This window comes from Rana temporaria, chromosome 3 (assembly GCF_905171775.1).
Source record: "Rana temporaria chromosome 3, aRanTem1.1, whole genome shotgun sequence".
Lineage (NCBI taxonomy): Eukaryota > Metazoa > Chordata > Amphibia > Anura > Ranidae > Rana > Rana temporaria.
The window spans coordinates 464,342,750-464,452,255 of record NC_053491.1 but is presented as its reverse complement, the minus strand read 5'-3'; the positions used below and the strand labels follow the sequence as shown (position 1 = coordinate 464,452,255).

The following is a 109,506-nucleotide window of genomic DNA, read 5'->3' as shown; positions in this document are numbered from 1 at the left end:
TCAGTAGCTTGGTGGGAATGATGTCATTGGGTGCTGTGCTGTTGCGCAGCGCACCAATGAATTTTTTGGTGGTATCGATGGAGATGGGTTCCAGAGTGAACTTAGTTGATTGTAGAGGCTTTCTGTCAGTGTTTTGTAGTTGATTGAAGAGGGGGCTGAGTGGAGTATTGTTTTGCCGAATACTTACCCGAATTTTTTCAATTTTGTTGATGAAGAAATCCGATAGTTCATTGCAGAACTCTTGGGTGTCTGAAGTGGGGACTTCAAGATCTCCCGGATTCATGGTCTGGGTGACCATCCTGAAGAGTTCGCGTGGGCGATTCATTGCGCTGTTAATCACCATGGAAAAGTGAAGTTTTTTGGCTTTGAATATTTCCTTGTGATATCGTGTTGTTACTGCTTTGTAGGAGTTGAGGCGGTCTTCTAAAGGACTTCTTTTCCAGGCGGCTTCCGCCCTTCTGCGCTCTTGCTTCAATAGCGACAGCTGGTTATTGAACCAGCTGGACTTTTTTGCCCGGCTGCGGACTTTGCGCTTTGGTGCTGCTAAGTCGGCTGACTGTAGCAGAGCTGCATTTATGGCATCCAATGTATCTGAGGCTGCTAGCTGAGGAGGAATAGCCCCAATTCGGTTTCCCAGGGTAGATCTGAAGAGTTCCGAGTGGAGCTTCTTCTGAGATCTAGCCCAGTGTATTGTCACCGGCTTGGGTACTTTCATAACTAGTGGAATTCTGGGAATTATGAAGCTAATTGCATGGTGGTCTGTCCATGGCAAAGGTTCATTACCCAAAATGTTTATTTTCAGATTTTGTCTGAAAATTAGGTCGAGTGTGTGACCTGAAGCATGCGTGGGTCCGCATATAAGTTGCTGAAGTCCTAACCCTTCCAGGTGGTCGATGCAGGCCTCCGCGATGGGATCCTGTGAGGAGTTGGCCCACAGATTGAAATCCCCGAGTAGCAAAAGATGATTGCTGTTAAGGGAGTAAGTGGATATGAACTCCGTTAATGCTGAAAGCAACTGCGATTTGGGCCCAGGGGGCCTGTAGCAGAGGAGAATGTGAACGGTCTCCTGGGAGTGAGCTTGAAGTTGAAGCGTAAGGGTTTCCATAAAAGGTAGAGGATTTTGAAGGACCGGTTTAGTGATTGCAATATGAGACTTATGAATCACCGCCAGGCCTCCTCCTCTTTGCCCTATTCTATTTTCCGTTAGGATGCGATAATTTGCTGGTACCAGTTCTCCGAGAATGGTGTTGCAGTCGTCTGACAGCCAACTTTCTGTAATAAAGAGGCAGTCTAGATCGTTTTGTAGTAAGAAATCATGGATTTCTGAACGGTGTTTAACTGCCGATCTAGTGTTAAGCAACGCACATGATATGTGCTTGAGCTGTGTTGAATGGTTGAAATTTTTGATGATCGATCGTCGATCGACTCTCAAAAGTTGATCTGATTTTAAGGCTTTTGTGGTGACGGCAGGTAATATTGTTGCGAATTGTCTCAGACCCCAAATGGTTTCTGCAGAGTATCGCAATTTAACCATTGTTGCCAGTCACCGTGGGCGGGGGGTGCGGGTGTTCGGTGAGAGAGGATTCGCAGAATCCTCGCTCTCAGCAATTTTTGGTCCAGAGGAAGGCAAAAAAAGCCCTGGGCAAGCTTGCCAATGTGCTGCGGCAGGGAAAAAAAATTCCTTCCTGATCCCTAAAGGCGATCGGCTCAAGCCCTGGATCAAAGACTGTTGACTTAATGAGGGGAAAAAAAGGGGGGGGGATGCTGGGTGTCACTGTTGCTGGGGTGCACCAAGATGGCCGCCAGGCAAAGACACAGGACCCAGGCTGGGGGGGCAATCAGGTTGGTAAAAAAATGATTCCACCGATCTGGTTGCTAAACAGGGGGGTGGAGGGGACCTCTAGGGGTGCAGGGGCGATAATCAGAGAGAACTGCACTATTGGTGGCAGGTGCAGGGAGAAACGGTCGGAGCGCCGGTAGGCCGCGGCTGAAGCCGCGGACTTTCCTGAGGCGCGGCGGCCGCGAAAAGTAGCAGGCTGGCGCGGGCGTGTAAAAACACCGAAAAGCGCCGAAAATACACCCAGGGGGGGTGTCTGGGGGCCACCACAATCGTGGGTGGCCGTGCGAGTGGGGATGCCGAGCAAAAGACGGAATAGAGAGCCGCAGTGTGGGATCTGTGTGACGGCTGCCCTGAGAAGGACGGCCGTCAGTGGTTCCCCAGGATGGTAGGCCCTGAGAGACAGGGTCTTACCTGCGGAGAAAGAAGGAGTCCACGATGAGAGAAAAGAGCTGGATTCCTGGTTCCTAGGAGCTGTTCCTTGTGCAGCACAGGTAATGGAAGTCTGCCTAGTTTCTGGGTGGGAGCAGGCTCGTAAGCGGAAGGTCCGAAGCACCCTACTCCACCTCTGACACTGACTGACTGACTGACTGACTGACTGGTTGGTCACTTTCCTCACCTTCCCATCTTCCTTTTCCCCACTTTCTTTTATTATTTTTCCCCGTGTGTTGTTTTGTTTGTCATTTTTTTTGTGGTGCTTGCACTTTATGTGTGGCGAGTAGGGTGCTGGTCCTCGGGCCGGTCTCTGAAAGTCTTGGGAGTTGGTGGACTCGGCCTTCTGGTTAGGTTCACCGGCTCTCATGGGGTCTCCCTTCGGGGGAGCCTCACCGAGGAGGGTTCTGTTTCGGCAGTCCCTCTGAGGATGTTGGGTCCTTGTGGCTTCGGCTGCTTGGGCCAAGATGGGTACATATGGCTTCGGCTGTATGGACCACAGTTACTCTAGTCCCTGCCAGGAGCCTAACGCCCCGGGGGATCAGAGACGGGTCCTCTTTGGAGGACCACTGACGTTTGCACCCGTCGCAGTTTTTTGTGATGTCACTCTTTATGTGTGTGCACATTTTTCCCTGCACCGGGTGGAGTTTTTGGGTTGTGTTTTGCACGCCACAGGCTTTTCAACAGAAAAAAAAGTGTAAATCCCCATTACATTGTTGGCCAGAGTAAAAACTCCTCTTTATATTGGTAATCAGTCAAAAAAAAAAACTTGCATTTTTGGTCAGTTTCAAACCCTTCCTTACATTGGTGGCCCATGTAGAAACCCCCTTTAAATGGGTGGTGACTGTAAATCCCCCCTTACATTGGTGGCCAGTGTAAAAATCCCCCTTTATTGGTTGTTGATGTAAAAAAAAACATTACATTGGTTGTCAGTGCAAATTCTTCATAACATGATGAATCGGTGTACATTTTCCATTACATTCTTAGTAAGTGCAGAATTGCCCTTACACTGGTGGTCAGCGTAAATCCCCCTTTACATTGGTGGTTGGTGTAGACGTGTCACCTTACATTGGTGGTAAGTACATATCTTCTCGACAGTGGTTGTCAGTGTAAATTCCCCCTTACATGGAGGCCATTGTATATTTCCCCTTACACTGGTGGTTGGTGTAAATGCTCCTATTACATTTGTGTCAGTGCAGAAATCCCTTGTTATATTGGTGGGTGGCATAAAATCCCCCATTACATGGTGGTCAGTGCAAATTCCCCCTCACATTGGTGGACAGTGTAAATCCCCCCTGGTGGTCATTGTAAATTTCCTGTTACACTGGTGGTCAGTGAAGACTCCCCTACTATAAACTTGCCAAAGATTTTTCCAGCTTTGCTCTACTTGATTCAGAATTTTCCACAGTGTACTGCCTCCTAACGAATCCCATCCCCCCACCAATGCCACTGATCCCATTAACCCCCCAGCATTGCCACTGATCACACCCTGCCCCCTCCCTCAGCATTGTCACTGATCCCTGGGAGTTTCCTGTCTATTGATGGGTCCCCTCATCTCCCCAGTCCATGGTGTTCAGGCAGTGGGGATATAATGTGCTGTAACCTTTAGCAACCAATCAGTGAGCAGTAATGATGTGCACTAACCTCTTGCAACCAATTATTGAGTGGTAAGGATATGTAGTAGCCTCTAGCAACCAACCAGTGTGCAGTAATAATGTGCAGTAACCTTGTAGCAACCAATTAGTGAGTGGTAAGGATGTCCAGTAACCTATAGCAACCAATCAGTGAGCAGTATTTATGTACAGCAATCTCTAGCAACCAATCAACAAGCAGAAGTCATGTGCTGTAACCTCTAGCAAATAATCAGTGAGCCATAATGTGTGCTGTAACCTCTAGCAGCCATTCAGTGAGTGGTAATGATACATTGTAACCTCTGGCAACCAATCACAATTGTTACCTGATCTGATTCAGTTTTTTTTATGTTTCAGAGCAGATGGAGAACAAAATTACATGGAGGGGGGGGCCCAAGACAATGTTTGCCCAGGGTCCAATCAATATTAAAGACGGCCCTGGCTTTAAATTTGATCCAGAATGCATATTAACTGTTAATTAGTTTATTCCATTTTAGTCTACAAATGTTTTCATTTTCTAAAATATGCAAAAAAAAAAAATATTTTCAGGCATCCCCTGCAATAAGATTTTTATTTGGTGAGCCACTCTACAAAACTCTTCCACTTCTAGAGGGATGCAGACACTGCAGGTTTTTCCATTACAACACAGATATTGCTCAGGTTGTTGTAATGAAGGAAGACCTTCCCATTCAGAAAGCTGAGAGAGAATATGATGAAACAAACAGCAATTCCTTCAGAACAGAGAAAGTTATGAATCTACAAAATACTTTCCTAAAACTCTTACAACATACACAATTCTATGATTACATAAGTGTAGTCCTGCACAAGATACATGTCTACATTTGGTTTTCAGACTCAGTTTTTCCTCATCAATAGTCCTTTAGAGTTCATATCTGGTCGAAACAATATGATGAAACATTTTGGCAGGAAAATACAAACCACAAGAGCCCAGGTAGAAGATAAGATGGCAAAGATCTCTGTGGCCACAGTATACTTCCCTTTCGAGCTGAGAGAGGCTGGGATGTAGGAAATCCAAACACTGAGGAAAGCCAACATGCTAAATGTAATATACTTTGCCTCATTGAAGCTGTCGGGTAATCTTCTAGCCAAGAATGCAACAATAAAACTGATGGTGGCTAGGAGACCAAGGTATCCCAACATGGACCAGAATGCTGTAGGAGAACCTTCATTGCAGCTCAAAATAATCACCCCTGACTGAGTGTTAGAGTCAAACTCTGGAAAAGGAGGTGAAGAAGAAAGCCAAGTCACACAGATGAATACTTGGATTAGAAGACAAAAGACAATGAGTGAGTAGGATACTGGTACACCAGTAAACTTTCTTAACTGACTTCCTGTCTTGGTGGCTTTGAAGGCAATGACGACTGTAATAGTTTTGGCAAGAACACAAGAGATACACAATGAAAAGGCCAAACCAAATGTAACCTGGCGGAGAAGGCACTTATCTAGTTGCGGGTATCCAAGAAACGCCAATGAGCAAAGGAAGCAGAGACACAAAGATATGAGTAGAAGACAGCTTAAAGACCAGTTGTTGGCTCGCACTATTGGTGTGGTCCTATAATAGATGAACAATCCCAAAATTCCAAGTGGGACAACAGAGGAGAATATGGCAATGGTAACCAAGATAATGCCAAGCGCTTCACTGTAGGAGAGGAACTCAATGGGCCTTGGCAAACATGCGACTTGTTGGAGATTGGGCCACATATTCCAGGGGCAAGCGAGGCAATTGACAGCATCTAGAGAGAAAAGCTAGTTTCAGTATTGTATAAAGCATAGTTTGTGTGCAGAAACCTAAAATAATCAAACATACTCTTATAAAGCACCTGTTTCATTGGAAATTTGTCCCTGAGGGCATGGTACACACTGGAAACAGCAGAGGGGCTTTCCAGGAATAGTCGCCATCATAAATCCTGGAGAACAGCTAGAACTGCACTTTGATGGTGGAACCTTATTAAAAATAAAAAGGAAATGCATAAAGGAATCAGAAAACAGATCCTAAAAAATGCAGCAGAGTCTGACTGCTAACATGTGGGTACACCCTGCCATGCAACATAATTAAAGTGGTTCTAAACTCAGATTAGGTGGTCATTTTAGTAAGAAAGGATGAGCAATGAACAATGTTGAGTTGAAAGGGGGTAGACCCGCGCTTAGGCTAAGTTGGAGAAGGAAGGAATAAATGTGATAACGGACTGCAGCCCCCCCCTAATTAATATTCTCAGAAGAAAATATAATGTAGAAATAAAGTAAATGGTGGGGGGTAGTGGCGCTGTCTCTACACTCCCTGTTAGTAGACCAGGGGGTAAATAGGAAGCTAACTAAGGAAATAGCAGCTGGGTGCAAAAAAAATATTTTTTGCTGAGTAAGGGGTACTCAGATCCCTCAGGTTGCATACGTGATGTATAGGCAGTAAACAAAATAAGTGTCACCCAAAAATAAAATAAAATACACCATAAATAATCAAAATAAAGTAATATAAATGAGTCCACTAGGCGCGTGTGCCTCTCCCAGCCTGACCAACTGGGTCGTGGGAGTGATATTAGGTGCAAAAAGATGCCTGTGCTAAAAGTGTACACAAATATATGGACACAAGTTTATCCACAATAATAATCACAATATTGATATAAGTAAGGCTAAGTCCTCAACCTAAATGAGGTAGCTAAGTGCATACAATTATAATAATGGTAATCTAAAGGTGTAGCAATCTTCTCATAAGCAAGGAAGTCCATGTGCATTCAATTGGTATGTATCATCAAAATGAAATAAACATATCAATGAAAAGTCCATTCAATAGGCTGTGATTAGTGTGAAATTGGTCAGTTCATTCAGTAGTGTGCCTTGACTGGTGAACAATCACACTATGCCAGGTGAAATCGCTGTGGTTCCGGTGCTCCCCCTCCTGTGTCCCCACTCACCAGAGACACTCACCCCTGCAGGGGTAAAGTGCATGTAATTTGTTAAACTCCAGGCACTCCGCAGCACGGCTCTCCCGTCCTTAGGCTTTCCGAGCTGTCTCTCTCATGCAGGTGGTAGAGGTACTGAGGTACCTCAGCCTGAGGAGAAGTCAGTCAGTGAGGTGAATGGAGGGTGAGCGAAGTCAGAGGACTGTGTGTATATAGAGAGTACAAAGAGGAGAGGACTGTGTGTAGATAGAGAGTACAGGGAGGAGGAGGAGTTCTTCATATATGCCTCACAGGAACAGGAGGAGGAAACTGGACCAGTAAAAAGTACCTCTTCCACCTGCATGAGAGAGACAGCTCGGAAAGCCTAAGGACGGGAGAGCCGTGCTGCGGAGTGCCTGGAGTTTAACAAATTACATGCACTTTACCCCTGCATCCTCTTTACCCCTGCATCCTCTGCATGGACAGCTATAGCTGAGAGTCTCAGCCATATTGTTCCCACTCCTTGCCATAGGCCTTCCCTTGGCATCCCTGCCCATTACCCTATATATTCACAAGAAAGGAATGTCCACGCAAAGTTATAGTTTCCGCTAGACATGTGCATTCATTTTCGTATGAATTTCAGGAATTTTAACAAACGATAATGAACGTGCAGAATCCGAAATCCAAAAGATCCAACATAAAAATGCTTTATTTACATTTTTTGTTGCGACAACATTTCGATATAGATAGAAGATTCAACATAACGGTGACAATAGCGATCTGTGTCTATCTAACCTGCAGTCGACTGTGCCTAACCTAACTCTATTAGTCCAAGATTATTCGACATAGAGAGAAAAGATTCATCATTATAGAGACATGAAGATTCAACGAAGCAGCTAAAAACATACGATCGCAGCGAGCGGACATTTATGGTCAAATGCTCCGCCCATAGGCTATAGAACAATTCTAATGTTGGTTGACTAGTAATAATAATTAATAAATATATGACTAGTCATACAACATTAGAATTCTACTATAGCTTGTGGGCGGAGCATTCGATCGGAAATGTACGTTTGCAGCATCGTACAGTTTAGCTGCTTCGTTGAATCTTCTTAGAACATTCAACGGACACCATAAGCCTTCAATTGGCAGGTTCGACCTTAATTAATTTGGATTTTTTGGACAAATGCATTTTTTAACAAAACAAAATAAATGAAAACAAATTTCGGGAGTAACTAAATAAATGTATTTTTTGAATGAAAACTAAATTCCGAAACAAAATATTTCAGTGTGCACATGCCTAGTTTCTGCACTTTACCGTTGCTCTTCAAAGGTAGAATTGACATCTCACATCACATAGACTTAATATCCAGTGTTGCTTTGCAGACTTTGCTAATTACATATAGTGGACGGTCCATAGCACATTGCACCTCTTCCATTATTTCTTCTCTCTTCTCCTTGGGAGCAACTCAGTGTTGGGACCCAACTCTCTCTGAACTTACTCTCTCACTCCCCAGGGTCATCACACATACAATACTCAGCTCAGTTCACGACTAATAGAATACTCCCCAATAGGTTCCCGAAAAGAAACTAGCAGCATTCATTTATTTTTATTGTTCTACCAGTGCTCAGCCTTTTCATTCAGCAGCAGGCTTGGAGAAATAGAAAGAGAGAAAGAGAGAGAGAGAGAGAGAGAGAGAGAGAGAGAGAGAGAAGGAAAGAAAGAAAGCCATGGGCATCTGCAGCTCTGTAGTCCCAAAATCATACCTGGCCAACCGTAGATCTGTTATTTTTGGAACTTTGTAATATGATTTACTTCATACACATTTTCAGCCCTTCTTACCTGTTTTTCCTTCTTCCCACAGTTACCAAAAGAAAGAAAAATCACATTATGGTATTACACCATGTAATGCCTTGTACACACGATCAGATTTTCCATCGGAATAAACGGACACACCAAATTACAACCATTGAAAATGTGGTGTCATACAACTCTACGACGAGCGTTCAATGCTTCAGAGCATACGTCGAATTGTTTCTGAGCATGCGTGTTTTTTTCTCCGTCGGAATTCCATACAGACTAATGGAATTTCCGATAGAAATGTTTTCCGTCAGAAAAAAAGAGAACATGTTCTCTTTCTAAGTCCGTCGGAATTTCCGATGGAAAAAGTCTGATGGGGCATACAGTACACACGGTCGGTATATCCGATGAAAAAATTCCGTCTGACTTTTTCCATATTCTTAACCGTTACATGCTTTACAACTCCACAAGGTGTTTCCACTGACAGCACTCCAGTAGGGTAGTCTTTCGCATTGCCATGTATACAAAACACTCCCATGTGGTCTGTGCCAAGCTTGGCAAGGCCCACCAGACTGGAATGTAATGAGCTTTCCAGTGTCTAATCACTAAAATAAAACTGACACAGAACCATTTTCCCTCTAGCTGGTATTTGACCAAACTGTCTGTGAGTGTCTGTGTGACTGTGGTGGTATATTACAAGTCCCTCATGGGCAGGGATAGATATACATGATTCTTTATATTTAGTAAACTATATAAACAGAGAAACAATAACTGATAAGTTTCCTAAAGAAGGTGCATCTACATAGCATGAGTATATATATTTTTTTCATCTGGTGCAACCGTACCATTGTTTTGTTATTAACCCATACAATGTCAGCATGGTTTAGACTCATGATGTTCCTATCTGTGGAGCTGGAGTCATATCTTCCTACTATAACTTGCTCCAAGGACCCAGTAGAACTCATCTGCCAGTTCACAATATCATAAAGGGCTGGAGGATCCCCGTTGTCATCAAAAAATATGTTTGTCTTGTCTTTAGTCTGAAACCTTGTTCTTTTAATATAATGGAGAAGCTGGAAAAGAACATTAAGAAGAGTTGCATTTAAAGCAAAACAAACAATACATATAATCAATTGAAAAATACAAGTAACATACTTGCCAAGGGTCAAAGGACAAAATATCTGCGCATTCATTATGAAATGGGCCTTTTCCTGGCTGGCAGTGAAGTAGACTGTCTAAGGCCCATGCAAACGCATAAACTGCAGTGTAGACATTGAAGGTTATTCCAAACTCAACTTTTAGCATTGACTTCCTTAGATTTTCTTCTCCAGTGCAGTCACGTGCTGTTTTGTTACTTATCCCGTCATCCAAAATCAGGTGGTTAGTCCATTTGCAAGAAAAAAATTCCTCCCAAAACTCTATTATAAAATAATTATTTGGAGCTTTTGATGGGTGTAAGCTGTAAATATACTCCATAAATCCTGGAAACTGTCCTCCATGGACAGCAAACCCAAGAGTGCCCATCAAGACATGCTGATACTTTTCTTTAGAAAGAATATTAGAGGTTGACCATGCTTCACTGGCTATCCAGATTATATCAGTCACATTCTGGGCCTGATTTACCAAGCCTTTACTCCATGACTCATGGAGTAAAAGCAGGAGTAGCAGCCGTTTGGCCATTTACTAAAGAAATACGCTGCTAGTGCAGTGTATTTCCCTAGTTACTAATGTGCTCCGTGCGCCCAGGAGAGGGTGCATTGTGCACCAGTACAGACCTGGCGCACGGCACATTAAACTATAAATTGCGGGGGTTTGGGCGGGAGTTTATTAAGGGGGGAGGTGGGGGGATGCAGGGGAAGTGAAGTGACATGTGTTTTGAAGTGTTTGGCGGGCCGAATTGAAAGGGAAAGTGTTTTTTGAAAACAGATCCCCGTACGCTTGCACAGTGCGCCTGAACCTCGGGAGGTTCATTTGCATACTGGGCATGCGCAGAGAGAAAAGTCAGGGATTCCCGTGCGCCCTGTCAGTACGCCGTGAAAATCTTGGTAAATACCAAGCGGCGTACCCGTGAATGCGCTGCGTGACGCGGCGCACGGGAATCTCCGAGCTGTTTTCAGCCCTGAAGGGGAACTCGGCGCCAAATTTCAAACTTGAAATCGGCGCGGGTCCCCCTTCAGGGCTACATTAGGCTCTTAGGCTTGGTCCGGAACGTGAGGGGTTAAACCCGCGCCGATTCGGCGCGGGGGTCCCCCCCAGATCCAAACCAAGCCCTCATCCCAAGCATGCAGTCTGGCCCGGACAGGAATGGGGGAGGGGACGAGCGAGCGGCCCCCCCCCTCCTGAGCCGTACCAGACCGCATGCCCTCAACATGGGGGAGTGTGTGCTGTGGGGGAGGGGGGCACTGCCCCCCCACCCCAAAGCACTCTTGCCCCCATGTCGATAGGGACAAGAGCCTCTTCCCGACAACCCTTGCCGTTGGTTGTCGGGGTATGCGGGCGGGGCTAATCGGAATCTGTGAGCTCCCTTTAATAAAGGGGCCCCCAGATGCCGACCCCCCACCCTATGTGAATGAGTATGGGGTACATCGTACCTCTACCCATTCACATGGGGGAAATGTAAAGTAAAAAAAAAACACCACACAGAATAAAATATTTTATTAATCTGCTCCGGAGCCCCCCCTTTCTTCTTTAGCTCTCTTAGAAGGGGGGGTTTCTTCTCTCCCGATCTTCCGCCGGGACCCTGGGCTTCGGTGATTTCTGCCGGGGGAGGGCGCCATCCCTCGGTCCTCTCCGGAGCCTTCCGCCGGATGCCACCACCCCATTAAAGCTCTTTTTCATTAGGGAGGGGCATCCGGACTTCGGGGTCTTCTGCCGGGGGATGGCGCCTATCCCCCGGTCTTTCCGGTGCCTTCCGCCAGGGTTCCGGTCTTCCTGGTCTTCTGCCGGGGGTGCGCCAACTCCCCGGTCTTTTCTCTTCTGTCTTCTCTGCTCCCTCTTCTGCCTGGCTCCCCCGCGGAGCCAGGGCTTTCTTCCGTCTTCTTTCTTCTCTCTTCCTTCTTCTGCCTGTCTCCTCCGGGAGCACAGGGCTTGTCTCCGCTGTCTTCTTCCTTCTTTCCTTCTCTTCCATTGGATGTTGACACGACGAGGTCCGGCGCTGGAATGCCGTCTGAGCAGTGGGCATGGACTTATATAGGGCAATGCCACCATGTGACCTCAACCCATGTGACATCACATTCCCATCATGCCCAGGGAATGTGATGTCACATGGGTTGAGGTCACATGGTGGCATTACCCTATATAAGTCCATGCCCGCCGCTGACACGGCATGTCAGCGCGGAACCTCGTCGTGTCAACATCGAATGGAAGAGAAGGAAGAAGACAGCGGAGACAAGCCCTGGGCTCCCGGAGGAGACAGGCAGAAGAAGGAAGAGAGAAGAAAGAAGACGGAAGAAAGCCCTGGCTCCGCGGGGGAGCCAGGCAGAAGAGGGAGCAGAGAAGACAGAAGAGAAAAGACCGGGGAGTTGGCGCACCCCCGGCAGAAGACCAGGAAGACCGGAACCCTGGCGGAAGGCACCGGAAAGACCGGGGGATAGGCGCCATCCCCCGGCAGAAGACCCCGAAGTCCGGATGCCCCTCCCTAATGAAAAAGAGCTTAAATGGGGTGGGGGCATCCGGCGGAAGGCTCCGGAGAGGACCGAGGGATGGCGCCCTCCCCCGGCAGAAATCACCGAAGCCCAGGGTCCCGGCGGAAGATCGGGAGAGAAGAAACCCCCCCTTCTAAGAGAGCTAAAGAAGAAAGGGGGGGCTCCGGAGCAGATTAATAAAATATTTTATTCTGTGTGGTGTTTTTTTTTTACTTTACATTTCCCCCATGTGAATGGGTAGAGGTACGATGTACCCCATACTCATTCACATAGGGTGGGGGGCCGGAATCTGGGGACCCCTTTATTAAAGGGGTCTCTCAGATTCTGATAAGCTCTCCGCCCGCATACCCCGACAACCAACGGCCAGGGTTGTCGGGAAGAGGCTCTTGTCCCTATCGACATGGGGGCAAGAGTGCTTTGGGGTGGGGGGGCAGTGCCCCCCTCCCCCACAGCACACACTCCCCCATGTTGAGGGCATGTGGTCTGGTATGGCTCAGGAGGGAGGGGGGCGCTCGCTCGTCCCCACCCCCATTCCTGTCTGACCAGACTGCGTGCCTGGGATAAGGGCTTGGTTTGGATCTTGGGGGGGGGGGGGCACGCTATTTTTTTGGGCCCCGGTTTAACCCCTTATGTTCCAGACCAAGCCTAAGAGCCTGGTATGCACCTGGAGGGAACCCACCTTATTTTTTTTCCGGGGGTCTGGAGTTCCCCTTCATGAACAGCGATCTGTCATTTACACATGTCAGTCCCATCCCCCCCCCTACAGTTAGAACACACCCAGGGAACATATTTAACCCCTCCCTCGCACCTAGTGTTAACCCCTTCCCTGCCAGTGGCATTTTTTGAGTAAGCAATGCATTTTTTACAGCACTGATCGCTGAAAAATGCCAATGGTTCCAAAAAAGTGTTCGATGTGTCCGCCATAATGTCGCAGTACCGATAAAAATCGCTGATCGCCCCAATAACTAGTTAAAACAACAAAAAAAAAAAATTTGTAGACGCTATACCTTTTGCAAAAACCAAACACTAAACGCTATTTGCGATTTTTTGGAACCAAAAAGATGTAGAATACGTATCGGCCTAAACTGAGGGGTTTTTTAGTTTTTTGAATATATATTTTTGGGGATATTTATTATAGCAAAAAGTAAAAAGAATTTTTACATATGTGGGCGGGACTTACGCAAGTCCCGCCCACATATATAAACATCGTTCAAACCACACATGTGAGGTATTGACGCGTGCGTTAGAGCGAGAGCAATACTTTTACCACTAGACTTTCTTTGTAACTATAAACTGGTAACCTGGAAAAAAAAATAAAAGGTCGCCTATGGGGATATTCACGGAATTCATTTTGGCCCCATTGCAGGAGTGTTTCCAATAGTAAAGCGTGACATGTAAGGTATCTATTTACTCAGTGTAACATCATCTTTCACATTATCCCCAAAAATTGGGCTCACTTTTGTGTTTTGTTAATTTTTAACCACTTGAGCCCGGACCATATTTCTGGTCAATGACCGGGCAAGTTTTTGTGATTCGGCGCGGCGTCGCTTTAACTGACAATTGCGCAGTCGTGCGACGTGGCTCCCAAACTAAATTGGCAACCTTTTTTTTCACACAAATAGATTATTAAATGTGCGTGTTTACTTCTGTCTTTAACACCTCCCCTTCAGGCTGGAAAGCATCAGATCAGGGGAAACAAAAAAAAAAAGCTCTCATTCCATTGCAGCTTGGTTCCTACATGTGTGATGAACTGAGCATGCTCAAACACTTAGAAAAAAAATATCCTTTCTTTTTAAAAGGTGAAAAACACTCATTGGATGCTCATAGAGCGTGGTTTGGGTTAATTGCAGGTGTGCCCAATTACAAGCTCACCCAAACTAGAGACTGCAATTTGTTCATGTGATTTCAATTGCTTCATTACTAGCACTGTTATAAAAAGCTTGGATCGATCATTCCTCAGCTGCCCTCAGAAGGGGCAGGCTGGCAGAAATGCTGTTGCTAAACACAAATGTGGTTTGTTGCATGGGTTTTGTTTTATTTTGCCAATGGTTTTGGTTTATTTTTAAATAATGTTTCACTTTGACTATTTGTCTATGTGGCCTTATTTTATGAAAAATGTGTAAAGCTATGGTTAATTAGAATTTTGAAATGTATTTTTGTTTGTTTGTCTTTTTTTGCTTTCCTTGTTTTGTTGACCAATAAAAATTACTTTAAAATTGTTAAGTTTGTCTTTTGTTACTTTTTCATGCTACATATGTTGACAGCTGCAGCTGAACTAGGTTTGGGCCTAACAAATTATGTGTGATTTTTGTCTAAGCTTCTTTCCTGGTGTGTAATCATGAAATGTTTGCCATGTTTATTCTCCCTGACTTTAAAGACAAAAACTGGTAAGTATTTTATTTATTCTGCAGTGGTCCTCAGCCCTCAAGTACCCCCGACAGGACATGTTTTGGGGATTTCTCTTATCAAGAATTGCTGTCCAGACTATTTTAAAGCACATGTGCAAGATGAAGGAAAACCTGCAAACATGGCCTGTGGGGGGGGGGGGGTTTGCTATTGGTGGACAGGCTTGACGTGCTGATTTACAGCACTGTGCTTAAATCTAGCGCAAGGCAATCCTATTCAAATTGTGGGTGTTTGAGGGAAGCCAAGTGAGTGTTAGAACCCCTGCTTTGTGTTTTTTTATTTTTGTGTTGAGCTTTGTGTCCCTTTTCTTAAAATTGGCTTCACTTCCTGTCACACAGCTGAACAGGAAGTGAGGTTAAAACCCTACCAGTGTCATTTCTTGGGGACACCGGTCAATCTAACTAGTGTCCCCATTAAGCAAATTGCACTCCAGCACTGCTGTGTACACCCCAAATCATGGGTCTTCAAACTACGGCCCTCCAGTTGTTCAGGAACTACAATTCCCATCATGCCTAGTCATGTCTGTGAATGTCAGTGCATTACAAGGCCTCATGGGATGTGTAGTTCTACAACAGCTGGAGGGCCGTAGTTTGAGGATCCCTGCCCCAAATGATTATTTAGTTTGGGGTTTAGTAAAGGCAAAGCCACTCTGCAGTACAAGCATAGTTGCTGAAAATCTGAGAGGAAGCACTGATGGTTTTAACATCCAATCCTGTAGAAGCAAAGTTGTTTTGTTTTCTTCCTTGCTTTGCACTTGTAGGAGTGGATTTGCCTTTAGTAAATGGACCCCAAAGTCCAAGATCCCTAATAATTTGGGGTGTACACAGCAAAATGCTAGAGTGCAATTTACATAATGGGAAACTATTTAGATTGATCTGTGTCCACAAGAAAATATATTAGTAAGGTTTTACCCTCACTTCCTGTTTGGCTATGTGACAGGAAGTGAATGAATTAGAAAGGGTGAAGACACCTCACAAATGTTGTCACTATCAGGGGTGCAGACATCCCCAAAAAAATGAGCAGATAATACTTATTTGCAAATTAATAATTTTTTAGTTAACATTGGGTGGGGTGCTCTAACACACATTCCTACATATTAGCAACGCTCTATCCTGGCCTATTGGCATGGTTATATTTTCTTAGGGCTCTCAATAAAACTCTATGAAATTTGTGCTTAAACTAGAACCAGGGGCGGACTGACAACTCATGGGGCCCCCGGGCAATAGAAGATTATGGGGCCCCTCTGGCTTACAGATGACCACCACGCCAGGAGGTAGTGCAGAGGCGGGCAGCTAAAATCTTGGGATATTCACATTAAAAGCATGTCATTTTCGGACATATCAGGGACAGATCTAAAAAAAACACAGATTTTTACATACTGTCCCTGGTTTTACTGAGCCTGGCAACCCGGATAGGGCCCCCTAGTGGCATGGGGCCCTCGGGCAGTGCCCGAGTGACTCAATGGTCAGTCCGCCCCTGACTAGAACTATAATCAACACGTTTTATTTTCTTTAATTTGGGATAGAGTGAGGGAGGGTTATAGGCCCTGTCAGTTTATTTTGGATTATCTGTGTCCAATTGGGGAGATTTGCCTTCACTTCCTGCCCCATAGCCAAACAGGAAGTGAGAGAAAAACTATGCAAATTAACCACTTCCCGCCCAGCCTATGGCCGATTTACGTCCGGGAAGTGGTTACACAATCCTGACAGGACGTCCTGCAGGATTTCATGCCGCACGCGCCTGTGGGGGCACGCAGCGCGGCGATCGGTGATGCGGGGTGTCAGTCTGACACCCTGCATCTCCGATCTCGGTAAAGAGTCTCTCACGGAGACGGAGACTCTTTACCACGTGATCAGCCGTGTCCAATCACGGCTGATCACGATGTAAACAGGAAGAGCCATCGATGGCTCTTCCTCACTCGCGTCTTACAGACGCGAGTATAGGAGAGCCGATCGGCGGCTCTCCTGACAGGGGGCGTTCGCGCTGATTGTTTATCAGCGCAGCCCCCCCTCGGATCACCACACTGGACCACCAGGGATGCCCACCCTGGACCACCAGGGTGTGCAAAAAAAAAAAAATTATAGAACAAAAAAACAAAAAGCATTAAAAAATAAGAAAAAAGATGCCAATCAGTGCCCACAAATGGGCACTGACTGGGAAAATCAGTGCCACCCCACAGTGCCCATCAATGCACAGTGCCCACCTATCAGTGCCCACCTGTGCCACCCATAAGTATCCATCAGTGCCACCCATAAGTGCCGCCCATAAGTATCCATCAGTGCCACCCATAAGTGCCGCCCATCTGTGCCGCCCATCAGTGCCGCCTATGAGTGCCCATCAGTGCCGCATAGCAGCGCCGCCAATCAATGCCACCTCATCTGTGCCGTCAGTACTACCTCATCGATGTCCATCAGTGCCATCTCATCGGGGCCCATCAGTGCCGCCATATCAGTGCCCGTAATTGAAAGAGAAAAACTTATTTACAAAAAAATTAACCTAAAAAAAGAAAAAGGTTTTTTTGTTTCAAAATTTGCAGTCTTTTTTTAGTTGTTGCGCAAAAAAAAAACGCAGAGGTGATCAAATAACAACAAAAGAAAGCTCTATTTGTGGGGAAAAAAGGACGCCAATTTTGTTTGGGTACAGTGTTGTATGACCGCGCAATTGCCATTCAAAGTGCGACAGTGTTGAAAGCTGAAAATTGGCTTGGGCGGGAAGGTGCGTAAGTGCCTGGTATGGAAGTGGTTAAGGGAATCCAGTGCCCCCCCAGAACTAGTGTGTGGGTCCCCTGAAAATTACTGGGCGGGGTTATACAAAAACAGGGTGTGACCTTGACAGGAAGGGGTGGGTCATTTTTCTATTAGGAGGTGCAGATATGTAGTCAGGCCTAGGGCAGAACCAAACCTTAATATACTACTGCATATTAGGGCTTATTTAGACCGGAACCGATTTACAGCGTGTTTTTATATTGTGGGAGGAAACCCACGCAGGCACAGGGAGAACATGCAAACTCCATGCAGATGCTGTCACGGGCGGGATTCGAACCAACGACTCTTTTGCTGCTAGGTCAAAGTGCTATACACTACACCACTGTGGTGAACGAACATGATTGCAGCTGAAAGCATGAGATCTATTTTTTTTTTTTTCAATACCATGCTTTCCAGCCTTATTGACCCCGCCTCTCTCCATAAAGAGGACCTGTCACACACTAGTCCTATTACAAGGGATGTTTACATTCCTTGTAATAGGAAGAAAACTGATCATTTTTTTTTTATTTTTTTATTTCAGTGTAAAACATTATAAAACTAAATAAAAATAAATAAGAAAACCCCAAAAAAAAATTTTAAAGCGCCCCGTCGCGACGAGCTCGCGCACAGAAGCAAACGCATACGCGAGTAGCGCCCGCATATGAAAACAGTATTCAAACCACACAAGTGAGGTATCGCCGCGATCGTTAGAGTGAGAGCAATAATTCTAGCCCTAGACCTACTCTGCAACTCAAAAAATGCAACCTGTAGAATTTTTTAAACGTCGCCTATCGAGTTTTTTAAAGGGTAAAAGTTTGACGCCATGCCACGAGCGGGCGCAATTTTTAAGCGTGACATGTTGGGTATCATTTTACTCGGCGTAACATTATCTTTCACAATATAGAAAAAAATTGGGCAAAATGTATTGTTGTCTTATTTTTTAATTCAAAAAAGTGATTTTTATCCAAAAAAAGTGCGCTTGTAAGACCGCTGCGCAAATACGGTGTGACAAAAAGTATTGCAATGACTGCCATTTTATTCCCTAGGATGTCTGCTAAAAAAAAATATATAATGTTTGGGGGTTCTGATTAATTTTCTAGCCAAAAAATTGTGATTTTCACATGAAGGAGAGAAGTGCCAGAATTAACCCGGTGGGCAAGTGGTTAAAGTACTCATGGCTATAAAGAATAGAGTCATTGCTCATTAAAAAAAAAAAAAAAAAGGGGGTCCCTCCAAATTAAATTACCAGGCCCTTCAGGTCTGGAATGGATATTAAGGGGAACCCCGCCGTAAAAACCCCAAAAAAAAAAGACGTGCGGTTCCCGGCAAATATCCATTCCAGACCCTTCAGGTCTGGTGTGGATTTTAAGGGGAACTCCACCCCAAATTGAAAAAAAAAATGGCGTGGAGTCCCCCTAAAAATCCACACCAGACCCTTATCCGAGCACGTTGACCTGGCCGGCCGCAGAAAAGAGGGGGGGACAGAGTGCGGCCCCCCCCCCTCTCCTGAACCGCACCAGGCCACATGCCCTCAACATGGGGAGGATGTCCCCATGTTGATGGGGACAAGGGTCTCATCCCCACAACCCTTGCCCGGTGGTTGTGGGGGTATGCGGGCGGGAGGTTTATCAGAATCTGGAAGACCCCTTTAACAAAGGGGACCCCCAGATCCTGACCCCCCCCCTGTGTGAAATGGTAATGGGGTACATTGTACCTCTACCATTTCACCACAAAAAAAATGTCAAAGTGATAAAAATGACAGTAGCCGGTTTTTGACAAATCTTTTAATAAAGTCTTCTTTTCTTCTTTCCTTCGGGGTTCTTCCGCTGCTTCTTCTCGTCCACATCTTGCCCGACGTCTTCTTCTATCTTCTCCGTCCGTCCTTCCGCCTTCTGGTCCCGCATCTTGCCCGTTGTCTTGTCCGTCCGCCTCCTCGTCCGCATCTTGGGTCTTCTGCGGTCTTCTTCTCGGTCCGCCGCCTTCTCGTCCCCTGCGTTTGAATTGTAATTGGCCGCCGTTTTCCCGCTCCTGGGACCCGCCCCCCTCTGACGCCACAAGTAAACTCCTTAGAAGGTCATGTGCGTCAGAGGGGGGCGGGGTCGCAGAGCGTCACACAGCGGGGGAATTCAATTTCAATCGCGCCGCCCGGAGAAGAAGTTCCCGCCGTGTCACACTCATGTGACCCCGCCCCCCTCTGACGCACATGACCTTCTAAGGAGTTTACTTGTGGCGTCAGAGGGGGGCGGGTCCCAGGAGCGGGAAAACGGCGGCCAATTACAATTCAAACGCAGGGGACGAGAAGGCGGCGGACCGAGAAGAAGACCGCAGAAGACCCAAGATGCGGACGAGGAGGCGGACGGAGAAGACAACGGGCAAGATGCGGGACCAGAAGGCGGAAGGACGGACTGAGAAGATAGAAGAAGACGTCGGGCAAGATGTGGACGAGAAGAAGCAGCGGAAGAACCCCGAAGGAAAGAAGAAAAGAAGACTTTATTAAAAGATTTGTCAAAAACCGGCTACTGTCATTTTTATCACTTTGACATTTTTTTTGGGGTGAAATGGTAGAGGTACAATGTACCCCATTACCATTTCACATAGGGGGGGGGCCAGGATCTGGGGGTCCCCTTTGTTAAAGGGGTCTTCCAGATTCTGATAAGCCTCCCGCCCGCATACCCCCACAACCACCGGGCAAGGGTTGTGGGGATGAGACCCTTGTCCCCATCAACATGGGGACATCCTCCCCATGTTGAGGGCATGTGGCCTGGTGCGGTTCAGGAGAGGGGGGGGGCCGCACTCTGTCCCCCCCTCTTTTCTGCGGCCGGCCAGGTCAACGTGCTCGGATAAGGGTCTGGTGTGGATTTTTAGGGGGACTCCACGCCATTTTTTTTTTCAATTTGGGGTGGAGTTCCCCTTAAAATCCACACCAGACCTGAAGGGTCTGGAATGGATATTTGCCGGGAACCGCACGTCTTTTTTTTTTTTGGTTTTTACGGCGGGGTTCCCCTTAATATCCATTCCAGACCTGAAGGGCCTGGTAATTTAATTTGGGGGAACCCCTACACATTTTTTTGTTTGTTTTATGAATGAATCCCTTTAGAATTGTCAGAGCCGACAATTCATTATAGCCGCGTGTGAATTTTTAAATGACTTTTTTCCTTCAGAATGTCACTTTGTGCAGGGGGAGTTCTAAGTGCGGGAAAAATGCGCTATTTCACATGCTGACATTACACCCCCCCTAGGTACGAAATTTAAAGGAATATTTCACTTTTATTGTTTCACTTTAAGAATTATTAATTTCACTGCTCCCGAAAAAACGGCCGTTTTAAAAAATAAAAAAAGCATTGATACATGTTCCCTGGGGCAGGACTGAGGTCCCCAAACACTTTTTAGGACAAAACTTGCAGATTAGCCTTTAAAATGAACACTTTTGATTTCTCCCATAGACTTCTATAGGGAGTTCGGCGCGGCTTTACATATTAGTTTCAATGCGCCGGCTGCTACGCTGGTTCATGCGCCTGATTAAGCCTCCACCCGGAGTACTAATTAATGCATGAACCAGCGCAGCGCACATAGCTTAGTAAATCAGGCCCTCTGTCTTGCTAACTCCTCTACAACTGGTAAAAAGTCTGGTTTGGAGGCGAACACTGCCACAACTTTGGCTATTGATCCCTTGATAACTTTGACAATGTGTGGAGCATTCCTGTCAGCCTGGCCGGTCATAATTGTTTCTATGAAAGCTACACATGCACCAGCATTGATTAATTCCTGCTTTACCGCCTGAAGACTTAGTTGACCATAGTCAGTATCGATTGCTAGAAAGCCAACCCACGACCAACCAAAATACAGGATTAAGTTAGCAAGACCTTGGGACTGAAATACATCACTAGGTATGGTACGAAAGAAAGAAGGAAATATTTTTCTGTTGCTGAGAGTTGGGCTGGTTGAGAAGTAGCTTATCTGTGGATTAAAAAAAATGATAGGAACCCTATTAGACATATTGGATAAACAGGGAACTTTCATCTGTGGTAATTTATTTCCACCTACAGTACTGTATATATGTATGTATAGGATGTAATGTATGTTAAAGAGGATCATGTTTCTTTAATGCCCAGTAAAAAGTATTAAACGTCAACACTGTAGGGAAAAAGTTAAAGACACTCATCTTACTCATCTTATATCTGCCCCCCAGTGGACTCGCCTAGGTAAGCCACATATAAGAATGAGATGAACAAGAAAAAGAGAAAGTATACTAGTAAATACTATCTTACTGAAGATATGGGGCCTGATTTACCAAGCCTTTACTCCATGACTCATGGAGTAAAAGCAGGAGTAGCAGCCGTTTGGCCATTTACTAAAGAAATACGCTGCTAGTGCAGTGTATTTCCCTAGTTACTAATGTGCTCCGTGCGCCCAGGAGAGGGTGCATTGTGCACCAGTACAGACCTGGCGCACGGCACATTAAACTATAAATTGCGGGGGTTTGGGCGGGAGTTTATTAAGGGGGGAGGTGGGGGGATGCAGGGGAAGTGAAGTGACATGTGTTTTGAAGTGTTTGGCGGGCCGAATTGAAAGGGAAAGTGTTTTTTGAAAACAGATCCCCGTACGCTTGCACAGTGCGCCTGAACCTCGGGAGGTTCATTTGCATACTGGGCATGCGCAGAGAGAAAAGTCAGGGATTCCCGTGCGCCTTGTCAGTACGCCGTGAAAATCTTGGTAAATACCAAGCGGCGTACCCGTGAATGCGCTGCGTGACGCGGCGCACGGGAATCTCCGAGCTGTTTTCAGCCCTGAAGGGGAACTCGGCGCCAAATTTCAAACTTGAAATCGGCGACTTGAAATCGGCGCGGGTCCCCCTTCAGGGCTACATTAGGCTCTTAGGCTTGGTCCGGAACGTGAGGGGTTAAACCCGCGCCGATTCGGCGCGGGGGTCCCCCCCAGATCCAAACCAAGCCCTCATCCCAAGCATGCAGTCTGGCCCGGACAGGAATGGGGGAGGGGACGAGCGAGCGGCCCCCCCCCCCTCCTGAGCCGTACCAGACCGCATGCCCTCAACATGGGGGAGTGTGTGCTGTGGGGGAGGGGGGCACTGCCCCCCCACCCCACAGCACTCTTGCCCCCATGTCGATAGGGACAAGAGCCTCTTCCCGACAACCCTTGCCATTGGTTGTCGGGGTATGCGGGCGGGGCTAATCGGAATCTGTGAGCTCCCTTTAATAAGGGGGCCCCCAGATGCCGACCCCCCACCCTATGTGAATGAGTATGGGGTACATCGTACCTCTACCCATTCACATGGGGGAAATGTAAAGTAAAAAAAAAACACCACACAGAATAAAATATTTTATTAATCTGCTCCGGAGCCCCCCCTTTCTTCTTTAGCTCTCTTAGAAGGGGGGGTTTCTTCTCTCCCGATCTTCCGCCGGGACCCTGGGCTTCGGTGATTTCTGCCGGGGGAGGGCGCCATCCCTCGGTCCTCTCCGGAGCCTTCCGCCGGATGCCCCCACCCCATTTAAGCTCTTTTTCATTAGGGAGGGGCATCCGGACTTCGGGGTCTTCTGCCGGGGGATCATGCCCAGGGAATGTGATGTCACATGGGTTGAGGTCACATGGTGGCATTACCCTATATAAGTCCATGCCCGCCGCTGACACGGCATGTCAGCGCGGAACCTCGTCGTGTCAACATCGAATGGAAGAGAAGGGAGAAGACAGCGGAGACAAGCCCTGTGCTCCCGGAGGAGACAGGCAGAAGAAGGAAGAGAGAAGAAAGAAGACGGAAGAAAGCCCTGGCTCCGCGGGGGAGCCAGGCAGAAGAGGGAGCAGAGAAGACAGAAGAGAAAAGACCGGGGAGTTGGCGCACCCCCGGCAGAAGACCAGGAAGACCGGAACCCTGGCGGAAGGCACCGGAAAGACCGGGGGATAGGCGCCATCCCCCGGCAGAAGACCCCGAAGTCCGGATGCCCCTCCCTAATGAAAAAGAGCTTAAATGGGGTGGGGGCATCCGGCGGAAGGCTCCGGAGAGGACCGAGGGATGGCGCCCTCCCCCGGCAGAAATCACCGAAGCCCAGGGTCCCGGCGGAAGATCGGGAGAGAAGAAACCCCCCCTTCTAAGAGAGCTAAAGAAGAAAGGGGGGGCTCCGGAGCAGATTAATAAAATATTTTATTCTGTGTGGTGTTTTTTTTTTACTTTACATTTCCCCCATGTGAATGGGTAGAGGTACGATGTACCCCATACTCATTCACATAGGGTGGGGGGCCGGAATCTGGGGACCCCTTTATTAAAGGGGTCTCTCAGATTCTGATAAGCTCTCCGCCCGCATACCCCGACAACCAACGGCCAGGGTTGTCGGGAAGAGGCTCTTGTCCCTATCGACATGGGGGCAAGAGTGCTTTGGGGTGGGGGGGCAGTGCCCCCCTCCCCCACAGCACACACTCCCCCATGTTGAGGGCATGTGGTCTGGTATGGCTCAGGAGGGAGGGGGGCGCTCGCTCGTCCCCACCCCCATTCCTGTCTGACCAGACTGCGTGCCTGGGATAAGGGCTTGGTTTGGATCTTGGGGGGGGGCACGCTATTTTTTTGGGCCCCGGTTTAACCCCTTATGTTCCAGACCAAGCCTAAGAGCCTGGTATGCACCTGGAGGGAACCCACCTTATTTTTTTTCCGGGGGTCTGGAGTTCCCCTTCATGAACAGCGATCTGTCATTTACACATGTCAGTCCCATCCCCCCCCCCTACAGTTAGAACACACCCAGGGAACATATTTAACCCCTCCCTCGCACCTAGTGTTAACCCCTTCCCTGCCAGTGGCATTTTTTGAGTAAGCAATGCATTTTTTACAGCACTGATCGCTAGAAAAATGCCAATGGTTCCAAAAAAGTGTTCGATGTGTCCGCCATAATGTCGCAGTACCGATAAAAATCGCTGATCGCCCCAATAACTAGTTAAAACAAAAAAAAAAAAAATTTGTAGACGCTATACCTTTTGCAAAAACCAAACACTAAACGCTATTTGCGATTTTTTGGAACCAAAAAGATGTAGAATACGTATCGGCCTAAACTGAGGGGTTTTTTAGTTTTTTGAATATATATTTTTGGGGATATTTATTATAGCAAAAAGTAAAAATAATTTTTACATATGTGGGCGGGACTTACGCAAGTCCCGCCCACATATATAAACATCGTTCAAACCACACATGTGAGGTATTGACGCGTGCGTTAGAGCGAGAGCAATACTTTTACCACTAGACTTTCTTTGTAACTATAAACTGGTAACCTGGAAAAAAAAATAAAAGGTCGCCTATGGGGATATTCACGGAATTCATTTTGGCCCCATTGCAGGAGTGTTTCCAATAGTAAAGCGTGACATGTAAGGTATCTATTTACTCAGTGTAACATCATCTTTCACATTATCCCCAAAAATTGGGCTCACTTTTGTGTTTTGTTAATTTTTAACCACTTGAGCCCGGACCATATTTCTGGTCAATGACCGGGCAAGTTTTTGTGATTCGGCGCGGCGTCGCTTTAACTGACAATTGCGCAGTCGTGCGACGTGGCTCCCAAACAAAATTGGCAACCTTTTTTTTCACACAAATAGATTATTAAATGTGCGTGTTTACTTCTGTCTTTAACACCTCCCCTTCAGGCTGGAAAGCATCAGATCAGGGGAAACAAAAAAAAAAAGCTCTCATTCCATTGCAGCTTGGTTCCTACATGTGTGATGAACTGAGCATGCTCAAACACTTAGAAAAAAAATATCCTTTCTTTTTAAAAGGTGAAAAACACTCATTGGATGCTCATAGAGCGTGGTTTGGGTTAATTGCAGGTGTGCCCAATTACAAGCTCACCCAAACTAGAGACTGCAATTTGTTCATGTGATTTCAATTGCTTCATTACTAGCACTGTTATAAAAAGCAGGGATCGATCAGTCCTCAGCTGCCCTCAGAAGGGGCAGGCTGGCAGAAATGCTGTTGCTAAACACAAATGTGGTTTGTTGCATGGGTTTTGTTTTATTTTGCCAATGGTTTTGGTTTATTTTTAAATAATGTTCACTTTGATGTATTTGTCTATGTGGCCTTATTTTATGAAAAATGTGTAAAGCTATGGTTAATTAGTATTTTGAAATGTATTTTTGTTTGTTTGTCTTTTTTTGCTTTCCTTGTTTTGTTGACCAATAAAAATTACTTTAAAATTGTTAAGTTTGTCTTTTGTTACTTTTTCATGCTACATATGTTGACAGCTGCAGCTGAACTAGGTTTGGGCCTAACAAATTATGTGTGATTTTTGTCTAAGCTTCTTTCCTGGTGTGTAATCATGAAATGTTTGCCATGTTTATTCTCCCTGACTTTAAAGACAAAAACTGGTAAGTATTTTATTTATTCTGCAGTGGTCCTCAGCCCTCAAGTACCCCCGACAGGACATGTTTTGGGGATTTCTCTTATCAAGAATTGCTGTCCAGACTATTTTAAAGCACATGTGCAAGATGAAGGAAAACCTGCAAACATGGCCTGTGGGGGGGGGGGTTTGCTATTGGTGGACAGGCTTGACGTGCTGATTTACAGCACTGTGCTTAAATCTAGCGCAAGGCAATCCTATTCAAATTGTGGGTGTTTGAGGGAAGCCAAGTGAGTGTTAGAACCCCTGCTTTGTGTTTTTTTATTTTTGTGTTGAGCTTTGTGTCCCTTTTCTTAAAATTGGCTTCACTTCCTGTCACACAGCTGAACAGGAAGTGAGGTTAAAACCCTACCAGTGTCATTTCTTGGGGACACCGGTCAATCTAACTAGTGTCCCCATTAAGCAAATTGCACTCCAGCACTGCTGTGTACACCCCAAATCATGGGTCTTCAAACTACGGCCCTCCAGTTGTTCAGGAACTACAATTCCCATCATGCCTAGTCATGTCTGTGAATGTCAGTGCATTACAAGGCCTCATGGGATGTGTAGTTCTACAACAGCTGGAGGGCCGTAGTTTGAGGATCCCTGCCCCAAATGATTATTTAGTTTGGGGTTTAGTAAAGGCAAAGCCACTCTGCAGTACAAGCATAGTTGCTGAAAATCTGAGAGGAAGCACTGATGGTTTTAACATCCAATCCTGTAGAAGCAAAGTTGTTTTGTTTTCTTCCTTGCTTTGCACTTGTAGGAGTGGATTTGCCTTTAGTAAATGGACCCCAAAGTCCAAGATCCCTAATAATTTGGGGTGTACACAGCAAAATGCTAGAGTGCAATTTACATAATGGGAAACTATTTAGATTGATCTCTGTGTCCACAAGAAAATATATTAGTAAGGTTTTACCCTCACTTCCTGTTTGGCTATGTGACAGGAAGTGAATGAATTAGAAAGGGTGAAGACACCTCACAAATGTTGTCACTATCAGGGGTGCAGACATCCCCCAAAAAATGAGCAGATAATACTTATTTGCAAATTAATAATTTTTTAGTTAACATTGGGTGGGGTGCTCTAACACACACATTCCTACATATTAGCAACGCTCTATCCTGGCCTATTGGCATGGTTATATTTTCTTAGGGCTCTCAATAAAACTCTATGAAATTTGTGCTTAAACTAGAACCAGGGGCGGACTGACAACTCATGGGGCCCCCGGGCAATAGAAGATTATGGGGCCCCTCTGGCTTACAGATGACCACCACGCCAGGAGGTAGTGCAGAGGCGGGCAGCTAAAATCTTGGGATATTCACATTAAAAGCATGTCATTTTCGGACATATCAGGGACAGATCTAAAAAAAACACAGATTTTTACATACTGTCCCTGGTTTTACTGAGCCTGGCAACCCGGATGGGGCCCCCTAGTGGCATGGGGCCCTCGGGCAGTGCCCAAGTGACTCAATGGTCAGTCCGCCCCTGACAAGAACTATAATCAACAAGTTTTATTTTCTTTCATTTTGGATAGAGTGAGGGAGGGTTATAGGCCCTGTCAGTTTATTTTGTATTATCTGTGTCCAATTGGGGAGATTTGCCTTCACTTCCTGCCCCATAGCCAAACAGGAAGTGAGAGAAAAACTATGCAAATTAACCACTTCCCGCCCAGCCTATGGCCGATTTACGTCCGGGAAGTGGTTACACAATCCTGACAGGACGTCCTGCAGGATTTCATGCCGCACGCGCCTGTGGGGGCACGCAGCGCGGCGATCGGTGATGCGGGGTGTCAGTCTGACACCCTGCATCTCCGATCTCGGTAAAGAGTCTCTCACGGAGACGGAGACTCTTTACCACGTGATCAGCCGTGTCCAATCACGGCTGATCACGATGTAAACAGGAAGAGCCATCGATGGCTCTTCCTCACTCGCGTCTTACAGACGCCAGTATAGGAGAGCCGATCGGCGGCTCTCCTGACAGGGGGCGTTCGCGCTGATTGTTTATCAGCGCAGCCCCCCCTCGGATCACCACACTGGACCACCAGGGATGCCCACCCTGGACCACCAGGGTGTGCAAAAACAAAAAAAATATAGAACAAAAAAACAAAAAGCATTAAAAAATAAGAAAAAAGATGCCAATCAGTGCCCACAAATGGGCACTGACTGGGAAAATCAGTGCCACCCCACAGTGCCCATCCATGCACAGTGCCCACCTATCAGTGCCCACCTGTGCCACCCATAAGTATCCATCAGTGCCACCCATAAGTGCCGCCCATAAGTATCCATCAGTGCCACCCATAAGTGCCGCCCATCTGTGCCGCCCATGAGTGCCCATCAGTGCCGCCTATGAGTGCCCATCAGTGCCGCATAGCAGCGCCGCCAATCAATGCCACCTCATCTGTGCCGTCAGTACTACCTCATCGATGTCCATCAGTGCCATCTCATCGGGGCCCATCAGTGCCGCCATATCAGTGCCCGTAATTGAAAGAGAAAAACTTATTTACAAAAAAATTAACCTAAAAAAAGAAAAAGGTTTTTTTGTTTCAAAATTTGCAGTCTTTTTTTAGTTGTTGCGCAAAAAAAAAACGCAGAGGTGATCAAATAACAACAAAAGAAAGCTCTATTTGTGGGGAAAAAAGGACGCCAATTTTGTTTGGGTACAGTGTTGTATGACCGCGCAATTGCCATTCAAAGTGCGACAGTGTTGAAAGCTGAAAATTGGCTTGGGCGGGAAGGTGCGTAAGTGCCTGGTATGGAAGTGGTTAAGGGAATCCAGTGCCCCCCCAGAACTAGTGTGTGGGTCCCCTGAAAATTACTGGGCGGGGTTATACAAAAACAGGGTGTGACCTTGACAGGAAGGGGTGGGTCATTTTTCTATTAGGAGGTGCAGATATGTAGTCAGGCCTAGGGCAGAACCAAACCTAAATATACTACTGCATATTAGGGCTTATTTAGACCGGAACCGATTTACAGCGTGTTTTTATATTGTGGGAGGAAACCCACGCAGGCACAGGGAGAACATGCAAACTCCATGCAGATGCTGTCACGGGCGGGATTCGAACCAACGACTCTTTTGCTGCTAGGTCAAAGTGCTATACACTACACCACTGTGGTGAACGAACATGATTGCAGCTGAAAGCATGAGATCTTTTTTTTTTTTTTTCAATACCATGCTTTCCAGCCTTATTGACCCCGCCTCTCTCCATAAAGAGGACCTGTCACACACTAGTCCTATTACAAGGGATGTTTACATTCCTTGTAATAGGAAGAAAACTGATCATTTTTTTTTTATTTTTTTATTTCAGTGTAAAACATTATAAAACTAAATAAAAATAAATAAGAAAACCCCAAAAAAAATTTTTAAAGCGCCCCGTCGCGACGAGCTCGCGCACAGAAGCAAACGCATACGCGAGTAGCGCCCGCATATGAAAACAGTATTCAAACCACACAAGTGAGGTATCGCCGCGATCGTTAGAGTGAGAGCAATAATTCTAGCCCTAGACCTACTCTGCAACTCAAAAAATGCAACCTGTAGAATTTTTTAAACGTCGCCTATCGAGTTTTTTAAAGGGTAAAAGTTTGACGCCATGCCACGAGCGGGCGCAATTTTTAAGCGTGACATGTTGGGTATCATTTTACTCGGCGTAACATTATCTTTCACAATATAGAAAAAAATTGGGCAAAATGTATTGTTGTCTTATTTTTTAATTCAAAAAAGTGATTTTTATCCAAAAAAAGTGCGCTTGTAAGACCGCTGCGCAAATACGGTGTGACAAAAAGTATTGCAATGACTGCCATTTTATTCCCTAGGATGTCTGCTAAAAAAAAATATATAATGTTTGGGGGTTCTGATTAATTTTCTAGCCAAAAAATTGTGATTTTCACATGAAGGAGAGAAGTGCCAGAATTAACCCGGTGGGCAAGTGGTTAAAGTACTCATGGCTATAAAGAATAGAGGCATTGCTCATTAAAAAAAAAAAAAAAAAAAGGGGGTCCCTCCAAATTAAATTACCAGGCCCTTCAGGTCTGGAATGGATATTAAGGGGAACCCCGCCGTAAAAACCCCAAAAAAAAAAGACGTGCGGTTCCCGGCAAATATCCATTCCAGACCCTTCAGGTCTGGTGTGGATTTTAAGGGGAACTCCACCCCAAATTGAAAAAAAAAATGGCGTGGAGTCCCCCTAAAAATCCACACCAGACCCTTATCCGAGCACGTTGACCTGGCCGGCCGCAGAAAAGAGGGGGGGACAGAGTGCGGCCCCCCCCCTCTCCTGAACCGCACCAGGCCACATGCCCTCAACATGGGGAGGATGTCCCCATGTTGATGGGGACAAGGGTCTCATCCCCACAACCCTTGCCCGGTGGTTGTGGGGGTATGCGGGCGGGAGGTTTATCAGAATCTGGAAGACCCCTTTAACAAAGGGGACCCCCAGATCCTGACCCCCCCCCTGTGTGAAATGGTAATGGGGTACATTGTACCTCTACCATTTCACCCCAAAAAAAATGTCAAAGTGATAAAAATGACAGTAGCCGGTTTTTGACAAATCTTTTAATAAAGTCTTCTTTTCTTCTTTCCTTCGGGGTTCTTCCGCTGCTTCATTCTTCTCGTCCACATCTTGCCCGACGTCTTCTTCTATCTTCTCCGTCCGTCCTTCCGCCTTCTGGTCCCGCATCTTGCCCGTTGTCTTCTCCGTCCGCCTCCTCGTCCGCATCTTGGGTCTTCTGCGGTCTTCTTCTCGGTCCGCCGCCTTCTCGTCCCCTGCGTTTGAATTGTAATTGGCCGCCGTTTTCCCGCTCCTGGGACCCGCCCCCCTCTGACGCCACAAGTAAACTCCTTAGAAGGTCATGTGCGTCAGAGGGGGGCGGGGTCACATGAGTGTGACACGGCGGGAACTTCTTCTCCGGGCGGCGCGATTGAAATTGAATTCCCCCGCTGTGTGACGCTCTGCGACCCCGCCCCCCTCTGACGCACATGACCTTCTAAGGAGTTTACTTGTGGCGTCAGAGGGGGGCGGGTCCCAGGAGCGGGAAAACGGCGGCCAATTACAATTCAAACGCAGGGGACGAGAAGGCGGCGGACCGAGAAGAAGACCGCAGAAGACCCAAGATGCGGACGAGGAGGAGACAGGACAAGACAACGGGCAAGATGCGGGACCAGAAGGCGGAAGGACGGACGGAGAAGATAGAAGAAGACGTCGGGCAAGATGTGGACGAGAAGAATGAAGCAGCGGAAGAACCCCGAAGGAAAGAAGAAAAGAAGACTTTATTAAAAGATTTGTCAAAAACCGGCTACTGTCATTTTTATCACTTTGACATTTTTTTTGGGGTGAAATGGTAGAGGTACAATGTACCCCATTACCATTTCACACAGGGGGGGGGTCAGGATCTGGGGGTCCCCTTTGTTAAAGGGGTCTTCCAGATTCTGATAAACCTCCCGCCCGCATACCCCCACAACCACCGGGCAAGGGTTGTGGGGATGAGACCCTTGTCCCCATCAACATGGGGACATCCTCCCCATGTTGAGGGCATGTGGCCTGGTGCGGTTCAGGAGAGGGGGGGGGCCGCACTCTGTCCCCCCCTCTTTTCTGCGGCCGGCCAGGTCAACGTGCTCGGATAAGGGTCTGGTGTGGATTTTTAGGGGGACTCCACGCCATTTTTTTTTTTCAATTTGGGGTGGAGTTCCCCTTAAAATCCACACCAGACCTGAAGGGTCTGGAATGGATATTTGCCGGGAACCGCACGTCTTTTTTTTTTTTGGTTTTTACGGCGGGGTTCCCCTTAATATCCATTCCAGACCTGAAGGGCCTGGTAATTTAATTTGGGGGAACCCCTACACATTTTTTTGTTTGTTTTATGAATGAATCCCTTTAGAATTGTCAGAGCCGACAATTCATTATAGCCGCGTGTGAATTTTTAAATGACTTTTTTCCTTCTGAATGTCACTTTGTGCAGGGGGAGTTCTAAGTCCGGGAAAAATGCGCTATTTCACATGCTGACATTACACCCCCCCTAGGTACGAAATTTAAAGGAATATTTCACTTTTATTGTTTCACTTTAAGAATTATTAATTTCACTGCTCCCGAAAAAACGGCCGTTTTAAAAAATAAAAAAAGCATTGATACATGTTCCCTGGGGCAGGACTGAGGTCCCCAAACACTTTTTAGGACAAAACTTGCAGATTAGCCTTTAAAATGAACACTTTTGATTTCTCCCATAGACTTCTATAGGGAGTTCGGCGCGGCTTTACATATTAGTTTCAATGCGCCGGCTGCTACGCTGGTTCATGCGCCTGATTAAGCCTCCACCCGGAGTACTAATTAACGCATGAACCAGCGCAGCGCACATAGCTTAGTAAATCAGGCCCATGGTCTGTTGTCTGCCCTAGGAAAATATCTCTCAGATATGTAGTACACTCATCCATGTGGACACAAAACCACCACTAATGGATGAGCCATACATATCACGCTTCCTGACGACGTGTTTACCACGAAACGTACGTCGAGGCGCCCAGATACGTACGAACAACGCACTTCCGGTCCCGCTGGCTCTCGTGCTTGGAATGCACGCCGTCTACCCAGCGAGGAATCTCCTTCACACACGCCAGTTCATTCATTTTCTTGTCACACCTGTAGGCCATGTGCCCCCTCTCCTAGAAGAATGGCCGAAAAAACTAACAGTTATCACCCCCTATGTCCTGTCTTGTTGTTAAAACATGAAAACAATTGTTTTTTACTCTTGTTATTCTGGAAGTGAGCATCCAATGGATTTTCTATACTAGCAACAAGATGTGGGGGTTGTTTATTGGGCCCGACTTCTGGGGGGTCCAAATGGCCTACAGGTATGACTATAAAAAGAATGAACATCTTTCAAAGCTGCACAGCTTTTTAAAATCTGCCTCTTGACTGCATATGTTATTTTCTGGAAAAGGGGAATTAGTCTTTAAATAAACTGTATTAAAATGTATTTACCGGTAAAACTTTTTTTTTTTAGTCTAAGGCCCCGTACACACGACCAAACATGTATGCTGAAACTGGTCCACGGACCAGTTTCAGCATACATGTTCGGTCGTGAGTAGGCGCGAGCGGGCCGAATTCCAGCAAACATTTGCCCGCCGGGCCTTTTCCCAGCAGACAAATATTCCTGGACGTGTTTTAAAACCGTCCGCTGGAATCCTGCCCGCTCGGACATGTACGGTCGTCAGTACAGACCTACCGTACATGTCCGAGCGCCGCCGTCCCTCGCATGCGTCGAATGACTTTGACGCATGCGTGGAAGCCTTTAAATGGCAGGCCCGCCCACGTCGCCGCGTCATCGCCGCGTCATCGTCGCGGCGACGATGCGGACACGCCCCGCGTATTGTTTACGCGCGGACTTCTGTACGATGGTTAGTACAGCCATCGTACAGAAGCCCTCTGGCAGGCATGTACGGTGAAAACGGTCCGACGTGTGTACCGGGCCTTAGAGCGATTAGGGGTTAGAATTTGTTTTATCTTTTTCTTACTGTCTGTGTTACCGCATGAGAGATTTACTTTTTTCTATGTGTCCTAGCAACCATCGTCACTGGGACTTGAAAGTGAGGGTACTATCCGGTCATATTCAGGTAGTGCACTGCTTGCATTAAGAGAATACATTTAATAATGTATTAATGAATACATAGAAGCATTAAAGGGGTTGTAAAGGTACATGCTTTTTCACCTTAAAGCATTCTATGCATTAAGGTGAAAAAACACCTGATGATTAGCTGCCCCTTAGCCCCCCCATCTACTTACGTGAACGTGCTCGATCGTTGCCCGGGCTTCTTGGCTCTTCTCGGCTCTTCATTGGATAGATTGATAGCAGCGCAGCTATTGGCTCGCGCTGCTGTCAATCAAATCCAATGACGTGGCATGTCGGGGGCTATGGCCGCCGACTGTATAACACAGGAGCGCGCACGCAAGCAAACCCCCTCGGGAAAGAGCTTCCCAGAGGGGGTTTGCTCTTGCAGGTAGGAGCCAAGAGAGATACCGTGGGACCCAGAAGACAACGTTTAAGGCCACTCTGTGCAAAACTAAATGCACAGTGGAGGTAATATGACATGTTTGTTATTTTTATAAAAAAAAACACAAACCTATAGTATCACTTTAATATGTATCTTTTATATCTACCCAGAGTTCAGCTTTAAGAAAAGTATTATTTTGTACCTGTGGATATCTATAAAGACCTAAAATGTGTGCCATTACAATGGAGCGTGTAGATGCAGCATCACCAACAATACCAGCAAAAATGCCTGTTTGTTCACACTGATAATTTGGAATGCTTTCTTTTCCTCCGGATAACATCCACAAAGTTCCTTCTACTGCCCGTCTGAGTACAGTACAAGTGTCGAAGATCTGGTAGCCCAGGGTGATATTGGGAAGAAGGTCTGGATCCTTGTTAATCTCATCTATGGCGTATATCATGGCTGGCATTTTCTGGTAATTGTCAATGTCAAGGCTAGTGAAATGAATACAAATAATTATGCTCTTTATATATTTCATAAAGCATAAGAAAAAGGTTAGTTAGTCAATGTCCAGCTTCTTCCAACCTATGCACATCCATGATTTCAGTGTACCATTTCAGAAAATGCGACTATCATATGGGATAGTGAGAGTTTTTGAAAACCGATTTTTTTATAGGATGCATAGAATTTTATGTGCCTTAGAAAATAAGTCTTTCCAGTCCTTAATGCACTTACGTAATAAATGTTTTACATTGACTAGTTGTTTTCAAAGGGTAGATCACCTTTAAAAATTGTATTAACAACACAGTCAACTGTCCCCAGTAGGTTAGAAATCATGGTGCAGTGCAGTAAAGTTGAACTTTGTTTACATTACATACCTATAGGCCAAGGAGTATCCTCCGCAAATCCTGACCACAAAAGTAGCATTCAGAGCGATTTTAGACGTTCTTCATAAAAGTTAGGATAGATGTTATGTTGAGCACGTCAGGATCACAGGACATTATGTTGAGATCCATCATCAAGGAGGATGAAACTAGCACTTCCCCTCGTCTACAAATCTGCACATGTGCAGTATTGGGAAGAAAGTTTGGATTCGGGATTATATGTAGGAGGGCATGGATCGCTCTGGGTGCTACTTTAAATTTTATTTTAATAGAGAGCTAACCCTTTAATATTAATGGTAGGTAGGATATAATAAAAATGAGGTGCATTATTTTTTTTAGCTTCTAGGAATGAGCTTAGGCATGTTAAGATCATGGTCCCAGCCCACCTGAGCTATCCTGTCAGGATGCTGTAAATTTACTTAGCCAATCATAGCTGGATATATTCAACTATAAGGAGAAACATTTCCCAATAATGGCATCATATTTATTATATTTTTTTATTTTTCACACAGCAATAATTTTCTTAGTTATAAAAGATACATAGACTTACAGTTTGCATTTGAAATCCTCTGGCTTGCTGGTAAATGTGTTTTCAGTGTAGCTTCTGTCCACATGAATAGGGAAAGTTCCTCCAATCACCAGATCTCCTGGCTGCTTTACATGCCCATTGATAGGAGCAACTGGCAAGTGGCAACCACGCATGGGCTCCAGACAGTCCAACACATCCATAAGAACTACATAAAACACCCAAGACTTACTAAACAGCAGGCGCATAGTACTGAACAACCCGGTCATGAGATTGTAGCTGAAAAACATTTCCACTCTGTAAGCCATGTAGGTGGCTTTTCAAAATTAAGTATGCTATACCTTCTGTTACCTGCTAGTAATGTACACAGAAGAAGACCACCATATTTTTTTTCTACGATGAAGCTCCAGATACTATATCCTTCTAGGGACCCATTATTTATAGGTGTAGTCCTTTAGTGCAAATCAAAAACTACGTTTTGGAGAAGACCTTCTTTAGTTAAATTTGCACATGTAAGGAGGCCTTAAAACATCAGTGTTGCACACAACACAAGACCTTCTTCATTCTATTAAGTGTTACACACAATGCAACACCTTCTTTATTTCTGTTTGTGTCTTAAAGGAGTTGATGTATGTATTTCCACTGTAACATGCAAGAGATGACTTCCCAGTTCCACCAATATTCCATGCAAGACAAAACCTTAATCATTTTATTTGCACTTTATACAAGTGACCTTCTTTTATACAAGTGACCTTCTGTATAAAGAATACTAAATTGACTATATAACAAAAGAAGGAATTGAGTGTTGCAATGGTTTGATCTTTGTTGGTCTCAAAGCTGAGGATCATCTTAAGTTATTAATTTTAAGCAAAAAATAAGAAAAAAATAAGAAATCGACAACCAGACTTTTCATGGATAACAGACTTCCATTTATGTGATGTGAGTTGCATGCCCTAGAGAAGTTTTAAAGTTTAAATGGTGGTCTATTGTAGTCGCTTGTGTGAAGACTCTGACAGTAATTTGATTGATGGAGAAATTGGCTTCGGGTGGAGAGCACCTGTGACACCCAAGATGAGGCACTTTTGTCTCTTGCTTTTTCAGATGCCAACAGCTATCAGGCAAGACTTCATTACAAGCAGATATCACGTACGCAATCACTTGCATGCGGGCACCACAGCAAAAGCGTAGCTGACAGGTATTTTATACACTTCAAGTAATTAGCCTGAAGGGAATATAAGATTGAATCTGATCATTTGATGCAAATTGTTTTAAAGAGCATAAATCTCCCAGGATATTATTACTATCAATACTTAATTTTCTTTTTCCCTTGTCATAGCTGCCAGTATCAAAGGACACATTGACATTTGGGTAACTTATGTAAATCTAAATTATTATGTAGTAATAGTAAAAGTTCCTGATGTTGTGTTGATAATTATCTATCTCACTCTTCTGTAATGTACAGTTTGTATGCTAAAATGCTTTAAAGATCAATTTCGGGCAAAAAATAAAGGGCCAGATTCACGTAGAGCGGCGCAAATTAAGTTACTCCAAACGTATGTCATTTAAGTTAAGGAGCCTTAATTTTGTGTCGTAAGTGCCGTATCCACAGCGCATTTGCGCCCAAATTTGCGCCAGCGTAACTTTAATCCCGAGGCGTAAGGCGGGGTTATTGCAAGTGGGAAGGAAGTGGGCGTGCTCCATTGTAATGAGCCGTGACCCCATGCAAATGAAGGGCCGGCCGTACTGCGCATGCGCGCACGAATCTGCACCTCACTGGGCATGCTCAGAACTCGGCTCGGCGCAATCAGTCAGATAGGTAAAAGGCCAAGCGTACTTAGTTTGAGAAACGCCCTGTGTATAAATAGCCCCATCAAACGCACTTCCCTTGCAAAAGTGCATCCCTGTTTTCCCCTTCCTAAAGCAAGTTGCTTTTGCTCTGTCGTCTGTTGGTGTGTGTTGGTGAGTGTAGTGTTAGATAAAAGATTTGGAGGAGTAGTAGATTGTAGTAGCTGTGTTTTTTTTCTGAGTGTTTTTTCTGTTTGTTTTTTCGGTGTTTGTTTTTGAATTTGTATTAGCTGTCTGCTTGTTGTTCTGTGTCTTTTTGTGTGTGTTTGTTCTGTGAGTATTTGTGTTTGTTTGTTGTGTTTGTTTTTTGTGTTTGGGTGTTATGGCACCGAAGCGCAGGAAGTTGAATTTTTCTGTGAGAGAAAAGCAGATACTTGCTAGGGCCATCACCCGTTTCGGGCATTATTTACATGGCCCTGAGAGCCAGGACACCACCCCGGCCAGGAGGAAGGAGATCGTTCAGCGAATTACTGACGAGATCAATGCGGGGGGGGGGAGACGAGGACCCCCAGTGGGATTCAGAAGAAGATCAACGATCTTAGGAGCCTGGTCCGTGACAAGATGGCCAAGATAAGTGCCCATGCCATGGGCACTGGAGGAGGACCACCCTGCTCCGTCAGGCTGACTGAGGAGGAATGGGCAGTGGCCCGGTGCTTCCACAGACAGCAGGTGGTGGGCCTGCCTGGCTTTGAATCTGATGATCCTGTGAGGACAGGTAATTTTGGGGTTTTTCTATTTGGTGAGTAGCATGTGTGGGTGTGCCAAGTGTGTGGATCCTCCAACCTGTGAATGTTTTGTGTCCTCCACAGATGGCCAGGAGATTGCTGGGCCATCAGGCCAGGCTGCACCACCCCCAGGACAACAGGCTGCAGAAGAGCCCCAGGGGAGGGGAGTGGCCACACCTCACATCATGAGGAGGTTGAGGGGGAGGGGGATGAGGGGGGGGAGGATGAGGATGAAGATATGGACATTGCCAGGGAAATCCTTTTGGCTTTGGATGTGGTTCCCCCTGAGGCTACCCCTGAGGCTGGCAGCAGTCAGGCCACCATCAGGGGTAGCCCCTCCCACTCCTCCCCCAACAGGCCTCCCCCACAAGGGTCTCTCTCTCCCCTCCTCCCAGGCCACAAGACTCAGCTGCAGGCAGGAAGGCTACCCATAAGACCAGGGGGGTGGCCGAGTGTCTGCCGGCCAATCTGCGGAGGGACAATGCCCTTCAGACCCGCCATCTGGGTCAGATCAACCGGACTTTGACCCAGATGGAGGACAGCCTGGGCTCAATTAAGGAATCACTCACTGATGTGGCCACAAACTCCTTGGCGGTCATCACATGCATTTGTGACCTGCAGACCGCAACAACAGGCGTGGCCCAGGAGGTGAGTGCCCTGACCCAGGCTGTCCACGACAACACCCGGGCTGTCCAGGCCAATACGGCAGCCCTCACACTGAGTCTGAACAGGATAGAAGTGGCCTTGGAGGGCAGGCCAGCAGGAGGACAGTCACCAGGGGAGGCTCCTCCTTCCCCTGCTCACCCCCCCATGAGTCTCCTCCTTCCCCTGCTTTCCCCCCCCCAGGAGTCTCCCCTGGTTGGCCGTGGCCGTGGCTGGCCCAGGCGTAGCTCACGCCACCGCCGTTAAGTTTGGGGGTACTTTTAATTTTTTATTTTTATTATTTTTTTTTATTATACTGTGCTTATGATTTGTTTTATGTGTGTGAATGATGTATGAATGTGGGGGTGGCATTCCTGATTAAATAAGGGTGTCACCCTCAGTTTTGGTGGAGTAGGGATCCCCAGGACCAGGGAGAAGTGATCCCAGGTCCATGTGAATGGTGTATGAATGCACAGTGACATAATTGGAGCCGTGGCGTAGCGTTACTGCTCCCAAGTACCATTGGGGGTACTTGGATTTAATCCAATTAGATGTGCATGTGATGTGTCTGTGCTAGGGACCACAGTGGTGTGCATACATGCATTCTCATTGTGCCATGATTAATGTGTGTGTTTACTGTGAAAAGATGCATTCTGCGAGGCGTCTCCTGGCTGCTGTTCCCTCAGAAGAGGGGGTACCCTCAGTTACTAAAGTCACTAGTATAGTTATGAGCATGGATGCCCCTGGCATGTTGGCATACAGATTGTTGTCCTGCAAGTGTGTGTGCTCAGCTCTTCCTTAATGGTGTTGCTTTAGCTGACATTTACACGGCTGGTGCAAAGTTAGGGCACCTTTTATAAAGTGTAATTTTACACCATGAAACTAGCAGATGCGCACAGGGCGTAGCCTACGCCGCACACACTTAATTTTGTGGATCGCCTTATCTCCCTCATTTGCATCTTTGCCTATCAAAACAGTGGTGTGTCTAGCGTATTTTATGCTCGAAGAAGCGCCGGTGTAATTCTTTTAGGTAGGATGGAAAAAAATGGATTTCAGGCGTATCTCGTTTTGAGGATACGGCGCAAAGATACGCGCGGCGCATTTTTCAATTACGCCACGCATCTCGAGATAAGTCGGCGTAAGTGCTTTGTGAATCTGACCCAAATTTCCCATGCAAATGGGCAGTGCCCGCTTTGTACGATCAACTGCTCGTTTTGTCTGGGGGTGAGCAGAAAGCTTATACTCACCCAATCCTTCATTCCACCAGAAAACTGGGCTGCCCCATGGTCCAGCGGTGGACTGTTCCTAGCCTATAGAGCCTGCTCTGGGGTAGATGATGTCAACAGTTCACAATTTAAGACCGCTGGAGTTCGGGGGTGATGAAGCAGTCTTGCTCTGTAAGGATCAGAGGATTAGGTTATCTTCTTCTCTTCTCCCCAGACCAAAACGTGTTTGGGCAAAACCCCACTGCATGGGAAAACTTTTTTTGCCCGGAGATGGGCTTTAACTGCTTGCCGACCAGCCCCCACAATTATACTGTGGCAGGTCAACATGTTCCTGTGAGTCGTCGTAGCTGTACGTCTGTAATGGGGGAGGTATTGACACAGTCCCAAATGATCCACAATGGCTCAAAAGTGATATGGTCTAGAAATATTTAGACAGAATAAAGGTGGATAAAGCACCTAGATCAGATGGCATACACCCACGGATCCTAAAAGAATTGAGCTCTGTAATTTCAAAGCCATTGTATCAAATTTTAGGGATTCATTAATGACGGGAATAGTACTACTAGATTGGCGCAGTGCCAATGTGGTGCCTCTATTTAAAAAGGGAACAAAGTCTTTACCATGTAACTATAGACCTGTTAGTTTAACTTCTATAGTTGGGAAGATACTGAAGAGATTAAAAAAAGACCACATAGATGAGTTATTGCTGGAAAAAAATATTTCAAGCAACAGACATCATGAATTCATGATAGACAGAAGTTGTCAGACAAACCTGATTTCTTTTTATGAAGAGGTAATAAAGACCTTGGACAGAGGGGTGGCGGTGGACTTGGTATACTTGGATTTTGCAAAAGCATTCGATACAGTTCCCCACACACGGCTCATGTGTAAGGTAAAGTCTATAGGCTTGGAAATATCAGTTTGTAAATGGATAGACAGCTGGCTAAAAAAAATTATAATTCAGAGAGTAGTGGTTAATGATTCTTACTCTGAATGGTCCAAGGTTATCAGTGGTGTACCCCAAGGTTCAGTGCTGGGACCCTTATTTTTTATTATCTTTATAAATGATATTGGGTCTGGGATCAAAAGTGGCAGATGAGGTTTAATGTTGATAAATGTAAAGTTGTGCACTTGGGGGCTAAGGATTTGCATGCATCATACATACTAGGGGGAGTACAACTGGGGGGATCTGTAGTGGAGAAGGATCTGGGGGTTTTGGTAGATCATAAGCTCAATAATGGCATGCAATGCCAAGCTGCGGTTTCCAAAGCGAGCAAGTCCTTTCTTGTATTAAGAGAAATATGGACTTCAGAGAGAGAGATATAATTTTGCCCCTGTATAAATCATTAGTAAGACCTCATCTGGAATATGCAGTTCTATTTTGGGCACCAGTTCTTAAAAAGCATATCGGGGAACTAGAGAAAGTGCAGAGAAGGGCAACCAAACTGATAAGAGGCATGGGAATGTAGGCCGAACAAACATAACTTATTTAATAAATAATAACACAACACATATTCTTTCTTTTAATAATTTATTTAAATATATAATAAACATATTAAAAATATTTTTTTTTGGCAAGAAATATGGCCGCAGCACCTTTATTGGTATAATAAATAACTTCATTAGTAATTCATAATAAAATAAAGGGAATTTAATACTTGAAATAACTATAACTATCTCGCTCAGTCATAGAACTCAAGCGAGAACCATAAATCAAAATATTCAGTAAAAGTCCCCCCTTGATTCAAGGGTGACAAACCACATATAGGTGCTGCGACAGGGTGGGAGGGAAGGGGAGCTTGCCTAACTGGTGCAGATAAAATGTGACAGGAGCTGTGATGCGGGGGTATTATATAGCCCCCTAAGTCACGTGTATTACACCTGAATACTTGTGTTTTTCGCGCCCAGTTTCATGTTTTTCCCGCCTGGGATACACCTGACTGCTACCTCAACTCTTAAAGTGACAGTAACAAATATATAGAAAACTTGTCATACCACACATTTTTTTTTTTTTTTTGACAGCCACAGTCCCATGCTGTGGGCATTTAATTCATGCCCGCTTTTTCATGGAGGAGCTCAGTTATGTGGAAAGATTAGAGGAACTGAATTTATTCTCTCTTGAGAAGAGGAGAATTAGGGGGGATATGATCAACATGTACAAATATATAAGAGGTCCATACAGTGAACTTGGTGTTGAGTTATTCACTTTACGGTCATCACTGAGGACAAGGGGGCACTCTTTACGTCTAGAGGAAAAGAGATTTCATCTCCCAATACGAAAAGGTTTCTTCATAGTAAGAGCTGTGAAAATGTGGAATAGACTCCCTCCAGAGGTGGTTCTGGCCAGCTCAGTAGATTTAAGAAAGGCCTGAACTCTTTCCTAAATGCACAGAATATAACCGAGTACTAAGATTTGTAGGTAAAGTTGATTCAAGGAAAATCTGAGGCCCCGTACACACGACAGAGGAACTCGACGTGCCAAACACGTCGAGTTCCTCGTCGAGTTCAGCCCTGAAGCCGCCGAGGAGCTCGGCGGGACGAGAGCTCCCATAGAACAACGAGAAAATAGAGAACATGTTCTCTATTTTCTCGACGAGTTCCTCGGCGGCTCCAACGGGCCGAAAGTGTACAGACGACAGAGTTTCTCGGCAGAATCCGGCTCTGACCGAGTTTCTCGCCGAATTCTGCCGAGAAACTCTGTCGTGTGTACGAGGCCTGATTGTCTCTCGGGGGATTTTTTTCCCTGCTGCAGCAAATTGGATGATGCTCTGCTCGGGTTTTTCATCTTCCTCTGGATCAACTGTGGGTATAGAATTGGGTATATAAGATTGTATGATATTTTTTATTTTATTTATTTTTTATGGTTGAACTTGTGTCTTTTTTCAACCTGACTAACTATGTAAATATGTTTGCCCTTTAAGCGGGGATAGCAGGTGTCCGCTGCACTGCGGGGGACCCAATGCGTGGGGCCAGCAGTCGCAATGACCGGCGGCCATGCGCGATCACGTGCACGAGAGCCAGAACCGGGATGTGTGTGTGTAAACACACAAATCCCTGTTCTGTGAGGAGAGGAAAGACACATGGTCAGTTCCTACTAGCTAGGAACAATGATCTGTCATCTCCTCTAGTCACTCCCATTCCCCTACAGTTAGAACTCACACGAGGGAACACAGTTAACCCCTTGATCGCCCCCTAGTGTTAACCCCTTCCCTACCAGTAATATTTACACAGTAATCAGTGCAAGTGCCAATGGTGCCAAAAATGTGTCAAAAGTGTCCAATCTGTCCGCCATAATGTCGCAGTCTGCCATTATTGGTAAAAAAAAAAAATAATAAAAATTCCATAAATCTTTTCCATACTTTGTAGACGCTATAACTTTTTTTGTGCAAACCAATCAATATACGCTTATTGTGATTTTTATTACCAAAAATATGTAGAAGAATACATATCGGCCTAAACTGAGGAAAACAAATTGCTTTTTTTTTTAAAAAATGGGATATTTATTATAGCAAAAAGTACGATATATATATATTTGTTTTCAAAATGGTCTTTTGTTTATAGTGTAAAAACCGCAGAGGTGATCAAATACCACCAAAAGAAAGCTCTATTTGTGGGAAAAAAGGGACGTCAATTTTGTTTGGGTACAGCGTTGCATGACCGCGCAATTGTCAGTTAAAGCGACACAGTGCCGTAACGCAAAAAAATAGCCTGGTCATTAAGCAGCCAAATCTTCCGGGGCATAAAGTGGTTAAAGTGTATCCGTAGGCAACATAAATAAAATAGCATGTATGATGTAGTCTTTCAATAGCTTTAAAGTGGTGGATGTATTCTTCTAAGTTCCTCCTGAAAGAGATTTTTATTACCTTTTGACCCTGCCATAATAACTGTTATTTTCCCACTTCCTGTAACGGGTCAAGCTGTCCAGCAAAAATGTTAGGTGGGGTGTTTTAAAAAAATGTGGTTCCTAAAAATCACTTTAGGCCCGGACTGTTTTACTGCTTTCTAGTCCAGGCCATTTTAAAATTTTCTGCGCTGTTAGGCCCCATACACAGGAGAGGATCGATCCGCTGGAATTGATCCGCGGACCGGCTCCAGCGGATAGATCCCCTGGTGTGTACGATCCAGCGGATCTGTTTCCGCAGATTTTTGTCCCCGGGGATGGATTTCCAGCGGATAAACATTTCTTGACATGCTAAGAAATCTATCCGCTGGAATCCATTCCAACGGATTGATCCGCTGGTCTGTACAGACTCACCGGATCAATCCGTCCGATTCCATCCCCCGCATGCGTCGTAATGATTCGACGCATGCGTGGAATTCCTTATATGACAGCGTCGCGCACGTCGCCGCGTCATCATCGCGGCGACGGCGCGACACGTCACCGCGGACGGAATTCCGCGGGGATTTTGATATCATGGTTAGTACAACCATGAGATCAAAATCCGCCAGAGGATTTATCCGCGGAAACGGTCCCCCAGACCGTTTCCGCGGATAATTCCTCTCGTGTGTACTAGGCCTTACACTTTGAATGACAATTCTTCAGTCATGCAACACTCTACCCAAATTAATTTTATATCTTTTTTTAAAACTGATAGAGCTTTCTTTTGGATGTTCTATGGAGAATGCCAAGATAGACTCTCACTTCATGAAGGTATGCCTGGGCAGCCACACTAGAATAGTTAATTTAGGGCAGTCGTCATCAACCTTGTCCTCAGGGCCCACTAACAGGCCAGGTTTGCAAGATAACTCAAAAGTCATCCCAGGTGATATCACTTGCTGCTCAGTGATTGCAGTATTCTAGTCTGCATCTCCCCAAGGTAATACATAAAACCTGTCCTGTTAGTCTGCCCTGAGGACAGGGTTGATGACCACTGATTTAGGGAGAAGGACATTGTACATATTGAACTCTCATGCTGTGACCTGTTAAGTAAATTTACATTAACCATTTTCAGCCTGGTCTGAATTTACTCAAAGGAGTGCATGTTGGTTTTGGTGTATCAAAACAACCTGGGTCTGTAAAGCACTACAGTGTATGAAGTATCACTGCTACAAATAGTTAACTTGGCAAGTCAAGGAGAAAAGGAGTGAAGCTGGTAAGAGTAAGTACAAGTTCAAGACATCAAACAACCATTCGTTAGGTGTGGTACCTGGTAAGCGAGGGGGGTCAATGTTCTGAAGCCCTGTACACACAGCCCAGAATCTCGCCCAGGAAAAAAACTTTGTTTTTCCTGACGAGATTCTTGGCAAAAATCTCTTGCCGGCTGAGTTTACAGACACTCCATTCAAAAGAACCACTGTTCTTTTGAATGGCACGAAGGCGGTGACAACATAGACTACATCGTCACATTCGATGTAGTCGCCGCCATCTTGCTACACCCTACCTATGCCTAGGAAACTACCCCTCATGCGTCAAAGTCATTTCGAGCATGCGCGAGTTTCCACCGCGACAGGTAAAAATATACACACTCTCGGGTTTCTCGGCAGAAAAACACTGCTGAGAATCACGACGAGAAAATAGAGAGCAGGTTCTCTATTTTTCTCGTCAAGGTTTTGGGCAGTTTTCTTGATGAGAAACCTGAAAGCCTCGTATCCACGCTCGTGTATGAGGCTTGACTCCCTCCCTATTGGTCGGTATCCAATATCAACTGGATTTGAACCCGCATTATGGAGATCTATGGCCTGGTCATGAGGTAGGGAAGTGAAGGAGTTAATAAGTGCACGCATGAGGTCTGCTCTATGTGCACTTTGGGACCCCATTATGTTACTTGGAGTGAGTTACCAGAGGGACGCTGGACTGGAGGAGTGGGCGCAAGGCTTAGCATGTCCCTTCTAATGAGACATATACGTTACAGTGTGTAGTGACATGGGATGTCATTACATGCCTGACAAAGGGGTCCTGCGGGACTCCGAAACGTTGCACTCTCCTTGTGTTGTGATCATGCAATAAACTATCCATTTGGATGCTATTTATGTTGTTCCATGGTGTGCTGGCAAATATCTTCGTTGTGACTTCAACCAGTATCCAGCTGGTTGTTGCTGCAGCGCACAAATTTGAGAGCTCATCCAGGAATTTGTGCGATGGGAATATTAAGTATTACTTGTGCTGGGGCCAAGTCATGGCTTGTGCTTGAGAGAGTCATCATGTGTGTGTTCAGGGGCATCCACTGCTAGCTTGGAGGCTGGTTTCATCACATCCATGACAGATCCAGCTGGGTAGTGGCGTAGCACGGTGCGGCACGAGGTTAAGGGCCATCCCTTATACAAGATTGTGTGGGATTTTGCTGTGCAGCCTTTACACCTTTCTTCAACATTACAAGTCACAGGGATCGGTAAATGGGCACTTGCCCAACCTCTCATGATAAGGGACACTGCATGCAGACAACATTGTCTTTCTCTTTGCCTACAATTGTAGGACTCTGTGTTACACTCACTCCCTGCCAAGCAACAACAGTGTTCATCTTGTTTCAGGATGCCACAGGCACACTTTGCATCACCAACAAGGGATTAATATTCATGGTGCCATAAAGGCCCCACTTTCACACGGGGAAGTGGGACCTTTTAATATATTCTGAAATCAGCTATTGTTTTCCTTTTGACTGTTCTTTACTATCAGTATTACTGGTAATGTTAAAATTTCAGAAAATGACAAACTGATATTGCTGAATTCTATTGCTTTTAAAGCGGTTGTAAATCCCTCTTGTTAATTTTTACCTACAGGTAAGCCTATATTAAGGCTTACCTGAAGGTAAAATGAATACCTCCTAAACATGCACCGTTTACGAGATATTCAACTTGCATGAAGTTAGTGACATCACTGGCAGATGCACTCTGAAGGTCTGGCATACCTCGCTGATACTTCAGAGCCTCGTGCCAAAACAGAGGGCTCACTCGCAGGAGTGACATAATCGCGGCTCTGGCCAATCACAAACCCGTCACGAGTGAACCCGGAAGAGAGACACAGGGACATGTCAGCCCCCTCAGCAGTGACATTACAGTATTGGAGGGCTTCTTTCCAAGGTGAGTATTTCTTGGAATGAAGCCCTCCAGCGCTAGTATGCAATGCATACTAGCACATTATGCCATTGCCTTGCAGGTTTTTTTGTTTTGCAACAACCTCTTTAATTCCTCAGTAAGCAAAGCTCAACGGTTTCACTTGAATTTTGTGTGTGTTTCTAATTGTCTTGGTTACTACCAAAATGTCTGAACCTAGGGTGTCAGAGGTGTCGGAGGACTTGAAAGTTTGGGGCAACCAGTGGGGTACAGATTCATTAAGCAGCCCTCATGCGGGTAGTGATACACACAGATGCGCTTAAAAAAATTACAATTAGGACGGGGTGGCTGGATTACGGAGGAGGTGAGTGTAATGCTTTGCATTTGATCCAGAATGCATATTAACTGTTAATTTGTTTATTCCATTTTAGTCTACAATTTTTTTTAATTTTCCAAAATGTGCAAAAAAATATCAAATATAACTTCCATGCAATGTAAGAACAGTTCTGAAAAAATTGTTAATATGCATATCCCTATCCCATATCCCTGCCAAAATCTCATACTCTGCTTGTGTAATTGGCTCCCTGCTTTTCACAAAACTCCTTAATTTGATACAAACAACATTTCCAGGCATCCCCTGCAATAAGAGCGTTATTTTGTGAGCCACTCTACAAGACTCATCCATTTCTAAAGGGATGCATACACTGCAGGTTTTTCCACCACAACACAGAGATTGCTCAGGTTTTTGTAATGAATTCAGACCTTCCCATTTAGAAATCAGTAAGAGAAAGAACATGGTGAAACAAACAGCAATTCCTTCAAAACAGAGAAAGTTATGAATCTACAAAATATTTTCCTAAAATGCTTACAACATAAACAGTTCTATGATTACATAACTATAGTCCCGCATATGATAGATGTCTACATTTTTGGTTTTCAGACTCAGTTTTTCTTCATCAATAGTCCTTTAGAGTTCATATCTGGTCGAAACAATATGATGAAACATTTTGGCAGGAAAATACAAACCACAAGAGCCCAGGTAGAAGATAAGATGGCAAAGATCTCTGTGGCCACAGTATACTTCCCTCGTGAGCTGAGAGAGGCTGGGATGTAGGAAATCCAAACACTGAGGAAAGCCAACATGCTAAATGTAATATACTTGGCCTCATTGAAGCTGTCAGGTAATCTTCTGGCCAAGAACGCAACAATAAAACTGATGGTGGCTAGGAGACCAAGGTATCCTAACATGAACCAGAATGCAGTAGGAGAACCTTCATTGCAGCTCAAAATAATCACCCCTGACTGAGAGTTAGGGTCAAACTCTGGAAAAGGAGGTGAAGAAGAAAGCCAAGTCACACAGATGGATACTTGGATTAGTAAACAAAGGACAATGAGTGAGTAGGATCCTCGTACACCAGTAAACTTTCTTAACTGACTTCCTGGCTTGGTGGCTTTGAAGGCAATGACGACTGTAATAGTTTTGGCAAGAACACAAGAGATACACAATGCAAAGGCCAAACCAAATGTAACCTGGCGGAGAAGGCACTTATCTAGTTGCGGGTATCCAATAAACGCCAATGAGCAAAGGAAGCAGAGACACAAAGATATGAGTAAAAGACAGCTTAAAGACCAGTTGTTGGCTCGCACTATTGGTGTGGTCCTATAATAGATGAACAATCCCAAAATTCCAAGTGGGACAACAGAGGAGAATATGGCAATGGTAACCAAGATAATGCCAAGTGCTTCACTGTAGGAGAGGAACTCAATGGGCCTTGGCAAACATGCACCTTGCTGGACATTAGGCCACATATCCCAGGGGCAAGGGAGGCAGTTGACAGCATCTAGAGAGAAAAGCTAGTTTCAGTATTGTATAAAGCACAGTTTGTGTGTAGAAACCTAAAATAATCAAACATACTCTTATAAAGCACCTGTTTCATTGGAGATTTGTCCCTGAGGGCATGGTACACACTGGAAACAGCAGATTGGCTTTTCATGAATAGTCGCCTTCATAAATCCTGGAGAACAGCTAGAACTGCACTTTGATGGTGGAACCTTAATGAAAATAAATAGAAAATGCATAAAGGAATCAGAAAACAGATTCTAAAAAATTCAGCAGAATCTGACTGCTAACGTGGGTACACCCTGCCATGCAACATAATTAAGGTGGTTCTAAACTCAGATTAGGTGGTCATTTAAGTAAGAAAGGATGAGCAATGAACAATGTCGAGTTGAGACTGGTGGCTAGTGTTCCAATATTTTATTTATTGTTTAGGTGAACCCTGTAGGAGGGTCTTAAAGGAGCATTAAATACCAGGATTGCATTACATACAGAGTGCAGAGTTCAGATGGGTTACACATAGAGTGCAGAGCTTTCACTTGTAAACACAGAAACTGGACTTCTGTGTTTACAAGTGATTGTGGTGAGCAGCCCCCCCCCAAGGGTCGGAGCCAGAGGTGGTGGCACTTCCACCAAGTTCACCCTGAAAAAAAGCCCTGGGTGAACCTATATTTTGCTGATAGCAACAGGTTCACTTAAAACAGGCCTCCCCAGTAGCACATGTTTAGGCTATTAGTTGAGATGTCTTACACAGACATAGCTGTCACATGGAATGATTCACATGCTCCTCCATATCTGGAGGTATTTTCATCCTTCCAAACAGCTGAACAAAGTGTCAGGTGAGTGAAGAAACCACACGTATATGCACCTGGTGGGGCTGGCATTAGAGCAAACTTGCATCCTCTGCATGGACAAAACACAGACATGTAAGATGGCTTCTGGTTGGTTGACTGCTGGTGCTACATTGCTCAAGCTCCCGCCCCTCTACCTCTTGGATAGGACAACGACCCACTGCTATAGCTAAGAGTCTCAGCCATATTGTTCCCACTCCTTGCCATAGGCCTTCCCTTGGCATCCCTGCCCATTACCCTATATATTCACAAGAAAGGAATGTCCACGCAAAGTTATAGTTTCCGCTAGACATTAGGGGTGTCAAATTAAATCGCTGCATCGGTGCATCGCGATTCGGGTGTCCCCGATGCGGCACCGATGCATGCGACCGTAATAATCAATGTTTAGCCCCGCCCCCTCCCGAGAGCGCTCCGTTCAGATGGTACCATTTTTCACAGCGCTCATTTGACTGCCCGGCCCGCCTCTCTCCTCTTACAACTCACGTCTCTCCTGGCGTCAGCCCCGCCCACTGACTGTAACTATCAGATCAGTAGAAAGGCGGGAGGGGCTGACGCCAGGAGAGGCGTAAGAGCAGAGTGGACAATTCAGCTGCGAAGAGTTTGAAGAAAACAAGCAGTGAGCTCAGAGTCACCTTAGTAGAAGCGTGCTCAGGAAACTCTGCCCCTATGAAACAGAGCTTGGCCAATCACATGGGAGGAAAATTAGCAAGTCACATGTTCCTCCATAGCTAGAAGCTCCAGATTCTTCAGTGCCAGTGGCTGATCTGATTGGCAGGGGTGTGAATCAAAGGTAAGTACAGGTCATTCTCAAAAAAATAGCATATTGTGATAAAGTTCATTATTTTCTGTAATGTACTGATAAACATTAGACTTTCATATATTTTAGATTGATTACACACAACTGAAGTAGTTCAAGCCTTTTTATTGTTTTAATATTAATGATTTTGGCATACAGCTCATGAAAACCCCAAATTCCTATCTCAAAAAATTAGCATATCATGAAAAGGTTCTTAACCTAATCATATGAATCAACTTATTAACTCTAAACACCTGCAAAAGATTCCTGAGGCTTTTAAAAACTCCCAGCCTGGTTCATTACTCCAAACCGCAATCATGGGTAAGACTGCCGACCTGACTGCTGTCCAGAAGGCCATCATTGACACCCTCAAGCAAGAGGGTAAGACACAGAAAGAAATTTCTGAACGAATAGGCTGTTCCCAGAGTGCTGTATCAAGGCACCTCAGTGGGAAGTCTGTGGGAAGGAAAAAGTGTGTCAGAAAACGCTGCACAACGAGAAGAGGTGACCGGACCCTGAGGAAGATTGTGGAGAAGGACCGATTCCAGACATTGGGGGACCTGCAGAAGCAGTGGACTGAGTCTGGAGTAGAAACATCCAGAGCCACCGTGTACAGGCGTGTGCAGGAAATGGGCTACAGGTGCCGCATTCCCCAGGTCAAGCCACTTTTGAACCAGAAACAGCGGCACAAGCGCCTGACCTGGGCTACAGAGAAGCAACACTGGACTGTTGCTCAGTGGTCCAAAGTACTTTTTTTGGATGAAAGCAAATTTTGCATGTCATTCGGTAATCAAGGTGCCAGAGTCTGGAGGAAGACTGGGGAGAGGGAAATGCCAAAATGCCTGAAGTCCAGTGTCAAGTACCCACAGTCAGTGATGGTCTGGGGTGCCATGTCAGCTGCTGGTGTTGGTCCACTGTGTTTTATCAAGGGCAGGGTGAATGCAGCTAGCTATCAGGAGATTTTGGAGCACTTCATGCTTCCATCTGCTGAAAAGCTTTATGGAGATGAAGATTTCATTTTTCAGCACGACCTGGCACCTGCTCACAGTGCCAAAACCACTGGTAAATGGTTTACTGACCATGGTATTACTGTGCTCAATTGGCCTGCCAACTCTCCTGACCTGAACCCCATAGAGAATCTGTGGGATATTGGGAAGAGAAAGTTGAGAGACGCAAGACCCAACACTCTGGATGAGCTTAAGGCCGCTACCGAAGCATCCTGGGCCTCCATAACACCTCAGCAGTGCCACAGGCCGATTGCCTCCATGCCACGCCGCATTGAAGCAGTCATTTCTGCAAAAGGATTCCCGACCAAGTATTGAGTGCATAACTGAACATAATTATTTGAAGGTTGACTTTTTTTTTATTAAAAACACTTTTCTTTTATTGGTCGGATGAAATATGCTATTTTTTTGAGATAGGAATTTTGGGTTTTCATGAGCTGTATGCCAAAATCATCAATATTAAAACAATAAAAAGGCTTGAACTACTTCAGTTGTGTGTAATGAATCTAAAATATATGAAAGTCTAATGTTTATCAGTACATTACAGAAAATAATGAACTTTATCACAATATGCACATTTTTTGAGAATGACCTGTATGTGCTGCTGAAGAGAAGGGCAATAATGACAACCTTTTGAGTCACTCTACATGGGTAAAGCACAGGTAAGCTTAAAGATGCACACACAAAACAGTTGCAAACATTAACATTTGTTTTTTTGTGCTTTTAAAATGCAAGCAGCTGAAGCTTTCTGTACTGTTGCTAGTGGCATTGTTTTAAAGGATTTTGCACAGAAAATAACACTTTGCTGAATGGCATAATTGTTGCCATAGTGGATTTGTAATTTTCCACGATCTGCATGCAAAAGCAAACCTGACCTCTCCCAAAGTGCTTTGTATCTTGTCCTGAAAACAGAATATTTTTGGTGGCATTATAGCTAGCCTGAAACGCCATTGACAGCAGATGCCTTCAGCGCTTAGTGTTTGTCTGTGCACAAACCACTCAGCCTGTTAGTTAAATAAATCATAGCTTCACGCATTGAGTGCTGAAGTTCCCACCAGCCTTGTCTTGTGGCTGACACAGCAAGAGTATGGGAGGACTAAAGTAAGAGGCTAGTCCAAAGGAAGCAAAGAAAGAGAGAACATGAGAATGAGAGACACTCTCCTGGGACATCACATAGGAGAGAGGCGGGCCGGGCAGTCAGTCACATTAGCGTGGCATATACAAACACTACCCTCCCGCCTTTCTACTAATCTGATAGTTAGTCATCTCCTGTAGCATGTCTGCAGTCTCTGACCATCTCCTGTAGCATGTCCACAGTCTCTGACCATCTCCTGTAGCATGTCTGCAGTCTCTGACCATCTCCTGTAGCACGTCTGCAGTCTCTGACCATCTCCTGTAGGATGTCTGCAGTCTCTGACCATCTCCTGTAGCATGTCTGCAGTCTCTGACCATCTCCTGTAGCATGTCTGCAGTCTCTGACCATCTCCTGTAGCATGTCTGCAGTGTCTGACCATCTCCTGTAGCATGTCTGCAGTGTCTGACCATCTCCTGTAGCATGTCTGCAGTCTCTGACCATCTCCTGTAGCATGTCTGCAGTCTCTGACCATCTCCTGTAGCATGTCCGCAGTCTCTGACCATCTCCTGTAGCATGTCTGCAGTCTCTGACCATCTCCTGTAGCATGACCGCAGTCTCTGACCATCTCCTGTAGCATGTCTGCTGTGTTTAGACTTTGCTACATGCAGGAAGTGTTATTGTGTGTGTTTTTTAAGAACAGATAGAAAAAAAAAGTACTTACATTTTTTTGATGAAAGCCATGCGCACTTGCGCTGCAATCGTGATGCATTGTGATGCATCGCGGAATCAAATCGAATTGTGGACTTGATAATCGTAATCGCATCGAATCGTGAGACCGGTGAAGATGGGCAGCCCAACTAGACATGTGCATTCATTTTCGTCTGGATTTTAGGGATTTTAACAAACGATAATGAACATGCAGAATCCGAAATCCGAAAGATCCCACATAAAAATGCATTATTTACGTTTTGTTGCGACAACATTTCGATATTGATAGAAGATTCGACATGACGGTGACAATAGCGATCTGTGTCTATCTAACCTGCAGTCGAATGTGCCTTACCTAATAGTCCAAGATTATTCGACATAGAGAGAAAAGATTTGTCATTATAGAGACATGAGGATTCAACGAAGCAGCTAAAAACATACGATCGCCACGAGCGGACATTTATGGTCAAATGCTACGCCCATAGGCCAGTAGAAGAATTCTAATGTTGGTTGACTAGTAATAATAATTAATAAATATAATTATTACCAGTCATACAACATTAGAATTCTACTATAGCTTGTGGGCGGAGCATTCGATCGGAAATGTACGATTGCGGCGTCGTACAGTTTAGCTGCTTCGTTGAATCTTCTTAGAACATTCAACGGACACCATAAGCCTTTAATTGGCAGATTGGACCTTAATTAATTTGGATTTTTTGGACGAATGCATTTTTTAACGAAACCAAAAAAATAAAAACGAATTTCGGGAGTAACTAAATAAATGTATTTTTCGGATGAAAACTAAATTCCGAAACAAAATATTTCAGTGTGCACATGCCTAGTTTCTGCACTTTACTGTTGCTCTTCAAAGATAGAATTGACATCTCAAATCACATAGACTTAAAGTGGAGGTTCACCCAAAAAAATCAATTTTTAACATTGGATTGAGGCTAATTTTACTAAGCAGAATCGGGTGTTTTTTTAAAAATCAATGCAGTACTTACCGTTTTAGAGATAGATGTTCTCCGCCGCTTCCGGGTATGGGCTGCGGGACTGGGTGTTCCTATTTGATTGACAGCTCTTACGTCCGTCGCATACAGCGTGTCACGAGTTCCCGAAAGTAGCCGAACGTCGGTGCGCAGGCGCCGTATAGAGCTGCACCGACGTTCGGCTTCTTTCGGCAACTCGTGACGCGCTGTATGCGATCGTCGGAAGGCTGTCAATAAAATAGGAACGCCCAGTCCCGAAGATCATATCCGGAAGCCACGGAGAACATCTCTCTCTTAAACGGTAAGTACTGCATTGATTTTTAAAAAAACACCCGATACTGCTTAGTAAAATTAGCCTCAATCTAATGTTAATTTTTTTTTTTCGGGTGAACCCCCGCTTTAATATCCAGTGTTGCTTGGCAGACTTTGCTAATTACATATAGTGGATGGTCCGTAGCACATTGCACCTCATTATTACACCATCTTCCATTAATACTCCTCTCTTCTCCTTGGGAGCACCTCAGTATTGGGACCCAACTCTCTGAACTTACTCTCTCACTCCCCAGGGTCATCAGTACTCACTCAGAGGGCTCTGATATACCCATTAGGATTTGTGCATACAGCTCACGACACCCTTCCTTTTATTACAGAGATAGGACTGCTGCAGCTGAACCTCTTGATTATGTACACTTCATCCAGGTGTCACCAGAAGTCCCAGGGGGCATTAGTACATGCAGCAGAGAAAACAGGTCTGGCCTAAAAGGCCTTTTGTATCCTAGTCCAATTAGGCCACATTTAGTGAGACAGGATGACTACAGCATGTTCTCCCAGTTTTTGGACCATGTCACCCAAGGCCTTATACCCTACATTGGGCCACTGCAGTAGTTGACCAGATCCTCATAAGTGTGAAGTGTCTGATTCCCATGCCCCGAACACTTAGATCTCCTCCTATCATGGCTTTTATATGGGCAATGACTACACCCATGACATCACTACAGGAAGGCCTTTTCCGAAGAGGGGCCTTACACCCACTTACATCATTCCCTAATACACACTATCTTTGGATTCAACCACCTAGTGGCAGACTAGCTAACTGCACCTGCTTACAGGCATGCTATCTTTCTCTTCATTCAGAAAATGTTCTTTCACTACCAGTCCCAAAGACCTCAAAGGAAGGGTCACTTGCTTTTCATAGAAGCTATAAGGCTGAGACTCTAAGAAGTACTGAGTGGTCATTTGATTGCAGTACACGTAGTACTCTGAAGGAATAGTGCTTGAAAGTTGCTTGTGTTATGTGTCTACAGCGACATTTTTCCTATACCAGGACAACATTCAAGACCCCATGCATGTATCCCTATATGAATGTATTGAGCTGTTAAGATCACAGCTAGCGCCTTCACATGCCGCTAATTGTGCCAACAGTGTTCATTGCTGGCAAAACATAGACACACTGATTATTGTGACATTACAATAATTAAAGCAATCATACTATAATATCAATTACACAATGGCAAATTCTCTGCCCCAAACTAACAGGTCCATAAGGACTGTAGACAGGGACATGGAAAGGATGTCTAAAAGCACTTCAGCTTTTGGCACAGAGGTTTCCAGGAGATGTCATTGGTGTGCACTTCTCTATTTCCTGTATGCTGCCTACATGGAATAAGATTGAGCTCCCATGACTGGCCCCAGTGTACCCAAAACAATGGCGTTTGGAGTGGTGGGTGTTTTTTTTAGATCATACTATGGTACTGTATATATATTATAAGGGGGATACGATCAGTGATGCATGCTGCTGAGGTTTGTAAGTAGAGGGAGATGTCCTGCAGACTGACACATACTGGCCTCAGGGAGATATTGTGCAGATTGACCAGGGGGAATTTGGACTGGGAGCTTACTGATCTGGGCATTATTGTACTGGGATCTAACTGATCTGGGGGTATATACTGGGAGTTAACTGATCTTGGGGGGGTGTACTGGTGGTCTGCCAGTGCAATTCACCAACCCCCCAGGTCAGTCTATTTCCAAACTAGTTAGCTCCCAGTACAATATCCCCCCAGATCAATTAGCTCCCAGTCCCATTGCAGTATATTTGCAGATGTCTCTTAGCTGGATTTGACTGTTTATTTGCTATATGGGGATGTCAGTTTGCTGCACTGAGCCATCTCTTTGCTCTATGGGGATGTCTTTTTGCTGGAATGGGATGTTTCTTTGCAATATGGGGATGTATTATTGCTATATGGCGCTGTCTCTTTGCTGGATTGGGATGTCCCTTTGCCCAAGTTTTTCCTGCACTTTTATTCAACATGACGAGCAGGGTCCTCTGATTCCTCCTGTATTGAATTTATTTTAACTGTACTGTCTGCCCTCGTGTTGTAAATCACTGTGCAAACTGTTGGCGCTGTATAAATCCTGTATAATAATAATAACATGGCCGCCAACAAGCACAGTATAAATGCTGCTGTGATTTGTATAGCAAGTCCATAGCATAGAAAATTCTTGTCTGAGCCACTAACAAAACTCAGCTCAGTTCATGACTAATAGGATACTCCCCAATAGGTTCCCGAAAAGAAACTAGCAGCATTCATTTCTTTTTAGTGTTCTACCAGTGCTCAGCCTTTTCACTCAGCAGCAGGCTTGGAGAAATAGAAAGAGAGAAAGAGAGAGAGAGAGAGAGAGAGAGAGAGAGAGAAAGAGAAGGAAAGAAAGAAAGCCATGGGCAGCTGCAGCTCTGTAGTCCCAAAATCATACCTGGCCAACCGTATATCTGTTATTTTTGGAACTTTGTAATATCATTTACTTCATACACATGTTCAGCCCTTCTTACCTGTTTTTCCTTCTTCCCACAGTTACCAAAAGAAAGGAAAATCACATTATGGTATTACACCATGTAATGCCTTGTACACACGATCGGATTTCCCGTCGGAATAAACTCCAATGGGTTTTTCTGACGGAATTCCGCTCAAGCTGTCTTGCATACACACGGACACACCAAATTACGACCGTTGAAAATGTGGTGTCGTACAACACTACAACGAGCCTAGAATAATGAAGTTCAAAGCTTCAGAGCATGCGTCGAATCGTTTCTGAGCATGCATGTTTTTTTCTCCGTCGGAATTCCATACAGACGAACGGAGTTTCCGATAGAAATGTTTTCTGTCAGAAAAAAAGAGAACATGCTCTCTTTCTAAGTCTGTCGGAATTTCTGACGGAAAAAGTCCGATGGGGTATACAGTACACATGGTCGGAATATCCGATGAAAAAATTCCGTCTGACTTTTTCCATGTTCTTAACCGTTACATTCTTTACAACTCCACAAGGTGTTTCCACTGACAGCACTCCAGTAGGGTAGTCTTTCGCATTGCCATGTTTACAAAACACTCCCATGTGGCCTGTGCCAAGCTTGGCAAGGCCCACCAGACTGGAATGTAATGAGCTTTCCAGTGTCTAATCACTAAAATAAAACTGACACAGAACCATTTTCCCTCTAGCTGGTATTTGACCAAACTGTCTGTGAGTGTCTGTGTGACTGTGGTGGTATATTACAAGTCCCTCATGGGCAGAGATAGATATACACAGTTCTTTATATTTAGTAAACTATATAAACAGAGAAACAATAACTGATAAGTTTCCTAAAGAAGATGCATCTACATAGCATGAGTATATATATTTTTTTCATCTGGTGCAACCGTACCATTGTTTTGTTATTAACCCATACAATGCCAGCATGATTTAGACTCATGATGTTCCCATCTGTGGAGCTGGAGTCATATCTTCCTACTATAACTTGCTCCAAGGACCCAGTAGAACTCATCTGCCAGTTCACAATATCATAAAGGGCTGGAGGATCCCCGTTGTCATCAAAAAATATGTTTGTCTTGTCTTTAGTCTGAAACCTTGTTCTTTTAATATAATGGAGAAGCTGGAAAAGTACATTAAGAAGAGTTGCATTTAAAGCAAAACAAACAATACATATACTCAATTGAAAAATACAAGTAACATACTTGCCAAGGGTCAAAGGACAAAATATCTGCGCATTCATTATGAAATGGGCCTTTTCCTGGCTGGCAGTGAAGTAGACTGTCTAAGGCCCATGCAAACGCATAAACTGCAGTGTAGACATTGAAGGTTATTCCAAACTCAACTTTTAGCATTGACTTCCTTAGATTTTCTTCTCCAGTGCAGTCACGTGCTGTTTTGTTACTTATCCCGTCATCCAAAATCAGGTGGTTAGTCCATTTGCAAGAAAAAAATTCCTCCCAAAACTCTATTATAAAATAATTATTTGGAGCTTTTGATGGGTGTAAGCTGTAAATATACTCCATAAATCCTGGAAACTGTCCTCCATGGACAGCAAACCCAAGAGTGCCCATCAAGACATGCTGATACTTTTCTTTAGAAAGAATATTAGAGGTTGACCATGCTTCACTGGCTATCCAGATTCTATCAGTCACATTCTGTCTTGCTAACTCCTCTACAACTGGTAAAAAGTCTGGTTTGGAGGCCAACACTGCCACAACTTTGGCTGTTGATCCCTTGATAACTTTGACAATGTGTGGAGCATTCCTGTCGGCCTGGCCGGTCATAATTGTTTCTATGAAAGCTACACATACACCAGCATTGATTAATTCCTGCTTTACCGCCTGAAGACTTAGTTGACCATAGTCAGTATCGCTTGCTAGAAAGCCAACCCACGACCAACCAAAATACAGGATTAAGTTAGCAAGACCTTGGGACTGAAATACATCACTAGGTATGGTACGAAAGAAAGAAGGAAATATTTTTCTGTTGCTGAGAGTTGGGCTGGTTGAGAGGTAGCTTATCTGTGGATTAAAAAAATGATAGGAACCCTATTAGACATATTGGATAAACAGGGAACTTTCGTCTGTGGTAATTTATTTCCACCTACAGTACTGTATATATGTATGTATAGGATGTAATGTATGTTAAAGAGGATCATGTTTCTTTAATGCCCAGTAAAAAGTATTAAACGTCAACACTGTAGGGAAAAACTTAAAGACACTCATCTTACTCATCTTATATCTGGCCCCCAGTGGACTCGCCTAGGTAAGCCACATATAAGAATGAGATGAACAAGAAAAAGAGAAAGTATACTAGTAAATACTATCTTACTGAAGATATGGTCTGTCGTCTGCCCTATAAAAATATCTCTCGGATATGTAGTACACTCATCCATGTGGACACACAACCACCACTAATGGATGAGCCATACATATCTTCATTAAGACAGTATTTACTAGAAGACTTTCTCTTTTTCTTGTTTATCTCATTTTTATATGTGGCTATTAGATGGCAGGAGAGGCACACATTCCCCCATCTCTTCACACCGGATGGTGTTGGTGAGTAAGCCTTGTGTTTACTTATCTTCTAAATAGCCTGGAGACTTTATATTGAATGTAAGAGGATATAATAACCCTCATATTGTCTATTAGCTAGATTCAGGTAGACTTACGACGGGCGTATCAGTAGATACGCCGTCGTATATCCAAATCTGTGCAGTCGTATCTTTAAGCGTATGCTCAAATTGAGATATGCTTAAATGTTGCTAAGATACGACCGGCGTAAGTCTCCTACGCCGTCGTATCTTAGCTGTCTATTTACGCTGGCCGCTAGGGGCGTGTATGCTGATTTACGCCTAGAATATGTAAATCAGCAAGATACGCCTATTCACGAACGGACGCACGCCCGTTGCAGTAAAGATATGCCGTTTACGTAAGGCGTTTTCAGGTGTAAAGATAAACCACCAAAAAGATGGCACAGCCAATGTTAAGTATGGACGTCGGAACAGCGTAAAATTTTTCACGTTTTACGTCGTTTGCGTAACTCGTCTGTGAATGGGGCTGGGCGTACGTTACGTTCACGTCGAAAGTATTGACTATTTGCAACATGATTTGGAGCATGCGCACTGGGATACGTCCACGGACGGCGCATGCCATCATTTACGTGGGGTCACGATTAATTTACATAAAACACGCCCACCTCTTCCACATTTGAATTAGGCGGACTTACGCCGGCCAATTTACGCTACGCCGCCGCAACTTACGGAGCAAGTGCTTTGTGAATACTGCACTTGCCTCTCTAAATTGCGGCGACGTAACGTAAATAACAATAACAAAGTTAAGCCGCCCTACCTGAATCTAGCTATATATGTGTATATCAAGAGAAGTTTTACCAATTAACTTGGTAGGTGTAAATATTGTCGCATGGAGATAGAACTTTGCTTCACATATAGTGACATTGACCTCACCCTATAGGGATACCTGTTATGGTCATTTACATACATTTTATGACTTTATAATAATGGTTATGTTTTCGATAAATTGCCTTTTGGTATGTAGAGAAGCGCACCCTCGTCTAGTTCTAGTTCATTAATTTTCTTGTCACACCTGTAGGCCATGTGCCCCCTCTCCCAGAAGAATGGCCGAAAAAACTAACAGTTATCACCCCCTATGTCCTGTCTTGTTGTTAAAACATGAAAACAATTGTTTTCCACTCTTGTTATTCTGGAAGTCAGCATCCAATGGATTTTCTATACTAGCAACAAGATGTGGGGGTTGTTTATTGAGATTTTTGTTGGGCCCGACTTCTGGGGGGTCCAAATGGCCTACAGGTATGACTATAAAAAGAATGAACATCTTTTAAAGCTGCACAGCTTTTAATATCTGCCTCTTGACTGCATATGTTATTTTCTGGAAAAGGGGAATTAGTCTTTAAATAAAAACTGTATTAAAATGTATTTACCGGTAAAACTTTTTTTTTTAGTCTTAGAGCGATGAGGGGTTAGAATTTGTTTTATCTTTTTCTTGCTGTCTGTGTTACCGCATGAGAGATTTACTTTTTTCTATGTGTCCTAGCAACCATTGTCACTGGGACTTGAAAGTGAGGGTACTATCCGGTCATATTCAGGTAGTGCACTGCTTGCATTAAGAGAATACATTTAATAATGTATTAATGAATACATAGAAGCATTAAAGGGGTTGTAAAGGTACATGTTTTTTCACCTTAAAGCATTCTATGCATTAAGGTGAAAAAACACTTGATGATTAGCTGCCCCTTAGCCCCCCCGTCTACTTACGTGAACGTGCTCGATCGTTGCCCGGGCTTCTTGGCTCTTCTCGGCTCTTCATTGGATAGATTGATAGCAGCACAGCTATTGGCTCGCGCTGCTGTCAATCAAATCCAATGACGTGGCACGTCGGGGGCTATGGCCGCCAACTGTATCACACGGGAGCGCGCACGCAAGCAAACCCCCTCAGGAAAGAGCTTCCCAGAGGGGTTTTGCTCTTGCAGGTAGGAGCCAAGAGAGATACCGTGGGACCCAGAAGACAACATTTAAGGCCACTCTGTGCAAAACTAAATACACAGTGGGGGTAAGTATGACATGTTTGTTATTTTTATAAAAAAAAAAAACACAATCCTATAGTATCACTTTATTGTGTATCTTTTATATTTGCCCAGAGTTCAGCTTTAAGAAAAGTATTATTTTTTACCTGTGGATATCTATAAAGACCTAAAATGTGTGCCATTAGAATGGAGCGTGTAGATGCAGCATCACCAACAATACCAGCAAAAATGCCTGTTTGTTCACACTGATAATTTGGAATGCTTTCTTTTCCTCCGGATAACATCCACAAAGTTCCTTCTACTGCCCGTCTGAGTACAGTACAAGTGTCGAAGATCTGGTAGCCCAGGGTGATATTGGGAAGAAGGTCTGGATCCTTGTTGATCTCCTCTATGGCATATATCATGGCTGGCATTTTCTGGTAATTGTCAATGTCAAGGCTAGTGAAATGAATACAAATAATTATGCTCTTTATATATTAAAAGCATAAAAAAAAAGGTTAGTTAGTCAATGTCCAGCTTCTTCCAACCTATGCATATCCATGATTTCAGTGTACCATTTGAGAAAATGCGACTATCATATACAACGCATGGGATAGTGAGAGTTTTTGAAAGCCAATTTTTTTTTTTATAGGATGCATAGAATTTTATGTGCCTTGGAAAATAAGTCTTTCCAGTCCTTAATGCACTTACGTAATAGACTAGTTGTTTTCAAAGGGTAGATCACCTTTAAAAAATTTATTTACAACACAGTCAACTGTCCCCAGTAGGTTAGAAATCATGGTGCAGTGCAGTAAAGTTGAACTTTGTTTACATTACATACCTATAGGCCAAGGAGTATCCTCCGCAAATCCTGACCACAAAAGTAGCATTCAGAGCGATTTTAGATATTCTTCATAAAAGTCAGGATAGATGTTATGTTGAGCACGTCAGGATCACAGGACATTATGTTGAGATCCATCATCAAGGAGGATGAAACTAGCACTTCCCCTCGTCTACAAATCTGCACATGTGCAGTATTGGGAAGAAAGTTTGGATTCGGGATTATATGTAGGAGGGCATGGATCGCTCTGGGTGCTACTTTAAATTTTATTTTAATGGTGAGCTAACCCTTTAATATTAATGGTAGGTAGGATATAATAAAAATTAGGTGCATTATTTTTTTTAGCTTCTAGGAATGAGCTCAGGCATGTTAAGATCATGGTCCCAGCCCACCTGAGCTATCCTGTCAGGATGCTGTAAATTTACTTAGCCAATCATAGCTGGATATATTCAACTATAAGGAGAAACATGTCCCAATAATGGCATCATATTTATTATATTTTTTTTATTTTTCACACAGCAATAATTTTCTTAGTTATAAAAGATACATAGACTTACAGTTTGCATTTGAAATCCTCTGGCTTGCTGGTAAATGTGTTTTCAGTGTAGCTTCTGTCCACATGAATAGGGAAAGTTCCTCCAATCACCAGATCTCCTGGCTGCTTTACATGCCCATTGATAGGAGCAACTGGCAAGTGGCAACCACGCATGGGCTCCAGACAGTCCAACACATCCATAAGAACTACATAAAACACCCAAGACTTACTAAACAGCACGCGCATAGTACTGAACAACCCGGTCATGAGATTGTAGCTAAAAAACATTTCCACTCTGTAGGCCATGTAGGTGGTTTTTTAAAATTAAGTATGCTATACCTTCTGTTACCTGCTAGTAATGTACACAGAAGAAGACCACCATATTTTTTTTCTACGATGAAGCTCCAGATACTATATCCTTCTAGGGACCCATTATTTATAGGTGTAGTCCTTTAGTGCAAATCAAAAACTATGTTTTGGAGAAGACCTTCTTTAGTTAAATTTGCACATGTAAGGAGGCCTTAAAACATCAGTGTTGCACACAACACAAGACCTTCTTCATTCTATTAAGTGTTACACACAATGCAACACCTTCTTTATTTCTGTTTGTGTCTTAAAGGAGTTGATTTATGTATTTCCACTGTAACATGCAAGAGATGACTTCCCAGTTCCACCAATATTCCATGCAAGACAAAACCTTAATCATTATATTTGCATTTTATACAAGTGACATTCTGTATAAAGAATCCTAAATTTACTATATAACAAAAGAAGGAATTGAGTGTTGCAATGGTTTGATCTTTGTTGGTCTCAAAGCTGAGGATCATCTTAAGTTATTAATTTTAAGCAAAAAATAAGAAAAAAATAAGAAATCGACAACCAGACTTTTCATGGAAAACAGACTTCCATGTATGTGATGTGAATTGCATGCCCTAGAGAAGTTTTAAAGTTTAAATGGTGGTCTATGGTAGTCGCTTGTGTGAAGACTCTGACAGTTAATTTGATTGATGGAGAAATTGGCTTCGGGTGGAGACCACCTGTGACACCCAAGATGAGGCAATTTTGTCTCTTGCTTTTTCAGATGCCAACAGCTATCAGGCAAGACTTCATTACAAGCAGATATCACGTACACAATCACTTGCATGTAGGCACCACAGCAAAGCGTAGCTGACAGGTATTTTATACACTTCAAGTAATTAGCCTGAAGGGAATATAAGATTGAATCTGATCATTTGATGCAAATTGTTTTAAAGAGTTTAAATCTCCCAGGATATTATTACTATCAATACTTAATTTTATTTTTCCCTTGTCATAGCTGCCAGTATCAAAGGACACATTGACATTTGGGTAACTTATGTAAATCTAAATTATTATGTAGTAATAGTAAAAGTTCCTGATGTTGTGTTGATAATTATCTATCTCACTCTTCTGTAATGTACAGTTTATATGATAAAATGCTTTAAAGATCAATTCTGGGCAAAAAATAAATTTCCCATGCAAATGGGCTGTGCCCGCTTTGTACGATCAACTGCTCGTTTTGTCTGGGGGTGAGCAGAAAGCTTATACTCACCCAATCCTTCATTCCACCAGAAAACTGGGCTGCCCCATGGTCCAGCGGTGGACTGTTCCTAGCCTATAGAGCCTGCTCTGGGGTAGATGATGTCAACAGTTCACAATTCAAGACCGCTGGAGTTCGGGGGTGATGAAGCAGTCTTGCTCTGTGAGGATCAGAGGATTAGGTTATCTTCTTCTCTTCTCCCCTAGACCAAAACGAGTTTGGGAAAAGCCCCACTGCATGGGAAAACTTTTTTTGCCCGGAGATGGGCTTTAACCGCTTGCCGACCAGCCACCGCCATTATACTATGGCAGGTCAGCATGTTCCCACGAGCCGTCGTAGCTGTACGTCTATAATGGGGGAGGTATTGACACAGTCCCAAATAATCCACAATGGCTCAAAAGTGATATGGGCTAGAAATATTTAGACAGAATAAAGGTGGATAAAGTACCTGGATCAGATGGCATACACCCACGGATCCTAAAAGAATTGAGCTCTGTAAGTTCAAAGCCATTGTATCAAATTTTAGGGATTCATTAATGGCAGGAATAGTACAATTAGATTGGCGCAGTGCCAATGTGGTGCCTATATAAAAAAGGGAACAAAGTCTTTACCATGTATCTATAGACCTGTTAGTTTAACTTCTATAGTTGGGAAGATACTGAAGAGATTAATAAAAGACCACATAGATGAGTTATTGCTGTAAAAAAATATTTTAAGCAACAGACATCATGAATTCATGATAGACAGAAGTTGTCAGACAAACCTGATTTCTTTTTATGAAGAGGTAATAAAGACCTTGGACAGAGGAGTGGCTGTGGACATGGTATACTTGGATTTTGCAAAAGCATTCGATACAGTTCCCCCTCCCCACACGGCTCATGTGTAAGGTAAAGTCTACAGGCTTGGAAATATCAGTTTGTAAATGAATAGACAGCTGGCTAAAAAAAAAAAAAATTCAGAGAGTAGTGGTTAATGATTCTTACTCTGAATGGTCTAAGGTTATCAGTAGTGTACCCCAAGGTTCAGTGCTGGGACCCTTACTTTTTAATATCTTTATAAATGATATTGGGTCTGGGATCAAAAGTGGCAGATGAGGTTTAATGTTGATAAATGTAAAGTTGTGCACTTGGGGGCTAAGGATTTGCATGCATCATACATACTAGGGGGAGTACAACTGGGAGGATCTGTAGTGGAGAAGGATCTGGGGGTTTTGGTAGATCATAAGCTCAATAATGGCATGCTAAGCCAAGCTGCGGTTTCCAGAGCGAGCAAAGTCCTTTCTTGTATTAAGACAAATATGGACTTCAGAGAGAGAGATATCATTTTGCCCCTGTATAAATCATTAGTAAGACCTCATCTGGAATATGCAGTTCTGTTTTGGGCACCAGTTCTTAAAAAGCATATCGGGGAACTGGAGAAAGTGCAGAGAAGGGCAACCAAACTGATAAGAGGCATGGGAATGTAGGCCGAACAAACATAACTTATTTAATACATAATAACACAACACATATTCTTTCTTTTAATAATTTATTTAAATATACAATAAACATATTAAAAAAAAAAAATTGGCAAGAAATATGGCCGCGACACCTTTATTGGTATAATAAATAACTTCATTAGTAATTCATAATAAAATAAAGGGAATTTAATACTTGAAATAACTATAACTATCTCGCTCAGTCATAGAACTCAAGGGAGAACCATATATCAAAATATTCAGTAAAAGTCCCCCCTTGATTCAAGGGTGACAAACCACATATAGGTGCTGCGACAGGGTGGGAGGGAAGGGGAGCTCGCCTAACTGGTGCAGATAAAATGTGACAGGAGCTGTGATGCGGGAGTATTATATAGCCCCCTAAGTCACATGGATTACACCTGAATACTTGTGTTTTTTCACGCCCAGTTTCATGTTTTTCCCGCCTGGGATACACCTGACTGCTACCTCAACTCTTAAAGTGACAGTAACAAATATATAGAAAACTTGTCATGCCACACATTTTATTTTTTTTGACAGCCACAGTCCCATGCTGTGGGCATTTAATTCATGCCCACTTTTTCATGGGAATGTAAGCCGTACAAACATAACTTATTTAATAAATAATAACACAACACATATTCTTTCTTTTAATAATGTATTTAAATGTATAATAAATATATTAAAATTATTTTATTTTTTTGGCAATAAATATGGCCGCGGCATCTTCATTGGTATAATAAATAACTTCATTAGTAATTCATAATAAAATAAAGGGAATTTAATACTTGAAATAACTATAACTATCTCGCTCAGTCATAGAACTCAAGGGAGAACCATAAATCAAAATATTCAGTAAAAGTCCCCCACCAGCCGATTTTGTTCCACAAACAAAAACGGCCTACCCCAACACCGCGGCCATTTCTATAATATTTTGAAAACCAGATTAAGAATATCCGCACCAACATCAGACAAGTGCACTCCGTCCTGTCTATATAAGCCAGAAAATCCTGCTTCTAAATCTGTGTGACGGAAAGAAAAACTTTCTAAGCAGGGCATACATTTTTCAATAGAATGGTTCACACGCCTTCTTATCTTCACCAAAGGTTTGTTCTCTGGACAAGACAACCATACAAGGCGCGGAATCATTTCCGAAAAAACTACTCGTTTATTTGGAAAAGAAAGGTGAATGCGATGCAGATCCTGTTTCATCATAAAGATCAAATCCAAGGTGCTATGCTTGCATACATCATTACCTCCAAGATGAATTATTAATAAATCCGGGGGCGGATATAGTTGAACCGAACATGGAGAAGTGAATAAAAAGATTCGTCCATTGAAGCCCCTGAACACCCTTCCAAAGAACTCAGAAAGAATCAGGAGAGAAAGATAAGTTGGAAGAATAACAGCGTTGACATGCCCTTTTGTGAGCCCAATGAACAAACGAGTGTCCAACAATCCAAACGAAATACTTGGGACCTAAAATTTAAAGACATAGATTAGGATGAACGTACAGATTAAATCTCTTGGATTCCCACCTATCTAACTGCATAATGACGGAATCAGTTAAACTCAATCTAGCTGCCTCAGTGGCGGCTCCAATGCGAAAAGAATGAGGAGAAAAATTAAGGTGAGCAAGGCCTAAATGTGCAAAACAGCGCCGTAATAAGGCTGAGAATTGAAATTTTGTAAGAGGAGAACCATTTAAATGGACCAGAAAATTTCCTGCACACTGAGGCCTGGCAGATATGTAAAATGAGAGAATCAAATAAGGGCAGATAATGGAGTCACCACAAGCATGCAAATTGAGCCAATGATCTTTTCCGAAAATATCAGTTTTTGATCTACTGATCAAAACTTTGAGGCCCCGTACACACGTCCGAGAAACTCGACGAGCAAAACACATTGTTTTGCTCGTCGAGTTCCTTGTGAAGCTGCCGAGGATCTCGGCGAGCCAAGTTTCCCCATTGACTAACGAGGAAATAAAGAACATGTTCTCTATTTGGCTCAACGAGTTCCTCGTCGGCTTCCTCAGCCAAAAGTGTACACACGACCGGGTTTCTCGGCAGAATACGGCTCCGATCGAGTTTCTGGCTGAATTCTGACGAGAAACTCGGTCGTGTGTACGGGGCCTTACAACTCTCTGCAAAATTAAAACCTCATGAAATTTTAAGCCTGACAAACCCTTTTTATTATTTGGAAGCATTTCAGATATAAGAAGTACTGCAAAGAAAAAAAAAAAAAAGCTGAATGTAATAACAATGCTTCATAGTCTGAACTGCATATTGTGGGAGTTAGCACACAGATTTGTCTTAACACGTCTAAAGAAATAGGCCTCCGCACATCCGGTGTAAATGTTCTCTTTCTATAACCTTTAAGAGCTTGCCGAACCAAGAAGAAACTATTACAGTACAACCCAGCATTTTATGGAGTTTTAAGAAAAAAGAAACCCCAGCTAAACTTTTATTAATGTGATGAAAGGAAACATTTTTTTGCATAAGAGAACAAATAAACGCTAAAATTGTTTGCTCAGAAGGTGTTGTAGGCTTCTAAAATATGCTCCAGATGTTGAAAAAGACCGCTACATTTTTTCAGGGAATTTTTCACCCATAACGGCCGAAAAAATGCAAAAAGCATGAAGCCAATTATGAAATGATTTTGGAGCAGTACGACGCCTATCCTCCATATCCTCCATTCTTTTGTCATTTTTTTGAGTAAGATCTTTTGGATTTGGAAGCAATGTAAATAAATCAAGAATTTCCCCTTTCCAAATCCTTTCTTTGATAGAAATTGCTAAATGGAAACCTAAAGGGGAAACACTTCTTTATAACAAGTTTCAGGAACGTGTGATAAAACAGGAAGAGATTCATACATGCTGGAAATGTTAGAATTTACAATAGATTATGAAGGAACATGCATAGTATTGCTATCATTGCACTATACATTCGCAGGAGATGCCACAGACAATGATTGCTGGGGATTAGCTAATGAATCAGTAAACTTAGGAAAGGAATTAATCAATTGTGTCAATACAATCTGTTGTGCTGACTCACCAGGCTGAACAGACCTGGGTTCCTGTGGATTGCTGCTTTGTAGAATTGAGCCCGCAGAGACCGGTCCTATAGGCGCTTCCGACTGCCTAGGAGCCATCACAGTGTCCAGCTAAGGTAGCCTGGGCACATATGATGCTGTTGTCACTGGCACAGGTGGCGTTGGAACCTGAAATCATAAAGAAAAATTGCGGCTGGAAGACGAGGACTGACAAGCCTTCTCCGCCCACTCCTGCCTCTGACGGGTGATGGTGAGCAAGCCCTATTCCGCTTCTGGATACGGGTGCTAACATGAAGATTCGGCATGACGTCCTGCTCTTCCGCTTCACGTGACCAAGATTGTTGCTGGGGTCACAGTCTACTCAGGCGGGCGGCTGCTTTTAAGCCTGCGAGATGGAGAGGTCTGAGCAGGTGAGTCCGGAGCCGGAGATGGAATAGCCGGTTGTATGTTCATGATGGGGGGTTCCGCGCGAGTAGGGGGGTCCTCCATCCTCGTTTCAGGCATGGAGTCCTCTTCTATTTCTTCCAGGCATCTCCATAGCCACTCCTCTCCTCCCTCTGCCGCTGCCCTCTCGAGGACCCTCCTCACAAGTGTCTTCAGGACTGAGGCAAGCTTCAGTACACACCTATGGAGCTCGCCTAACTGGTGCCGATAAAATGTGACAGGAGCTGTGATGCGGGGGTCATATATAGCCCCCTAAGTCATGTGTATTACACCTGTATACACGTGTTTTTTGCACCCAGTTTCACGTTTTTCCCACCTGGGATACACCTGACTGCTACCTCAACTCTTAAAGTGACAGTAACAAATATATAGACACATTTTTTTTTTGACAGCCACAGTCCCATGCTGTGGGCATTTAATTCATGCCCACTTTTTCATGGAGGAGCTCAGTTATGAGGAAATATTAGAGGAACTGAATTTATTCTCTCTTGAGAAGAGGAGATTAAGGGGGATATGATCAACATGTACAAATATATAAGGGGTCCATATAGTGAACTTGGTGTTGAGTTTTTCACTTTACGGTCAACACAGAGGACAAGGGGGCACTCTTTACGTCTCGAGGAAAAGAGATTTCATCTCCCAATACGAAAAGGTTTCTTCATAGTAAGAGCTGTGGAAATGTGGAATAGACTCCCTCCAGAGGTGGTTCTGGCCAGCTCAGTAGATTGCTTTAAGAAAGGCCTGGATTATTTTCTAAATGCACATAATATAACTGAGTACTAACATTTATAGGTAAAGTTGATTCAGGGAAAATCTGATTGTCTCTCGGGGGATCAGTAAGGATTTTTTTCCCTGCTGTAGCAAATTGGATGATGCTCTGCTGGGGTTTTTTATCTTCCTCTGGATCAACTGTGGGTATAGAATTGGGTATATGGGATTGTATGATATTTTTTATTTTATTTATTTTTTAGGGTTGAACTTGTGTCTTTTTTCAACCTGACTAACTTTGTAAATATGTTTGCCCTTTAAGCGGGGATAGCAGGTGTCCGCTGCACTGCGGGGGACCCAATGCGTGGGGCCAGCAGTCGCGATGACCGGCGGCCATGCGCGATCACGTGCACAAGAGCCAGAACAGGGATGTAAACACACAAATGCCTGTTCTGTGAGGAGAGGAAAGACACATTGTCAGTTCCTACTAGCTAGTTAGGCCCGGACTGTTTAACTGCCTTCTAGTCCAGGCCATTTTTGAATTTTCTGCGCTGTTACACTTTGAATGACAATTCTTCAGTCATGCAACACTCTACCCAAATTAATTTTATATATATTTTTTAGACTAATAGAGCTTTCTTTTGGATGTTCTATGGAGAATGCCAAGATAGACTCTCACTTCATGAAGGTATGCCTGGGCAGCCACACTAGAATAGTTAATTTAGGGCAGTCGTCCTCAACCCTGTCCTCAGGGCCCACTAACAGGCCAGGTTTGCAAGATAACTCAAAAGTCATCCCAAGTGATATCCTTTGCTGCTCAGTGATTGCAGTATTCTAGTCTGCATCTCCCCAAGGTAATACATAAAACCTGTCCTGTTAGTCTGCCCTGAGGACAGGGTTGATGACCACTGATTTATGGAGAAGGACATTGTACATATTGAACTCTCATGCTGTGACCTGTTAAGTAAATTCACATTAACCATTTTCAGCCTGGTCTGAATTTACTCAAAGGAGTGCATGTTGGTTCTGGTGTATCAAAACAGCCTGGGTCTGTAAAGCACTACAGGGTATGAAGTATCACTGCTACAAATAGTTAACTTGGAAAGTCAAGGAGAAAAGGAGTGAAGCTGGTAAGAGTAAGTACAAGTTCAAGACATCAAACAACCATTCGTTAGGTGTGGTACCTGGTAAGGTAACAGGTCCTCCAGTAGCGAGGGGGTCAATGTTCTGAAGCCCTGTACACACGGCCAAGAATCTCGCCAGGAAAAAAACGTTGTTTTTCCTGACGAGATTCTTGGCAAGAATCTCTTGCCGGCCGAGTTTACAGACACTCCATTCAAAAGAACCGCCGTTCTTTTCAATGGCACGAAGGCGGTGACAACATCGACTACATCGTCACATTCGATGTCGTCGCCGCCATCTTGCTACACCCTACCTATGCCTAGGAAGCTACCCCTCATGCGTCAAAGTCATTTCGAGAATGCGCGGGTTTCCACCGCGACAGGTAAATATACACACTCTCGGGTTTCTCGGCAGAAAAACACTGCCGAGAATCACGACGAGAAAATAGAGAGCAGGTTCTCTATTTTTCTCGTCAAGATTTTGGGCAGTTTTCTTGACAAGAAACCTGAAAGCCTCGTACACACGCTCGATTTACGTGCATGTGTATGAGGCTTGACTCCCTCCTTATTGGTCGGTATACAATAGCAACTGGATTTGAACCCGCATTATGGAGATCTATGGCCTGGTCATGAGGTAGGGAAGTGAAGGAGTTAATAAGTGCACGCATGAGGTCCGCTCTATGTGCACTTTGGGACCCCATTATGTTACTTTGAGTGAGTTAACAGAGGGACGCTGGACTGGAGGAGTGGGCGCAGGCTTAGCATGTCCCTTCTAATGAGACATATACGTTACAGTGTGTAGTGACATGGGATGTCATTACATGCCTGACAAAGGGGTCCTGCGGGACTCTGAAATGTTGCACTCTCCTTGTGTTGTGATCATGCAATAAACTATCCATTTGGATGCTATTTATGTTGTTCCATGGTATGCTGGCAAATATCTTCATTTTGACTTGAACCAGTATCCAGCTGGTTGTTGCTGCAGCGCACAAATTTGAGAGCTCATCCAGGAATGTGTGCGATGGGAATATGAAGTATTACTTGTGCTGGGGCCAAGTCATGGCTTGTGCTAGAGAGAGTCATCATGTGTGTGTTCAGGGGCATCCACTGCTAGCTTGGAGGCTGGTTTCATCACTTCCGTGCCAGATCCAGCTGGGTAGTGGCGCGGCATGGTGCGGCATAAGGTTAAGCGCAATCCCTTAAACAGGATCCTGCGGGAGTTTGCTGTGCAGCGTTTACACCTTTCTTCAACATTACAATTCAAAGGGAGTGGTGAATGGGCACTTGCCCAACCTCTCATGATAAGGGACACTGCATGCAGACAACATTGTCTTTCTCTTTGCCTACAATTGTAGGACTCTGTGTTACACTCACTCCCTGTCAAGCAACAACAGTGTTTATCTTGTTTCAGGATGCCACAGGCACACTTTGCATTACCAACAAGGGATTAATAATCATGGTGCCATAAAGGCCCCACTTTCACACGGGAAAGTGGGACCTTTTAATATATTCTGTAATCAGCTATTGTTTTCCTTTTGACTGTTCTTTACTATCAGTATTACTGGTAATGTTAAAATTTCAGAAAATGACAAACTGATATTGCTGAATTCTAATGCTTTTAAAGCGGTTGTATATCCCTCTTGTTAATTTTTACCTACAGGTAAGCCTATGATAAGGCTTACCTGAAGGTAAAATGAATACCTCCTAAACATGCACCGTTTACAAGATATTCAACTAACTAGTGACATCACTGGCAGATGCACTCTGAAGGTCTGGCATACCTCGACGATACTTCAGAGCCTCGTGCCAAAACAGAGGGCTCACTCGTAGGAGTGACGTAATCGTGGCTCCGGCCAATCACAAAGCCGGCACGAGCGAACCCGGAAGAGAGACACGTGGAACATGTCAGCCTTCTCAGCAGTGACATTATAGTACTGGAGGGCTTCTTTCCAAGGTGAGTATTTCTTGGAATGAAGCCCTCCAGCGCTAGTATGCAATGCATACTAGCACATTATGCCATTGCCTTGCAGGTTTTTTTTTTTTTTGCAACAACCGCTTTAATGCCTCAGTAAGGAAAGCTCAACAGTTTCACTTGAATTTTGTGTGTGTTTCTAATCGTCTTGGTTACTACCAAAATGTCTGAACCCAGTGTGTCAGAGGTGTCGGAGGACTTGAAAGTTTGGGGCAACCAGTGGGGTACAGATTCATTAAGCAGCCCTCATGCGGGTAGCGATACACACAGATGCACTTAAAATGAGGACAGGGTGGCTGGATTAGGGAGGAGGTGAGTGTAATGCTTTGCATTTGATCCAGAATGCATATTAACTGTTAATTTGTTTATTCCATATTAGTCTACAAATGTTTTAATTTTCCAAAATGTGCAAAAAAATATCAAATATAACTTCCATGCAATGTAAGAACAGTTCTGAATTTTTTTTTAATATGCATATCCCTATCCCATATCCCTGCCAAAATCTCATACTCTGCTTGTGTAATTGGATCCCTGCATTTCACAAAACTCTACCTTAATTTGATACAAACAACATTTTTAGGCATCCCCTGCAATAAGAGTGTTATTTGGTGAGCCACTATACAAGACTCATCCATTTCTAAAGGGATGCAGACACTGCAGGTTTTTCCACCACAACACAGAGATTGCTCAGGTTTTTGTAATGAATTCAGACCTTCCCATTTAGAAATCAGTAAGAGAAAGAACATGGTGAAACAAACAGCAATTCCTTCAAAACAGAGAAAGTTACGAAACTATAAAATACTTTCCTAAAATGCTTACAACATAAACAGTTCTATGATTACATAAGTATAGTCCCGCATATTTCTACATTTTTTTCAGCTGTAGTTTTTCTTTATCAATAGTCCTTTAGAGTTCATATCTGGTCGAAACAATATGATGAAACATTTTGGCAGGAAAATACAAACCACAAGAGCCCAGCTAGAAGATAAGATGGCAAAGATCTCTGTGGCCACAGTATACTTTCCTCGTGAGCTGAGAGAGGCTGGGATGTAGGAAATCCAAACACTGAGGAAAGCCAACATGCTAAAGGTAATAAACTTTGCCTCATTGAAGCTGTCAGGTAATCTTCTGGCCAAGAACGCAACAATAAAACTGATGGTGGCTAGGAGACCAAGGTATCCTAACATGAACCAGAATGCTGTAGGAGAACCTTCATTGCAGCTCAAAATAATCACCCCTGACTGAGAGTTAGAGTCAAACTCTGGAAAAGGAGGTGAAGAGGAAAGCCAAGTCACACAGATGGATACTTGGATTAGTAGACAAAAGACAATGAGTGAGTAGGATACTCGTACACCAGTAAACTTTCTTAACTGACTTCCTGGCATGGTGGCTTTGAAGGCAATGACAACTGTAATAGTTTTGGCTAGAACACAAGAGATACACAATGAAAAGGCCAAACCAAATGTAACCTGGCGGAGTAGGCACTTTTCTATTTGTGGGTATCCAATAAACGCCAATGAGCAAAGGAAGCAGAGGCACAAAGATATGAGTAGAAGACAGCTTAAAGACCAGTTGTTGGCTCGCACAATTGGTGTGGTCCTATAATGGATGAACAATCCCAAAATTCCAAGTGGGACAACAGAGGAGAATATGGCAATGGTAGCCAAGTTCATGCCAAGTGCTTCGCTGTAGGATAGAAACTCAATGGGCCTTGGCAAACATGCATCTTGTCGGAGATTGTGCCACATATCCCAAGGGCAAGGGTGACAATTGACAGCATCTAGAAATGAAAACTAGTGTCAGTGTTGCAAAAAGCACAGTTTGTGTGTAAAAACCTAACATAATCAAACATAATATTATAAAGCACCTGTTTCATTGGAGATTTGTCCCTGAGGACATGGTACACACTGGAAACAGCAAATTGGCTTTCCAGAAATGGCCACCTTCATAAATCCTGGAGAACAGCTAGAACTGCACTTTGATGGTGGAACCTTAATGAAAATAAATAGAATATGCATAAGGGAATCGGCAAACATATCCTAAAAATTTGAGCAGAATCTAAATGCTAACATGTGGGTACACCCTGCCATGCAACATAATTAAAGTGGTTCTAAAGGCTGAAGGCTTTTTACTTTAATGCATCTTCTGCGAACACTTGGGTCAGGTGGCCATTTTAGTAAGAAAGGATGACCAATGAACAATGTAGATGGGTGAACTACAGATATTGCTGTATGAGGAGGATTTGGATTTTGTAGAAATTTTCAGAGACCTGGTTCAACAGCTCTTATGATTGTCTGGCAACCATTCCGGGGTATACCATTTATCGCAAGGATAGAGAGGGTAAAAAAGGAGGAGGGGTATACCTATATATCAAGAATAATGTACAAGTGAATGTGAGAGATGACATCACTAAGGGAGCTAGGGAGGAGGTGGAATCCTTATGGGTAGAGCTCCAAAGGGATGAAGCTAAGGGGAAAATAATACTGGGAGTATGCTATAGGCCCCCTAACCTGAGGGAGGAGAACAGTGTTATCATAATGGGGGATTTTAATTATCCAGACATAGACTGGGCGGAGGGAACCACACATTCATCTAAGGCTCGCCAGTTCCTAAATGTCTTGCAGGACAATTTTATGGATCAGATGGTAGAGGTACCAACAAGAAATAAAGCATTACCAGACCTACTGATTACCAACAATACAGACCTGATCACGGATGTGGAAATATGGGGACACTTAGGTAACAGCGATCACAGATCAATTGGCTTCAGTAAAAATCACACAAATAGGAAACATAAGGGGAATACAAAGACACTGAATTTCAAAAGCACCTTCTAGAAAGCATAAATTGTGATAACATATTAGGAACAAAGAACACGGAGGAGAGATGGGTTTTCTTTAAGAGCATATTAAATAAGGGCATTAGCCAGGGGCGTGACCAGATGTTGAGGGTGGGAGTGTGTGAGGAGTGAGGAGAGGATGCTTGTATGATCTCCTATCGCTCCATCCCCCCCAATAAACAATGACACTGAGAGGTCTTTGATGTCAGTCATACTGCTTTAGTGCTGCACCGTCCTCCCCCGCTGTTATCTTCTGCTGTCTCTGTTGTCTCCCCCTCCGTGCATGCCGCGCTGTTTACGGTGAGCCCGGCACCCTGTGACATTCCAGCGTGAACTGGTAGCAGTATTGCCTGCTTGTAATCCTGGGGGTGTGCCGCAAATCTCACGAGATCTGGGGCGGCACAAAATAGTGTGAGATACGAGGAGAGGAGAAGGAGGAAAGAGTGGAGTGAACGGAGAGGAGCTTGGCGTGCTGTAAACTAAATAGAGTGACACCTCGGGAGTGGAGGGGATTCCCATGGACACTGAGATTGCTCCCATCTGGATCACTCAGCTTGTGGAATGTGAGGAGCATACCGGTATGTGCAAAAAAGCCTGCATGAGTTGAAGATATTGGCATGCAGGTGAGCTCGGGATTAGTGAAGAGGGCAGCAGCAGCTGCTACAGCAGCAAGAAATAACACAGAGCAGTGAAGTGTTAAATTAAAGGGGGAGGGAGTGAAGAAACCTAAAGTTTGGCTAACTTGTATACCAGGACTGTTTGTTATCCAGCACCAAGTTTGCCTGTGCACCTATGCGGTTAAGTATCTAAAAAACTGACAGGTGAAAAGTTATCCTAAATTTGAGTTTAGAAACCTACCTTGTCCATCTCACTCCCAGCTATTTTGACCTCTTTTTTTTGGGGGGGGGGGGGGGTGGTTTTGATTTGTGCTCGGTGGTCTAAACCTCAAAAAACACTATCTCAGGGTCACGGTGGAGACTAGCTTACATTTGAACTGCTAAAGTACACCAGTGTTGAACGCCGCGATCTGCTGTGACTTGCTGCGATCTGCGTTTAGTGGAACTGCCCCCGTGCTGTTTTTCTTCTCCTATTTTTTGCTTAGCCTAAAAAAAATCCTTTTTTTTTACCTCTTTAGTTGCCTGTCTTGTTGGATAGGCTGATTTGGGGAGCTATTAAAAGTGACCCAGACTCAAGGTGAAAAATGGCAGCAGCAGCAAAAAAAACAGAAGGGCAGCCTAATTTAGAGACCGGGGGGATTCAAACAACGCGGTCTGCAAAAGAGAAAGCAACGCAGGCCGCAACAGCTGCAGCAGCCAAACTGGAGCAGTTTTCACATACCTCGGCAAACTCGCCAGGCAAGGGGACACCGCAGCAACAAGTGCAAGTAAAAACCCAAGCCGGATTATCAGCGGATAGGAAAAGTCACGGTCTTGGTGCATCAGTCCTAAAAAACAACAAGCAAAAAAAGCCCCACGGTTGAGATCAAGGGGGGCACAACTGTACCGGCAAAAGCTCCCACAGAAAGTCCTGTAGCCGAGATCGCAGATGACTCATTGAGAAAGGGGGAGCCGTCACTGAAAGAAATCCTATGTGCCATAAACGCATGCAGGGAGTCACTGAATAATCGAACCGATCAGATAAAGGGAATAAAGGAAGAACTAGTGATAATGGGCCAGGAATTGCAGAGAACGGTGCAACGGACAACAGCAGTGGAGGAGAGATTGAGCCAAGAAAAAGATGAGGCACACCCATTAAAACAGGAGATGAAAGTAATGAAGGAACAAATGGGGTGGCAGGCATCTAAACTTGACGAAATTGAGAACAGGCTATGTAGAAACAACATATGGGTAGTGGGTCTCCCGGAACAAAGTGAGGGTACCCACCCTATAAGTTTTCTTAAGAACTGGTTCAGAGACATTTTTGGGGAGAATGTTTTTTCACCAGTATTTGTGATAGAAAGGGCCAATTGAGTTCTATTTAGAGCACACATGAAGGATATCCTCGGCCCCTGCTCTTGAAATTTCTTAATTACAATGATAAGGTAACAGCATTGCAAAAAGCGAGAGAGAAGGGGGATATTTTCTACAGTGGGTCAAGAATCTCCTTGTATCCAGACTTCTCTCCAGAATTAGGTAAACGTAGATCTGAGTTTACACCAATCAAACGTGGCCTTTTAAAAAATAAAATTACATATGCATTACTGTACCCAGCATGTCTTCGGATTATGACCACAGTGGGACTCCAGTTTTTTGACTCACCAGGAAAGGCAGCACAATGGCTGGAAGAGAACAAATCGCAACTACAGACTAAAGCCCTGTACACACGATTGGTCCATCCGATGAAAACGGTCTGATGGACCGTTTTCATCGGTTAACCGATGAAGCTGACTGATGGTCAGTCGTGCCTACACACCATCGGTTAAAAAAGCGATCGTGTCAGAACGCGGTGACGTAAAACACGACGACATGCTGAAAAAAACGAAGTTCAATGCTTCCAAGCATGCGTCGACTTGATTCTGAGCATGCGTGGATTTTTAACTGATGGACGTGCCTACAAACGATAGTTTTTTTTCTATCGGTTAGGTATCCATTGGTTAAATTTAAAACAAGATTGCTTTTTTTAACCTATGGATAAATTAAACGATGGGGCCCACACACGATCGGTTTGGTCCGATGAAAACGGTCCATCAGACCGTTCTCATCAGTTTGACCGATCGTGTGTACGCGGCATAAGGATTGACTGTATAGCCATGGAGAGGAATAGATAGGGGTCAAGATTGAAAAAGGACATTTTGGCCTCCTCCTGAATTTTTTCCCTTTTTTTTTCTGCCTCTCTTCTCCAGTTCCTCCCTCCATCGAAGGGAGGGAAGGGGTGGGGGGTGTGATGTTTAAAGGGAAAGGAAGGAAACATTTTATTTTTCCTTCTCTCACCAACATACTTAAATATATAAGGGGTTGGATGGACGAGTCACTTTGAAGCACTAAAATGCATACACTAACAAGAAGTTTTTTCTGATGTACATGGATATGGATGGTGAGGGGTATGTAAGGGAGGGATGGCAGGTAGTGGTCACTATTACAGCTCCCAGGGTTGGCCTAGATAGGCAAGGGAAGAGGGGAGGGAGGGTGGGAGGGGGTTGGTTTAAGGGGGGGGGGTTGGTTTAAGGGGTGGGAGGGAGGCATAAAGTTGCACAAAATCACGAATAGCACACTTCAAGCACAAGAGAGTGGGAAGTTTGGCCCAGATTCACGTAGAGCGGCGCATTTTTAGATCGGTGTAACGCATGTCATTTAAGTTACGGCGGCTGAATTTTGTGGCTTTAGTGCCGTATCCACAGAGTATTAGCGCCCAAATGTGCGCCAGTGTAACGTAAATTCCGAGGCGTAAGGCGGGGTAATTGAAAGTGGGAAGGAAGTGGGCGTGCTCCATTGAAATGAGCCGTGACCCCATGCAAATGAAGGGCCGGCCGTACTGCGCATACGCGCACAAATCTGCACCTCACTGGGCATGCTCAGAACTTGGCCCGGCGCAATCAGTGAGATAGGAAAAAGGCCAAGCAGACTTAGTGAGATACGCCCTGTGTATAAATAGCCCCACACAAACGCCCTTCCATTGCAAAAGTACATCCCTGTGTTCCCCTTCCTAAAGAAAGTTGCTTTTGCTCTGTTGTTTGTTGGTGTATGTTGGTGAGTGTAGTATTGTTAGATTAAAGATTTATTGTAGTAGGAGGTTGTAGTAGCTGTGTGTTTTTTCTGTGAGTGTTTTTTCTGCTTGTTTTTTCTGTGTTTGTTTTTGATTTTGTATTAGCTGTCTGCTTGTGTTGTTTGATTTTACTGTTTGATTTTTGTGTGTGTTTGTTCTGTGTCTTTTTGTGTGTGTTTGTTCTGTGTCTTTTTGTGTGTGTTTGTTCTGTGTGTATTTGTGTTCGTTTGTTGTGTTTGTTTTTTGTGTGTGTTTGGTGCTGAGTGTTGGGTGAGATGGCACCAAAGAGACGAAAGTTGAATTTTTCGGTGAGAGAAAAGCAAATACTTGCCAGGGCCATCACCCGATTTGGGCGATATTTACATGGCCCTGAGAGCCGGGACACCCCCCCGGCCAGGAAGAAGGCGATCCTTCAGCAAATTACTGACGAGATAAATGCGGGGGGGGGGAGACAAGGACCACCAGTGGGATAGCTAAGAAGATCAATGATCTCAGGAGCCTGGTCCGTGACAAGATGGCCAAGATAAATGCCCATGCCACGGGCACTGGCGGAGGACCACTCTACCCCGTCAGGCTGACTGAGGTGGAGTGGGCAGTGGCCCGGTGCTTCCACAGCCAACAAGTGGTGGGCCTGCCTGGCTTTGACTCCGAGGAGGGCGTGAGGACAGGTACGTTTTTTTTTCTATCTGGTGAGTAGCATGTGTGGGTGGGGGAAGGGAATATGTGCCAAGTGTGTGGATCCTCCAACCTGTGTATGTTTTGTGTCATCCATAGATGGTCAGGAGATTGCTGGGCCATCAGGCCAGTCTGCACCAACCCCCGGACAACAGACTGCAGAAGAGCCCCAAGAAGGGCAGGAGTCCTCAGGGGAGGGGAGTGGCCACACCTTACCTCAGGAGGAGGTTGAGGGGGAGGAGGATGAGGGGGGGAGGATGGGGATGATCGGATGGACCTTGCCAGGGAAATCCTTTTGACTTTGGATGTGGTTCCCCCTGAGGCTACCCCTGAGGCTGGCAGCAGTCAGGCCTCCATCAGGGGTAGCCCCTCACACTCCTCCCTCAACAGGGCTCCCCCCACAAGGGTCTCTCTCTCCCCTCCTCCCAGGCCACAAGCCTCAGCTGCAGGCAGGAAGGCTACCCAGAAGACCAGGGGGGCGGCCGAGTTCCTTCTGGCCAATCTGCGGAGGGACCAGGCCCGGCAGACCCAACATCTGGGTCAGGTCACCCGGACTTTGGCCCAGATGGAGGACAGCCTGGGCTCAATTAAGGACTCGGTCAATGATGTGGGCACAAACTCCTTGGCGGTCATAACATGCATTTGTGACCTGCAGACCACCACAGCAGGCGTGGCCCTGGAGGTGAGTGCCCTGACCCAGGCTGTCCACGCAAACACCCAGGCTGTCCAGGCCAATACAGCTGCCCTCACTGTGGGTCTGACCAGGATAGCCGTGGCCTTGGAGGGCAGGCCAGCAGGAGGACAGTCACCAGGGGAGGCTCCTCCTTCCCCTTCTCCCCCCCCAATGAGTCTCCCCTGGTTGGCCGTGGCCGTGCCCGTGGCCGGCCCAGGCGTAGCTCACGCCGCCGCCGTTAATTTTGGTTGTACTTTTGATTTTTTTTTATTATTTTTTTAATTATACTGTGATTATGATTTGGTTTATGTGTGTGAATGATGTATGAATGTGGGGGTGACATTCCTGATGAAAAAATGGTGTCACCCTCAGTTTTGGTGGAGTAGGGATCCCCAGGACCAGGGAGAAGTGATCCCAGGTCCATGTGAATGGTGTATGAATGCACAGTAACATAATTGGAGACGCGGTGTGGCGTTGCTGCTCCCTAGTACCATGGGGGGTACTTGGGTCTAATCCAATTAGATGAGGATGTGATGTGTGTGTGCTAGGGACCACAGTGTGCATGCGTGCATTCTCATTGTGCCATGATTAATGTGTATGTTTACTGTGCAAAGATGCCTTCTGCAAGGCGTCTCCTGGCTGCTGTTCCCTCAGAAGAGGGGGTACCCTCGGTTACTACAGTCACTAGTATAGCTATGAGCATGGATGCCCCTGGCATGTTGGCATACAGATTGTTGTCCTGCAAGTGTGTGTGCTCAGCTCTTCCCTAACGGTGTTGCTTTAGCTGACATTTACACAGCTGGTGTAAAGTTAGGGCAGCTTTTATAAGGTGTAATTTTACACCGTGAAACTAGCAGATGCGCACAGGGCGTAGCGTACTTTTGTGGATCGCCGTATCTCCCTCATTTGCATAGAAAATCAATGGTGTGTCTAGCGTATTTTGCGCTTCAAGATGCGCCGTTGTAATCGTTTTACGTCGGACGGAAAAATCTGGTTTTCAGGCGTATTTCGTTTTGAGGATACGGCGCAAAGATACGAGCGGCGCATTTTTGAATTACGCCGCGCATCTCTAGATACATCGGCGTAAGTGCTTTGTGAATCTGGGCCTTTGAGCTTAAGGAACCTGGGGGTCACTTATGTTTTTTTTTCTGAAATATAGATGTAAAAAAGGTAATTTTTTGATTGATCAAGGGCAAAGACGGAGGAGAATAGTTGGAAGGTGAGGGATTACATTTTCTCCCTTGGCTTCTTCTTTTCTTTCCTTCTCCTCTCCAGGTATTGAGGGATTGTTATTTGTCTATTTACTATTGTTTTTTCTTTGTTATGATGGGATGCAGTATTCTCTCTCACCTGATCTGGTCGTTTTTGAAGGTCAAGTGGGCCTTTTTTTCTATGCGCTTCTTTTTTCCTTTGTTATGAGGGCATTTGTCTGTCTGGTACTGGCTTTTTATTGTTGTGGTCAGATGTTTGTACTTTTTCCTAGCCGATTTTGCAGCCCTTGGAGTTCAAGGGGGTCTTTTTTTGGGCGCTCTTCCTTTTTTTATTATTGCGTATTTTTTTTTATGAACCTTAAAACACTTAACATAGGCTCCTGGAATGTCCGGGGGATGGGAGACCCGGTTAAATAAGCTGCAATTTTTTCAACTCTTGAGTGGTATGGGGTGGAATTAATGTGTCTTCAAAAGACTGACTTAACAAGGAAAACAAAGTTAAAATGATCTAATAGAAAATATCAATGTCAGTACCATTCGGGTTCACTCCTCTTATTCTAGAGGGGTGAGCATAATAATAAAAAAGGGGTGTCTTTTGTATGTAAAGAGCTCAGAATAGATGAATTGAGATGTTATAATTTTTTACATTGTTTAATCGAAAATGAACCATATGTATTGGCCGATATTTATATTCCTCCACCCTTCAAAATGGAGATTCTGTACAAATAAATGGAGTTTGTGGTAAATAAGGAAAATACCCCCGAAATAGTACTAGGGGATTTCAATGCAGTATTGAATAGAACTACTGTAGGTGACCGCGATATTGTGTCAATCTCGCTCCCTTTCTCAGCGAGATTGACCACCTACGAGCCCCGTCGTGGGAGCCAGCACCGAGCCGGCTCACCGCGATAGGGAAAAAGCCATCATAGAAGCGACAGGGATCCGACTTGGATTCCCGCCAATTCTAGCCGCGGCGTTTGGTATGAATCATGAGGGGGAACTCCACGCCAAATTTTTAATAAAAAAACGGCATGGGTTCCCCCCCAGGGGCATACCAGGCCCTTAGGTCTGGTATGGATTGCAAGGAGAACCCCCTACACTGAAAAAACGGCGTGGGGGTCCCCGCACAATCCATACCAGACACGTATTCAAGCACGTCGCCACGCCGCCTGGCCTGGCCCCCCCTCCTGAGCCGTACCAGCCGGCATGCTCTCAACATGGGGGGGTTGAGTGCTCTGGGGAAGGGGGGCCCCCCACCCCAAAGTACACTGTCCCCATGTTGATAAGGACAGGGCCTCTTCCCGACCACCCTGCCCGTTGGTTGTTGGGGTCTGCGGGCGGGGGGCTTATCGGAATCTGGGAGCCCCCTTTAATAAGGGGGCCCCCAGGTACCGCCCCCACCCTAGGTGAATGAATATCTGGTACATCGTACCCCTACCCATTCACCTGGAGGAAAAGTGTAAAAGAAAATAAACACACAACACAGGGTTTTAAAATAATTTATTAGTCAGCTCCGGGGGGTCTTCTCTGCTCTCCGGGGGGGTCTTCTCCGCATTCCGGGGGGGTCTTCTTTCGTCTTCTCCGCTCTCCGCTGTCGTCTCGGTGCTCTGTAGAATCTGTCACCAAGGAAAGGTGCCCAGAGTTGCATACCTTGCAACTCTGGGATTCATCAGGATCTGTGTTGAGGACAATGAGGATGACCCCCAATGGTCACTCGGCCGACAGGAAGCTGGCAAAAGGGGATCTGCTCACACATCCACTAAAGACTCTCCACACTGGTGGTGATGTTCGCAACCCTCCAAAAGTCTGGGGACCTCAAGATGTGTTGTGGAAGTGTGCTGGTAGAGGAAGAAAAAAGTGCTTCATAGTGCAGTAGGTTTAAAAAACTATTGCTCCACCCGATGCTGCGTTTCTCCCTATTGGGCATCGACTGGGAAAGGAGGCAAGGTGCACCTAATAAAGTGGCTGGTGATTGTAAATACAGTGCCTTGCAAAAGTATTCACCCCCCTTGGCATTTTTCGTGTTTTGTTGCCTCACAACCTGGAATTAACATGGATTTTTGAGGATTTGCATCATTTAATTTACAGAACATGCCCACAACTTTAAAGATTTTTTTTATTGTGAAGCAAACAACAAATAGGATGAAATAACAGAAAAAGTTAATGTGCATAACTATTCACCCCCCTAAATTCAATACTTTGTAGAGTATGCGGCTTTTGCAGCTATCAAAGCTCCAAATCGCTTTGGATAAGTCTCCATGAGCTTGCCACATCTTACCACTGGGATTTTTGCACATTCTTCCTTGCAAAACTGCTCCAGCTCCTTCAAGTTGGATGGTTTTCGCTTGTGAACAGCAATCTTTAAGTCTGACCACAGATTTTCTATTGGATTGAGGTCTGGGCGTTGACTAGGCCATTCCAACACATTTACATGTTTCCCCTCAAACCACTCAAGTGTTGCTTTAGCACTGTGTTAGGGGTCATTGTCCTGCTGGAAGGTGAACCTTCGTTCTAGCCTCAATCACACACAGAGTGATACATGTTTTGCTCAAGAATATCCCTGTATTTAGCACCATCCATCTTTCCCTCAGCTCTGACCAGTTTCCCAGTCCTGACTGCTGAAAAACATCCCCACAGCATGATTCTGCCACCACCATATTTCACTGTGGGGATGGTGTTCTCTGGGTGATGTGATGTGTTGGGCCCAGCAACTACTACAGACCAGATATGCCCATATATACACTGTGATTTTAGTAATAAACTGACCTAAAATAGTCTTCCATTCAGGTATCACGGGCTGTTGCTGTCCCAGGCAGGAGTGCATTTGGTATCACTCTGTCTATGACAGAAGCCGGCACTATACAGGCTTATGCGGCTCTGCTCCGCAAACCACTCGCTTCCTCTACCACTTCATTCACAACAGTGATACTTGGGATAGTGGGTCGGCAATCTGCGATATGTGCCTGCCAACCAGCCATCCCAGAGAAGGAGGTCACAGACCACATCAGAGGGCTCTGCAGGCCGCATGTGTGCCCAGGCCACTGGTTGGGCACTCCTGCTCTAGCTGGTATTTGATCAAACTGTGTCATGGATATGCAATAATGTCTGGCAGCTTACCTTCTTCTCATGTCTCCATTAGAGGCCTGACTCTGTTCTGTTGCCTTTTTTATCACTTCTCCTTCCTGTATGGCCCCCACCCAGGCCATCCCAGGAAGTCTATATTTACTGTTGCACTACAGGTCTGCAGTGCTGTTCAACAGTGTTGTTTGCTCAAGTTCCTGTCTGCAGTGTGCTACGATTACCTTCCTGTGTACCGTTTTTGGCTCGTCCCTGACTTCTCCTGTTTGCCTGTGCCCTTGAACTTTTCCCTGTCCCTCGGTTACCCTAGTCTGCCTGTTGCCCTGACCTCGGCTTACCCATCACTACCGTTTGTCCTGCTTGCTGCTTCCACTCTCTCTCTGCGGAGCGTGACCTAGGGGATCCCAGGGGTCGCGACCTGGATCGAGCTGCGGCGAAGGCCATCCTCACCACTAGAGACTCTGGTGAACACAATGCTGGGTCTTAGACACCGCGCCCTGGGCGATCTTGGGTTCGCTTCCTCTCTGATCGCAGCAGTCGGCTATAGGGTTCACTACCCTGTGGTGCATCCCTGACCCCCACGGGGTGCACTTGTCACCTGGCCACAGGTGACCTGACAAACTGTCTGTGAATATTTGTATGACTGTCGTGGTGACAGAAAATTTGAAGTTCCTCAAGGGCATGGACAGATATACTGTATATGGTTCTTTATATTCTGTAAACTATATAGACAGAAAAAGAATAAATGATAAGCTTCCTAAAGAAGATACAGTACATCTACATAGAATGAGAATTTTTTTTTATCTGGTGCAATCATACCATTGTTTTGTTATTAACCCATACAATGCCAGCATGGTTTAGACTCATGATGTTCTCATCTGTGGAGCTGGAGTCATATCTTCCTACTATAACTTGCTCCAAGGACCCAGTAGAACTTATCTGCCAGTTCACAATATCATAAAGGGCTGGAGGATCCCCATTGTCATCAAAAAATATGTTTGTCTTGTCTGTAGTCTGAAACCTTGTTCTTTTAATATAATGGAGAAGCTGGAAAACAACATTAAGAAGAGAGGGATTTAAAGCAAAACAAGCAAAACATATAATCAATCGACTTTGCGAAAAATACAAGTAACGTACTTGCCAAGGGTCAAATGACAAAATGTTTGCACATCCATTATGAAATGGGCCTTGTCCTTTCTGGCAGTGAAGTAGATTTTGTAAGGCCCATGCAAATGCATAAACTGAAGTGTAGACCATAAAGGTTGCTCCAAAATCAACTTTCAGCATTGACTTCCCCAGTTTTTCTTCCCCAGTGCAGTCTTGTGCTGTTTTGTTACTTATCCTGTCATCCAAATTCAGGTGGTTAATCCATCTGCAAGAAAAAAGTTGCTCCCAAAACTCTATTATGAATAAATCATTTGGAGCTTTTGATGGGTGTAAGCTGTTCAGATACTCCATAAATCCTGGCAACTGCCCTGCATGGACAGCAAACCCAAGAGTGCCCATCAAGACGTGCTGATACTTCTCTTTAGAAAGAAGATTAGAGGTTGACCATGCTTCACTGGCTATCCAGATTATATCAGTCACATTCTGTTTTGCTAACTCTTCTACAACTGGTAAAAATTCTGGTTTGGAAGCCAACACTGCCACAACTTTGGCTGTTGACCCCTTGATAACTTTGACAATGTGTGGAGCATTCCTGTTGGCCTGGCCGGTCATAATAGTTTCTATGAAAGCTACACATGCACCAGAATTGATTAATTCCTGCTTTACCGCCTGGAGACTTAGTTGACCATAGTCATTATCGCTTGCTAGAAAGCCAACCCATGACCAACCAAAATACAGGATTAGGTTAGCAAGACCTCGGGACTGAAATACATCACTAGGTATGGTACGAAAGAAAGAAGGAAAGACTTTTCTGTTGCTGAGAGTTGGGCTGGTTGAGGAGTAGCTTATCTGTGGATTAAAAAAAAATGAAATGAGAGGAATCATATTATCATTTGTAAGGTAAAGTCTACAGACTTGGAAAGATCAATTTGTAAATAGATATAAAATTGTCTAAAATACAGAATTCAGAGAGGAGTGATTAATGTATTCTACTCTGAATGGTCTAAGGTTATCAGTGGTGTAACCCCAAGGTTCAGTGCTGGGACCCTTACTTTTTAATATCTTTATAAGTGATATAGGGTCTAGGATTAAAAGTACCATTTCAGTCTTTGCAGATGACACCAAGCTATGCAGTGGAATATAGTCCTTACAGGATGTCCCCAATTTACAAGCCAACCTCAATGCACTGTCTAATTGGGCAACTAAGTGGCAAATGAGGTTTAATGTTACATAGTTAGTCAGGTTGAAAAAAGACACAAGCCCATGTAGTTCAACCATAAAAAAAAAAGTTTATAAATGTAAAGTTATGCACTTGGGGGCTAAGAATATGCATGCATCATACATACTAGTGGGAGTACAACTGGGGAAATCCGTAGTGGAGAAGGATTTGGGGGCTTTGGTAGATAATAAGCTCAATAATAGAATGCAATGCCAAGCTGCGGTTTCCTAAGTCCTTTCTTATATTAACCACTTAACGACCGCCGCATGTACATATACGTCCACAGAATGTCACGTACAGGCAGATGGGCGTCCCTGCCTTTCCGCGGGTCGGAGGTCCAATCGGGACCCCCCCAGTACATGCGGCGGTCGGATATCGCCTGGGAGCGATCCGGGATGAGGGCGCGGCTATTCGTTTCTAGCCGCCCACTCGCGATCGCTCCCCAGAGCTGAAGAACGGGGAGAGCCGTATGTAAACACAGCTTCCCCGTGCTTCACTATGGCAGCTGCATCGATCGTATGATCCCTTTTATAGGGAGACACAATCGATGAGATCAGACCTACAGCCACACCCCCCTACAGTTGTAAACACACACTAGGTGAAACATAACTCCTTCAGCGCCCCCTGTGGTTAACTCCCAAACTGCAACTGTCATTTTCACAATAAACAATGCAATTTAAATGCATTTTTTGCTGTGAAAATGACAATGGTCCCAAAAATGTGTCAAAATTGTACGAAGTGTCCGCCATAATGTCACAGTCACGAAAAAAAATTACTGATCGCCGCCATTAGTAGTAAAAATAAAATAAAAAAAAATGCAATAAAACTATCCCCTATTTTGTAAACGCTATAATTTTTGAGCAAACCAATCGATAAACGCTTATTGCGATTTTTTTGCCAAAAATAGGTAGAAGAATACGTATCGGCCTAAACTGAGGGGAAAAAAATGTTATATATGTTTTTGTGGGATATTTATTATAGCAAAAAGTAAAAAATATTGCATTTTTTTCAAAATTGGCGCTCTATTTTTGTTTATAGCACAAAAAATAAAACCGCAGAGGTGATCAAATACCACCAAAAGAAAGCTCTATTTGTGGGAAAAAAAGGACGTCAATTTTGTTTGGGAGCCACGTTGCACGACCGCGCAATTGTCTGTTAAAGCGAAGCAGTGCCGACTCGCAAAACCTGGCCTGGGCCTTTAGCTGCATTTTGGTCCGGGGCTTAAGTGGTTAAGAGAGATATGGACTCCAGAGAGAGAGATATCATTTTTCCCTGTATAAATCATTAGGAGGACCCCATCTGGAATATGCAGTTTTGGGCACCAGTTCTCAAAAAGGATATCGGGGAACTGGAGAAAGTGCAGAGAAGGGCAACCAAATTGATAAGAAGCATGGAGGAGCTCTGCTATGAGGAAAGATTAGAGGAAATTAATTTATTCCCTCTTGAGAGGAGGAGATTAGGGGGGATATGATAAACATGTACAAATATATAAGTGGTTCATATAGGGAACTTGGTGTTGAGTTATTCACTTTAAGGTCATCACATAGGACAAGGGGGCAATCTTTACGCCTAGAGGAAAAATATTTAATATCCAAATACGAAAAGGTTTCTTCACAGTAAGAACTGTGAAAATGTGGAATAGACTCACTCCAGAGGTGGTTCTGGCCAGCTCAGTAGATTGCTTAAAAAAGGTCTGGATTATTTTCTTAATGTACATAACATAACTGGGTACTAACATTTATAGGTAAAGTTGATTTGGGGAAAATCTGATTGCCTCTCGGGGGATCAGGAAGGAATTTTTTCCCCTGCGATGGCAAATTAAAGCATGCTTTGCTGGGGTTTTCCGTCTTCCTCTGGATCAACTGTGGGAGAAGGATTGTGTATATGGGATTGTATTTTTTTTTCTTCCCAGTCAAGTTAACTTGAATATACATGACATGGAATAATCTAATGTCTAGGCGAGTCTTTTGAGTTCTAAAGCATTAAATAAATACATGTTGCCCATTAAAAAAAGAAGTAAAGCTTAATAGGATTTTTATGTTCATTAAATTTCTTGACATACGTGTAGGCTGTGTTCACACTGGAGAACACAGAGGCTCATAGCAGGAGTCCGTTGTAGACCCACACAAGGCCGGGATGGGCTACAGAAAAATAGGCAAGCAGCTTGGAGAAAAGGCAACAACTTGGCGCAATTATTAGAAAATGGAAGAAGTTCAAGATGACGGTCAATCTCCCTTGGTCTGGGGCTCCATGCAAGATCTCACCTCGTGGGGCATCAATGATCAGGACGAAAGTAAGGGATCAGCCCAGAACTACACGGAAGGACCTGGTCAATGACCTGAAGAGAGCTGGGACCACAGTCTTTAAAGAAAACCATTATTAACACACTATGCCTTCATGGATTAAAATCCTGCAGCACACGCAAGGTCCCCCTGCTCAAGCCAGCGCATGTCCAGGCCCATCTGAAGTTTGCCAATGACCATCTGGATGATCCAGAGGAGGAATGGGAGAAGGTCATGTGGTCTGATGAGACAAAAATAGAGCTTTTTGGTCTAAACTCCACTCGCCGTGTTTTGAGGAAGAAGAAGAATGAGTACAACCCCAAGAACACCATCCCAACCGTTAAGAACGGAGGGGGAAACATCATTCATTGGGGATGCTTTTCTGCAAAGGGGACAGGACGACTGCATCGTATTGAGGAAAGGATGGATGGGGCCATGTATCGTGAGATCTTGGCCATCAACCTTCTTCCCTCAGTAAGAGTATTGAAGATGGGTCATGGCTGGGTCTTCCAGCATGACAATGACCCGAACCACAAAGCCAGGGCAACTAGGGAGTGGCTCCGTAAGAAGCATCTCAAGGCCCTGGAGTGGCCTAGCCAGTCTCCAGACCTGAACCCAATAGAAAATCTTTGGAGGGAGCTGAAAGTCCATATTGCCCAGCGACAGCCCCGAAACCTGAAGGATCTGGAGAAGCTCTGTATGAAGGAGTGGACCAAAATCCCTGCTGCAGTGTGTGCAAACCTGGTCAAGAACTACAGGAAACGTATGATCTCTGTAATTGCAAACAAGGGTTTCTGTACCAAATATTACGTTCTGCTTTTCTGATGTATCAAATACTTATGTCATGCAATAAAATGCAAATTCATTATTTAAAAATCATACAATGTGATTTTCTGGATTCTTGTTTAGATTCCGTCTCTCACAGTTGAAGAGTATCTATGATACAAATTACAGACCTCTACATGCTTTGTAAGTAGGAAAACCTGCAAAATCGTCAGTGTATCAAATACTTGTTTACCCCACTGTATATTTTATATCTGCCCAGAGTTCAGCTTTAAGAAAAGTATTATTTTGTACCTGTGGATATCTATAAAGACCTAAAACGTGTGCCATTAGAATGGAGCGTGTAGACGCAGAGTCACCAACGATACCAGCAAGAGTGCCTGTTTGTTCACACTGATAATTTGGAATGCTTTCTTTTCCTCCAGATAACATCCACAGAGTTCCTTCTATTGCCCGTCTGAGTACAGTACAAGTGTCGAAGATCTGGTAGCCCAGGGTGATATTGGGAAGAAGGCCTGGATTCTTGTTAATCTCTTCTATGGCGTATATCATGGCTTGCATTCTCTGGTAATTGTCAAGTTCAAGGCTAGTGAAACACATAAAAATAATGATGCTCTTTATATATTTCATAAAGCATACAAAAAAAGGGTTAGTCAATGTCCAGCTTCCTCCAACCTATGCACAACCATAAATTCAGTGTACCATTTCTGAACAGGCGACTATCACATATAACATGTGGGGCAATGAGAGTTTGTGCTAATAGATTATTTATTTTATAGGATGCATAGAATTTTATGTGCCTAGGAAAATAAGTCTTTCCAGTCCTTGATGCACTTAACATAATGTTTTACAATGACTAATTATTTTCAAAGTGTCCCCAGTCAAGTGTCCCCAGTAGGTTACAAATCATGGTGCAGAGCAGTAAAGTTGAACTTTGTTTAAATTGCATACCTATATGCCAAGTGTACCCTCTGCAAATTCTGACCCAAAAAAATAGCATTTAGAAGAGTGATTTAAGCTGTTCTTCATATAAGCTATTATAGATGTTATGTTGAGTTTGTCATGATCATGGGACATTATGTTGCGCTCCATCATCAAGCAGGATGAAACACGCGCTTCCCCTTGTCCACAAATCTGCACATGTCTAGTATTAGGAAGAAGGTTTGGATTCTGCCTTATATGTAGGATGGCATGGATCACTGTGGGTGCTACTTTAAATGTTATTTGAATGGAGAACTAACCCTTTACCACTAAAGGTAGGGATGATAGGGTACAAATGAGGTGCATTTTCTTATGTTGCTTCTAGAGATGAGCTCGGGCATGTTTCGGATTATAGAGAGGGAATAGAGAAAACAGGGCACACCAGCCTTGTGCATTATCCTTTGGTAAATTTATTCGTAAAAACAGATTAAAAACTACTCACAAACATGTGAAGATATTTCGTTTTGTAAAAGCCTCCAAATGGTGGCAGTCAATCTAGGTATGACAATCTCCAGGTGGTGAAAGAGAGGACTTCAGGAACACTGCTGGCTTACATGTTTCGAAGGGATACCTTCTTCCTCAGAGTTTCTTCGGATTATAGTCCAAGCCCACCTGAGCTATCCCACAAGAATGCTGTAAATGTACTTGACCGATCGTAAGCGGCTATACTCAACTAAAAGGATAGACTTGGAGAGACTTGTCCCACTAGTGACTTCATACCTATTGTATTTATTTATTTAATGTTTCATTAAGCAATAATTTATTTAGTTATAAAAGTTACATAGACTTACAGCTTGCATTTGAGGTCCTCTGGCTTGCTGGTAAATGTGTTTTCAGTGTAGCTTCTGTCCACATGAACAGGAAAAGTTCCTCCAATCACCAGATCTCCTGGCTGCCTCAGGTACCCATAGATAGGAACAGCTGGCAAGTGGCAACCATGCATAGGCTCCAGACAATCCAACACATCCATAAAAATGACATAAAACACCAAAAACTTACTGAACAGCAGGCACATAGTACTACACAACCCGGTCATGCCATTGTAGCTGAAAAACATCTCTGCTCTGTAGGCTATGTAGAATGTGCCTTTCCGAAATTAAGTATGCTATACCTTCTGTTGCCTGCTAGTAATGTACACAGAAGAAGACCATTATATTTATTTTCTACCATGAAGCTCCAAATTTTATATACTTCTACAGACCCATTGATTTATTTTGTAGAGTAGACCTTCAGTGCCATCAAAAAACTCTACATTTTGGAGAAGGCTTTTAGTTAAAATTGCACACGTAAGGAGGTCAGGCCTTACGATATCAGTGTTGCACACAACACAAGACCTTCTTCATTCTATTAGTGTTACACACAAGGCAACACTTTCTTTTTTCTGTTTGTGTCTTGGAAAAGAGGAGTTATTTCATGTTTTTCCAGAGTGACATACAAGAGAAGACTTCCCAGTTCCACCAATATTACATGCAAGAGGAAACCATAATTATCATACTGGCATTATATACAAGAGACCTTCTGTATAAAAATACCAAATTCACTATATAACAACAAAAAAAAAAGAATTGACAGGTTGCAATATTTTGATCTTTTTTGGTCTCAAAGCTAAAGATCATCTTACGTTATTCATTGTGAGTAGAAATAAGAAAGTTGGAGAGAAGACAAACAAAGAAACAGACAACCAGACTTTTTATGGATAACAGATGTCCATGTTTGTGATGCGAGCTGTCTGCCCTTAGAGAAGCTTTAAAGTTTAAATGGTGGTCTATGGTAGTCGCTTGTGTGAAGACTCTGATAGTTACTTTGATAGAATGGAGAAATTGGCTTCAGAAGGATGGAGAGCACCAGTGACACCCAAAATTAGGCACCTTTGTTGCTTTTTCAGATACCAACAGCAATCAGGCAAGACTACATTACAAGCAAATATCACATAAGCAATCACTTGCATGACAGCACCACAGCAAAGCGTAGCTGACAGGTGTTTTATACAATTCAGGTAATTAGACTGAAGGGAATATAAGACTGAATCTGATTATATGATACAAATTATTTTTAAAGAGTAAAAATCTCCCAGGATATTATTACATCATTATTTTTCCCTTGTAATAGCTGCCAGTATCAAAGGACACTTTAACATTTGGGTGACAGTTTTTAATGTTGTGTTATTAATAATGTATCTCACTCTTTTGTAATGTACAGTTAGTATGATAAAATGCTTTAAAACCAAACTCCGGGCAAAAAATAAAAGTTCCCATGCAGTTGGGCTGTGCCCGTACAGTAGGGTGACCAGACATCCCCGATTTCTGGGGACAGTCCCCAGATTGAGGACACTGTCCCCAGACCAAGTCTGTCCCTGGTTTTGTCCTCGGATTGGATTTGAACAGGGGCTGGGGCAATTTCAAAGAGAGTCAGTGCAGAATTAAAAATAAAATTCTAAATTACACCCCCGCTCCTACTAGCTTAGGGGTGTATTTTTTTCCATTGTCTGTGCCCCTTTTATTATGATCATGTGCTGGTTGATGTGGAGGGAATATTTCTTCAGTTTTGGGTGCATGCCCATTCAGCTCCACTCGCATGTTCTTCTGCCTTGGCTCAAGTCCCAACCAGCCCCTTGCCTGCTCATCTCCTTGCCTTTCCTGGCGGACTGATCTTCCTCTGCTCCCCACCCAGTAGTAGCCGGGGTTCGGAAAGTAAGTGTTGACCGGCTGTAAGGTGGGCGGCGGCTGCAACGGGCAGAGAGTCACTGATTGCCACCATTACTAGTAAAAAAAAAAATATGTCCCCGGATTTCATTTTAAAAATCTGTTCACCTTACCGTACAGGTCAACTGCTTGTTTTGTCTTGGGGTGAGCAGGAAGCTTATACTCACCCAATCCTTCATTCCACTGGAAAACTGGGCTCCCCCATGGTCCAGTGGTGGACTATTCCTGGTCCATAGACCCGGATCTGAGATTGAGGATGTCAGGAACAGTCCATAATTCAAGACCAATGAAGTGCGGGGGTGAAGAACAGATCTTGTGCTGGCTGGGAGGATCAGGGGGTCGCCCCTAGACAAAAGCAAGCAGTTAACCTAAGCAGTATGGGCACGGCCCCCCTGCATGGGAAAGATGTGTATGATGCAGTCTTTCAGTAACTTTAAAATGTTGGATTTATTCTTCTAAGTTGCCCCTGTAAGAGATTTGTATTACCTTTTTTTATCTTGCCATGATATCTGTTATTTTCCACTTCCTGTAATGGGTCAAGCTGTCCAGCAACAATGTTAGGTGGGGTGTTTCCAAAAACACCCTGGTCTTTGATTGACTTATGCCGCGTACACACGATAATTTTTCGGCATGAAAAAAAACAACGTTTTTCAGCATGTCCAAAAAACGACGTTTTTCCAACTTCATCATTAAAAACGACGTTGCCCACACACCGTCGTTTTAAAAAAATGATGAAAAAAGCGTGGTGACGTACAACACTTATGACGGCACTCTAAAGGGGAAGTTCTATTCACCTTTGGGCTGCTTTAGCTGATTCCGTGTTAGTAAAAGACGATTCGCGCTTTTCTGTCTGTTACAGCGTGATGAATGTGCTTACTCCATTATGAACGGTAGTTTTACCTGAACGAGCGCTCCCATCTCATAACGTGCTTCTGCGCATGCGCGGGTTTAAAACGTCGTTTTAGCCCACACACGATCATTTTTTACAACCCGAAAACCTTTTTTTTAAAAACGACGTTAAAAAATGCAGCATGTTCAGAAGCCGAAAAACAATGTGAAGCCCACACACAATCATTTTAAATGACGTTTTTAAAAACGTCGTTTTTTTTCATGCCGAAAAATGATCGTGTGTCCGCGGCATAAGTCCGCTTGGCATGGGTTACACTCATACCCCCTTCCCTCCGCCTTTTGTCTTGACTCTTTTTTTCCTGGTCTCAGTTTTTTCTTCCCTTTATCTTTTCTTTATAGGTATTTGGTCTCTTGGCGTTCCCTGAGTTTTCGGGGGAATCTCTGCCCGGGAGACAATCTTACCCTGTCTTTCACCACTTCCTCCCTTTGCACCTCTGTTGTTTTACTGTAATTTGATTTTGTTTGTCTAACTTCTAAATGGCTCAAAAAATTGGGTAAAGTTACAGAAGGTTTCAGCCTCAACTGCTAAATGGCCAGAGCAGCTGTCAATCAAACAACAAAGAGCATTGACTGCAGAATTTGGGATGAAAGTCAAGGGTAAGCACTGTCCTGCAGAACTGGTAGCTGATGGGCACCCTATTAAAAACGAGGCCTCGTAAAAAGCAATAACTGGCCAGATCAGTGGGTATTTGTTAAAAGTAAATCAATATAACAATATAACAAAAAACTTGCATAACTACATTTACAAGCCATAAAGGGAGATATCTACACAACTTTATTGTTTGGGCTTACATACACTTTAATTACTGAGGTATCTTAACCACTTCAAGACCAGATTGTTTTACCCCCTTCCAGTCCAGGACATTTTTCGGCTTTTTGTTCTGTTAGGCCCTTTCAGACATGACGGACTCCACAAAGTGGATCCGCCTGCTCAGCAGGGGAAATCTGTCCACCGAGCAAGCGGATGACTATGCAGAGAGGACACATACACAGCCTGCTGTTCTCTATGGGAAGGTCGGATGGAAAAGGACTGCTTTGCGATCTGCTGGATGGATGGAGAATGCAGTGGCGGCTGGTGCTCTATCGGTTGAGGGGGGGACAGCAGTCAGACCTGACCACGAATCCCTCTGCTTCAGCCTGCCATCGTGCACCATACCTTCCCACCCAGGTGCCGGCTCACTAACCTTGTGCAGGTCACAGCTCAGCAGGCACACACAGGGAAGGTGTGAGGAGCAGGGATGCCTGCTGCTGGTGGAGAATTAACGGAGCCGTGCAGAGCCCCGCATTTGAAGCCATCGGCAGGGACTTCCCCTCCTCTGTGTCCTCCATGTCACGGCCTCCGTGTCCCCCCTCCATCTTCTCCTCCTGGCCAATCGGGTTTTGGACTCCTGGCAATGGGGTCTCAGGAGTGCTAAAAAAATGCACTGATCCCTGTATAAATGACGCTGGCGTGGATGTGTAATTTATACAGGCGTGGGGTTAACACTAGGGGGCGATCAAGGGGTTAAATGTGTTCCCTGGGAGGTGTTTCTAACTGCGGCGGGGGGGATGTTACATTGGAGGAGAATGGAGATTGTGATTCAGCTTAGCTGAAACACAATCTCTCACTTTTCCTCCCGGACAGATCAGCGGTGTGCTTTGTTTACATCGGAACCCCGCTGATCTGTCTCTCCTGTGAACGATTGGCAGGTGGCAGCAGCCATAACGGTCACCAGACAATCACAGTGGGAGAGGGGCACAAAATCACGTACAGGTAATTAATTTTGCGCCCTGTCGCAGTAAGTGTACATCGGGCGGTGCTGAAGAGGTTAAATACCACCAAAAAAAAGCTCTATCTGTCTCAAAAAATAATAAAAAATTTGTTTGGGTACAGCATTGCATGACCGCGCAATTGTCATTTGAAAGTGCGATAACGCTGAAAGCTGAACATTGGCCTGGACAGGAGCGGGGTGAAAGTAGCCAGTAAGCAAATGGTTAGGAAGCAATGTTTTCATCCCTTATATTTGGGGACCAGTGATGTCATCCCACAAAATAGTGGAGAAGTAATATCATCCCTCATATTTGGGAACCATCAATGCCATCTCTCTGATTGGCTTTTCACCCCCTAATTGGCTGACCTCTAACATCTATGGGTCACCTCTTGTCATCTAAGCAGATGTCTATAGTACACTGCATTTAGGGTCTGTTGACACAAGGGCATTGCAGCAACATATTACCTGTGTTGGTGTGATGTGGTGAAATTCATTCTGAATAGTACCTCAATGCACCTTGTGACAGGTGACCACACTGGATCACTTCTCGTATACCAGTCTCAGCAGCAAAAATACATACCAGAGAAAGAGCAAGAAAATTTCATAGTGAAGTGCCGTTTAAAAAACATTTATTATTAACCAAGTGGGTACTTACAAAACAAATAGTTTGACAAACATATTGCACAGCACCACTGAATCTCTGGGCTGGCGTGATAACATCAACGCTAAACTCTGCCCTAAGCACATTTCATTCCTCGGGGCGTCTTCCAAGGGGCAACTCTGAGGCTTGAGGCTTGATGAGGTGTGAGAGGAAGAGAGCTGGAGCCATCGATCCATGCTGGATCTATCATCTTTTAATTGCTGATTTAGACCTCTGGAGTTGTGGGATCTAAGCAGGGCCACTACTATATTCTCTTTGCAGCAAGAAACTAAGTCTCAGCATCAGGAGACAGCCACTGCTCCCTTCACACATAGTGTCAGAGGTGCAGCGGCGGCTCAGGACTCCGACTCCTGAATGAATGCAAGCAAACATTGATGGGCACTGGTAGGCTGCATTTGATGGGCGCTGGTGAGGCTGCATTTGATGGGCGCTGGTGAGGCTGCATTTAATGGGTGCTAGTGAGGCTGCATTTGATGGGTGCTGGTGAGGCTGCATTTGATGGGTGCTGGTGAGGCTGCATTTGATGGGCGCTTCATTAAAAGGTGGGGTATACATGGGCAGGTTAAAGAGAGTGGAGCCAAGGGGGGTGGCAAAATTAGGTTTTGCCTAGGATTCGCACATAGTGTCAGAGGTGCAGCGGCGGCGGAGGACTGCGTCTGTGTCCCGACTCCTGAATGAATGGAAGCAAACATTGATGGGCACTGGTAGGCTGCATTGATGGGGGCTGGTGATGCTGCATTTGATGAGCGCTGGTGAGGCTGCATTTGATGGGCGCCGGTGAGGCTGCATTGATGGACGCTGGTGAGGCTGCATTGATGGGCGCTAGAGAGGCTGCATTTGATGGGTGCTATTGAGGCTGCATTTGATGGGTGCTGGTGAGGCTGCATTTGATGGGCGCTTCATTAAAAAGGTGGGGTATACATGGGCAGTTCAAAGAGAGTGGAGTCAGGGGTGGAGCCAAGGGGGGTGGCAAAATTAGGTTTTGCCTAGGATTCACACATAGTGTCAGAGGTGCAGCGGCGACGGAGGACTGTGTCTGTGTCCCGACTCCTGAATGAATAGAAGCCAACACTTCGATGGGCACTGGTAGGCTGCATTTGATGGGCGCTGGTGAGGCTGCATTTGATGGGCACTGGTGAGGCTGCATTGATGGGCGCTAGTGAGGCTGCATTGATGGGCGCTAGTGAGGCTGCATTTGATGGGTGCTGGTGAGGCTGCATTTGATGGGTGCTTCATTAAAAAGGTGGGGTATACATGGACAGGTCAAAGAGAGTGGAGTCAGGGGTGGAGCCAAGGGGGGTGGCAAAACTAGGTTTTGCCTAGGATGTCAAAAATCCTTGCACCAGCCCTTTAGTAAGCGGCATTATAATCACTTGGTAGTCAGCGCACAGCAGCTGCATGAAGATTTTGAACACTTTTTTTTAGTTGTCTTTTGATATTTGCAGTACAGGTATGTGTGAATATCAGTGAGTGCTGCAGTCAGGTTTTTTTACTTTCTCACATTCATTTGATTGATTAATTTGCCAGGAGTGGGTTAAGTACAATATTAGATCAAAGAGAAGTGTTAACTACTTAGCCACTGTGCTGCCCAAGCAGGAGTAATACATTGAGTCCCAGTTCACACTAACGCGATCCGGGAACCAGCACGATTCCAGTGCGATTCCACATCGCATAGGACTCGCAGGCAGTTTAAACTGTCCTATGCGAACCACTGCAGGTGTCAATAGAAAGTTAATGACATACCCAGATCGGTTTGCATATTGCAAGTCTTTGCCCAATCAGGGCGCACTGTAAGCTGGTTGTTAAGGAGCGGGGCTGGGAAGCCGGCCGCGGCGTACTTAACAACTGATGGGTCATCAGCTGTCAATGGGTTTCCCTGCTGACAGCTGAATAAAAAAAGTGGCAGTTAAAAGTAAAAAAATAAATAAAACGGTGTGGGGTCCCCCCATTCCATACCAGACCTTCGGGTCTGGTATGGATTTTAAGGGAAACCCCATGCCAAAGTAAAAAAAAATGGCAAGGATTCCCCCCAGAATCCATACCAGACCCTTATCCTAGCATGCAGCCTGGTAGGCCAGGAAAGGGAGGGATAAGTGAGCGCCCCCCCTTCTGAACCATACCAGGCCACATGCCCTCAACAAAGGACCATGACCCTATGTTAATGAGGACAAGGGTCTCTTCCCAACAACCCTGGGCTGTGGTTGTCAAGGTCTGCAGGTGGGAGGCATGATTGACAATGGATTTGCATTAACTACTTGCCGACCGCGCACCGTCATAATACGGCGGCAGGCGAGAGCCCGTAGCTATACGTCCTGCGCGTGAACGGCGATGGGGCGCGCGCGCGCGCCTCCCCGCCGTTCCCGATGATCAGATTCGTTTCAGAACTGATCAATCACCAGGTCCAGGCCAATAAAATCTGGCCTGGACCTGGTGATCACACTAACCAATGGTTGTCTTCCCCTGGCAATGTTTTGTAAACATTGGCAGGGGAAGTACTGCTCTCTCCCTCGTGTCGGTCTTTCCGTTCCAGACCGAGAGGGAGAGAGCATCTGAAACGTGAGTTGCACAACACTACTCTAACACCAGGTCACATAGGCACACATTTAACCCCCTGATCACCCCCTGATCACCCCCCAAATTAACCCATTCACTGCCTGTCACTGTGTCACCCAGTACAGCGATCAGATTTTTTTTTGATCGCTGTACTAGTGTCATTAGTGACAAAAATAAGTGTTTAGGTAATCAGTCTTAGGCCATAAAAAGTCTAGGGACCCCCCCTAACCCCCCCCAATAAAGGTTTAACCCCTTCATTACCCCCTGTCACCAGTGATCACAGTATAAGTGTCACAGGTGACGCAGTTTAGTTTGTTTATTTTCTATAGCATCAGGGCACCCGCCATATTTTTTGAAATAAAGTTTTAACCCCCTGATCGCCCGGCGTGTGATAAAAGTTTGGTTTTAGCGCCAGATAGGGTCTGCGTCGCCCCAGGCAGCGTCAGATTAGTGCCAGTAGCGCTAACACCCACGCACGCACCATACGCCTCCCTTTAGTGGTATAGTATCTGATCGGATCGATACCTGATCTGATCAGATCTATACTAGCGTCCCCTGCAGTTTAGGGTTCCCAAAAACGCATTGTTAGCGGGATCAGCCCAGATACCTGCTAGCACCTGCGTTTAGCCCCTTCGCCCAGCCCAACCCACCGAAGTGCAGTATCGATCGATTGATCACTGACACAAAACACAAAAACACATAACTGCAGCGTTCGCAGAGTCAGGCCTGATCTCTGCGATCGCTAACAGTTTTTTTGGTAGCGCTTGACTCAGTCGCTAACAGGTCAGGTGCTTTTTTGCCTGTGAATCTCACCACTGTACCCCTAAATTTAGAGCCCAAAATGGCAAATCGATGGTACAGTGATGAAGAGGCCTACTTGTTTATGAGCCTGACAGATAGTGATGAGGAGGTCACGCATCTGTCAAATTCTTGCTCAGAATACGATCCTGTAGACGACAGTGGCTCCCTGACAGATAGCTCTGACGACGGAGTGGTCCCTGCTAGGGTCAGGCGTACCAGACCCCGATCTTCTGCTGTCGCTGAGGTGCAAGAACCGCAGGGCTCTCGTATGGAGGAGAGAAGTACTAGCGCCGCTATTCCTTCTGGTGAACTGGCAAGCACCAGCGGCCTAGTACATCCTGGTCATATATCCAGCACTGCAGTAACACTTGGTGACGTGGCGAGTCCCATAAGTGCAGTTCAAGCTGGAGAGGTGGCAAGCACGAGTAGTGTCCCGCTGCCACCAAGAAGAAGAAGACGACAAAGACAGGCCCGTCCCCATAGTGCCCTTCCTGCTGCATTCGCCAATCCTGATTGGGTACCCACCACTTCTGCAGCACCCGTACTTCCCCCATTCACTGGCCAACCCGGAATTCAGATGAATACAGTTGATTTTACGTCACTGGATTTTTATTCGCTGTATTTCACCGAAGATCTCTATAGATCTATTGTGGACCAAAGCAATTTGTACGCTGGTCAATTCATCGCCGCTAATCCCCAGCTGTCCCTTGCCAGAGATTGGAAGCCAATTACGGTTTCCGAATTTAAGATCTTTCTGGGCCTTTCCCTCATCATGGGCATTACTAAAAAGAGTGAGCTGCGGATGTATTGGTCCACGCACCCAGTTCACCATATGCCCATTTTCTCTGCCTCCATGGCCAGGACACGATACGAGCAGATCTTGCGGTTCATGCATTTTAGTGACAATGAACTCTGTCGTCCTCGGGGAGACCCTGAATTCGATCGGCTCTACAAAATTCGGCCCCTCGTAAACCACTTCAACGAACGGTTTGCAGCCTTGTATAATCCCCAACAAGTTGTCTGCGTTGATGAGTCCCTGATTAAGTTTTCTGGCCGCTTGTCATTCAAACAATACCTTCCCAGCAAGCGTGCCAGATACGGGGTCAAGTTGTATAAGCTCTGTGACAGGGCAACAGGCTATACATCTAGCTTTATGGTTTACGAGGGAAAAGACAGTCACGTAGAGCCGGAGAATTGCCCTGATTACATAGGGAGCGTTGGTAGGATAGTGTGGGAATTGGTGTCACCCTTATTTGGAAAGGGGTACCACTTGTACGTGGACAATTATTACACAAGCGTGCCACTTTTTAGTCACCTTTTTGATTATGGAATTGGCGCATGTGGCACCGTGCGACCTAATCGCCGGGGCATCCCCCAACGGCTTGTAGAATCCCGTCTTAGTCGGGGGGAGAGAGCCTGCTTACAGTGTAATAATTTGTTAGCAGTGAAGTGGAGGGATTCACGGAATGTTTTCGTTCTGTCCTCGCTTCACGCAGACACGGCAGTCCAAATTCCTACGGCGACTGGTTTTGTGGAGAAACCCCTCTGTATCCACGAGTACAACCTTAACATGGGAAGGGTGGACCTCAATGACCAGTTGTTGGCGCCGTACCTAATTGCCCGGAGGTCCAAACGCTGGTACAAAAAAGTATCAGTGTATTTGTTTCAATTGGCTTTGCTGAACGCTCATGTGCTATACAGTGCTTCAGGACTACTGGATCCTTCCTAAAATTCCAGGAAGAGATCGTCGAAGCCCTTCTGTTTCCAGATGGTGCTGTGCCCCACCTTCCCAACGCAAATGCAGTGAGCCGGCTGTATGAGAGGCATTTTCCTTTTGTCCTCGCTGGTACCCCTACCAGAAAAACCCCCCAAAAAAGATGTCGTGTCTGCAGCAAACTCGGATTTAGGCGTGACACCCGCTTTTATTGTCCCGACTGTCCTGACCAACCTGGTCTCTGCATTGGTGTATGTTTCAAACGCTACCACACACTAGTTCAGTTTTAGCGTAGGGTACAGCACCACACAGTCCTAGGCACACCAACACAGGGTCTCGGAATATGTGATGGCCATCACATTTTGAGAGACCATAATCTGCAACGTTCAGTTTATAGTTTTCATAAAAGTGAAAAAAAGTAGAAAAACAATAAAAAAACACACAAAAACACAAAAAAAATATAAAATAAAAAATCCAAAAATAGTTGTGGTTGTATTTTTCTCCTCTCTTTATTGTTCTCTTATGTTCACTCTCTACTGTCCACTCACTATTGTTCTATATCTATTCTCTCTATTTTTACAATGTTTTATTGTATTTGCTTTGCAGGTATGGTATGTTATACTGTAATGTTTGTTTTATTGTTAACCATCATTTGCTTAGCAGGTACGCTATTCAGTTGCATCGCGGATTTATTTAGCGTGACAGCAACAGCGTTTGCTCCCACGATACATAAAGCCGCGACTCCAACACTGTGGGAGGTGATTTCACCACCACAGTTAAAAAAAGAGCATATATGCCGAAGCATGGGGGCATTAGGGGCGGAGGAGCGATTTTGCTCCTAATGCCGCGTACATACGGTCGAAATTCCGTCGGAAGCTTGCCCGTGGAAAAGTCCGACCGTGTGTATGCGCCATAACTTTTTATGCGGTGTACATACGTGTGTGAGCGGCATAACTTTTTTGCGGGAGGATGCCCCCATGCTTCGGCATATATAAATGGTGCATGTATGCCCATCATTAGAAGTGGGTGGATGAAGGGAGGTATTCTAATGGTGGGCATACCCACCGATCAATCTTTTTTTCGTTCAGCCAACAGGCTGCATGAAAAAAAAAAAAGATTACAATACATGTCCAACAAGAACCATCAACGTATGGTATGTTGCTGGACTTTGAATGGTTATACCAGAATGATGCCTGCGGGTTTAGGTATCATCTTGGTATCATTCTTTTCAGCCAGCGGTCGGCTTTCATATAAAAGCAGTCCTAGCGGCTAATTAGCCTCTAAACTGCTTTTACAAGCAGTGGGAGGGTATGTCCCCTCCCCGGATATAAACTGCGCCATTGGGAAAGTGGGAAAACATTTTATCACACCGATCTTGGTGTGGTCAGATGCTTTAAGGGCAGAGGAGAGATCTAGGGTCTAATAGACCCCAATTTTTTCAAAAAAGAGTACCTGTCACTAACTATTGCTATCATAGGGGATATTTACATGCCCTAAGATGGCAATAAAAATTATAAAAATAATAAAAAAAAGTAAGGAACAGTTTAAAATAAAATTAAAAAAGCAAATTAAATAATAATAAAAAAAATAAATAAAAATAAAGCACCCCTGTCCCCCCCTGCTCTTGCGCAAAGGCGAACGCAAGCGTCGGTTTGGCGTCATATGTAAACAGCAATTGTACCATGCATGTGAGGTATCACCGCGAAGGTCAGATCGAGGGCAGTAATTTTAGCAGTAGACCTCCTCTGTAAATCTAATGTGGTAACCCGTAGAGGCTTTTAAAGGCTTTTAAAAATGTATGTAGTTTGTCGCCACTGCGCATTTGTGCGCAATTTTAAAGCATGTCGTGTTTGGTATCTATGTACTCGGCCTAAGATCATCTTTTTTATTTCATCAAACATTTGGGCAATATAGTGTGTTTTAGTGCATTAAAATAAAAAAATATGTATTTTTGCCCAAAAAAATGCATTTGAAAAATCGCTGCGCAAATACTGCGTGGTAAAAAAAAATGCAACACCCACCATTTTAATCTGTAGGGCCTTTGCTTTAAAATAATATATAATGTTTGGGGGTTCAACTTAACTTTCTTGCAAAAAAATAATATGTTTTTATGTAAACAAACAGTGTCAGAAAGGGCTTTTTCTTCAAGTGGTTAGAAGAGTGGGTAATGTGTGACATAAGCTTCTAAATGTTGTTCATAAAATGCCAGGACAGTTCAAAACCCCCCCAAATGACCCCATTTTGGAAAGTAGACACCCCAAGCTATTTGCTGAGAGGCATCTCGAGTCCATGGAATATTTTATATTTTGACACAAGTTGTAGGAAAGAGAATTATTATTATTTTATTTTATTTTTTTTGCACAAAGTTGTCACTAAATGATATATTGCTCAAACATGCCATGGGCATATGTGGAATTACACCCCAAAATACATTCTGCTGCTTCTCCTGAGTACGGGGATACCACATGTGTGAGACTTTTTGGGAGCCTAGCCGCGTACGGGACCCCAAAAACCAATCACCACCTTCAGGCTTTCTAAGGGTGTAAATTTTTGATTTCACTCCTCACTACCTATCACAGTTTCGGAGGCCATGGAATGAAAAATGAAAATTGAAAAAAAAAAATATATATATATCTTTCTTCATTTTCAAAAATAAATGAGCGCTGTAAAATACTCACCATGCCTCTCAGCAAATAGCTTGGGGTGTCTACTTTCCAAAATGGGGTCATTTGGGGGGGTTGTGTGCCATCTGGGAATTCCATGGCCTCCGAAACTGTGATAGGCAGCGAGGAGTGAAATCAAAAATTTGCGCCCTTAGAAATCCTGAAGGCGGTGCTTGGATTTCGGGGCCCCGTACGCGGCTAGGCTCCCGAAAAGTCCCACACATGTGGTACTCAGGAGAAGCAGCAGAATGTATTTTGGGGTGCAATTCCACATATAACCATGGCATGTGTGAGCAATATATCATTTAGTGACAACTTTGTGCAAAAAAAAAAAGTTTGTCATATTCCAGCAACTGGTGGCAAGATATAAAATATTCCATGAACTCAAAATGCCTCTCAGAAAATAGCTTGGGGTGTCTACTTTCCAAAATGGGGTCATTTGGGGGGGTTGTGTGCCATCTTGGCCTTTTATGGCCTTCAATACTGTGATAGGTAGTGATCGGTAGTGAGGAGTGAAATCAAAAATGTATGCCCTTAGAAATCCTGAAGGCCGTGCTTGGTTTTCAGGGTCCCGTACGCGGCTAGGCTCCCAAAAAGTCCCACACATGTGGTATCCCCGTACTCAGGAGAAGCTGCAGAATGTATTTTGGGGTGTAATTCCACATATGCCCATGGCATGTGTGAGCAATATATCATTTAGTGACAACTTTGTGCAAAAAAAAAAAAAAAATTCATATTCCCGCAACTTGTGGCAAAATATTAAATATTCCATGGACTCAACATGCCTCTCAGCAAATAGCCTGGGGTGTCTACTTTCCAAAATGGGGTCATTTGGGGGGGGTTTGTGCTATTTGGGCATTTTATGGCCTTCAAAACTGTGATAGGTAGTGAGGAGTGAAATAAAAAATTTGCGCCCTTAGAAATCCTGAAGGCGATGCTTGGTTTTCGGGGTCCCGTACGCGGCTAGACTCGCAAAAAGTCCCACACATGTGGTATCCCCGTATTCAGGAGAAGCAGCAGAATGTATTTTGGGGTGCAATTCCACATATAACCATGGCATGTATGAGCAATATATCATTTAGTTACAACTTTTTGTAATTTCTTTTTTCTTTTTTGTCATTATTCAATCACTTGGTACAAAAAAAAAAAATATTCAGTGGGCTCAATATGCCCCTCAGCAGATTCCTTGGGGTGTCTACTTTCCAAAATGGGGTCATTTGGGGGGATTTTGTGCTATTTGGGCATTTTATGGCCTTCAAAACTGTCTTAGGTAGTGAGAAGTGAAATCAAAAATTTGCGCCCTTAGAAATCCTGAAGGCGGTGCTTGATTTTCGGGGCCCCGTACGTGGTTGGGCTCCCAAAAAGTCTCACACATGTGGTATCCCCGTACTCAGGAGAAGCAGGAGAATGTATTTTGGGGTGCAATTATAACTATGGCATGTGTGAGCAATATATCATTTAGTGACAACTTTTTGTAATTTCTTTTTTCTTTTTTTTTTTTTGTCATTATTCAATCACTTGTTACAAAAAAAAATATTCAATGGACTCAACATGCCTTTCAGCAGGTTCCTTGGGGTGTCTACTTTCCAAAATGGGGTAATTTGGGGGGGTTTTGTACTTCCCTGCTATTTTAGCACCTCAAGAATTGAGATAGGCAGTCATAAAATAAAAGCTGTGTAAATTCCAGAAAATGTACCCTAGTTTGTAGATGCTATAACTTTTGCGCAAACCAATAAATATACGCTTATTGGCATTTTTTTTACTAAAGACATGTGGCTGAATACATTTTGGCCAAAATGTATGACTAAAATTGAGTTTGTTCGATTTTTCTTATAACAAAAAGTAGAAAATATCATTTTTTCTAAAAATTTTCGCTATTTTTCCGTTTATATCGCAAACATTAAAAATCGCAGAGGCAATCAAATACCATCAAAAGAAAGCTCTATTTGTGGGAAAAAAAGGACGCAAATTTTGTTTGGGTACAACATTGTATGGCCGCGCAATTACCAGTTAAAGCAGCGCAGTGGAAAATTGTAAAAACACCTCTGGTCTTAAGGCTGACAAATGGTCCGGTGGGAAAGTGGTTAAGGGACACATTTTAATTTTTTTTAATAAAGGATTTGTCAAAAACCTGTCTCCTGTTTTTATTTTATCTTGGGGGGGGGGCAGGATATGGGGGCTCCCATGTTTAAGAGGGCTTTCAGATTCCGGTAAGCCTCCCACCCACAGACCCTGAAGAAAAGAGACCCTTGTCTTCATCAGCATGGGAACAAGGTGCTTTGAAACATGGACGGTGTTAGTAGGGCAGTGGGTGGTGTCAGTAGCGCAGTAGACGGTGTCAATAGTTTTTTATTTTTATTATTATTATTTATTTATTTTTACTATTTTTTTAGAAGCCCCATTTGGGAGCTTTGGGGAAATATCAGCAGGGGGAATCTGCGCCACACAGGGTAATTAGGGTGTGCCCAGGCACACCCGGCACACCCCTTGCGCACACCTATAACTTAAAGATTAGTCTGTCTGCGTTTTAATCCCGGGGGGGGCAGCATGGGTTGTCAAATTCTGTTTGAAATTTACAAAAGCAAATCTTATTGAAGTCCAGAAGGGATGGGGGTGAATCCTGTTACTAGATTTTGGCCACTCTTAGGGCTTGTAGGCAAACTACTAACAACATAGGCATGGAAAGCCTTGGCCATTGTCCAAAATGTTAAAGATCGTGTCATACACTTAAATTTTTTAACATCTGCATTCTAATAACGATACAAACAATAGTTATTTTTGACAATCCAATATATTCTTACTTAATCTAATTTGATGTTGTGAGTGCTGCCTGTCTGCTGGTTATCTCTTTCTGTAACTTCCTGGATTCCCTGCATGCTTTGAAGCTTCTCCACTGCTGTTTACAATACATTTCTAAGGACTACATATGCCATGGTACCTTGCTGCCTGCAAGCAGTGATTCCTGTACTGACTCCACCTCTTGAAACTCTCAGCACCTCTGTAGTTCAGAAGGCAGCCTCTGTGAAATGTGTGACAGTAGTGCCTACTCACAGGGCACAGTGACTGCATATCACAGAATTCAAGGAACTGAATGTGAGGGGACCTTCACAAAGTAAGTTTACAAACTTCAAGATCATGCAGATTAATAGAAGAAGGCTAGAAATAATTGAAATATAATGTGGAAATTTAAATATATGATTTTTAATTTTGACCATAGATGCGCTTCAAAAAAAAATTACAATGGGAACAGGGTAGCTGGATTAAGGAGGGGGTGAGTGTAATGCTTTGCATTTGGTCCAGAATATTAACATTTATTAACTTTAAATTAGTTTGTTCAATTTTGTTCTACAAATGTTTTCATTTTCTTAAAATTTGCAAAACATCGAATGTCACTTCCATGCAATGTAGGAACACCTTCTGTAAATAGAATGAATATAAAGTTAAAATTTCTAAATTTAAAACCTAAATTAGGTGGGACTTTAAATGAGGCTGTGGCCAACCGGCATACAAGCCTCCATCCCCGGCAACATGGAATTGAAGGGAAAGGCATTGGGATTCTATTTGAAACAGAACGCTTGGGCAGAATGAAGCAATCAATATAGTAAAAATTATAAAGTATTTATTAATTAATAGTTTATCATTTTTACTATATTGATTGATTCATTCTGCCCAAGCGTTCTGTTTCAATTAAAGTCCCAATGCCTTTCCCTTCAATTCCATGTTGCCGGGGATGGAGGCTTGTATGCCGGTTGGCCACAGCCTCATTTAAAGTCCCACCTAATTTAGGTTTTCAATTTACCAATTTAAACTTTATATTCAAGCTATCTGGGATGGAAACATTGCACTTATCAACTTCTGTACCCCATGATACACTGTTGACTTACATCTCATGCCATTTTAGATAAAATGCTATACTGGGGCATTTCCAATTTTGATAATTGGGTTGATGCTTGGCCATATCCGGGGGCTGCGATGCGCACCGCGGCATCCCCTTCGCCCCCTCCGCCTTACTGGCTGCGGGGCTGAGGGGCGTACTCGTTGCGCGTCGACGTCATGCCCCACACGTCCGCGCGATTGACGTCTATGTTGACTCCGCGTGCTGACGCGTGAATCTCCATCGGCGTGTGCTATGAAGGGAGGGGCTAGGTGGCTACTTATAGGCAATGGCTGCGTGTATGTGGTCGCCGATCCTCTCCAGCACGCCATTGCATGATGTTTGTGGGGCTCTGTTGGTGGAGGTCCCCCTTTTTCACCAGTGGTTACGGTCACCACCTTCTTGGACACATCCACATCATGGGCTATTTATGGTTACAACTCTTAATT

General features: G+C 44.3%; 3 protein-coding genes across 3 annotated transcripts; all 3 read right to left on the bottom strand.

Moving 5' to 3' along the window:
* Nucleotides 1–4,407: 4,407 nt before the first annotated feature.
* On the bottom strand, nucleotides 4,408–9,903 carry LOC120930616 (vomeronasal type-2 receptor 26-like). Its single transcript, XM_040341792.1, has 4 exons — nucleotides 9,754–9,903; nucleotides 9,444–9,671; nucleotides 5,742–5,865; nucleotides 4,408–5,654 (listed from the first exon to the last, which is right to left on the bottom strand). The coding sequence occupies exons 1-4, from the start codon at nucleotides 9,901–9,903 to the stop codon at nucleotides 4,756–4,758; spliced, it is 1,401 nt and encodes a 466-aa protein (XP_040197726.1). The 3' UTR covers nucleotides 4,408–4,755.
* A 37,334-nt stretch (nucleotides 9,904–47,237) lies between these two features.
* LOC120930615 (extracellular calcium-sensing receptor-like) lies at nucleotides 47,238–62,857 on the bottom strand. The gene is made up of 6 exons (XM_040341791.1): nucleotides 62,574–62,857; nucleotides 61,343–61,634; nucleotides 57,836–58,654; nucleotides 57,526–57,753; nucleotides 48,500–48,623; nucleotides 47,238–48,412 (listed from the first exon to the last, which is right to left on the bottom strand). The coding sequence occupies exons 1-6, from the start codon at nucleotides 62,855–62,857 to the stop codon at nucleotides 47,514–47,516; spliced, it is 2,646 nt and encodes an 881-aa protein (XP_040197725.1). The 3' UTR covers nucleotides 47,238–47,513.
* Nucleotides 62,858–73,754: 10,897 nt separating this feature from the next.
* Nucleotides 73,755–92,444, bottom strand: LOC120930614 (extracellular calcium-sensing receptor-like). The gene is made up of 6 exons (XM_040341790.1): nucleotides 92,221–92,444; nucleotides 90,707–91,034; nucleotides 87,217–87,226; nucleotides 85,877–87,078; nucleotides 74,747–74,870; nucleotides 73,755–74,659 (listed from the first exon to the last, which is right to left on the bottom strand). The coding sequence occupies exons 1-6, from the start codon at nucleotides 92,442–92,444 to the stop codon at nucleotides 73,755–73,757; spliced, it is 2,793 nt and encodes a 930-aa protein (XP_040197724.1).
* Nucleotides 92,445–109,506: the final 17,062 nt, after the last annotated feature.

Excerpts from the sequence above, each read along its gene's own strand:
- LOC120930616 (XM_040341792.1), bottom strand. The coding sequence starts at position 9,903 with ATGCTAAAAGTTGAGTTTGGAATAACCTTCAATGTCTACACTGCAGTT. Across the intron at positions 9,672-9,753 it reads TGTCCTTTGACCCTTGGCAA|CTTCTCCATTATATTAAAAG; the intron begins GTATGTTACTTG and ends GTTCTTTTCCAG. Across the intron at positions 5,866-9,443 it reads GGGTTAATAACAAAACAATG|GTTCCACCATCAAAGTGCAG; the intron begins GTACGGTTGCAC and ends ATTTTTAATAAG.
- LOC120930615 (XM_040341791.1), bottom strand. The coding sequence starts at position 62,857 with ATGGCCTACAGAGTGGAAATGTTTTTTAGCTACAATCTCATGACCGGG. Across the intron at positions 61,635-62,573 it reads GAGGATTTCAAATGCAAACT|CCTTGACATTGACAATTACC; the intron begins GTAAGTCTATGT and ends TCATTTCACTAG. Across the intron at positions 57,754-57,835 it reads TGTCCTTTGACCCTTGGCAA|CTTCTCCATTATATTAAAAG; the intron begins GTATGTTACTTG and ends GTACTTTTCCAG.
- LOC120930614 (XM_040341790.1), bottom strand. The coding sequence starts at position 92,444 with ATGTGCCTGCTGTTCAGTAAGTTTTTGGTGTTTTATGTCATTTTTATG. Across the intron at positions 74,871-85,876 it reads GGGTTAATAACAAAACAATG|GTTCCACCATCAAAGTGCAG; the intron begins GTATGATTGCAC and ends ATTTTCATTAAG. Across the intron at positions 74,660-74,746 it reads ACAAATCTCCAATGAAACAG|ATGCTGTCAATTGTCACCCT; the intron begins GTGCTTTATAAT and ends TTTCATTTCTAG.